The 144,179-nt window shown below is 43.0% G+C and overlaps 1 long non-coding RNA gene and 1 other non-coding gene across 2 annotated transcripts; one reads left to right on the plus strand and one right to left on the minus strand.

Annotated features, from left to right (window-relative positions):
• Nucleotides 1-46,009: 46,009 nt before the first annotated feature.
• LOC124615631 lies at nt 46,010-105,386 on the minus strand. Its single transcript, XR_006979804.1, has 5 exons — nt 105,318-105,386; nt 103,853-103,943; nt 99,858-100,243; nt 59,042-59,207; nt 46,010-46,024 (listed from the first exon to the last, which is right to left on the minus strand). It is a non-coding gene; the product is annotated as an uncharacterized LOC124615631 (long non-coding RNA).
• On the plus strand, nt 61,907-61,981 carry Trnas-uga. Its single transcript has one exon. It is a non-coding gene; the product is annotated as a tRNA-Ser (tRNA).
• Nucleotides 105,387-144,179: the final 38,793 nt, after the last annotated feature.

Consider the following 144,179-nt stretch of genomic DNA (forward strand, 5'->3'; position numbering starts at 1 on the left):
TGTTTTAATGAGATCTCTGGGAGCAATCACTGTTAGAGATTACCACACAAGAACAGGAGGATAGTAGAAGAGAGCAGTTTGAGGCTCATGCAAATGCATTAAAGGAACAGCACAGGGCTAGTACTGATAAATTAAAGGAACGATTAGTAATTGTCGGAAACAACTGCAGGAAAATGGAAGAGGAGAAGAGGGCTATTAGAAATGAGTTAAAGGCACAAATCCAGAATTTTGTAGAGCAGAACTGATGAAGAGTCTGGGAAACAAGGCAAGAAAAGAAATAGTCTACCTCTGTAACGAGATATGTGATAAAGGGGAATGGCCTGAGGACTTCCTTGCAACAGTTATGATACCAACAGAGAAAAAGAGAAACACTAAAAAACGTGAAGAGCACCGGACCATCACTCTAATTTCTCATGCACCTAAAGTCTCGCTGAGAGTGCTGAATAGAAGGCTATATGGCAAGCTGGATAGAGGGATTGCAGAGGAACAGTTTGGATTTAGAAGAGGAAAAGGAACAAGAGATGCTATTGGCCTGTTAAGAACTGTAAGGGAAAGATATATGGAAAACGGTAGAGAAATCGTTGCTGTTTTTATAGATTTAGAAAAGGCTTTTGACAGAGTTCAATGGAACAAGCTGATGGATATTTTGAAGAGGAAAGGAGTAGATTGGAAAGAGAGACGACTGATACAGAATCTATATTTACACCAGAAAGTAAGGATAAGGATTGGAAATGAAATGTCAGAAGGAAGCAGCATTGGACGAGGTGTTAGACAAGGTTGTTGCCTTTCCCCACTGTTGTTTAACTCATACCATGAAGATATTATTGCGAAAGGCTTAGATGGCAAAAGAGGAATATGTGTTGGTGGAAAGAGAATAGAATGTATAAGGTTTGCTGATGACATGGTACTAGTGGCAGAAAGTGAGCGGACAGTGAATAACATGCTGAAAGATCTGAATGAAGCTTGTGTGGAATATGAGATGCAAATAAACACAGCAAAAACAATGACTATGGTCATCAGTACAAGACGTAGACCGTCAAATGTTAAAATAGGACAATCTACCATTAGCCAAATAAGTACATTTAAATATCTTGGAACAACAATAACGGAAGACTTGAGATGTGACCGGGAGGTGAAAATTCGTATTGCCATAGCGAAGGAGGCATTCAACAGAAAGAGGAGACTCTTTTGTGGCAAATTAGATAAAGGTCTAAGGAAAAGGCTTGGCAAATGTTTTGTCTGGAGTGCGGCACTATATGGGGCAGAAACATGGACGCGGATACGAGAGGATGAAAAAAGGCTAGAAGCATTTGAGATGTGGATGTGGAGGAGAATGGAGATAATAAGCTGGATGGAAAGAGTGAGTAATGAAAGAGTATTGGAAAGGGTTGGTGAGAGAAGATGTCTGCTGAAGGTTGTAAGTGAAAGTAAAAAGAACTGGTTGGGACATTCATTGAGAAGGGAGTGCTTGCTAGCAGATGCTTTGGAAGGATTGGTTTGTGGGAGAAAACTGAGAGGAAGAAGGAGATGCAAGATGATAGACGACGAAAAGGGAAGAGGAAGTTATGCAGACCTGAAGAGGATGGCAGAAGACCGGACAGCCTGGGGAACTACCATGTGAAAACCTGTCTTTTGGCAGAACACTGATGATGATGATGAAGTTTTTATTTATTGGGAAGGATTTCAAATAGATTTAACGAACTCACTAGGCAAAAAAGTGGAAAGCTGCAATCTGAATATGATGGGGGAGTTACCACAGCTGAGAATAGGCTTACTGTAGTAGAAATGAGCGAAAGTCAATTGAGGCAAGTAGTACAGAATCAGAATAAATCGTCGCAGGAGACTTTAAGTACCTTACAAGAGAAACAGGCTAAGGACATGGTCGAAATTCCAAATAGAACTCAGAAAGTTGTTAATCATATTAAGGAACAAACAGCTAGCCATGCTACTGCTCTGAAGAATTTAGAGCAATGGATAGAAATATTACAGTTCAATACAGAAAAGGAAACTTTGGGGACTAAAGAAGAAGTTCACAAAAATGCTTCCAAGGTTGATGAATTTACTGCTGCTGTAGCACAGCTGTCTGAAAACGTTGATCAGAGCTCAAAGGAAACTGTATGAGTAGGAGTCAACGATTCTGAAGAAGTTGAGTTAATTTTGTGTTTTAAAGAAGGGTAGGCGGAGATAAGCCAGAGGAAAAGAGAATTAGGCCAAGAATTGCAGAAAATAGTATCTAAGATTGAGGAAAGTTAGGGTGACAGGCGTTTCAGCAACAACTGTCACATCAAAAGTCAGATTCCTAAAGAACAGTATGGCTCAGGTTATGAAGATGAACCAGAACCTGAACATAGCGAAGCTAGGAGACAGACTCATCACAGTAGAGAACAATATAACAGAGGAACCATATTTCGGGAAGGCACACTAGATTTTGATAACTACTATTTCCTGTCAGTGCGTACATTTCAAATCTTTTGAAGTAATGAACAGTTGTCCAAAAAAATGAGTTTGTTTGCGGGCACTTAAAGGCAGAACTGCGATGCTGAAGGATATCTTGGCTCAAAATATTTCCGTCTTGTCTGGATATTAGTCTGATGCAACATATGATCAGGTGAAACATGGCATACTTATGATGCAGATCTTTCGTAGGTCTAATTTTACGAATTGTGGACACTTTTTGAAGGCATGTTATTGAAGAATCAATACTTATACAGTCTATAAAGCCCAGCTGAATTAGATAAAAACTATTTATTGAAATTACCTTCAAGCCTGAGGCAATTGTTGAAGCCAGGCACTGCAACGGTGATTCTGGAGCATTATAGAGTATGTTTCAAGAAATTAGTTATAAAAATGGCGAAGAGCCCCACAGGAAGAGAGAAACGAATGAATTTAAGTATCTAAATTCCAGTTAACAGCAGAGTCATATTAATGACGGAGGACATCACGAGTCACACATACACCCATACAGAAATGGAAATTGGCAGCACTGAAACGGCAGTCATGACTGTTTCACAAGGGATAGAGGTAGTTGGGACCCAAGGGGGGTTGGATATAATTATGGTAATTGTGAGGATTATAATCGAAATTGGGAAGTCCAATCAGCTGATCCTAGAACAATCCATTTATTGACAGTCTGCCTCCACGATAATGATGAGTACTGTTGGCAGCCAATTCTGTAGCTGCATGAGGGAAAGAGCAAGGAATTGCGCACGTGAATTCGTCAAATTCTCAAGATATGAGGAAAGTATTGTTGAGGAAAATAAAGACGCTACCAAGTCAGTAATTAAAGTAAACGATATTGTTTTTTCGTGCATTCTTGACACCGGATGGCAGGTGCTTGTATTGAATAGGTCTGCATTTCAGCGATGTGTGGGGGGTAGGTTCTTGACCAGTTCTACTTTTAGAATGAACAAAACTGAAAGGGGAACTCTTTGGAAAATTGGCCCTCAAGTTAAGCAAAGCTGTTTACGGCGTCCTTTCTTTGTAGCAAATTCGTCGATCACATCTTCGTAGTCTAGGTGCTGTGTTATGCCAGAATTTAGGGAGAAAATGGCAATGCTGTTGTACAGATACCACAAAAAATTGTTGAGTCTTCTGAGGAATGAGGAAGAGCCCTCGGCCGAGCAGTTGGTTGCAGCGGTTAACAAAAATATTCATAGTGCAGTCTCCAAATTAGGAAACAGTTCTTGAATTTCGGTTTCCGCTCAACATTCTACTTAGCGTACTTAGGAAGGACGTTGCTATATGTTGCTCTTCACGTATGCTTTAAAATGAATAACACCGTCACTCAAAAATTCTTCCAACTCGTCTTTGTAACTCTGTTGCAGTTTTCAAACGTTTTTCAATTGTTTAGTGGTGTCTCATCCAGGAAAATTACTTCGAACTCAAAATTCCTATAAAAGTTTTACAACTTTTTTTTTCTTTTCTGTAATTCAAATCTCAATCTGTCTACAATAGCCAGAAATTTATTCATCCGATAATCTTCCTTTTGTTCAACGGTAGTATAAAGCTTGACTATTTCATATGCTTTCAGTTTTCTTGACTTATCTCGTTCGTGACTGTTTTGTGCATATTTGCCTTACACCTTTCGATGCCAGCGTTTTCATATGTGTCATACATAGAACGATTCTCAAGAGCGTATTCAAGTAAATAATCACTTAGCTTCATTACAGCCCCAATATCGGTATCAACACTTTGCAACGCTTTATTTTTAGCATTAAATCTCTTCACTATCGTTGACCAAGAAGTTGTCATTATTACAGTTTTCCGACTCTGCTCAGCATTCCAGTTGCCTCGCATCTTAGTGAAGCGTTATGAGTTTCATCATTCTGAATGATCTCCAAAGCTGGTATCATTTTTACTAAGTTAACACTGAGCCTGTGGCAGGCATTGTGACGCCTGAACAGTGTGTTTCTGAAGGTCGTTTTATGGAGACTGAACTATTTAATTCTGAATGCAAAATATTCCAGTTGCTCGTCGAAGCCGAGAAGAAAGTGAAATGTGTTGCAACATACTGAAGAAAACAAAGCCGTTTAAGGACAGCACTCTGTAAGATGTCGTGGTCTCCTGACCTTCACTGTTTACATATTCCACCCTCACAATCATATTCCGCACATCAAGATGCTTAATTCGAACCCAAGCACGATAAGATAACGTCAATGTTGTATGTATTCATGTAAACGATATGCAAATAACAAGTAAGCGCACCGTGCTTGAAACACTCGAGGCTGGGGTACACACATACATTCCAGACACAACGGTCACAGGAGCTTTTAGTTTGGGAGAGAAACCGCACAACAGGACGCCGGTCCCTTCAGAGGACGACCCAGTCTATGTCGGCTGGTGACCGCCCGTGGAGCAGACAGCATGGGCCCCAGTGAAAAGGGGGAACAACCCCATGTTCAGCTTAAAAGCAAATTCCGCTACATTGTGTGGGAGCGGCCAGCCTACGCATTCTTTACACATAGCACGCAGTTTCAGACATTTTCACAGGGAGACAGCAAACGCCAAACGCCAATGCTACAGGTTTCCGGATTGGTCGCCTTAAACGAAACGTCATTCTCCAGTTTTAGAAGAGCAATGCTGATTGGCAGACGATATTTCTGATACCTTGAGCTGAAAGAGTAATGGAAGAGACCGAAAGATATACCCCTTCATGTCTGGCATGGAGAGGCACCGTTCCGTTGTTGCCCTTGGAGCGAGGAACAAGTCTCTCCTCAGTACTTCACTGGGAGAGCACCTCTGTCGAGAGCGAATCGAGGTGCGACTCTCTATATTGAGTCCTTGCGATTAAGCATTGTTCACTGTGTTGGCCGACACACTTATTGTGCAGTGTGAACGGACAAAGTTATAGTTAAACGCCTGCGAGCGAAGTTTTGAGTGGCATCACGGTGGACTGGTTATCTGACCGGTGTACCACGCCAATAGTTAGACTAGGGGCGAATAGGAATCCTTGACTTCATCAAGGTGTAGGGAGAGTTTGATTGGCGAAGTTCAATCCAGATAGAGTGAGAGTTATCTTATTTGTCAGCAGCGAGCGGTGCAGACAGCAGTCATTGCAGCTTACGGTATTGTGTGCTACAGCTATTGCGAGCCCCATATTTCCTCCACAAAAGTATACTTCACTGAATTTCACATGCGACAGCCTCGACCGTACCTAGCAACATTCTAAAGGATAATTATTAAAGTTGAGTAGGCGCGCCTCTCAGCCATTCTGCCAAGCCAACAACCATCTTAAACTTTGTATAGAAATTTCATTAGTGAATCCTATCCTTGAGAGGTAACTTCACATTCCGAAAACAACCAGGATATAACTTGTTCAATTCACAACTAAAAGTGCCATTGTGATTTCTCAGAATTTTGTTAGTTTCATGTTTTTCTTACACTAACTAGCACTACTCCAGAACCCCAGTATCCCACTACTTACGTAAGAAATTTTGTGAATTTTTGTGTTATTTTCTTACAGTGGACGACTCCAGAAGATATTTATTGCTGAAAGTTTTTCAGGCATTTCTCTTTAGAACGTTAGGAGCGTCTGTCTGACTTCTGTAGTAGTGTGGGGGTGGAAATTGCACCTTGCAGGAGCCACAGGGTAAAGGGTACATCTCAGATTAATGCGTTGCACAGAATAACAGAATCTCAGATCAACCCCACGCTCACAGAAAATGGCGACCCTGCCGGGATAAGTAAAATAGGTAAGCTACCAGGATAGGAAAGTGTCAGGATAGTTAGGTACGGCAGGTCGCAGCAGTAGCACTTTGAAGAACTTTCTTTCATGTATTAAATAGCTATTTGCAAAGATTGGGATCAGAATAGATACAGGTAGTGAAGAAAGCAGAATTGAAGGGAAAAGGGCGTATGTTATTGTGTTGGAAAATTTTGCATTTTTTACTATTTTTGTGTAGCTGCTAGGGCATAGAATTTTCAGGTGATAGACACAGACGCAGACTGATGCAGAGACGCAGTGTGACGCAGCATCATATAAGTTAGAATTAAGAAATAACATTTTTCTCCCTTTGCAAGCGCACACGAAGAGATTGGAGACTGTAGCAGAGCAGACAGAACATTAGCCGAGAAGTCACGACGTTGTTGTTGTTGTTGGTTCAACCAACTGGTAAGTGGTCATACAGTTTTGTAGATAGGGTTGTGGTGTGTTGAAAGAATTTCCATGTTAACAAGAGCACAAGCCAAACGTTTACGTGAGAGACAGCAAGTAGACAAGATGGGGGAGAATCAACCAGATAGACAGCAAGTAAACGAGCTTATTGAGAATAGGACAGAAGGTGAACTTGAGAATAGGACAGACGGTGAATCAGAGAATAGGACAGTTGCGGAGCTGCAGAATCAGCAGGCTCAGTTAGACTGGGATAAAATTGAGACAGATCAGACAGATGGGAATCGAAGGGATGAGAACATCGAATTTCCAGAATATGAAATTCCAGGTAGGGCACATTCTGAGCCAGAAATAGACAGCCCACGTAGGAAATGGCGAAGATTAGAAGCGAAACGAGCACAGGAAACGCGTTTGTTTGCCGCATATTCAGGGACAGAATACGCGCCAATACAGTCAATGAACCGCCAGTTAGCTAACGTTCAAAGAGAAGTAGACAGTGAGGAAAAGGGGGAACATTTAGAATACGTCGAACCTATCGTACACATTCTAAATATGCCCCAACAGTAGACACAGAATTTTGCGGAGTTACGAGCGCCACGAAAAGGTTCCGTAACAGACGCAACTGTACCTGCAAACGCAAGACATACACAACAGAGAGGGCAGAATGCGGAGTTGTTTGCGCCACGTAATGGTTCAATGACAAACGCAACTACTCCGCAACACAGACAGCACTGGTTATTGCAGTTATCAAACTTAGAAAAGCCACAGCATAGCCCAGTAAACGACGTAACTGACCGAGTGGAAAACAATAGATCGAGAATACATAGTTCAGCAGAAGGTAGTTTTTACAGGACAGGACGTGGTTATGGAGATGTTACAAAAAATGAACGCTAGTATGACGAAACAGAATACACAGATAACAAAACAGTATCAGGAATTGAAACAGGATAATCAGGCCATTAAGACACAGATTCAACAGGATAATCAGGCTATTAAGACACAGATCCAACAGGTTAAAATCCAGATGGAAGAAGGGATCGCCAGAATTGAGAGTGAGATCACTCAGATAAACAAAGACGCGAAAGAATGTAGAGAAAGAATTCAGGTACTAACACAAGGTCAGCAGCAATTACGCGCTGACGTGGACAAGGTCCACTTGGACATTGTAAACGTTGACAAAAAGGTGGAACGTTTTACGAAAAAATCCAATCGAGCAGCAATACAAATTTCGGAAGAACAAGCAATTCAAAGCAAGGTCGCAAAGATTGCACTGAAAAAATATGACCAGCGGATCAATAAAATAGAACTTAAAATCAAAGATTAGTTTGAAAAGCTTCGAACAGAGTTGATACAAACTATCGAAGAAAAGATCGAGACCGATTACACCTGTAGCGAAACAACTGACGCGTCAAGCATTAATTCAGTACACGAACACGTGCCGTCTAAGAAAGTTCGAGTAGAACCAAGGCTAGACGTAACACTCAGGCAGAAATCGAAACAGAAAGGTAATACATGACATGCCACAGGACCAGGCACAGTACCTAGAAAAACGGAACACATACATTCAGCCGATACCAATCGAAAGACAGGCAACTGGACCAGTAAATCCAACGACACAACATAATAGCAGCACAGGTAATATACCACGAACGACGAGAGTAGAAACACACGAACAACACTTTTGTTCACCAATGATACGATATGAGTCAGGAAATTGAAAATAGGCAGACAGGCAGTAGATTACCAGAGAATAAACACGACGGCACAAGCAGTGGCAGATTATTTGAGTCCATGAATCAGCCACAAACCGGATTATTGAGTAGGTATGATTCAGTCCACTTCCTTACAGTTAGAAAATTTCAACATTTCAAGGAAGAAGGCGGTAGCTTGCATGCACGCACATTCATCGAGCAGTTTTAAGTAGGCTTACCAAACCACTGGAGCGTAGCTCACAAACTTGACTTGTCAGGGACATTAGCACAGGTGATGAAAAAGATCGCGCCTACCTGTACGTCTTACCTACAGTTCAGAACAGCATTTCTCGAAAGATATTGTTCCAAGGAGGCGCAAAACAAAATCAAATACGAGTTACTTCAGATGACACCATATGAAAACTCAGGAGAGAAAAGCGTGGTAAAATTCTTTGATCGAATGGACAAAAAGAATCAATGCCTAGACAAACCATACAGAAACGGGGAGCTGATACGTCTGTGTAGAATGAAATTACCGGTAAAGTATCAACAGACGACAGTAGGAAAAAATGAAAATACTGAAGAATTCAAAGAGGTTTTAAGGGAACTTGAATTTTGTTTAGAGAAGACGAGGTGAAAGAAAAAAAGAAAGGAAAGGGAACAGCAAAAGGAGAGGACTAGGAACGAATATTCCACTAATAATAATCGTAATCCTAATACCAATAATTTCAGGCAATTTAACAGACAAGGACAGTGGCACAATGGAGACAATTGGCACAGAAACGATAACCAGAATAATTGGTACCGAAATAGGAGCGGCAATGGACACTCATACAGTGGCAGATATGGATTTAGGAATCAAAATGCCAACGGTCAAAGGTACTTTGAAAGAGGTCACGATGTTAGAAACAGCAACTAGCGAGACCAGGGCGCGAATAATTACCGAGGAAATTATGGTCCACAAAGACAAGAACAACACAGGAAAGGGAAACCAATAGGCAGAAATTAGGCCACCAAATCCTGAAAAAAGTAAAGATTGACGAGAAAATCCGGAAGAGATTAGGCAAACTGACGTCCATTCATTAAGACAATCAAAAAAGGACATTCATGTATGGAAGTTGCTAGATCAAAATTAGAAAAAACTGAAAATAGCCAAAATTCAGACAAACGAGGGCTTATGAAAATTTCCGATAAAGAGTCAGCACCAGATACACTTGAATTACGCTACATAGCCTGGGAAACTCGCATAGAATGGGAAAATTCTGAAAGCGAGGGTGAACTGCCACCACTTCCGTGTATTAAAGAATTAAGCGATGAAGAATTGTTAGCCGGACTTTGCAATATATTTGACGAGAAGCAAGTAAATTAATCAGAGCAGAGTATCCTAGATAAAAACAAAACACAGACGCCACGAACACAAAAGACGTATATGTATACAACATGGGCGACTATTAGGAGATAGAGAGAGAGAGTGCATTCGGGAATGTTTGGAAATGAAGGAAAATGAGAGACAGGAGCTCGAAAACAGACGAATAGAGGTAGATAGGTAGCAAACGTTTTGCTCACGGAGTTAACACCAAAGCAAACACAAACACAAAGGGAAGGTACAATTATGCAAAGGTTAAGCTATGAATCTATAGCAGAGGATTTGATGCAAGAAAAGGAAGTCGTAACATCCACAATTATACAACCCATATTAAAGATAAACATTGGTGAAATCACGACACAAACAATCATAGATAGTGGGAGTCAAGTGACGGCTATATCAGAAAGCCTATTTGAAAGGTGCAATAGAGAGAAGAATTACCGATTTTAAGGACAAAAAGGATAAGAGTTTTTGGAGCCTTAGGAAACAATGCAACAGAGATGAAATACGAAACACGTCTTTCATTCAATTTCCAAGGTTACGAATTTGAAAACAATTTTATAATCGTACCAAAACTTACGGCTGACATGATAATCGGTGTAGATTTCATTAATGAGCGCAAGGTTCACATTTGCATACCACAAGGCTTCGTAACAGTAAATGATACAATGCTATATTTTATTCAAACTTTGAACGATGAAAAAGAACAGGGAAAAGTAAAGCAATTACATTTAAGTCAAGAAGGGAAAGAAATAGAGGAGGAGAGACACCCTAGATATAAGTCTGAGGAAAACCTTGACCCACTCCCACCCGAAATAACAGAAGAAATTCACCAAGAAATTAGTAAGAAGATAGAGGAAATCGATGATATTTCGCTCCACGACAAAAAAAAAATTTAGAAGACATATTGAGATCACATGCGGAGGTATTTGCACCAAAGACAGGTAGCGTTAAAGATTTTCAATACAAATTTCAGGTCAAAGATCATAAAACCCTTTTGTGTTCCACCTTATTCCATACCATATGGTTATCGAGAGCAAGTATTTCTTGAAATCAGAAAAATGTTGCATGATGACATAATTGAACCCGCCAAGTCACCATATAATTCACCCTTACATGTAAGTAAGAAGGATGGGAGCATACGTTTGGTACTCGATTCAAGACAAATAAATACAATTATAATTTCGGAAACAGATAGACCAGAGAAATTGGAAGAGTTGATTCAGAAGTTTCATGGAGTACAGATTTTTTCATCCATCGATTTGCGTTCAAGTTTTTGGCAAATAGAATTCGAGCCTTCATGCCGAAAATACACAGCCTTTACTGTCTTTGGTCGTTGCTACCAATTCAAACGTTTACCGTTTGGCCTCAAAATTTCGTCAGCTGCCTTTATCTGCGGTCTGAATTCTATACTAAATCTCGACAAACTTCAGAAAATTACTTGCTATGTGGACGATGTTCTTGTGGCGGAGGCAACTTGCGCAGAACATAATTATACACTGGATAATTTCCTACAAATTATGAAAAAACATGGGGTCACCGTCAACATTACTAAATCGCATTTCGTAAAATTAGAAATTAAGTTTTTAGGACATAACATATCTGCAAAAGGTATAACGCCAGACGAGAAGAAGATAGACGCTATTAGTAATATTCCTACTCCTTACAACAAAAAAAGTCTAAGGGGATTCTTGGGGTTGATAAATTTTTACAAAAAATTTATATGGGTAGACACACTTGCAGCACCTAGACTGCGTGCACTGACAGGAAAAAACACACCCTGGATATGGGATAAACAAGCAGATGAAGAATTTCATGAGTTGAATGAGGCATTGAATAATGCTCCAATTTTATCACACCCAGATTTCAGTCAGGAGTTCTGTCTAGTAAGGGATAGTGCAAATACCGGGCTAGGGGCGGTACTAGTTCAACAAATTGAGGAAAACGGTAAGAAAATACATAAAACAATAGCCTTTGCAAGTAGAGTACTATCGAAAGCAGAAAAGAATTATTCTATAACAAAATTAGAAGCTCTAGCCATAGTGTGGGCATTTCAAAAATTTCGACATTTTCTGTTTGACTGAAAAACACAAGTATACACAGACCATAAAGCATTAGAGACTTTAATCTCCTCCAAATTAACCCACAGAGTTTGGTAAGATGGATACAAATACTGCAGGAGTATGACTTTTCAATCACATACATACCAGGACCTGAAAATATTCTGGCCGATGAATTGTCTCGTTCACCACAGAGAATGGCAGAGGACCAGAAAATCAACATTGAAGTTGAAGAACGGACTATCCATTATATAAAAAATGTACCATTCGAAAATTTTATCACAAATGCTTTAAAAAATTTATCTGACGAACAAAACAAAGAGCAGACCCTCCTCAAGATCAAACACCAACTTACCGATAAAACCAACACGGAAATTAGAAAAAAATACATAGTAAAGGATAATATCCTACGTAAACGTAATAATGATACTTCACAATGGTTAGCATGGATCCCTGACGAACTTATTAATAAATACATTCGGTACACTCACTTTAGCAGTGGACATTTTGGACCCAAGAAATGCTATCTAAAAATGAAACAAACAGTACACTTCCAAAACATGGAGCGACGTATTCGACGCGTTCTTAACAGTTGTAAAAAATGCATACAGTCAAAAAATGTGACATATCAGACCTGACCCCCAATGTTTCCAATTATCCCTGATAAATTAAGACAGATAGCTGCAACCGATATTTATGGCCCAATTCCACGAACAAGGAAAGGCTTCACCCACATATTTGTTGTAATTGAACTAGCATCAAAATACACTACACTTACACCCTTAAAGAAAGCCACTGGATTTACAAATAGTAAAGCACTTCAAAAGGACTTTATACAACAAGTTGGGAGAGTGAAAAGAATCATCTCAGATAACGGGCCTCAATACAGATCAGTGAATTGGAAAAACACATTAGACAAATTAAAAATCAAACCCACATTTATTTTCAAATATAAACCAAGTGGAAATCTGGCCGAACGTACCATGAAAGATTTGGGAACACTTTGTAGACTGTTTTGTAGAAAGAACCATTGTACTTGGGACCTATATCTACGAGACTTCCAAGAGGTAATTAATGAGACACCACATAGTACCACGACTTATCCACCAATTACAGTATTAAAGAATATAGATCCACCAGAAAAAATAAAAGAAATCATTAAATTTCCAGTTATTCCCCGAAAGCAACATAGACAAATCGTCGCTTCTGCCCTACAAAACATTCGCTCAGCAGCAATGAGACGTAAAATCAGTCAAGACAAATCTGCCACAAAGAAACGCTTCACACTGGGCTAAAAGGTATTCGTAAAAACTCATTACCTTTCACGTAAGAGTCAAAATAAATGCAGAAAATTTTTTGCAATCTATAAAGGGCCAATGATAATTGCCAAGATAGCTCACGAAAATGCCGTAGAGCTAAGGAACCCAAAAACAGGTAAAAGTATTGGCATCTACCATCTGAGCCACCTAAAAGAAAGTGAATGAAAGAAATGGTAAAAGAGAAGAAAGGGAAACCGACAGAGGGGAAATCGCAAATCGTGTACTAACCACTAAATTAAAAAAATAAATTAAGAATCAACAAAAAACACATTAATTGAAATAAAAAGGGGCACAATACACACTAACAATCTCTTGTAGTATCAAGTACACTACAATATGCACATAAACAATGAATGGTACACAACAGTTAAAAGAATAAAGAAGTGGTAGGGCATAATTAGAATAAAGAAAAGAAATAATATATATACAATAATTTTTGTCACTATCAGAAAATTTTTGCATTATATAAAATCAGAGTTTTTTTGTAAATAACAAATATATGCAAAAAATTTAAATATTTCTATGCATGAGAGGGACATCGCCACCAACACCAATCACCAGCTCCCTTAACACCACATGCTTCGAGATAGCGACGGAGAGGGTACAGACATGTTGAGAAAGCACTTAGGGCAACAACAACAACAACATGAAGACCAACGCCACTCTGGAAATGCAGGTTGCAACCAGGTTGGACTTCAGGAGGACAACGTGCAGCACAGATATTTCGAATGTCACGACACTGCTACACAACAGAAGAGTGTGGGGAGTATCATAATATGACGAGACGACAATGAAGGTACAAAAAATTACTAAGATCTACAAACTCATCAAGTGACAGTTGGAAAGGCAGTCAGATCCTACAAATCCTATATCACTTCTACAATAAAATTCACATATCCCTAGCCCAAGAAGAACAGAAGAATGCAAGAAAGAAGAGAAGAACAGAAGATGCAAGAAGAAGAAGTGCAGACGACAGCAAGATACCTTTCTCTCCTATCCTACAAAGCAAATTGCTACAAACGTAATTCCATGAACTTTGAAGCATGGCAACTACTACAACCACCTCTCCAAAAATAAACCTTGAATTGTCAAACAAATACAAGTGAACGGCAAACGGAATATTAAGTAGTACCAACTAAAATTATCTAGAAATAGATTCAGCAAAATGAACAGTATTCTCCCTAGCACATCATCAAATTGGCATACTGAACCACGAGTGAAGTACCAAGACGTCACAGCACAATATTGGGTGACGATCATTGGTAGTCAACTACAGGCATCGAACTGCCATACCATCCTAGGTGTGACAGCAAAGGAGTACCAAGACATCACTGCTTATGCAGTAAACCACAGTCTCCATCATCAGTTAAAAGTACCACTCCATGATGACAATGTCAACAAGTAAGACCCGGCATCGCATGCTAGAGTGCTTCTCTCATGATTTGTGACACCCATACAAATGGAATGAGATTTTCACTCTGCAACGGAGTGTGCGCTGATACGAAACTTCCTGGCAGATTAAAGATGTGTGCCGGATCGAAACTCGAACTCGGGACCTTTGCCTTTCGCGGGCAAGTGCTCTACCAACTGAGCTACCCAAGAACGACTCACGCCCCGTCCTCACAACTTTGCTTCTGCCAGTGAGTCGTGCTTGGGTAGCTCAGTTGGTAGAGCACTTGTCCGCGAAAGGCAAAGGTCCCGAGTTCGAGTCTCGGTCCGGCACACAGTTTTAATCTGCTAGGAAGTTTCACCCATAGAAATGAGTCGACACCTTCCAGTATTTCAGAGGGGATCGTCGAGCACAGAAACTGACGCAGCAAAAAAGGAAAAGACTGATATAACACAAATGTAGAGTTAAGAAAATGATATATTTGCAAAAATATTTTTTTCTTTTTTTGTAAAAGTAATTATTTTATTGTGTATGTAAAGTCCGTAATTCATAGATACCTTAAAACCTTTTGTAAAGAAACTTAGTTAGTATAGTTATATAATCTCATAAACTCATGGAAAGTCTATTTCTTTTATATGTAAAATTAGAAAAGGATTTATGCAGGATTTTTCTTCTTTAAGTAACATTCAAAAACACCTTTTTGGGGTAATAATATTAATACCAAGGATAGAATTAAGAGGAAACACTTCTTCATTTTTACAACAAAAAAAAAAAAAAAAATAAAATAAAAAATAAAAAAAAGTGACACACAAAGAAAAAGATAATTTTAAATAAATAGTAACACAAAAGAGCTTTTCCGAACATTTACACAAAGCCTAACTGAAGAAAAGAGATAACCACACCAAGACATAATACACTGTAAACTTACGAGTTTAGAAAAATTAATATTGTAAAAACAATTTTTGTAAATGAAAAAGAAAAACAGAGACACGTACTGGCAATGACAAAGAATAACAACCTTTGTAAAGCCTATATTTGCCTAACAACAAAACATAAATTTAGAATTAAAAAATAGAAACAATAGCTATAAAGAAATCATTAGAAAAAATTGTTAAGAATGGGTGAGAAACGTTTATTGGAAAATCTAAAAGAACAAATTTTGCCTGATTTTGTCAATGTTTTCCTCGGCATTGACAAACCCCAAACAAAAATTTTGTCAGAAGGAGGGAGGTATGTAAGACGTTGTGGTCTCCTGACCTTCATTGCTTACATATTCCGCCCTCAAAATCATATTCCGCACATCAAGACACTTCATTCAAACCCAAACACGATAAGATAAAATCAATGTTGTATGAATTTGTGTAAACGATATGCAAATAACAAGTAAGCGCAACGTGGTTGAAATACTCAAGGCTGGCGTACACACATACATTCCAGACACAACGGTCACAGGAGCTTTTAGTTTGGGAGAGAAACTACACAACGGACGCTGGTCCCTTCAGAGGACGAACCTGGCTATGTCGGCCGGTGACCGCCCGTGGAGTGGACAGCGTGGGCCCGAGCGAAAAGGGGGAACGATCCCGTGTTCGGCTTAAAAGCAAATTCCGCTACATTGTGTGGGAATGGCCAGCCTACGCATTCTTTACACATAGCACACAGTAAAGGGTGCATCTCAGATTAATCTGTTGCGCAGAATAACACACCCCACACTCACAACTCAGCTGCAAACGATCCTACTAAGTTAATGCAGAGAGCTACACACGGAATACACACAGCAAGAGGATTGATTTGCTTAATTATGGCTTGGAGACCAGAGTAATTAAAAGCTGTATCGTTTGCACTGTCATATGACAGACCCCCGCGCAATTGAATGTCCAAATCACATTTACTTAATAAATTTATTGATAAATCAACTAATTCTTCTGATTTGTGCCCTGAATTTGGGACAAAACATCTAAATCTTCCAAAGGAAATCCATCGTTTCATAAATAGGTTATAACAACAGTCAGATAATCCACATGTGTAATATCGGAGGTGGAGTCTAACACGGTGGAAAAATATTTAGTTTCCTTCACTTCATCTACAATGCACTTCACCACTTTTTTAGCTAGAACAGATAAATACTCTTCACATGTTTGAAAAGAAAGATATGATGTGCTCCTTTTCTTTTGTTCCAATAAAGTTCTGTATGTTCAGCTACAAAAGTATAGAATTCTGCTATTAGCTGTATTATCATATCGAAATTTCTCCATTGAGTTGCCCCAAACCTACAGTTGTGATTCCTGAAACATAGGCCTAGGAAAAAATTATTGACTACAGAAAAAACTCTTTTTAACGCATCCCTTCAACATTTTACTTTTGTCTGAAGCTGAGATGTTGGTTTATTATCTATTCTCCCTGTGGCAGGTATTCTAGTTTTTAAATGCAACACACATTTCCCGTGAGAAGCTGAATTTTCATGGGTAGTTCATCGCGCCTGACCGTTTCCCCATTCTTTCAGTCCCTCATTAGTTTTTTGCCAACTATGATGTTTCATTAACCAATAAACATTGATACAAAATACTCTGCCCTTTCTTTGAGAGTATATTGTTTCTCACTACTCCCCATGGTTCCGAAAAACAAACAATAACTCACCAAAAAAAAAGTTTTGCATCACCCCGTTACCCAAAACTCCTGAAGATAGACGTTGACTGTGGATATTGTATCACAGACACAGTTACTTTGACTGTTCAGAGATGTCACTAAATCCGCCCAAAGATGTAAACAACCACGCACGAGCAGGGTCCGACAGCCGATCAGTTCCAGTCATTCCACCAGGAAGGAGGCACACGCCTCGCGTCGTCTGTAGTTCAGCCATGCCTAGACGGACAGTACCGCCGTTCGATCGCGTCCACACTGAGAGGCAGGAACTGTCGATGACATGCCTCGCTCAGGCCGCACAAGGGCTACTACTGCAATGGATGACATCTACCTACGGATTATGGCTTGGAGGAGGAACCTGACAGCACCGCCACTATGTTGAATAACGCTTTACGTGCAGCCACAGGACGTCGTGTTACGACTCAAACTGTGCGCAATAGGCTGCATGATGCGCAACTTCACTCTCGACGTCCATGGCGAGGTCCACCTTCGCAACCACGACACCACGCAGCGCGCTACATATGGGCCCAACAACATGCCGAATGGACCACTCAGGATTGGCATCACATTCTCTTCACCGATGGGTGTCGCATATGTCTTGAACCAGACAATCGTCGGAGACGCGTTTCGAGTCAATGTGGCCAGGCTGAACGCCTTAGACACACTGTCCAGGGAATGCAGCAAGGTGGAGGTTCCCTGATGTTTTGGGGTGGCATTATGTGGGGCCTACGTACGCCGCTGGTGGTCATGGAAGGCGCCGTACGGCTGTACGATACGTGAATGCCATCCTCCGACCGATAGTGCAACCACATCGGCAGCATATTGGCGAGGCATTCGTCTTCACGGACGACAATTCGCGCCCCCATCGTGCACATCTTCTGAATGACTCCCTTCAGGATAACGATATCGCCCGCCTGGAGTGGCCGGCATGTTCTCCAGACATGAACCCTACCGAACATGCCTGGGATAGATTGAAAGGGTCTGTTTATGGACGACGTGACCCACCAACCACTCTGAGAGATCTACGCCAAATCGCCGTGGAGGTGTGGGACAAACTGGACCAACAGTGCCTTGATGAACTTGTGAATAGTATGCCACGACGAATACAGGCATGCATCAATGCAAGAGGAAATGCTACTGGGTATTAGAGGTACAGGTGTGTACAGCAATCTGGACCACCACCTCTGAAGGTCTCGCTGTGTGGTGGTACAACATGCAATGTGTGGTTTCCATGACCAATAGAAAGGACGGAAATGATGTTTATGTTGATGTCTATTCCAGTTTTCTGTACAGGTTCCGGAACTCTCAGCACCGAGGTGATGTAATACTTTTTTTATGTGTGTATTGAAATACCTCGTAAAGTCAGTATATTGCTTACATGAATTGCTGAAATCACAATCCATATTCTGTGCCTCATGGCCTTGTTTTAGCGATACAAGCGAGAGGGAATTTATTGATTACCCATTTTGCACGATTGTCAAAAGCTGAATCACTATAATCATTTCTTTATATGTGTCCTCTGGGTCAGCTGAAATGATTGTTTCCGTGTCATTATTATTATTTCCAATTTCTGAAACGCCTGACTCATATAAACCACACGCTGTACTATTTTCGATACTCCTTCAATAAAATTCTTCAGGGTATCAGACCGCATCGTCATAATTTAAAATGCGCCAACGTTTCGGCCAGCGTTGCAGCTAGCCTCATCAGGGCCTTACGTTAACTGCTAAATGAACACACTTGGTTCCTTAAATAGCTGCACGAGAAAACCGTGTCGTTACTTGATTGGCTGTAAAAGGAGAAGGAGGAGGGGTGAAAGGTATGCTTTATTGGTGTTTCCTTTATTATCTGTCATTGGCTGAAATAGCTGTTTTCTATTGGTCTTTATATTAATCTACCCCATTGGAGGAGACGGACGAATAGCGAACAGGTGATGGCTGTGACGTCACACTGTTTCCATGCTGTCCAGAAGCCGGCTGCGGCGTGCCATTGCTTTGTGTGCTCGCGACCACTACTGCGGCTCTCCACGTGTCTGCATGGGCCGCCACGGCTCTGCCGCCGCTCCGTAGCCCTGCTATTGCTGGCAGCCAAGACCTCGGAAGCTTGTACCCGTCCTCTCTATTCATGTTGGCGGGTCTTTTAGCTATTTCTATCGCCTCTCTAATCTTTCTTTTGAAAGTGAGAGGCTGTTTCGCCAGGACGCGGGCTTCTTGAAAAAATATTGGTTTCCCGCACTCGTCTCGGTGTTCCGCCACTGCTGACTTAGTGTGTTGTAACGACACGGTTTTCTCGTGCAGCTATTTAAGGAACCAAGTGTGTTCATTTAGCAGTTAACGTAAGGCCCTGATGAAGGCTAGCTGCAACGCTGGCCGAAACGTTGGCGCATTTTAAATTATGACGATGCGGTCTGATACCCTGAAGAATTTTATTGAAGAAGACAACGGCCGCGGAAGCCTACGCTTATATTTTCGATACTGTTCACCACGTTATTAAACAGCAAATTATTACACTCTGATGCTTTTAGACTCGAGCGCGAACTGGAACTAGCTGGCTGTGTTTGATTCTTAACTAATACATAGATTTTGGCACTATTTCTCACAATTTCCTCTTTCTTCATTGCGTCATCTATGGTTAGTTTCTGGCACCGAAAAAAATCTTGTTCTTCTTCGACTGTCACTCATTTTAATCAGTACTAAAATATGAATCACAAACTGAACACTAAGCAGTGGTACTCTTAGCAGTTTGAAATGAAACTGCACTAGCAGCCCAGCGGCCGGCTGTTACGATAACTGATCACATTTTCTTTGAATCTGAAATCTGAATGCGGATTTTTGACTGTTGAGACCGGCTGCTCCTATGAGAGTGTTGGCGGTGTCTCCCATCTCAAAGCTTGACTGCGAGTAACGTGATTTGCCTCCGTGATGTATACCACATGAGAAGGCACGACACTGAATGAAGTGAATAACGGTCACATTTTCGTCACGTAACGTCACTGCTGAAACAAAATCTGGTCAGGCCGTTCATGAAATCTGAGCTGGTTACTGCCAACGTCACTCATATCCATTCCATTGTCAGTCTCTTTTCCAGAGTTGCGAGTAAAATGTTTAAAAAAACAGTAACAGCTCATAAGGCATCCTTGACACCAGCCGCCCCTTAAAATCCATCGTCCTAGGCAGTTGCCTAGTATGCTTAGGCCTAAATACGCCTCTGGATCCAAAGCGATTCAGATAAAATTTGTGCAATTAGAGGTTTTCCTATTCCTTCAACCAAAAAACAAGTTCGTTCATTCTTAGGCCTTTCGAATTTCTATAAACATTTTGTGAATCTCATCACGATTGCTGTGCCACATCTCTCTCTACGTGCTGATGAGCAAAAACGTTCAGTGGGAATGGGACGACCAAGCACAGACCTATTTTGAAGGTGTAAAACAGGATTTTCTTACTGCTCCGACCCTGTTACATCCTGCCATAAACAAGAAATTTGCATGGAATTTTCCGCTCAAAGATTAGACTTGAGGCTGAACTCTTTCAGGATTTTGAGGAAGATGGTATTCTGTTTCGTAAAACGATTACTTTTGCAGGCTAGGTGCTCCCGAAATGTAAACGTAACTATTCCGTTACTAAGTTGGAAGGTTTCGCTGCTGTGCTGGAACTGACAAAACATCATTGTTATCTGTCCATTCAGATGGCCTAAGTTTATGCAGATGATAGTGCTTCGCAATTCTTGATGACCACTAACACATGGACGCTTTGTCAGGTAGGTATTGTTTCCAGAATGAGATATTCACTCTGCAGCGGAGTGTGCGCTGATATGAAACTTCCTGGCAGATTAAAACTGTGTGACGAACCGATATTCGAACTCGAGACCTTTGCCTTTCGCGGACAAGTGCTCTACCATCTGAGCTACCCAAGCACGACTCACGGCCCGTCCTCACAGCTTCATTTCAACCAGTACCTCGTCTCCTACCTTCCATGAGCACTTGCCCGCGAAAGGCAAAGGTCCCGAGTTCGAGTCTCAGTCCGGCACACAGTTTTAATCTGCTAGGAAGTTTCAGGTAGGTATTGTGTTTGCAAGAATTAAATTTTACTACTATTCACATTCCTGGAAAGAAAATGTCATTGTGGATGCACTTTCGCCATCACCTCTGGGGTTGTGTAATGAGAATAATTTTAGTCTTCTGTTTGCGAATGGCTTAGCCGTAGCTTAGATATAGCTAAGGAGCAGGATAAAGATCCCTCGTTGAAGGAAGTCAAACTGAAATGGAGAATCCAATCTAACTCCGCAGCTACGTAATATTATGTGAAATAGTATCTTGCTGAAATGTAATAATCCAGATAGTTTACGAAGGATCATGTGCATACCAGGTGGTGTAGTCAACAAACTGATTTTGTACACTCATCTCAGCTATGGGTACTTTAGACCATAGAAGTACAATCACAAATTTTGTGATCCTGGGTACTTCATTGACATGGAAAAGAAGATTTGTAGGCTTTCAGCTACGTGGAAACCTTGTCAAAGGCCTATACTGCTGTTAGTAGCTCATCAGGTTCCATCTTTTCCTGTGATTTTTTTCTAAGATAAAGGAACATGCTGCTATTTGGACATCTGCCACGAACTTCCAAGGATTTCCCAAAAATTTTCATATTTGTGAAACTTACCTCGAAATCTGTTATTGGCACGTCTCAGGTATGTGTAACCGGCTTCTATGAAGGATTTTCTTAAGTTGGTCATGTCGAAAAGGCCGCTTCTGACAGTGACCCCCTTTTTTTCTCACAATTTTAAGAGATAACTCTACTTACTTTCTTATCCGTGGCCTGGGGCTTAGTGAGCATATGCCTACTCCACACTCCTCCTCCATCGTTCCCGGTTGCGAGCCTCCTGCCAGCATTCGCCCGGTCCTAGTCCCATGTCCTCAGTGTCCTTGTCAATATGTTCCTTCCACCTCGTTCGCGGTCGTCCCCGGTACCTCCTTCCAGCTACAGCTCCCAGAAACACATCATGGGGTATCCTTTCTTCATTCATCCTTGCTACGTGTCCAGCCCAGGTCAACCTTCTTCTTATTCTTTTTATAATGTCAGGCTGTGCGTAAAGCTCTTTTAATTCTTGTGTTTTTCGAATTCTGCAGTCACCTGTTTGTGAATCTATGACAGAACCATATATTTTTCGGAGGATTTTTTGTTCCAAAACAAGTAGTCTCTCTTCATCTGTACTCCTAAAGGTGAGGCTTTCACAACCTACATAACTACTGGCTTAATCATACTTTGCTACAGCCTGATCTTAAAACTTCTTGATAGGGATAATTTCTTCAGCAGATCCTGAAGGCTAAAGTATGCTCTGTTGCTTCCGACAATTCTTGCATTTATTTAAATTTCACAGTTGTTCTGATCACTGCAGAGACTACCAAGGTATTTGAAAGTATTTGACCTTTTGAATCGGAGACTGTCCACCTTGAGCGGGCCCCCATCTCTCGCTGACTTGCTCAGGACCATGTATTCTGTCTTATCTTCACTGAGTTGCAGGCCTGCCCTACTGGCAGTTTTGCAGTACGAGCCTGCCATTCTTCTGAGCTCTTCTCTACTACCGCTGATTAGGATTATATCATCCGCGTGTGCCAGTCGAGTCATTGACATGTTTAAATGCGAACATTTTAGGTTAGGCTTTACCGTGACTGTTATTGACATTAAATGAAACAACAAGTTTACTGTTACCAGTCACCGTTTTATTTATTTCCACGACGCGTTTCAAAGGTTTAAACCTCCATCATCGGTGGATTTACATTAGTTAGTATGACATTTGTGTGTGTGTTGTGTTACGATTTTTTGGAGGAACTTGTGGCACTGCCTAGTGGAGAAACAGAACACTGTTTCAAAACATGGGTTTGGATTTCTTCTGACAAAAAATTAAACTGATATCTAATGGTAAACATCAAATAAGTAAACCAGAGTACCTCCAGTGGTCACAGGTTCCTTTCGCTGTCGTAACACATCACATGTATACTGTCACATTTGTAAGCAAATATGGCGTCTGGAATCTACTGCGTACAAGGTTCGTATTGCAGAAGAGAAGACATAATCGCAAAGTGCAAAGAATATACATCGTAACAACATTATTACAGAATAATTGTTTAAAGGATTTGGAGGTATTTTGTTTTGACGTGTCGAATGTATGTGTGTGTACTTCAGGCGGCATACAAATCCAATTTCGACAAGTTAAAACAGCTTAACATTCGTACACGTTTATACAGTCAGGTAAAATGTTAAAATGTCTTAAACTTCATACTTGTTAATAACAATCAGGTGAAATGTTACAGACTTGAAGTACAATAATCATATTGGCTACAGCAATAAAATCATACATAGATGACACTATTTGATTGAGATTAATAGACAGATGTGAGAGGCTGGAGGCAGAAGGAGAGGAAGTGAGAGAGAGGGAGAGAGAGAGAGAGAGAGAGAGAGAGAGAGAGAGAGAGAGAGGGTGGAACGAGTGTTTATATGAGAGCAAACATTTTCTTGGCAAGGGGTCTTAAGATTACATGTTACATATATTAGCTGCCTAAACGTTGGGGTAATACATTGGTTACTGCTAAAAAATATGCAGATATATATACAATTTGTGCCAGGAATTGATGTACATAAAGTTTCAAGCTGACAAGGATTGTAACCTCCCCCCTCTCTTATCGACCTTAATGACAGTGAAAATTTAAACCGCGTGTACCTAATGGAAATTTGGGAAAAGCAATCGTCACCGAAGTTAATCTATCGGTAAAGAGGGAGGAAAGGGTTACATCTAAATGAAAGGAAAAATGCAAATGAAACTGGTGGAAATTAATTTTGAAAAGGGGTAAAGTTAATAAAGAAAGTAAATGTGCGGCCGTTACGTTAACAATTAACTAGCGGTAATTAGATATTTGAGATTTGGGGGAAATCACGGTCGCCAGTCCTAAGGACAATTACTATAGTAACTGAAAAAGAAAGGTTATTACACATATAATTAACACTAGAAGCGTGGCAACTGAAGGTTGACACGTGTAGTGCGAAAACTGAAAGTTTGTCAGAAGTAATAAATTTCGCTACACTCTGACTTAATTTAGCAAAAGAATTAATAAAACCGGAAAATCGAAAGTTAATTTAGTGACTGAAGTTAATAGTGAGCTTTCTTTCTGAAGCACATCGAAATCCAGTAAAATACGGTTAGTCTTGGACTACCTCAACAATCATTTCAAAAGCAACTTGACTCTACACAATTTAGAAACAAGAGATTTAACTTTGAACTCGAATTAAATGATTCTGAACTATTAACAATAGTAAAATTTAGTACGTACCAAGCTGAGCTGCAGTCACAGGTGAGCTAAAATATGCTAACAAAACTCGCACTCTAAATTTGTGCTCGCGTAACCTAAATATTGTAGCCAGCTACTGAACTTTGAAATTAAAGCAGTGAAATCTAATCATATTATTTTAATGCTGGCGTTTGAATTTCAACGACACTCGGGTTCATTTCGGAAAAGGAAGGGACCCTGCTTGGCAATGAAATTGGGACAATGAGCAACAAAGGTTCATGCTAAGTTGCTGTAATTTTGCGAGGCAAATGGAACAATTTGAAAAGCTGAGGTCTGCCATACAGTTCTGAAACTTTACGTGCTTTTAGTCTTCCTTGTTGGTTGATTGAAGGTTTGAAACCGTCGATCGAGGAGGTGGCGACAGTCACTCATTGTCGGCCGTCGCTGTTGCAGAAGTTGGATGTTGGCTCGCCTTCTTCTCGACACGGTCACCAGGCGAAACGGGCTGTTGATGTGCGCCAGCTAATGCTTCCCGTCCGCGACACCATGTCAGAAACTATCATCGCGAGTCGAGCGCAATTACATGCTGCCAAACCCCGAAAGCGCGGCAACTCGCGGGAGCGTCACACAACACCTGCTCCACTCGCTACTCCCGCCAGACTCTCACTGCCCGCGCCCCACGCGGCAGAGTTAACACTCCCAAAGATCCTACACACTTTGATTCTTCACACGACCCATCGATGTAATCGTTCGATAGCAGTTTTCCCTAGGCAAGACCCAGCGTAAAAATACAAATAATATTTACGAAACAAACCAATTATACATCGACATAAGTGCATAAATATATATATACAAACAGTAAAACAATTACAATATATAAAGAGACAGAAATGTCATATCTTGAGGTAACAAAACAAGGAAAAAAAATAATAGTACAACAGATGAAAATAGGAGGATATGCATTTCCGGCGTTACAGGGTTACAAGCTATTGGTGTGGTCAACCTCTTGTACTCTTGGCGGCTGTCACTATTTATGGTAAATATCAAGGTGTGTGCACGTGTGTGTGTGTGTGTGTGTGTGTGTGTGTGTGTGTGTGTGCATTTTTAAGAATGTAGGCAGTTGCTGAAAACAGAGATGATACTGTTGTAAATATTGTCATTTTTGTCATTTAAGATGGATTCCGGTTGTTTCGTTTGGTGTTTGTATATTTGGAGTGTTTCGAGGATGTCTAGTTTTCTGCCTTTTGGTTGGATGTGTAGGATGCTAATACTTGTGTTGTTAACGTGGTGTTTTGTTTCATGCAGGTGGGTAGCTATTGCTGATGTGTGGTATTTTTTGTTTTTTAGTTCTGCCATGTGTTCCTTGAATCTAATCTCAAATGATCTGCCTGTCTGGCGTATGTAGAAGCAGTCACAGTCCAAACATTCAATTTTGTACACACCTTTGTGATGAAATGGGTTTCATGTGCCGATGTTGTGGGGTAACTCCTGTCCAATCTTGTTGTCTGTTGTAAAGGATATGCTTATGCCTTTTCGTTTGAAGACATTGGCAATCTGGTATGAAATGTTACCTAGAAAGGGGATTGTGTGGAAGATGTTACTCTCTTTTTGTTTTTCTGTCGTGATTGCTTTGCCATTATTGAGTGTTTTAGGGTGTCTACTATGGAGCTGTTATAACCATTTTCAAAAGCTGTTTGTTTTATTATTTCAATTTCTTGATCACATTTGTCTTCAGAGAGTGGTAGTTGGATAGCTCTATTAATCATGTACCGGAATGCTGCCATTTTGTGTGCTGTGGGTGACAAGAGGAGTTGTGGATTGTGGTGTGTGTTGTGGTAGGCTTCCGATAAATTTCAAACTGATGTCTGTTATTCTTTATTCTAATGGTAAGATATGGGAAATTTATACTGCCATCTTTTTGGTGTTCAACTGTGAACTTTATGTTTTCATCGTAGTTGTTGAAAAACTGGATCAACTCAATGATGTCATCTTTAGTGCCTTTGATTAAAATGATGGTATCATCTACATATCTGTAGTAGTAGATGATATTTTTGAGGAGGTGGTGATTGGAATTCAGGATTTTGTCTTCTAGGTTACTAATAAGTATTTCTGCTAGCAATCCGGAAAGATTTGAGCCCATTGCCAGACCATCTGTTTGTTTGTAGATTTTATTGTTAAATTTAAAATAATTGTATGGAAGTGTGAATTCAAGCAGGTCCATTAGCTCAGTAATGTGAGTTGAAGGGATATTTTTGTGTTTATGTAAGTTGGCATTGATTATCTGTAGTGTGGAATCTATTGACACAGAGGAATAAAGGTTTTGTATGTCAAATGAGGCAAGTGTGACTCCATCAGGTACTTGTATGTTTTTGACATATTGTGTGAATTCTGTTGTGTTTTTACGTGTTCTCTCAGGGGTATTCCAACGGGGTCAGTTTTCAGAAATTCCAGCTCTATTTTCCCTAGCACAAGGTTGAATAATACAGGGGAGAGGGCGTCTCTCTGTCTGAGGCCGGTTCGAACCTCGAACTGTTCTTATAGACCGGTACTTGTCTGCACTTTACAGACTGTTTGTTCTAGACACATTCCACCAAGCGGATTATTTTAGATGGAATCTGAAATTCCTTTGGTAATCTGATTATAGTCCCCCTGTGTACGCTGTCACAGGCTTTTTTGAAGTCAATGAAGAGAATGTGCATATCTGTATTATATTCCCAGCGTTTTTCATTTGTTTGACGTAGGGTAAATAGATTGTCCACTGTTGATCGGTTGCGTCTAAACCCATATTGGTAGTCTCCTACAGCTTCTTCAGCAAGTGGTAGTATCCGGTTTAGGAGGCACAGAGATAGTACTTTATACCTGACATCTAGCAGAGATATTCCCCTGTAATTGTCAGATACCAGGGGTCATTCTTTTTCAGTAGTGGACAGATGATGGCCATTTTCAAATCTTCTGGGAGACTTTCTTGCTCCCAGCTCTTCCGTAAGAGGCTTATCAGTAAAAGAAAATAAAAACTGTTTTTATTTCAACCTAGAATCCTGCTTCAAACCCACCAGACAGTTGTGGGAGATCTACATCAGCAATTTTCAGCAGATTGTTAATGACTTAACAAACTATTCTACTCCTTTACCACCAGTAACTGTACTGAAGAATAAATATCCTTTGGATAAGATTCGGAAACATGCATCTTTACCGTCTTCTTCGAAGCTGCAGTATACTGACGTGGTAAGTTGGGTATTGGCGCATATTCAGCAGAATACAGAGTAGGAAGAAGAGTGACAAGGTTACGACAATAGCGACCATAGCACAGAACGTGCTGGTAAGCCCACACAGATTTTCGAATAAACAATACTCGCACACATGTATATTATTTTCTGTTTATGTTGGTCAGTTGCAGGTGAAACGTGCGCCACATCTGAATGCTCTGGAAGTGGAGATGCTCAGAAACAGGATGTCATGAGATCGAAACCACGTGTCCAATGTGAAGTCTTTTTGTGAACACGCTCACTGGCTACATATTGGGACAAAATTTTCAAATTTCAGTCTTAAAAATGGGATACGTATGGTCAGAGTTATATTGTATGGTATGAGTCTGCAACATTAATTTCAGATAAACTAATGCAACAGAATTCTTCTCATTTCTTGTGTCAGTAGACATAAGCAAGATTTTCTTGTGAAGATGAGTGGAACAAGAGTAGAGGATTTTCTAGTGTTGTTACAAAAGGAGTTATGTATGACACCATGATGAAAGCTGGGTTGAGTATAGAGAATCATGTCAGTTCTACAAAACAGTGAGCTTGAATATGCGAGACGGGAAGTAGATGGACCTCTTGTCGAAGAAGTAAATTTTTCAGTACATTCAAAAACGTTCGCTGTCTAAAATATCCGTTTTGTTTTTTTGTGTAATATAATAATTTACTTGATTTTGTGCATGCCTGTATCTATTGAGTAGTTGTTAGAATCCAACAAGAGTCAATAATATCACTAAACGCAATCGATGTCAATCCTTTGAAAGCAGACCTCTTTTCGATATGGGGAAATAACATAGGCCTGACAAGAGGCCCCTTTTCAGAATCTCTTAACTTTGTATGCAATGCCTCACAAAACAGCAACTCATAAGTTTTGGAGTCATTTTAAGGAGTTAAGAGTAATTTTGTACAAAAGACGAACATTTTTTGATTACAATACCGCCAAACACAACAAGTGGTCCACGTTTATATGAGTGTTATGAATGCCTACAGACGTTGCTAGTCTGCAGCTGGCCATAACATAGGACAAAAATACCAACGCTTTGCTGAATAGATGAGCAAAGGCTTCACTAATCTCTCTCAATTTGGGGCGGGTTTACTTTGTTTTTAATTTATGTACACTGCAGTGTGCTATCGGCCTGAAGGGGTTAACCACATAATATGTAGTGTCAACTTAAAGATCTCTTTAGCACTTGGCAAACTACATTTTAAGGGTAATATTTGCACAGAATTTCTTTCCTAAATATGTGCAACTGAACAATGGTAATAAAGTGAAACTTACACTTTATCGCAAAACACGGCTTTTCCATCACATATATTCAACCTGTCGTAACTTACTCTAATCTAGAGATGTAAATCTACTTTTTTTTCTACAAATTGTTCAGAATTTAATGCTGAACGTAAAAATTACAGTAACTCAGAATCCAAAATTTTTGACACTTATTGCTTTGCTACCACACTAGAAGGTAAGCTATTAGATGCTGCAAGCGCTGTCATCGCGACACTCATATTAACTTCTCTTTGTTAATATCTTTCTTTATTTCTTCTTGTGTCTTTCAAGTCATATTCTTCGTGTTACTCCAGGGAGTGTCTCATGTCGTTTTCGCCACAGGTGTCAGGGCACTGTAACGTTAGGGATACTCTGAGAGTGTGCTTTCGTGATGACTGGCGGTGCTGTGATCGTGAAGCTTGAGCATAATTTTGATCCTGCATATCATGTTCTTTATATTTTTTTGCATGTGTTTCCTGTGTAGGCACCGCTGGGACAAACACACTGGAAACGACGATGTGAATCTTGTAAGAGATCAACTCATGAATGATAATCTTATTTCCTTTTATAGGAGAGTGTCAATCAGTCAGTCTGAATAAAATTTTGAACTACAAAGTGTTATGATGGGACATGTTTTTTATGATCGATGAAGGGGTTTATTACAAGTCGCCACTTGGTGTAATGTGTCTGCGGGAGCACTATGGTCTTTGAATACTTTGTCACTAATATTTTTCCTCAACAGATCGACGCGTAATTGGTTAGGCACTAAATATTAGGAGTACTTCGTTTTCTGCGCATATTCTGTGATGGTAACATTTGAGCTTGTTGTTTAAATGAACATGTGCACATCTTCCATGCTCACGATAGTTGATCAAGCAATTCATCTTTAGTATCTCTCAGGCTCATAATAGTAGTTGGGTAGTTGGGATTGTTATCTTGAGTTTTACATTATGGTGTAATAACGAGTGAAGTAGCAAAAAATTAGTAGACTTGTTGATAGAGGTGAAGTAGCTTGAAGGCTGGTGATAAATTTTTAAAATAAACTTTTCTAACGCGACGTTAACGTGGTTCTTGAGTTGTAAGATTCGCGGATATTGTGCGCCACCTATGAATAATTATTAATTTTTGCGTGTGGGTACATTTAAATGTACTGTATTATCGTGTCATTTGTGTACAAAAGGCGACTATCTGATTTCTCAAAATCTTTCCGTAAGATTTTGCATTTGTGTGAAGAATATTAATCAGTGAATCGCCTTCATTGATCATGTCAGTGGATAAGAGTCTAAATAGACAGAGGAGAGAAGTTGGCGAACATATGGACCATTATCTGAAGATTACAAATTAAGAAAAAATATTCTTTTTTACCTATATTTTCTTCTTTCGTACATTTTAGGAAAGAGAAAGAGAGTGAGAGTGAACTAGTTCATGCGAAACATGAGAGAGGCAACAACTTGACTGCACTCATGACGAGCGAGGGTGTGACAATTGGTCACATGGGTTGAAAGGGATACCGTGTCTGCTGGATGCTGGAAGGACAACTAACTAATCTGGGCAACAAGTGGCCTACTACCGTATTAAGTCAGCTGACATGATGCACCTGGAGGATAAACATGCAGGTGGCCTGCAAAAGGATCAGCCGACACTTGTACGGTTCTACACTGGCTCGCAACAATGACCACGTTGTCCTACCAGGAGGTGCGATTTGAGAACTAAAGTCAAGGCAAATCTCAGTGCAGTCCCACGGCTGCTTAAGTTGAAATGTTGCCTACTGCATAATGAGCGATCATGAAGCTGCAAGCAGATGTCGCCACCCAGATTCTTCACCGCCGAAGAATCATCGCCCTACTGTCCTCCGGTACCCTGTAGTACTAACAAGTTCTAGAGCTTGGAGACAACGCTACATGGTAGAATCCTCTTCTGCCCCCCCCCCCCTCCCCCCTCCCCAAATGCAAGTACCAACGCTTTGCATGTGGACCATGAAAGTTAAAGATTATTCTTTTCTTCTTTCTCTGATGAACTTTTTACCTAATTTTTATCATTTAGGATTACATGGACTAATAACAACTTAGCTCATAAATTTCTTTCTCTCGTATTTCTTCTCTTCCTCTTTCTCTTTTCATGTCAAAAACTTAGGGACTAAAAGGAAATTTAACAAAATAATTTGACCTAAAAATTCTCTTTCCACTGTCCTTTCATGTTAGTGTTCAACACTTGTATATTTTAAAAATATTTTGCCAAATTATCTGAAACAAGTTCGCTAGGTCAACAGATTTTAACATTTGATTATCGATTTTGTTCTAATCAGTTTTGTATATTTCTCTTTGCTTGTCTATTTATATTACTACCCTGTGTGCTTTAAGCACAGGGACATTTTATTTTAGGTCTTTGAAATGTCTTCGTTGTTTTACTTTGTGTCTTGCTCAGTAGACAAAAACTCATTTTTTATGACTGTTTCACTTTGTGTGAAGAATCTAGCTCATGTTGCTTAGGGAGTAGGAATTTCAAACAATTACAGTAATATCTCCCACCATGTACTCAACGGAAAGCATTCTGTGCAGTTCTTACAAATGAGTGGGAGAATTCCACTGTTTCGTGAACGTCTTTCATAATCGTACACTCCTGTAAGGCGGGTACAGGTTGATAATTATTGTATAATATGAAATAAAATCGTCATAACTTCTGAACGGTTTGCGTTAGGGCGTTCAAATTGTACCGTTGGCCGTTGGGCATGATGGGAATTACTATACACATGCGCACGCGCCTTGTTGTTGTCGGCCATTTGCACGAGAAAATGTCACGATACAGTGTTCCTGAGCGTAAAGCACTTGCGAAGGCGTGCTATGCCAGCAGTAATAGCTCAACTGCGGCTTAAAGGAAGTTAAAGCTGAAGACAACCGGTCCAAGTGTGTTAACAATAAAGAATTTGATTCCCAAGTTTGAGAGAACGGGCAGTGTTAGTGATGAGGGTGATGGCAATGTCGTCGTCCAAGAACGGTGAAAACGCCTGAAAACATCGAGATGACAAGCGCTGTGTTCCAAACCAGTGACAGGAAACGGATCATACGAGCTGCACAACAGCTTGGAATCTACTGGGAGACTCTGCGACTTATTGTTGTATAAGGCCTGCATCTCTTCCCATGTAACTCGCCTTATTTGTTCATGAGACCCAGAAAATATTAGATACAGGCTCCCAGGTAGATGCTATTTTTCTTGACTTCCGGAAGGCGTTCGATACAGTTCCGCACTGTCGCCTGATAAGCAAAGTAAGAGCCTACGGAATATCAGACCAGCTGTGTGGCTGGATTGAGGAGTTTTTGGCAAACAGAACACAGCATGTTGTTATCAATGGAGAGACGTCTACAGACGTTAAAGTAACCTCTGGCGTGCCACAGGGGAGTGTTATGGGACCATTGCTTTTCACAATATATATAAATGACTTAGTAGATAGTGTCGGAAGTTCCATGCGGCTTTTCGCGGATGATGCTGTAGTATACAGAGAAGTTGCTGCATTAGAAAATTGTAGCGAAATACAGGAAGATCTGCAGCGGATAGGCACTTGGTGCAGGGAGTGGCAACTGACCCTTAACATAGACAAATGTAATGTATTGCGAATACATAGAAAGAAGGATCCTTTATTGTATGATTATATGATAGCGGAACAAACACTGGTAGCAGTTACTTCTGTAAAATATCTGGGAGTATGCGTACGGAACGATTTGAAGTGGAATGATCATATAAAACTAATTGTTGGTAAGGCGGGTACCAGGTTGAGATTCATTGGGAGAGTGCTTAGAAAATGTAGTCCATCAACAAAGGAGGTGGCTTACAAAACACTCGTTCGACCTATACTTGAGTATTGCTCATCAGTGTGGGATCCGTACCAGGTCGGGTTGACGGAGGAGATAGAGAAGATCCAAAGAAGAGCGGCGCGTTTCGTCACTGGGTTATTTGGTAACCGTGATAGCGTTACGGAGATGTTTAATAAACTCAAGTGGCAGACTCTGCAAGAGAGGCGCTCTGCATCGCGGTGTAGCTTGCTCGCCAGGTTTCGAGAGGATGCGTTTCTGGATGAGGTATCGAATATATTGCTTCCCCCTACTTATACTTCCCGAGGAGATCACGAATGTAAAATTAGAGAGATTAGAGCGCGCACGGAGGCTTTCAGACAGTCGTTCTTCCCGCGAACCATACGCGACTAGAACAGGAAAGGGAGGTAATGACAGTGGCACGTAAGGTGCCCTCCGCCACACACCGTTGGGTGGCTTGCGGAGTATCAATGTAGATGTAGATGTAGATGTTGTGGTCTTCAGTCCTGAGACTGGTTTGATGCAGCTCTCCGTGCTACTCTATCCTGTGCAAGCTTCTTCATCTCCCAGTACCTACTGCAGCCTACATCCTTCTGAATCTGCTTAGTGTATTCATCTGTTGGTCTCCCTCTACGATTTTTACCCTCCACGCTGCCCTCCAATACTGAGTTGGTGATCCCTTGATGTCTCAGAACATGTCCTACCAACCGATCCCTTCTTCTAGTCAAGTTGTGCCACAAACTCCTCTTCTCCCCAATTTTATTCAATACCTCCTGATTTGTTATATGATCTACCCATCTAATCTTCAGCATTATTCTCTAGCACCACATTTCGAAAGCTTCTATTCTCTTCTTGTCTAAACTATTTATCGTCCACGTTTCACTTCCATACATGGCTACACTCCATACAAATACTTTCAGAAACGACTTCCTGACATTTAAATCTATATTTGATGTTAACAAATTTCTCTTCTTCAGAAACTCTTTTCTTGCCATTACCAGTCTACATTTTATATCCTCTCTACTTCGACCATCATCAGTTATTTTGCTCCCCAAATAGCAAAACTCCTTTACTACTTTAAGTGTCTCATTTCCTAATCTAATTCCTTAAGCATCACCTGACTTAATTCGACTACATTCCATTATCCTCGTTTTGCTTTTGTTGATGTTCATCTTATACCCTCCTTTCAAGACACTGTCCATCCCGTTCAACTGCTCTTCCAAGTCCTTTGCTGTCTCTGACAGAATTACAATGTCATCAGCGAACCTCAAAGTTTTTATTTCTTCTCCATGGATTTTAATACCTACTCCGAATTTTTCTTTTGTTTCCTTTACTGCTTTCTCAATATACAGATTGAATAACATGGGGGTTAGGCTACAACCCTCTCTCACTCCCTTCCCAACCAGTGCTTCCCTTTCATGTCCCTTGATTCTTACAACTGCCATCTGCTTTCTGTACAAATTGTAAATAGCCTTTCGCTCCCTGTATTTTACCCCTGCCATCTTCAGAATTTGAAAGAGAGTATTCCAATCAACATTGTCAAAAGCTTTCTCTAAGTCTACAAATGCCAGAAACGTAGGTTTGCCTTTCCTTAATCTTTCTTCTAAGATAAGTCGTAGGGGCAGTATTGCCTCATGTGTTCCAACAATTCTACGGAATCCAAACTGATCTTCCCCGAGGTCGGCTTCTATCAGTTTTTCCGTTCGTCTGTAAGGAATTCGCGTTAGTATTTGGCAGCTGTGACTTATTAAACTGATAGTTCGGTAATTTTCACATCCGTCAACACCTGCTTTCTTTGGGATTGGAACTATTATATTCTTCTCGAACAGTATGTGAAGGTTTTGGAAGATGATTTAATCGCTACTATCCAAAGTACCCTGATTTCGACAAGATGTGGTTCATGCAAGACGGAGCTCGACCCCATCGAAACAGAAATGTGTTCTGGAGGAACAGTTTGGGAACGCATTCTGGTTCATGGGTACCCAGAGGCCACTGGCATAGGCCACGACTGGCCGCCATATTCTCCGGATCTGAACGCATGCGACTCATTTTTGCGGGGTTATATATACAGCAATAACATCGACACCATTACTGAGCTGAAAACAGCCATTCTGGTCATCGACAGCATCGATGTTCCGACGGTTCAGCGGGTCAGGCAGAATTTCACTATTCGTTTGCACCACATCATCGCCAAGGATGTCAGGCATATCCAACATGTCGTAACCTAAATCCGAATATCTGTAGTGACGTTTACCTGTTGACTAAAGTGTGTGCACGGCGTAGATTGTAACTAATTTACGTTTTTTTCTTATAGTTCAATAACTGTCACCCTCTAAGTCACTTGTCAACTCAAAGGCGTTCCGACTCTGCTGGAGTGATGCACCTTTGTAACAGGAACGGGAAGGTATTTATTAGGGAGACACAAAAGTCTTGACAAATGCTGGCCAATCAAAGCGCTGAGTGCGTATTTTTCAGTTGGATGCCCTGGGCAGTTTAAACACACAACAATCTCTTGGCTCTTCCCTGGCAGCACATCGAGCAGAAATGATTCAGACACTTGTATATTTGAGATGGGTGCATTCGATCACTTACTTCCAGCAACATGGTGAGATTACAGCAAGTGTCAGGCATTCGGGTTGGGAACTACACTGCAATTGAGTTATGTATAAATCGCGTACTTTCCACGTTGCAGTTTTCATTCCAACTTGTCAAAACTTTTATACCTTTCTTTTCGCTTTAGCTCTCATCAGAATACATGGTACGCCGTATCCGTTTCTTAATTAACCATCCTTAGATTCAGATGACTTACAAGCAGCTTCCCTGTATCGCAAGATGATATTTCAAAAGTGTTTAACTTTTTCTTGGAATATTTTTGCGGCATTATGTTCTGAGGAGATGTTAGACGTTTTAATCCAATACATACGTCTATCCATGATTAGTAATCTTGTGAGTAATGTTTATTCAAACATTATACTGCATTTATGATACACTGGTCTTCGCGAAATTATCACGTTGCACCTCTTCCTTTGTTCACGAATTCCACCACCTGTACCGTATATTCATGAGTGAATACATGAATTTGTGCCACGCGAAGTAGCCGCACGGTCATGGGCGCCTTGCCACGGTTCATGGGACTCTCCCCATTGCAGATCCGACTCCTCCCTCGGACATGGGTGTGTGTGCGTGTTGTTCTTAGCGTAAGTTAGTTAGATTAAGTAGTGTGTAAGCCTAGGGACCGATGATCTCAGCAGTTTGGTCCCGTAGGAACTTAACACACACACACACACACACACACACACACACACACACACACACATATGTGTGTGTGTGTGTGTGTGTGTGTGTGTGTGTGTGTGTGTGTGTGTGTGTCTATGTGGTCCATTGATCGTGACCAGGCCAAATATCTCGCGAAATAAGCATCAAACGAAAAAACTACAAAGAACGAAACTTGTCTAGCTTGAAGGGAGAAACTAGATGGCGCTATGGCTGGTCCGCTAGATGGCGCTGCCATAGATCAAACGGATATCAACTGCGTTTTTTTAAAATGGAAACCCCCATTCTTATTACATATTCGTGTAGTACGTAAAGAAATATGAATGTTTTAGTTGGACCACTTTTTTCGCTTTGTGATAGATGGTGCTGTAATAGTCACAAACATATGACTCACAATTTTAGACGAACAGTTGGTAACACGTAGGTTTTTTAAACTAAAATACAGAACGTAGCTACGTTTGAACATGTTATTTCGGTTGTCCCGATGTGATACATGTACCTTTGTGAACTTATCATTTCTGAGAACGCATGCTGTTACAACGTGATTTCCTGTAAATAGCACATTGATGCAATAAATGCTCAAAATGATGTCCGTCAACCTCAATGCATTTGGCAATACGTGTAACGACATTCCTCTCAACGGCGAGTAGTTCGCCTTCCGTAATGTTCGCACATCCATTGACAATGCGCTGACGCATGTTGTCAGGCGTTGTCGGTGGATCACGATAGCAAATACCCAACAGAAATAAATCGGGGGACGTCAGATCCGGTGAACTTGCGGGCCATAGTATGGTGCTTCGACGACCAATCCACCTGTTATGAAATATGCTATTCAATACCGCTTCAACCGCACGCGAGCTATGTGCCCAACATCCATCATGTTGGAAGTACATCACCATTCTGTCATGCAGTGAAACATCTTGTAGTAACATAGGTAGAACATTATGTAGGAAATCAGCATACATTGCACCATTCATATTACCATCGATAAAATTGGGGCCAATTAACCTTCCTCCCATAATGCCGCACCATACATTAACCCGCCAAGGTCGCTGATGTTCCATTTGTAGCAGCCATCGTGGATTTTCCGTTGCCCAATAGTGCATATTATGCCGGTTTACGTTACGGCTATTGGTGAATGACGCTTCGTCGCTAATTAGAACGCGTGCAAAAAATCTGTCATCGTTCCGTAATTTATCTTGTGTCGAGTGGCAGAACTGTACAGGACGTTCAAAGTCGTCGCCATGTAATTCATGGTGCATAGAAATATGGTACGGGTGCAATCGATGTTGATGTAGCATTCTCAACATCGACGTTTTTGATATTCCCGATTCTCGCGCAATTTGTGTACTACTGATGTGCGGATTAGCAGCTACAGCAGCTAAAACACCCACTTGGGCATCATAATTTGTTGCAGGTCGTGGTTGACGTGTCAAATGTGGCTGAACACTTCCTGTTTCCTTAAATAAAGTAACTACCCGGCGAACTGTCCTGACACTTGGATGATGTCGTCCAGGATGCCGAGCAGCATACGTAGCGCACGTCCGATGGGCATTTTGATCACAGCAACCATACATCAACACGGTATTGACCTTTTTCCGCAATCGGTAAACGGGTCCATTTTAGCCCGGGTAATGTATCACGAGGCAAATACCGTCCGCACTGGCGGAATGTTACGTGATACCACGTTACTTACACGTTTGTGACTATTACAGCGCCAACTATCAGAAAGCGAAAAAAGTGGTCCAACTAAACGATTCATATTACTGTACGTACTACACGAATATGTGATATAAAATGGGGGATCCTACTAAAAAAAACGCAGTTGATATCCGTTTGACCTATGGCAGCGCCATCTAGCGATCCAACCGTAGCGCCATCTGGTTTCCCCTTCAAGCTAGACGAGTTTCGTTCTTTGAAGATATTCCGATTGATGCTTATTTCGTGAGATATTTGGCCGGGTCACTATCAATGGACCACCCTGTAAATATATTTGCTTCATAAAAAGTGCTCCATTCACTTATACTAACATCTGTTCAGGAGTTTAGATATATAAATGAGCAATACCTGCAGTTATGTTTCATCAGAACTTTACAGCAATTCAGGTAAGGCGACATAAATGCAATACTTCGAGGCACACGGCGGCGTTCTCCGGCGGTAATCCGGAAGGATACCCGCCCTTCAATTGCCCTTTCGGTTTTAATGGAAGCGCTAGGTATATTGCAGGTGCCAGCCACCCTGAAGCGGTCCAGCCAGCAGCCAGCAGCGGTTCCTGACAGTGGCCATCAGCCAGCAGCCAGTGTCCAGCAGCGGTCCCAGCCAGTGGCGGTCCCAGCCTGCAGCCAGCAGTGGTACCTGCCAGTGGCCAGCAGCCATCAACCAGCGTCCAGCAGCGGTCCCAGCCAGTGGCGGTCCCGGCCTGCAGCCAGCAGCGGTTCCTGCCAGTGGCCAGCAGCCAGCGTCCAGCAGCGGTCCCAACCAGCGGCGGTCCCAGCCTGCAGCCAGCAGTGGTTCCTGCCAGCGGCCAGCAGCCAGCAGCCAGCGTCCAGCAGCGGTCCCAGCCAGCGTCGGTCCCTGCCAGCAGTGGTCCCAGCCAGCCTCCAGCAGCAGCAGCAGCATCAGCAACAGCAGCAGCAGCGTCCCTACTGCCGGCTAGCCAGGTTGCCTCCCCCGCCAGCAGCAGCAGAGTGGGGCTTCGGCCCCAGTCTCCTTCATCATTTCTCCATCCCTCGTACTCTGTGTCTCTCGTCACCTTGTCCGTCCCTCGTTTGCTTCTTTGTCCTGTCCTGTGTTCTTCCCCTTGTCACCATGTCAACCCCCACCACAATCAGTACAGCCACCACCACTGCCATAGTATACACATCTCCATTCGCCGCCGCCACCACCATCACGTGTTGTGCCCAATCCCCCCCCCCCTCAATCCATCCCCCCGCTCCTCACTCTCCCATCTCTCTCACTTTTGTTGCTCCATCCCCGGCTCCTCCCTGCCTCGCCTCCTATGATCCCTTCCCTCGACTCCCCCTCTCTGTTCCTTCGTGTTCGCGGCCCCCGCTAGGGTGGTGGCCCGAAGGGCCACAGCCCATGCTTAACTTTCCCCTTCGCCCCCTTCATCATCTTCATCGTCACCGTCACCATCGCCCTCACCATCTCGGGCGCCGACTCCAGCACCGGGACCTGCCCCTCCATGCCACCTTCCAGTTGCTTCCATCCCCCACACCTCCTCCGCCGCCACCAAACACTTCTGCGCCACCCCTGCCTCTTCTGCATCAAAAAAGGCTCCACCTCATCCCCCTTCCCCTGTCCAGGATGCCATGGTTGTCTCGCCGCCTGTCCATGCCCCCTCCTCCTGCTCCTCGTCCCCCTCCTCCTACCGCTACATCCTCTCCCATCCTGATCCTTCCTTACTTGAGGCCTGGAACCTCACCCTGTTCCTTCGCCAGCATTTTCCCGGTGCCCCCATCTCCCTCCTCACTCCTCGCTGTGATTCGGTCCTCATCTCCTCCACCAGCCCTACCTTTCACACAGATCTCCTTTCCCGCATGCCTGTCACCCGCTTTGGCTCTCATGCCTCCCTCACCCCTGCCCCCTCCCCGCCTCCCTCCCGCCAACCCCAACCTGTGCGTCGCCCGCCGACCCTCACCACCGTGATCACTCGGCTTTGTCCGACAATCACAGAGGAGGAGGTGTTGGCGGAGCTCAAGGCGCAGCCCCATCTGGAGGTGTGTGCGGTTTGCCACATCCACAACTCAGCCGGCCCTACCCGCCTTATGCGGGTCTTTTTTGAACATGCCCCCTCCATAGAAGGTCTCCTGAACGAGGATGCCCTTCTTTTTCACCAACGCTACCAAGTTGACCCTTCCCGTTCCCCTCCTCAATTCCTCCGCTGTCAGAGGTGCTTGCGGTATAATGCACACACAACATCTGAGTGCTGTAAGGCCCCCACCTGCCTGCACTGTAGACAAGCTCACTTCTTACAGCAGTGCCCCAATCTCCAGTCTCCCCCCCCCCCCTCCTGTAATACCTGTAAACTCCCTCATCCTACTTACTCCCAGAAATGTAAGGCCTGACCCCCTCCTACCACTCCTGAACTCATCGTTCCTGTCTGCCCTCTGGACGCCCCCACCCCTCCCGGCAATTCCCTTCGCCCACCCTCTACCGCTGAGGACATCATCAGATTCCTCACCATCGTCCTTCAGAATGTTCATCCTTTTCAGCGCCCCCACACCCTCCAACAGATATCCCTCGCCGCCCGTTCCATTTTCCACCTAAAAATGTACGCCACCTACTCCAACAACCAGGCCCATTTCACCTTCTCCCGTCTTCACACCCTTGTCTAAATCCCTGTCATGGCATGACAGCACCATATCCTTTTCAGCAACATCCGCTCCCTTCCCGCCAACAAGAACCTCTTCCTGCACACCCTTTCCACCCACCTCATGGATGCCTTCCTCCTCAATGAAACTTTCTCCAACCAAACCACACTGTACACACTTTGCCCTACCTCCTTCACCGCTCCGATAATCCCCTCCCGATTGCGCGTGGCGGAGTTGCCAGTGGTCACCACCGCCAGATCCCAGTTTGGCTCCAACCTCTCCTTCCTGACCCCACCGAACACCTGATCTTTAGTCTCTTCTTCCCCGGCCTTACCGTCACCTGCGCCCCCATCTATGTCCGCCCTAACGCCCCTATTCCCTTCGACTTCCTCTCTCACATTGACCGTACCTTCTCCTCCTACGTGATCGCCGCCGACCTCAGCATCCATAGTCGTTCCGCCGCTCAGTTACGGCGGTGGCATCGGTTCCTCTCCTCCCTTCAAGGTGAACTCATCCCCATCCCCCAGCACACCTGTCCTGAATCCAACTCCACTCCCGATTTTATCCTTTCCTCACCTAACCTCCTTGGCTGCATAACGGTGGATGTTCTGGAGCCTATTGGTAGCGACCATCTCCCTGTCCTCACCGTTTCAAACGGTCGTCGCCCCCGCTCCGACCCTCGTAATGACCCTCCTCCAAAGTACGTCCATGCCTATTCCCGTGCCAACTGGAATGCCTACTGGGATACCCTCTCCACCCAGGTCGTCACCACCCTGACGATGTAACCCATGCCGCCTCCTTTCTCCAGCAGACCCTGTCTGAGGCCGTCGAGGCCCACGTCCCTACTGTCGCCATCCAGCCCCACCATCCTACCTTACCCCCACAGGCTGTCCTCCTCCTCTGAGAATCCCATCGCCTCTACAGTGCCTTTCTCCACATGCGTGACCCGGACACACTATGACACCACCGGCAACTCCAGCGACACATTCGTAATTTGCTCATGGCTAAGAAACGCCGGGACTGGCAACAGACATGCATCCATTTAAATGCTACCCTACCTGTAAACTCGTCCAAGTTCTGGTCAGCCTTCAGTCTTCAGTCGCCTTATCGGAATTAAACCATCCCCCTACTATCCTCTTCTCCATGATGATCACCCCTTCCCTGACACCCTTAGTAAGGCCTATCACTTTGCCTCCTACCTCTCCGATGTCTTTTCCATCCCCGATGATCCCCAGTTCGATTACTCCCTCTTCCCAGATGTCCGCGATCGAACTGACACCTCTGTCCCTCCCCTCGCACCTGGTTTCCAGTACTTGGACACACGGAACTCAATGCCCCTATCACTACACAGGATCTCATTACTACACTCCACACAAAACACAACACCGCTCCTGGTCACGATCGTGTCACCTACCGTCACCTTTGTGAAGCTCCTGTCTCTTTCCTCTCCATCCTGGCCAGGCTCTACAATGTAGTCCTGTCCACCGGTTACTATCCTGACCTGTGGAAAACCTCCCATATCCTGATGTTCCTTAAACCTGGCAAACCGCTGTTCGCTGTCTCCTCCTACCATCCCATCAACCTTACCTCGGTCTTCAGCAAGGTCCTGGAATCTATCCTTACCTGACGCATCCACCAGCATCTCCGCCAGTACCGCCTCCTTCCCATTACCCAGTGTGGCTTTTGGCCGTCCTTCTCTTCCGACGACCTTCTCCTTCACCTCACTCATCTCCTTTCCGACCAGCTTAATTCCCGTCCCTCCGCAATCTTCTTTTCCCTGGACCTCGAACGTGCTTATGACTGCGTATGGCATTCCAGTCTCCTCTTCAAGCTCCAAACCTTCGCCCTTCCCATTAACTACGTCCATCGGCTCCTTTCTCTCCCACCGTCCTTCCTAAGTCACCATCCATAACACGGATTCCTACACCTTTTTTTCCTCCGCCGGTGTGCCCCAAGGCTCCATCCTCTCCTCCCTTCTGTACCTTTTGTATACGGCGGACACGCTGCCGCCGTCACCACCCGTCCACCTTCTCCAGTTAGCCGATGACACCGCCTTCCTTGCCCTTGCCCCCACCCTGCAGCGCTCCCAAAACCTTCTCCAATCCCATCTTGACTGGTTCACCGCCTGGTGCAACCAGTGGCTGCTCAAGGTCAATCCCTCCAAAACCCAGGCGATCATTGTAGGCAAAACCACCCCTTCCTTCCGCCTCTTTGATTTCTATCTCACCGTCTATGGCCGTTCTATCACCATCACCCCCACCCTTAAGTACCTTGGTGTCACCCTCTACCGTCGCCTCTCCTGGCCCCCCCATCTCCGTCTCCTCAAGCTCCTTTCCGGCCGTACGTGGGGTCTGGACCCCTCCACCATCCTCCACACCTATAAATCACTCATCCGCCCTATCCTTTGTTACGCCCATCCGGCCTGGATCTCCACCCCTCCTACCTTTTATAAATCCCTTCAAATCCTTGAACGCCATGCTCTCCGCTTCGCCTATTGCATCTGTCTCCCCTGTCCCCCATGTGTATCCTGTACGATCTCATTCCGTTCCCCCACCTCCTCTTTTTCCTTGAATGGATATGGATCCTGTACACCTCCCGCAAACTCGATCCTCCTCACCTGCTTGTATCGCCCATCCTCTTCCATCCCCCGCCCGCTGCTGCGCCTATATTCCCACGTCTCACTCGGTCTCCATCTCTCCACCCTCCTTACCCTCTCCCAAGGTGGCTTCCGCCAGCTCCGCCTCCCTGATGATGTCCTCCTCCCCTCCATCTACCCCTCCTATCAACATTGATCCTCACCCCCCACTTCCTGTGTCCTTTCCTTTTGGCACCCTTCCTCCCTTCTCTCTCCTTTTCCCCCCATCCCCCTTCCTCCACCCCTCTTCCCCCAGGCTTCCCCTCCCCCTTCCTCCCTTCCCCCTATCTCCCCTGCCCGTGGCATCTCTGCTCTCCCCTCTCCCTCTCCCCCCCCTCCTCCTCTCTTGGCAGGTCACCGGACTCGTACACGCTCAGTGGACTTTCGCGGGCCGGAGATCATCGCCCTCAGTGTCTCGTGTGTGTTTAGTGTTCTTTCGCCGTCACGCCACCACTGTTCACGTGTGTCGTCGCAGTCATCCGTGTTATGTGCGCCGTGTCAACAAGTGTTAAGTGTTTTTTCTCGTCCACCGTGAACGGCTTCATGTTTATTGTTTTTCGTATCTACATTTTTTGCCCGCCGTTTTTATTGTATTATCTGTGCCACCTATATGTCATATTATTGTACCACTCAAGGCTGAAGAGCAGCGTAATATGCTGCTGACAGCCCGCCTTGTATGAGGTGATTAAAATTACAATAAAGAAAAAAAAAGCACACGGGGGCAGAGAAGGCGTCATCGAAAATTATTGCTTCCACCACACAGGCTCTTAGTTTGTCAGATTGTTAGGCAGCGTTGTTCTCAAATGGAAAACACATTTGTGTTCCACAAACAGAGCCTATAAGATGCAATTTGTTACACTTTGAAGCAGAGTAGTATGAAGTTGGCTGTCAGTGGTCTCACGAAAACGTTACTTTCAAGTAACTCCCCTTTCATTGTGCTTTGCTTAAGTTCTGTCATTTCCGAAGTTTGATAACACAGATTGCGTTATTAATGGCACGTGTTCAGTATCTTGGGTATATTTCAGGGCACAAACTGGATGTATGATTGTGCAGCAACATTCAGGTTCATTTTCGTCAGGCGTGGCTCAATTACAAAGCACAGTTGATACCGGAATAATCTGTAATTAATGTGGCCACGAAAGATGCTGCACGTCATTTAGTGGGCAGTTTTTCACAATTCATTTTGGTGAAAACAGAAGTAAGATGCCTAAAGCTTTCCAGGACATTTGTGATGTGTACTGCTTAGCTGAATCAACCTGGTTATAAGTTCTGTAAGTCACAGCAGGAAGTTCCTAAGTACACGAAAAACTGTGAGTTCACTATTAAAAGGCAAAACTTGGTTTCACCAGCGATTATTAATTCGTGACCTGATTAGTAAAACCAAACTCGAAACTTAATTTGTGCTGATGATAATTTGCTATAAGACGAGTAACACATTGAAACAACAAAAAAAAGTTGGCGTATCACGGTGATAGATTGTTTCATTTCCTATTTTCCAAATTTCATAGAAGCTATCCTTCATGCTTTGGAACTTCCAGTCGGTATATTCACCTAGAAGTAAGACATAGTAGTCTGCAGCTTGTGGTCTTGCGGTAGCGTTCTCGCTTCTCGAGCGGGACCCAGGGTTCGATTCCAGTCGGGGGCAGGGATTTTTCTGCCTCGAAATGACTGGGTGTTGTTGTGTCGTCTTCTTCATCATCATCATTCAGCCCCATTACGGAAGGCAATGGCAAACCACCTTGCCTAATACGGTGGTGCGGGTCTCCCGCATCGTCCCCTGCGCTCCCCAGAGTATGGGACCCCATCATCAAGAAATATTATGAAGCTACTGAGATGCCATCCGACTTGTCACCAAAGAGCTGCAGAAATATTTACAGCGTCGGGCGGGGCGTAAACAGGATAAACGTTTTTCTTCATGACTTTGTCGTCAAACCGCTTGCTTGTTTTGCTCCAGACTAGGTGAGAAACCAGCCTCACATTTCATCAGACGGATGCAGGAAGTGATCTTAAAACTGCTCTCGGTTTGGCCAGTGTATCAGATCAAAGGTAATACTGCACGCGGAATAGAATAGCATAGCAGAGTATTATTATCGACGGTTGCAAATGAGAATAATTTTTTTGCAGCAGGGGTAAGTAAAAAGTCAAGTTAGTGGATATTAGCTGCACCCTAAATTTTCGAGAGTGAAATCTGAATAAAAAGTGCTGCTTATTTTCTGGTCGATACGGTAACTGTGGTGTCACAGCCAGACACCACACTTGCTAGGTGGTAGCCTTTAAATCGGCCGCGGTCCGTTAGTATACGTCGGACCCGCGTGTCGCCACTGTCTGTGATTGCAGACCGAGCGCCGCCACACGGCAGGTCTAGAGAGACTTCCTAGCACTCGCCCCAGTTGTACAGCCGACTTTGCTAGCGATGGTTCACTGACAAATTACGCTCTCATTTGCCGAGACGATAGTTAGCATAGCCTTCAGCTACGTCATTTGCTACGACCTAGCAAGGCGCCATTATCATTTGCTATTTATCTTGTGATGCATGTACCATCAGACTGATGTTCACCAATTATTGATTCAAGTTAAGTATTCCAGAAGCTGCGTACTTTATTTGCTAGTATCCATTACTTGTCCTGTTCCAGACCTCACGCCATCTTGCGTGAGCTTAAACGCCTGCCTTTCGGTCCCCCGTCCATTGTGGATTGGCTGTCTTGCCAGTCCACAACAGTAACTGCATTACCAGTCCAGATTGTTGTGACATGAAAGACAAAAGAAATATTCAAATACATTTAGGACATTTCATTGAAATTAGTTGCGTTACTATCTGAGACAATCCCCCAATAATGCCAGTAACATGGGTGCACATATTGTTGTCTTGTATTGATGACAAATTTCTGTTAATGGAAGTGAGGAAAGAATAGAAAAAAATAAAGCGGTTGTAGACCGTTGCGTTTTAATGAATAATTTATCAGTGCATTCATTACACAAAGATAAGCTATCACGTATAACCACAAGACGCTGGCTTGCATTTAGCTATGGGGCAGCATGGTGGCGCAAAACATTGCACCGGGTCTGAAGGAGAGCACGTCTGATCGTGCCTGCAAGGATTGCTTGCACATGGGTCCTTGCACTGAAACAGATAAAAAGCATATATAAAAGTTTACTGACAGAACTATGTCAACATATCACTGTGGTTTTTGTGGATATAATTCCTTTAAATTAGCATAAATACATTTTTTTTTTACATCTTCAGTTGCTCGAATGGCTCTGTCGCTGCGCTCAGTTTCGCCATGCTACCGTTTTCATCTCTATATACGTGATATACACAACCTATTTTCAGTATTCTAGACTTCAGTATGAATGAAAAAAGAAGAAAACGCGACACTGCTGTAATATCGTACAGTATTTATTGTTTTACAAACCATTTTTCCGCTGTTGCACCATCGTCAAGCAGAACGTCTTACCAAAATTTTTGTGGAAACAAAGATTTTAAGCTAGTGCGTCTGCAGTGCATCTCATCTTGTTTCCACGGAAGGTAATTCTTAATGTGCGATTTAGGACTAAAAGGAGATGGAGATTTCAGTAAAATGTAATGTAACGCTATTTAGTTTAGATAAAATATGTGGCACATTAAATAATGAACTACATGTTACATTACAACAATTGTTCTGAGAAGAAAAATGTGGTGTCACCGCCAGACACCACACTTGCTAGGTGGTAGTTTTAAATTGGCCGCGGTCCATTAGTACATGTCGGACCCGCGTGTCGCCGCTGTGTGATCGCAGACCGAGCGCCACCACAAGGCAGGTCTCGAGATACGGACTAGCACTCGCCCCAGTTGTACGGACGACTTTGCTAGGAAAGGTTCACTGAGAATTACGCTCTCATTTGCCGAGACGATAGTTAGCATAGCCTTCAGCTAAGTCAATTGCTACGACCTAGCAAGGCGCCATTTATCCTTTGCTATGTATCTAATGAAGCATGTACAGTAACAAGACCAATGTTCACCAATTGTGGATTAAAGTTAAGTATTCCAGCCGCTACGTACTTTTCTTTATAGCATTCATTACGTATCCTGTTTCAGATCTCAAGCCATCCTGCTTTAGTAGCGCGTGCCTTTCGGCTTCCTCTCATTGTGTCTAGGCTGTCTTGTCTAGACACAACAAAAAATAAGTTAATTAATATAAAGTAGGAGAGGGGAGGGGAGGGGAAATTCACGACCTAAGGAAAAATCGATGTGAGCTATTCATTATGTTATTAAACACCTAATAGAACGAGTGCATACCATACTATTGACATTTCTCGAAATATTCCAGTTGATTGAAAGTAGGTATAAACGTGACCTTAATTTTTAATACTAAAATAAGGAAAAATGCGAATGCATGGTATTCCTCACCTCTCAGGGTAATGACACGCAGGGTATGGGGTTATAACACGCTAAACAAACAGTGCATGCAAATGAACAATATATTATTTTTATTTTCATTAGTTTAGTTTATTAATTACATGAACTAAACTGTACTTAAAAAACATAGTTCAAATGGCTCTGAGCACTATGGGACTTAACATCTGAGGTCATCAGTCCCTAGAACTTAGAACTACTTAAACCTAACTAACCTAAGGACATCACCCACATCCATGCCCGAGGCAGGATTCGAACCTGCGACCGTAGCGGTCGCGCGGCTCCAGACTGAAGCGCCTAGAACCGCTCGGTCACAACGGCCGGCAAAACTGTACATCAGTGAACAAAATAATGAAGTTCTGTAAACATTTCTTATATATATATATATTTTTTAATAGGTGCTAAATGAGTTCATCTTCTTGGATAGCAAACACCATAGGTGTAATCTTTTGGAGCTGTTACGTTCTGTGAGACTACACCTACTACACGAGACACATCGGTACAATAATTCTCCATCTTTCCCAGACTTTTCACAAACTAAACAGACATTTTCTGAGAAAGCCAAAGGATCAATTTCATCCATTTGATCGTCATCACAAATGTCCTTTAAGTCGAGATTTAGGACATCGCTGCTGCTTTAACTTTCTAGTTCGCGTTTCTTGTTATATGAGCCTTTTATAAGTTATAGAAGTGTGCACTTACGAAGTGTGTGAGAGAATTAATGAGGCTGATTTTTTATCTACGAAAGTTTGTTTTCTCGAGCAACAACACTGTCCCATTCATATTAGTTCCCTACGGCAGCTGTGGGCCGGAGGAGTCGTTGTTTCCAGTCTTGGTGGCAGCGCTGAAAGGCTTCAGCTGGTAGAGCCTCTAACATGCCCGTCACTTTCTTCTGTATGTTCTCCAGAGTCCCAAAAAGACGTCCTTTTAAGATATTTTTCAAGTGTGGAACGATGGGATTGCCTTTTCAGGAGAGCTTCTGTAAAGTGTGGAAAGTAGGAGACATACTGGCAGAAGTAAGGCTGTGAAGAGGGGGCGGGAGTCGTGCTTGGGTAGCTGAGTTGGTAGAGCACTTGCCCGCGAAAGTCAAAGGTCCCGAGTTCGAGTCTCGGTCCGGCACACAGTTTTAATCTGCCAGGAAGTTTCATATCAGCGCACACTCCGCTCCAGAGTGAAAATCTCATTCTGGCACAATCCAGGTGTCTACAACGTGTGGTCTCAGTCGATTCACTTCTTCCCTGAGCCTTTCAAGGACATCTTTGTAAAACACTTGGTTGACAGTTCGTCCTGGAAGAACGAATTCTTTATGCACGATATCTCTAATGTGAAAAAAAAAAACAGATCAGCATTGTTTTGATCTTCTTTTTCTCGGTCGAGGAGATGTATCAGTGTGTCACTCCTCACATTGCCGTTTTGTTTTAGGATCGTACTAAAAATCCAGGACTCATCATCTGTGTTAGTCCTCTCAATAAGACCAATGCACAGGTATCCTACTCAGTTTCAAGGTTATTCGGCACCACTTTAGCACAAACTTTTCGCATGTGCAAACCTTCAGTCAAAATTTGATGTATGGTGAAAGTCTTTAAGTTTAATGGGTCACCCAGCATCCTTACTGTTAAACGTCCGTCTGGTCTCACAAGAGCACTCACAGATTCGACACTTTCGTCGGTTTTTGAAGTTGTAGGTCTCCCTGAGCGAGGTTCATTTTCAATATGTTCTCGGCCTTCCAGAAATCATTTATGCCAGCGAAAAACTTGTGCTCTAGATAAAGTATGTTCCCCATAGGTCCGTTTCAACTTTTTAAAGGCCGCACTCTCAGATTCCCCAAGTTTAACACAAAACGTGGTTCCACAACGTTGCTCTAGATTGCTCTGTTCCATTTTCGTAACACATAACAAAAAGAAAACTTCACTGATGGTTCTCTCAAAAATCACGTGGTGGCTGTACGGAGCTACAAGTCAGACTGAACATCAGGAAGGGATGAACACACCGCTCTACACAGGCAGAACAACACACCACTGCCAGACAGCTCGCACTGTTTTCAGTGTCATTACTTTTCTCAGACGCCTAGTATCATCTTTATCCTTAAGTTTTCTTTGTATGTTTTCTTCAGATGTCTTTTTCATAGCTTCTTTTTCTTTCTTTATTGATAACTCCGTTTGTAGTAGTTCCTATTCTGGGGTTGTTGTAAGGATGACTGACTTTTCCTTAGGCTTCCATTAAGCTTGTTTTGTCTTAGGAAGAACTTTTTTTGTTTTGGAATAGAAGATATCTCACATACACTAAAATGGTTGACAGCTGAACTTTTAATTGAATCTTTGAGACCTCTTCTACCAAAAGTGTAACATCTTCTCGCGATGTTCTAGGAAAGTATTATTGAATTTTTCGGGGGTATCTGGTTCCTTTGTGGAAACAACCACCTCATTCCCATTTTTTGCATTCGGGAGCTCTTCATCTTCAAGAACAGCGTTTCTGAAGGTGTCACATTGTTGTAAGCCAATATGCTGAAATTCGTCTGGATTGAAAGGACAAACGCCTCGTACCTTAAACCCCGACTGTCCTTTGTCCATAGTAGCAACCTTAATATATGTATTATAAAAAGTACAGCTAACTCATAAGATGTAATTTTTTCACGCACCCTTGACTTCATGTACAGATCATACTCTCGACTGAAGGCTGATTTTAAAGAGGGGAAGAATATGAAGTCAAGCAGCTGAAGCTTGTGAGAACTGTGTGGAAGTACACTACTGGCCATTAAAATTGCTACACTACGAAGATGACGTGCTACAGACGGGAAATTTAAACGACAGGCAGAAGATGCTGTGATATGCAAATGATTAGCTTTTCAGAGCATTCACACAAGGGTGGCGCCGGTGGTGACACCTACAACGTGCTGACATGAGGAAAGTTTCCAACCGATTTCTCACACACATACAGCAGCTGACCGGCGTTGCCTTGGGAAACGTTGTTGTGATGCCTCGTGTAAGGAGGAGAAATGCCTACCATCACGTTTCTGACTTTGATATAGGTCGGATTGTAGCCTATCGCGATTGCGGTTTATCGTATCGCGACATTGCTCCTCGCGTTGGTCGAGATCCAGTGCCTGTTAGCAGAATATAGAATCGGTGGGTTCAGGAGGGTAATACGGAACGCCGTGCTGGATCCCAACGGCCTCGTATCACTAGCAGTCGAGGTGACAGGCATCTTATCCGCATGGCTGTAACGGATCGTGCAACCACGTCTCGATCCCTGAGTCAACAGATGGGGACGTTTGCAAGACAACAATCATCTGCACGAACAGTTCGACGACGTTTGCAGCAGAATGGACTATCAGCTCGGAGACCATGGCTGTGGTTACACTTGACGCTGCATCACAGACAGTGTACTCAACGACGGACCTGGGTGCACGAATGGCAAAACGTCATTTTTTCGGATGAAATCAGGTTCTGTTTACAGCATCATGATGGTCGCATCCGTGTTTGGAGACATCGCGGTGAACGCACATTGAAAGCGTGTATTCGTCATCGCCATAGTGGCGTATTACCCGGCGTGATGGTATGGGGTGCCATTGGTTACACGTCTCGGTCGCCTCTTGTTCGCATTGACGGCACTTTGAACAGTGGACGTTACATTTCAGATGTGTTACGACCCGTGGCTCTACCCTTCATTCGATCCCTGCGAAACCCTACATTTCAGCTGGATAATGCACGACCGCATGTTGCAAGTCCTGTACGGGCCTTTCTGGATACAGAAAATGTTCGACTGCTGCCCTGGCCAGCACATTCTCCACATCTCTCACCAACTGAAAACGTCTGGTCAATGGTGACCGCGCAAATGGCTCGTCACAATACGCCAGTCACTACTCTTGATGAACTGTGGTATCGTGTTGAAGCTGCATGGGCAACTGTACCTGTACACGCCTTCCAAGCTCTGTTTGACTCAATGCCCAGGCGTATAAAGGCCGTTATTACGGCCAGAGGTGGTTGTTCTGGGTACTGATTTCTCAGGATCTATGCACCCAAATTGCGTGAAAATGTAATCACATGACAGTTCTAGTATAAGGTATGTGTCCAATGAATACCCGTTTGTTATTTGCATTTGTTCTTGGTGTAGCAATTTTAATGGCCAGTAGTGTATGGTTATTATGATAAGAGAGTATTTTTACAAAATTCAAAAATAGTATGTGAAATGTGACTGCTGTAATTATCTAAAATCGGCAACACCGGATCATCAACAATGAATTTTACATTCTTTGGAAATACTGGACCATTTCGAAAAATAATGCCTCATTGTACCAGCCACTCATGGAACAACCATATATCTCTCCAAATGTTCCATCTTTACTTACGTGATTTGACATTCTTTTCCAGGGGAAGATGAATAAAACAGCGCTTTAAGAACATATCACTGTATCGTTTTATCCCCTTTCCCAGGAGGTAGACTCACCTCCCTCTACTTGTTTAACATCTTTAGCAGCCAAAATCTCTCAGGCTTTTGTACGGTAATTATGTCTTTCACATCGATAATGAACGCTTGTCCCTCTCTAAATTTATATTTTTCAAAGACAAACTCAACATTTTGAAAATATACTTTAACCTGCTCTTCATTAAGTGCCTCTGCTCTATTAATCTTAGTTGCTTCAGGTTTTCTCAGGCTATTACTCGGGCAACTTTCTAAAAATGGAACTAGATAGTCCTTTCTAGCTAACCTAGATGACTTATCAAAATTGTTAGTGTTCTTGTTAGCCTCTCTTAATCAAACGCAATCTTTCGCAGCTGGATGCACCTAATGCCACAGAACAGCTTGGTCATCGTAATGATCCCTAATCTTATTTTCCTGTTCAATCTAAATGTGGGTTTTCTTCGAAGTTTTGGACTCTCGATACTTTTCTCTCTCATTCTGGTATACAGAGTAGCTTCATGAACTCAAAAAGTTCTGGATGCTTCTCACATTTTTCTTCTTGATTTTACGGCATTAAAAGCTTTATTCCTTCCTCTTGGATCCATTTTGCTTCCTGGATTTTTCTTTTATAATCTTTAGTCATCTGAAGTAAAAGAACTCGTTGGAATTGGAAACATAACCTACATCTTTTATTATCAAGAGGAAATACCATGTACTTGAACAGCCACATGCCAGTACCCAAAAGTGAGTTCGGTGACTAAACTAAGCAGAACTCTGCTACAATTAAGTGAAAGGCTAAATCTGGGGCTAGAACTTGATATGCAAAACGTTACACTAAAGCGACTTACAGCGGCACTTACCTTGCAAAATACAGCTGACAAAAATTACGTAAAACGCATTGAAAATAATTCTTTAAGCAAGCAAACTAACTTGCATGTTTTTAATCTCATGTGCTTTTCTACTTAGCAGAGCACCTATGATGCCTCGTGTGAGATGTAGTGTGCTTTTTTCACGTGGAGGGAATCAAAAGTTCCTAAATAAATAGATAATGCAATACGCAGTCTTTGTTACTTGGTGTCCGCTGTAACATCATAGGCGAGGACTTATATGACGCTGACACTGACATCTTGGTAACACTTTGACCTTCCACCATTTTGGGCCTACACTGATGTATATTTTAAGAAAAATCATGCCTTTATTATTGCCATATAGTTTCCAGGCAACATACAGCGACACAGCTGTAATTTACAAAGGTTATAGTATTCTGCGACAAAACCCATTAGGCATTCTAACAAAGATTTTACTGTCGAAACGTTGGGGACTTATAAAATTATCAGACAAGTGGCATGTGTTAGTGGGACTATTTCAGCACAATAACACTGCTTATCAGCTTGTAATACATGTAGAGAATTTCCCATGGGGTGGAAACGTGCTCACCGTAACTCGCAACTATAGTCATAGACCTCCGATCACGAGCAAAGAGCTTCTGTCCTACATGCAAAAATAAGGGAGGAAGAACTGAAATGAAACTTCACGAATTGTGAGGGTATGTTATTGTAGTGATTACAAAACCTAATCAAATTGACAAAGAAACTAGCTTATGAGTCCACTTACTATGTGACGTTCTACCACCTCTGGCCTGGGTTCCCGCAATGATTTGGTCGGGGAGGGTGTCATAAAGCTCTTTTATCCTCTCCTGAGGTAAGCTGGCGCACAACAGTTGTATCTAGCCTTTGATATAACGGATACTGCCATTGGGATGGTGTCACAAGCTAGTCCCACGTATGTTCTATGGTGGACAAGTCTGATGGTACTGCTGGCCACGGGAGAACCTCAACATACCCAGACAGTTCATAGAGATGCATACCATGTGTAGATGGTCACTGTCCTGATGAAAAATGGTACCGCAATACTGCCACATGAGAGGTAACACATGATGGTGCAGGATGTCCATGACATAGTATTGAGCCATCATGGTTCCCTAAAGCACTACCAGCCATAAAGTCATACCTAATGACTACCCACACCATGACGCCAGCAATGACGGCTCTAAGCCTCTCTGAAACACTGGAAGAATGGGACCGGTCCCCACGTCTCCGCCATACTCGCTGATGACAATCATCTAGGGTAAAGAAGAACTGTGATTCATCACTCAATGCAATGACACACCATTCATTAGCAGCTCATTATTCCCACTCGTGGCACAAACCCTAAAACAGCCATTTGTGATGGGATGTTAATGACAGCCTATGTACACAAGGGATAGTAATTCCCTAATACAACTACTGGTAAACTCTGACCAGTGGTGCCTTATGATACAGAATACGAGGTGCGGCTAGAAAAAAACCAGACTGATGCTGGAAAAAACATTTATTTACAATTATTTACAATTTCATGTTATCTCCTTCAATGTACTCTCCTCCTCGGTCTCTACACCGCTCCATACGAATTTTCCATTGTTTATAGCAATGCTGCAGATCATTTTCGGTAAGTCCATACATTACTTCCGTCGCTTTTTCTTTTACTGCTTCAACAGTCTCAAATCTAGTTCCTTTCAAAGCTGACTTGACTTTAGGGAAAAGAAAAAAGTCACAGGGGGCCAAATCAGGTGAGTAGGGTGGATGATCTAAGATGGGAATGTTGTGTTTTGCCAAAAACGTCTTCACTGACAACGCACTGTGAGCTGGGGCATTGTCTTGGTGAAGGATCCATGACTTTTTTCTCCACAAATCGTTCCGTTTTTCCGTACTCGCTCACGTAGGGTAGCCAGGACGCTAATGTAGTAATGCTGATTCACTGTTTGTCCCTCTGGTACCCAATCAATGTGCACAATCCCTTTGATGTCAAAAAAAACAATCATCATTGCCTTGAATTTCGATTTTGACATTCGTGCTTTTTTTTGTCGTGGAGAACCAGAAGTTTCCCAATGCATCGATTGGCGTTTAGTTTCGGGATCGTAAGTAAAAAACCACGATTCATCGCAAGTAATAACATTTTGTAAGAAGGTGGGATCACTTTCAGTGTTTTCCAGGATGTCAGAACAAATCATTCTTCGGCGTTCCTTCTGTTCAATTGTGAGACACTTTGGAACCATTTTTGAACACACTTTGTTCATGTTGAAACTTTCATGAAGAATCTGCCTAACATTTTCCTTGTCAACTCCTGTTAACTCAGACACTGCTCTGATTGTTAAACGGCGATCTTGTCGAACAAGTTTACCGATTTTTACAATGTTTGCATCAGTTTTTGCTGACAATGGTCTGCCAGTGCGAGTGTCATCACTGGTGTCTTCGCGGCCATCTTTAAATCGTTGAAACCACTCAAACACTTGTGTTCGCGATAAACAATCATCGCCGTACACTTGTTGTAACATTACAAACGTTTCACTTGCAGATTTTCCTAGTTTGAAACAAAATTTGATGTTAACACGCTGTTCTTTCTGTACACTCAACATTTTCCGACGCACAGACAAAACGTCAACTACTTAAAACAGACGCCACGGGCAGACTGAGTGCAGGAGGCAGATGAAACTCGAGCAGTAGGCGGAGCGAGAGTCACGTGACAGGCCACGCGACTTTCAGCCTTATTGCATTCGTTTTATTGTTTCACCAGTACTAGTCCGGTTTTTTTCTAGCCACACCTCGTATTGCATGGTATCCTTTACTTGTTCTCCGATGGTAGACACTGGTGTGAAGGTATATAATGTGTTTGGTGCACAATATGGTGATACTCCTATTTGGAGATCAGCTGTGCTTTACTGCAACCTTGATGACAAGTGGGCCTACCCTCATATTCCCACGCAGTCCATCGTTGGTTCACTGTCACATCTGAATTCCCCACACATTTAGATGTTGCATGATTCCAATAGCCAGCCAAATGGAGACCCGGAATCCAACCCCCTCCTAGCTCTATCAATATCACATCAATATGTGGCATTCTTGTATCCTTCACAGTGATTTAATCTGTCACTATTTACACTTCTTGTATGACCTACTGGGCCTGATAATAACACTAAAAACGAACAACACTAATTAACTGTGGTGACCATTCAGTGTGTAGTTGGGTCAGCCATATTTTGGACTGGTATCACGTAGAGGTGAGGATCGGCTTTCATTGCTGTTTGAAGGCCATGTAGTATCTGAACAAGATGTACCAACAGACTGTCCAGTCACATAGCCTACATGTTGGTCACGAGTTAATCGTTCAAAATGATTTTGCAGCACCACACCAGACCTATCTCTTGAAAACCTTCCATCAGAAGGCGGGAATAACGCAAGCTGAACGAACTATATTATTTGCTGACACGAGCTCAACTAAGGTATGCGTGGAACTAGCCATCATAGGAACCAATGGAAGTGCCCAGGAGGGCCACTGTAAAGACTGGAATGGGCTTCAGCAGCAGCATCTGTCGTGGGCAGCTTGCCAAACAAGAGTAATGGACATTGCAATGGTTCACCTACATCAGCCACAAATACGCTTTTTATTTCCCACTTTCAAGTCTGAAAACGTTTGCTGAGTGATGGAAGAGGGCTGGTAAGTGGGAAAAAAACCTTTCATCATTATTTATAAAAATTTATTTGTGTCATCATCGTAAAGCGTGCAAGACGCCGCAGAGCACGACGTGCTGGGGACTCTAGTACCTGACTGACCAACATGGAGGTAGTGTGGGAGAGAAAGAATCATCAAGGAACAGTAAACGCTAGACAACCCGCCCGCCGATGTTTTCTTGAGAATGAACAAAGTATGAATGTGTAAGAGCTAGTTTCGGCATCGTGTTGATGCCTAATTGACATAATACTTTTTGGTGCACCAGACCACAATAATGGAAACTAAACATTGTTTCATCTACGTGAAGGGTAGTTAGGTATCTCGACGTGCGGTCAATGTAAATGTATTTTTCAGAATGTACTCAACAGTTATTTGTTCAACAATTCTCTGTTTCAATTTTACATGATGAGAGTATTCGAGTAACTGTGTCTTGACCTATTATCCATTTGTTACAATACAGTCCAGTTTACCTTTCATTTAATGAATATTTGTGTGTAAGGAGAGATAATTGTTACTTACTTGTGGTGGTTTACGCCTTGGAATTGTTAATCGCTCGGAGCAGAAGAATTTTGTATATTGTGAGAATTACAGGTGTTTAGGCAATGAGATGCAAAATTAGGACCCCAGTAAGGCTTTAAGTACTGGATCTGTTGCAGCATAATTTAGGATTTTTTCGTTAGGCCCCTTTCTTTGGACGGTCCACCCGATTCATAAAACAGGACTGATAGTGTATAGGAAGTGAGCGCTCGGTAAGTGGAGACTGGACTCCCATAAGTTAAATCTAATCGTTCAGGCCATTAAATAGGAGAACCGACACCATGTACATGATGAATTCTGTGCGGCAGCATGGTATCGATTGTTAACCAGTGGCAGATTTAGATTTTATAGGTTTGCATTTCATAACAGACTGCCTGTATTTCGGTTATCGTTTTATTTTTATTTCACGTTTCAGTTATTTAAAGTAATAGGGATTACTCGTTATTAACTACTGCCCTAGCCCCTAAACCCACACGGGTTCTTAGATACGAGGGGGGACCCAAAAGAAACCGGAATCGTAATGCTGCACATCGTGTACTTGTAGTAGCAGGATGAGCCGCAAGAGGGTTGTAGTGGGAGCTGTGCTGAGTCATTCTGCCACCACGCAGCGTCACCCAACAGTGAGGAGTGTGGTTTCATAGGCACTTCTTTGAGTGTGCGTACAGTGCAGACGTGACACGAGGAAACGGTTAGTTATTACGAACAACGTGCGGCAGTGAAGTTTTGTTTCTTGCTCGGCAAGAACGCAGCAGAAACTGTTGCGATGATTCAGACAGCCTACAAAGACCATGCTGTTAGTAAAACGCAAGTGTACGAATGGTTTTCTCGGTTTAAAAAGGGAGAAATGGTGATTGAAGACCACCCCATTCCGGTCGACCTTCAACTGCTCGAAGCGAAGACAACATGGACAAAATCCGTGATCTCATCAGCGAAGATCGACACAGGACAATCGACCAACTCGAGAACTTGTCCGGGTTGTCCTGGAGCTCAATTCAGCGCATCTTGACCGTCGATTTGAGAATGCGAAGAGTGGCAGCAAAATTTGTGCCGAAGCTCCTTACCGGAGATCAAAGGGATCGTCGCGTTCAAGCCTGTCTCGAAATGAAGGACACGTTCAAAGATGATCCACATTTTTTCAACAAAATCATTACAGGTGATGAGTCATGGTGCTCTGGGTACGATCCAGAAAGTAAACAACGGTCATCACAATGGGAGTCACCTGGCTCACCTCGACCAAAAAAAAGCTCGACAAGTGAAATCGAATGTGGAAACGACGTTGATCTGTTTTTTGACATCAGAGGGATCGTACACTTTGAATTTGTCCCTGAAAACCAGACAGTAAACCAACAGTTCTATTTGGAGATTATGAAACGGCTTCGCAGAAGTTTGTCGCGAAAACGTCCGGCTTTGTGGGATTCTGGCGTGTGGTTGCTGCATCACGATAACGCTCCCGCGGACACGGCTCTCAGCGTTCGCCAGCGTTTGGCCCCAACGAAGACGACTACCTTGACCCACGCGCCCTCCGACTTCTTCCTATTCCCGAGGATGAAAAGAGACTTGAGAGGGAAGCGTTTTGCGCACGTGGAAGACGTAAAACGCAATGTCATGAAAGTGCTACCGGGTATCAAAGAGGACGAATTTAAAAGGTGCTTCTAACACTGGAATGAACGTTTGGACAAGTGTATTAATGCTAATGGAGAGTACTTCGAAGGAGATTAAGGTTGTATTTGAAAACAATAAAGTATATGCTTTCTAGAAAGAAATTCCGGTTATTTTTGGGTCCCCCTCGTATACAGGCATTGAGAAACATTCTTTGAACAGTTCACATGGAGTCTCAACTCCTACAGGTCGAGGGACATCTGGCCAGCAATCACCACATCAGAGTGGCTTTACTGCTCAAACTTCTGCCTTTCCTCCAGGCTTCTCCTGGTGCCAAATGTGAACAGGGCAATGCACAGTTTCTTGTGACGAGGAATACGCAAGCTTTCTTTGAAGAATCGTTGGCAGCATAAGTACAAGTTATGTTTGAAGCTATGCCATTGCGTTCAAACACTCTCAATTCAGACAGCATGGAGTTAAGTGTGATATTATGTACTGTTCTTTAATCCTAGGGACCTTTTTATAGACATGCATCTCGTCTGAATTATAAAATTACTTTTAGTCACACGAATCTTTTTTGGTCATGCAGTTTTCACAAACATTATCAAACGTTATAACTAGAGTACATATTAAATAATATTCTGTCTCAGTTTCTATTACCTTTTGCTGTGTTACATCCCGCACTGTTCCCTTCTGCTGTGCTACTATCTTCTCCTTTGATGATGATGATGATGATTCATACGAATCATCTGACGTGACAATGCAAACCACCAGCAAAAAGAGAATAAATTTCCCGAAGATGTTCATGTTGGAAGGAAGGCCGGAACTGCAAAAGATGATATAGTTTTCTTTGTTTATCTCGAATAGTTAGCATTTAATATGAAGAATATTAACACTATATAAACATAAGATATCGTCATAGCAGGACACCCTAAGGTAAAGATATTCCAGATGATATTAATTTTATGTATGTGAAGATATTCGTGAAAATCGTATCGCATAGCAAGAAGTACATACTTGTCACATGTCCTTCATGTAAAAAATATGGCTATAATTGAAACTTGTGGTAGGTATCTTCCGCCTCTCCTCCTCCAAATACAGAAAGCATAAACTCATCTATCCTAACCACACACACACACACACACACACACACACACACACACACACGCGCGCGCGATTTTTTCAATGTGAAAGTATTGCATCAGTCTCGGGAACCCGTCCCGTCGGCTTGTCATGCATTGACGACTTACTGAGCAATTCCTTTTTATCTTGAGGCTGTTGGAAACCAGCGAGAGCACTCCAAAGATAGGTTACCAGAGATATAAGGCAACTGGCAGGCGCAGTTGGTGGAATTTGGGTTGCAGAAGGAAAACAATAGCGGAAGAAGCTTGTAAACTGGAGATGCTCCCCGCAGCTATCTCAGAGCTGATGTTTCAGTTAAGAGAATTTGCTGGTACCTCCATAGGCCGTCTGGAAACTGCTGTAAGGTGCCACAGTAGATAGTGGCAGCATGGAAGCATATCTCAACATATGCAGCGACACCGGTTTTATTAATGACAACCCCAACATCAGTGGGTTGACAAGGGCTAGAGTGAGGTGGGAAATGGGCAAAACTGCTAAGGCAGCGGTCCTATCCCCGAGAAGGAAGTTTCCATCCTCAGGGAGAAGCAGAATCATGTTAAGCAATATTTTTGCTAGCCTTACAAAGAAGGGCAGTGATGATAAGCTTACATCTGAACTGTTGCTGATGAAGAAGGAGTTTGTTAGTGTGTAGGATCGAAACACCCCACCGACAGAGTAGGAGAAAGGGAAATACCCAAATGTAGTTGGCCGGAGACACAGTGTGGTGGCGCCAAGACTCACATCAGACTGGCCGTTGACTAAAGTACTTGTAGGGCTGGAGGGCCTCAGGTAACCTCCGACTTAAGTCTGTTTTCTCACGTGGAGTGCTCCTCTCAAATATTTGCATTTTAAGATGCTGCTATTGATTGCTACTTACGATGGCTCTCTGGATTCGGATACTGACTATTGCTGTATCGATAGTCTAACCTTTGCTTTTTCTAAAGTCTAGAAATAGCCTTTAGTGTAGTAATTCCCTGAGCCCCTACAAGTATGCTTAACGATTCCTAAAGTCTGCAACTCTCGTGGGTGCTCTGTCACAGTGTTTGGCGCCGCTCCGAGGAGACACCTGCCGTCACAGGAAGTTTGTCTTTCTGCATTTCTTTTTGACCGGAAATTGCACACTGATTTGAACCCATTAAGTCGTCATACGATTTCTCTAGCCTATGTCAGGACACGACAGATTTTACGAAAATAACGAGCGCATCATCAACACGGCTGCAATACACGGTAGGAAAAGTTCTTCTTCGTTAAGCAAGAGTATCTTTAGTTGTCGTCTGACTTATTCACTTCTCTTTTTCTCCAGAAAGGTATAGGCCGGAGCTCTTCTGGTCAATTTTTTCTTTAGGTTCAAACATTTACTTCTATAAAGCGTTTTGTTACTCTCATTACTTTGTAGATTTTTCGAAGTGTCTGCCGTTTGCTGTTTCAAAAGTTCATCTTGATCGTGCCCCACAGACACAGAAATTGTTGCTGCTTTATAACGACATTACAATGCGATTCATAGATAATGTCATAACCTAGATATAAGAACTTGTTCTCTTGTTTTGTTGTTAAGAACCATCTTGGCCCAGATAGAATCAGTTCCTTCGAATACCATCAGGCTGGAATTTGTTACAGATATATTTAAATAACATTCACACTGATAATCCGAAACATTATGATCATTCCAGAATGAGATTTTCACTCTGCAGCGGAGTGTGCGCTGATATGAAACTTCCTGGCAGATTAAAACTGTGTGCCCGCCCGAGACTCGAACTCGGGACCTTTGCCTTTCACGGGCAAGTGCCCTAACAACTGAGCTACCGAAGCACGACTCACGCCCGGTACTCACAGCTTTACTTCTGCCAGTACCTCGTCTCCTACCTTCCAAACTTTACAGAAGCTCTCCTGCCAGGAAGTTTCATATCAGCGCACACTCCGCTGCAGAGTGAAAATCTCATTCTGGAAACATCCCCCAGGCTGTGGCTAAGCTGTGTCTCCGCAGTATCCTTTCTTTCAGGAGTGCTAGTTCTGCAAGGTTCGCAGGAGAGCTTCTGTAAAGTTTGGAAGGTAGGAGACGAGGTACTGGCAGAAGTAAAGCTGTGAGTACCGTGCGTGAGTCGTGGCTCGGTAGCTGAGTTGGTAGAGCACTTGCCCGCGAAAGGCAAAGGTCCCGAGTTCGAGTCTCGGTCGGGCACACAGTTTTAATCTGCCAGGAAGTTTCATATTAAAGCACACTCTGCTGCAGAATGAAAATCTCATTCTGGAAACATCCCCCAGGCTGTGGCTAAGCCGTTTCTCCGCAGTATCCTTTCTTTCAGGAGTGCTAGTTCTGCAAGGTTCGCAGGAGAGCTTCTGTAAAGTTTGGAAGGTAGGAGACGAGGTACTGGCAGAAGTAAAGCTGTGAGTACCGGGCGTGAGTCGTGCTTCGGTAGCTCAGTTGGTAGAGCACTTGCCCGTGAAAGGCAAAGGTCCCGAGTTCGAGTCTCGGTCGGGCACACAGTTTTAATCTGCCAGGAAGTTTCATATCAGCGCACACTCCGCTGCAGAGTGAAAATCTCATTCTGGAAACATCCCCCAGGCTGTGGCTAAGCTGTGTCTCCGCAGTATCCTTTCTTTCAGGAGTGCTAGTTCTGCAAGGTTCGGAGGAGAGCTTCTGTAAAGTGTGGAAGGTAGGAGACGAGGTACTGGCAGAAGTAAAGCTGTGAGTACCGGGCGTGAGTCGTTCTTCGGTAGCTCAGTTGGTAGAGCACTTGCCCGCGAAAGGCAAAGGTCCCGAGTTCGAGTCTCGGTCGGGCACACAGTTTTAATCTGCCAGGAAGTTTCATTATGATCATTGCCCACCGCGAGGCTGGATGTCGCATGGCAGCGCTGCGGGAACGTGACACGGAAAGGAAAGTATGTATGTGTGAATCAAAGGCGGATGGAGAATCATTGTAGACGATATGGGCCGCAAATGGGGAAATCCACTGACATCAGTGACTTTGACAAAGATGATTTTACGATTACTCAGAGCCTGTGAACCAGAATCTCTAAAACGGTGTAGCAGGTCGAACGTTGACGTGCTACTGTAGTGACCAATTATGGAGAGTAGTAGAGCGACAGTGAAACTACCAATGGGCGACAAGTGGTCGGATTTCCACGACTCTTCACAGAACCTGCCTGCTCTGTGGTGTCTCTGCTGAAAGACCACAACGCTGGTGCACCCGCAAGTGTTTCGGAGCACACTGTTTCTCGTACATTGCTGAACATGGATCTCCGCAGCAGACGTGTTCACATGTCGGCCCGACAGCGGCAACTGGGACTACAGTGGCCACGAGATCGTCGCGATTGGACCGTGGATCAATGGAAAAGCATTGCCTCGTGGAATAAACCACGTTTTCGCTACACCAGGTCGATGGTCGTCTCGACAAACGCCGTCATCCACGCGAACAGCGCTTGGAAATGTGCACCGTGTCAAGGACGCAGGCTGGTGGCAGCAGTATTATGCTGCGGGAGACATTCTGCTGCCCTCGCACGGGACCTGTGGTAGTAAACGAGGACTCTCCGACTGCACGGGTCACCTGCAACCCTTCATGCTTGATGTCTTTCCCGGGGATGTCATCTTCCAGCAGGATAATTGTCCGTGTCTCAAAGCCAGAACCGAGCTGCATTGGTTTCAGGAACGTGACAGTGTACTCGAGTTAATGTCTTGGCCATGAGACTCGCTAGATGTCTTTATGTGAATCGCTACCAGGCGCCATCACGGCGTACACAGATCAGTGCCCCCCTCCCCCCCCCCTATCTAAGGAAATTATTGTTATATTTTTATTCCTTGACAGAAGTGGAATAAATGAAAGTAAGTTGATCTCTACTCCTAATACTTGTGTGTGGAGCCGGCCGCGGTGACCGAGCGGTTCTACGCGCTTCAGTCTGGAAGCACGCGACTGCTACAGTCGCAGGTTCGAATCCTGCCTCGGGCATGGATGTGTGTGATGTCCTTAGGTTAGCTAGGTTTAACTAGTTCTAAGTTCTAGGGGACTGATGACCTCAGATGTTAAGTCCCATAGTGCTCAGAGCCACCTCGTCTGTGGAGATGTGGTGCGACATACCTCCACACACCTACCAATAAACTGTCGAATCCATGATACGCAGAATCGGTGACGTATTGTGTTCAAAAGATGGACCAATAAGTTATTAAGCAGATGATCATAATGTTTTGGCTCGTCATTGTATTTTAATCACCTTCACACGCTAAATGTTAGAAACAAGAGGAAGAGAGCTTCGCGTTTTAGTGTCTCGCTAACAACGACGTTAATAGAAACGGAATACTAGCTCAGATTGGGGAAACTCGACGATGTCTTTGCAAGCTAACTACCCTGGTGTTTTCCTTATACCACCACGACCTGGATGACAGGACAGGGATTTGAATCGTCATCCATACGAACGCGAGTGCGTTGCCGTACCACTGCGCAACTTTTTTCGGTACTAAATTACTTATTCAGTAAGACTTGGAATAGTTTTACCCTGATTATTGTGTCGAGAACTTCTTCGTAATCAGTAAAAACAATGTGAGTTAGTAATTATTAGTCTCTGAATTCTTCTTTTGGCTGTCCATTCACCATCTATGTGTGGGAAGTCATTCTGAGTGAAATTTAGGGATGCTTATCGTGTCACGCCTAATATTACTGTGTTTATCTTGGCACATGTTTAAAAAAAACTTTTGAATTTTCAGAAGCATACTGAAACCGCTCAGAATATGTAATTACAACCTGAGGATCATTTGTTTCTTAGCTCTTATTCGATGCACAAAACTATACATGTCTGCTGTTGTACCTATTTTTATTAGATCTTCACTCGTGTGCGGTTTTTGAAATGCTGTAGCCCCTCCTTTTCGGGCATCGGAATAAGAATTTTCGCCTCATTCATGTCTCTCAATACATGACCTTTTTTTCCTGTTTGAAATGAAAATCATGGTCTAGGTAATTTCTATCAATTATACTAGCGTTTTCTCTTTATTTTCTTAACTTTTCTTCTTGATATCGATCTTTGTTATTTATAGACAAGTACATATTTCGAATTTTCTAATAGTTTTTTACAGACTTATTTTCTTTGATAATATCTGTAATATCGTTATTGCATGTTTCACGTATTCTTTTTGTGCGTCGATGGCCGTGGCGGTCTAGTTGTTTACCAACGGCGGTGGCGTCCTCGTGGTAATAATTGGTACACAACCTGTTATCCATCAGTGAGCGCCTGTTTCGTACTGAAAATGTTACGAATCAGTGCCTTCGCTGGCCCGTTCTACATCCGTTGCAACATAGACTTACCTGTCATGATCACGATGCGAACTGCAACTCGATTAAAAGACAACTAGCGTTCCTTACTCGATCAGCTCAGACTGCCTTTTTCGCTGATATCCTGTTACGTCCAGACTCCTACTTTCCGAGGCCAAAATCAAATACAATTGCGTGACTTCTGGCCCACTATGTTCGTTGCATTGTAGATGGAGGGGGCGATACGGGCCAACTCTCCTTAAGCCAATGTATGGCCACTGTGTACTGTGAGTGCGCCTGCCACGGTATCGCGACTTTCTCGCCAAGGTATCGGTCTGTTTGTCAAGGTATCGCTTGAGTTAAGCAGTCCTTTGGTATTCTCGTCATAGTCCCTTATCAGGTGAACATTTAGACAGTTTATTTCATAGCTGTGGCCCTTTTGGTCTTGTTTGAATATATAAATTTTTTAAAATGCGATTAAGCGCCTGGTTTCGTGGGCGCAGGTTACCTGGATCGAGTCTCGCTGACAGCGCTTTTTTACCTTTATCGTTCGTCCTCCTCGTAAATCGAGGGGCAAAAGAATTTTCTTTCTCTCGCGTATGGGTTCAACATTTGATTAGACTCTGTACTTGCATAATGCTGTAGTATAAAAAAGATTGGGAGGGGGTTGGGTGGCGGGGGGGTGGGGGTGGGGGTGGAGGGGGTCTGCGTGTCTGATTGCCATCCGGAGGACCCGGGTAAAGTAGAAAAAAAAGTAAGGTGATAAGTGTCGCGCAATGTAGATACAAAGCCTCGAGTTGGAGTCCCCTCTATTACGTATATCATTAAACCGCATTTCGGGCAACTGCTAACGTTATCAAGAAAAAATAGCGGATAGAACACTGAACTTCTGGTTTGACGGTCACGGGTTCATTCTTAGATTGGGGTTGGGTTTTTCTCTCTTTCAGTCCCTCTAGATGGGCCCAAGGTCCACTCAGTCTGCTGTCAAAATGACTACCAGGGTTATTTCTATTGGGTAAAGGGCGGCCGAAGTGAGGGGTCCATCATCCCACTCCCTCCTAGTGCTGTGGTGAATAGAAATGCTGCACTTTAACTGCAGTAAGCTCTTAGTCCAGTCACAGTCCCGAGCCACCTACTTTTTGTTGATTACTATCTTCATTTTTTCTATAGTTACACTTGTTATACTGTTTTTAATATTTTGCCAAGCCTCATTAATTTTGTCATCTGTTGAGAAAGTTTCTAATTCACTGTGAGTGCAGTGCTGATCTGGTTTACCGTAATATACTCCTTCAACAAACTTACTTTTAATGTGTGTTCTATTCATCTCCTGTGCCAACCTTTTCGTTTCGGAGTAGCACTTGTAACCTATGACTTCAATTATTTTCTGGACGTATTTCAGTCTCTGTCTTCCTCTGAAGTTTTCGCCTTCTACAACTCCCTCCAGTACTATGGAAGTCGTTCCCTGATGTCTTAGCAGATATCCTATCATCCTATCCCTTCTTCTTGTCAGTATTTTCCACATATTGCTTTCCTCGTCGATTGTGCGAAGAACTTTCTCATTCCTTACCTTATCAGTCAACCTAATTTTAACATTCTTCTGCAGCACATCTTGAATGCTTCAATTCTCTTCTGTTCTGCTTCTCCCACAGACCATGTCGCACTACCGTGTAATGCTGTGCTCCAAATGAACATTTACAGAAATTTCTTCCTAAAATTAAGGCCCTTGTTTGATACTGGTAGACTTATCTTGGCCAGGAACGCCCCTTTTGCAGTGCTACTCTGCTTTTTATGTCTTGCTTGCTCCGTCTGTTATAGATTATTTTGGTGCCCAGATAGCAGTATTCCTTAACTTCATCTACTTCGTGAACACGAATTTTGATGTTAACTTTCTCGCTGTTCTCATTTCTACTGCCTCTCATTACTTTCGTCTTTCTTCGATTTTTATGTCAATCCAGTTTCGGTACTTATTAGACTTGTCATTCCATTCAGCAGATCCTGCAATTTCTCTTCACTTCCACTGAGGATAGCAATCTCGTCAGCGAATCTTAACATTGATGTCCTTTGACTTCGAATTTTAATCTCACTCCTGAAACTTCCTTTTATTTTCGTCATTACATCTTCGATATATAGAATCAACAGCAGGGGCGAAAGACTACATTTCTACCTTACACCCTCTGTAATCCGAGCACTTCGTTACTGGTGTTCTACTCTTATTATTGTTCTATCTTGGTTCTTGTACATATCCTACGCCATCAGTTTCCCCTATAGCTTACTCGTATAGCTTACCGTGTAGAATTTCGAACATCTTGCACCATTTTACGTCGTCGAATGCTTTTTTCATGTCCACAGATCCTATGAACGTGTTTTTAATTTTTTTTCAGTCTTATCATTATCAGTCGCAACGTCACAATGCCTCTCTGGTGTCTTTACCTTTTCTAAAACCAATGCGATCGACATCGAACACATCCTTAATTTTCCTTTACATTCTTTTGTATATTATTCTTGTCTGCAACTTAGGCACATGTGCTGTTAAGCTGATAGTGAAATAATTCTCGAATAGTCGGCTCTTGCAATCTTCGGAATTGTGTGGATGACGTTTTCCCGAAAGTCTCATGGTATATCGCCAGTCTCGAACACTCTGCACACCAACGCGAACAGTCATTTTGTTCCCACTTTGTCCAGTGATCTGAGAAATTCCGAAGGAATGTTATCTATCCCTTCTGCCTTATTTGATCTTGCCTCTTGCAAAGTTCTTTTAAATTCTTATGCTAATACTGGGTTCTCTATCTCTTCCAAATCGACTCCTGTTTCTTCTTCTATCACGTCATGAGACAAGACCTCTTCCTCATAGAGATCTTCAGTGTACTTCTTCCACGTATCTGTTTTCTCCTCTGCAATAACAGTGGAATTCCCATTGCACTTTTAATGCTACCTTGCCTGATTTGAATTTCACTGAAGGTTGTTTTGACTGTTCTACATGCTGAGCGCCAGTCACTCCAACAATCATTTCTTTTTCACTTTCTTCACATTTTTCATGCAGCTATTTCACCTCAGCTTCCCTCCACCTCCTATTTATTACATTCCTGGGTGACTTGTTTTTCTGTATTCCTGAATTTCTCGAAACATTTTTGTTATTCCTTCTTTCGACGATCGACTGAAGTATTTCTTCTGTTACCCATGGCTTCCTTGCAGTTGCCTACCTTCTACCTACGTTTTTCTTTTGTGATTGCCCTTTTTATATGCGTCTATTCCTCTTCAGCTGAACTGGCTACTGAGCTCTTCGTTATCACAGTATCTATAGCCTAAGAGAACTTCAAGCGTATCTCTTCATTCCTTAGTATTTTCGTATTCCAGTTTTCTGGACGCTGATTCTCCCTCAGTGGTCTCTTTAACCTATTCTTCACCATTACTAGATTTCTTAGTTTCCCATGCATTACTATTTTCATAATTAGTGGAAAGTAGTCTGTGTAAATATGTAACCTCCCCACAAAATTGTATTAAATAATAATAGTGTAACCTCCCCACAAAATTTAATAAATATTAATAATAATGTGATTCTATTTTTAGTGTAACCTCAGAACAAAATTGGTTCCCATTTATAACCTCCCTACAGAAATTCATTCACATTTAACTTCCACACAAAATTTGTTTCCCATTTAATGTACCCACAAAATTCTTTTCTCATTTAATGTAAGCTCGAAACAGAAAAATTCCTAAACCTCGTAATAAAAAATAAATTTAGTAACCTGGTACATTTTGGACGACAGCAGTGCTGCGTCATGGCCCTGTAAGATCATTCTGAATAAAAAAGCAAAAATTCTTACCTCAATAAAGTCGCCAACTATCTGCTCTTACAATAACTTTTTCCGGCAGAGCTCTGTGCAATGCTGGCCGATAGATTTGTCATTTATGAAAGGAAGCAACTGATTTTTCTTTTGCAACAATCGGAATGATCATGGATTGGAGAAATTAGTAAATTCTTTAAATTGAAATGAATGCTTGTTGGAAACTACTTTATACGACAAAAATTATTATTAGGACATTTTTAAAAGATTGACATGGGAGTTCACATAACATTACTAGATATGCGCGAGGCTGCTTTTTACCTTATACAATAATGCTCAGGCTTCGGCATCGCTGCACCGCGACCGGACCAGCCAACACTATACCAGACCAGAGCAGACTCCAGACCAGACTAGCGCAGACAAGCGCAGACAAGCGCAGACTAGCCACAAGTTACTGCTACAGCTACACAGTTCCTACAGTCAACACTGCTCTCTGGTCAACGATTCTCTTATACCTTGCATATCGCAGGCAGCGCATGAGCAATACATCGAAATTACATCTGCTCGGACCCCTTACACAAAATTACATCTGCATTACATCTGCTCGGACCTCTTACATAAAATTACATCTGCTCGGACCTCTTACAAATATTTCCAATGCACACTCTTGTAACATGTGCTAGTTTGACTAATTTTGTTTTTGTTACTGTTCAGTCAGTGAGAGGTCTACAACTATGGTGACTCTATACAAGCATTTATACATCTCTGCGAGTAAAGTAAGTATTGGTAATCGTCAAGTCACTGATACTAAAAAGTCCATCAGCTATTTTCCGTTTAAATTTAAAACATGCATACCATTTTTGGTCCCATTACATTCTGCAGAGGTGTGTTCCCTACTAGGGGGATGAGATTATCTGCAATGAGATAATAATCATTTTGTTAACATATTTCAGGGTTTCTTTATGACATATGGATATTTGATTTTGGAATATTCCCGGTAGATTTTCTGGGCAATCTCTCCAACGCTGTACCGCGACTACACCGCCTTCACAGCAGCCGTCATCCATCACGTTTTTGCAACTGCCATGTCACCCATAAATAGAGTTCTCTTGTTAGCATTCTGTTATTTCTGACGACTCCCCCTGTTAATAAACGCTTTTTTCAAATTCTTTAAGGCTACCGAGGTATTTCTGTAGCTATATCGCAGCAGTGGGATCTATAACAGCAGATGTGTAACACACATGCGTGATTAGGTTGTGAACGTACCTTAGCTAGAGTAAGACATTTACTTCACTACAGCTACGTGTACTTCTAAATTTTACATATAATGTCAGTAACTTTTTGTATGCCTCTGTAACTTATAAAATAATGTTGAGATAGGTCCACATAAGAAGAGTTACACTTTCCGCAGGTTTATGAACATTGTTTATTGTGTTACGTTCCAGAGAGTTACAGCAAGAGGTGCAATTTTTTAAATAGAACATTAGTTTTTTCTATCATGCAGCTGACGTATTTAAACCAGGTATGTGCGTGATTTAAATACCGTTTTTGTCACATTTAGTTTGGGAGTTGGAAACCTTCAGGGCGTTGGGGGTGGATGTAACATGTTGCACATAATACTTGGCAATGTGGAGATGGATGTTCTGATATTGAAATGTTGATGTACACTATGTGACCAAAAGTATCGGGACACCCCCAAAAACATACGTTTTTCATATTAGGTTCTCTGTGCTGCCACCTACTGCCAGGTACTCCATATCAACGACCTCAGTAGTCGTTAGACATCGTGAGAGAGCAGGATGGAACGCTCCACGGAACTCACGGACTCCGCACGTGGTCAGGTGATGGGGTGTCACTTCTGCCATACGTCTGTACGTGAGATTTCCACACTCCTAAACATCCCTAGGTCTACTGTTTCCGATGTGATAATGAAGTGGAAATGTGAAGGGACAGGTACAGCACAAAAGCGTACTGTCAGAGGGTCGTAATGTGTAATAGGGAGACATCTATCCAGATCATCACATAGGAATTCCAAACTGCATCATGATCCACTGCAAGTACTATGACAGTTAGGCGGGAGGTGAGAAAACTTGGATTTCATGGTCGAGCGGCTGCTCATAAGCCACGCACCAAGCCTGTAAATGCCAAACGACGCCTCGCTTGGTGTAAGGAGCGTAAACATTGGACGATTGAACAGTGGAAAAACGTTGCGTGGAGTGACGAATCACGGTACACAATGTGGCTATCCGATGGTAGGGTGTCGGTATGGCGAATGCCCGTGAACGTCATCTGGCAGCGCGTGTAGTGCCAACAGTAAAATTCGGAGGTGGTGGTATTATGGTGTGATCGTGTTTTTCATGGAGGGGACTTGCACCCTTTGTTATTTTGCGTGTCACTATCACAGCACAGGCCTGCACTGATGTTTTAAGCACCTTCTTGCTCCCCAGTGTTGAAGAGCAATTCGGGGATGGCGATTGCATCTTTGAACGCGATCGAGCGCCTGTTCATAATGCACGGCCTGTGGTGGAGTGGTTACACGATAATAATATGTCTGTAACTGACTGGCCTGCACACAGTCCTGACTTGAATCCTATATAACACCTTGGGTTGTTCTGGAACGCTAACTTCGTACCAGGCGTCACCGACCGACGTTGATACCTCTCCTCAGTGCAGCAGTCCGTGAAGAATGGGCTGCCATTACCGAAGAAACCTTCCAGCACCTGACTGAACGTATGCCTGCGAGAGTGGAAGCTGTCATCAAGGCTAAGGGTGCGCCAACACCATACTGAACTCCAGCATTATCGATCGAGGGCGCCACGAACTTGTAAGTCATTTTCAGCCAGGTGTCCAGATACTTTTGTTCACATAGTGTATGTGAGGCGTTGAAATGTTTGCCCATGCACAATGCTGTGCGCTTTCTAAACGACCGGCGGACGACATGTAACGTCGCCGATGTCACGGAGCGACAAGCTTCCTCATGTTGACGTCATGTGGGTTCAGTGACATAAACACGATTCTTTAGATAGCCTGAGAAAAGAAATATACTGGTGTTAAATGGGGCGACCGTGAGGGCCATTCTTGAAGACCACGGCCCCCCACCGATCTTCCAGAGAATCTGTTGCTCAGATCTTGCACAACATCACGATCAGAATGGTCTGGGTGACCGCCGTGCTGCATCCACATGTGGCCTCTAATGTCCACATGGTCACTTTCAAGGAGACCACCCAAGTTATCTATGATAAAAGTTCAATATAATCACCTGTCGGAGTAGCTGCGAAGTAATGAGGAGTAGGATTTTACCGCCAAGCATTTCACACCACACATTAATGGAACACCTCCATAGGTGATCGACAGGACGAACCCAGCTAGGATCTCCTGTGGTCCAGTAATGAATATTGTGGCGGTTCACTGCACTATCGTTTGTGAACATGGATTCGTCGGAGAATCATCCAGAGTGAAACTACGCTCTACACATTCACAGAGAGTAACTCGATGATTGTAATCGTTCCAATGCGGCCCCTGTGTCAACGACAGGGGGTGCGGGTGAAACCTGTGATCCGTACCATACGCCGCACAGATGTAAGGCTGATACCAGTGGCTGCACCAACCTCTCGTAAGCTGACATGACGATAGTGGTGTACTGCAACTGAAACAGACACCTCCATCTCTCCACTTTTTGCTAGTCTTCGCCTGTTATTATTTTCAAACTAATTGTTTCCCGCAGTCGTTATTCACCACTGTCCAAGACTATCAAGGAGCGTGTAATGGCGAAATTCGATGAAGGGCGAGAATGCGGTTCCGCCGTTCATTATTGGCATTTACAACATTGGGCATTGGACGTAGCCAGAAATCTCGGGTGTACAAACTTTACAGCTTCACTACGATTTATTACTAATTTAAAAAAGGAGTTAAGGATAACATCACGCCATATCACTATGCCCCAAGCACGAAAAGATAAGGATGACGAAGAAGAGCTGAGTGAAAGAGCTCAAACGTTTGTTGCTGACGTCAATGAGCATATCACGAGAGAAAACATCGATATTAGTTCAGTATGGCACTGTGATCAGAGTCAGTTCAACTATGAACTTTCTTGTGACAGAACACTATCCATGAAAGATTCTTTATCATGAATATGCATTCTGTCATTTCAATGAGTTATCTGCGGGAGTATACAGACCAATGCTTCGTTACGCGTGGCAGAACGATATTGGTGAACCAGTGAACAACTTCAAAAGTGTCATTGACGTGGCGTTCAACACTGATATTATAGAATGTGCAAATACGCCATGCGATCAACTTGCATTTGTTCACTGTGCGTTTTGCAGTCATTCGTATTGCTCGTAGCATTTTATTGACATTGCGCATTTACATTTATAGTTAAGATTGCTGCATTGTGTATGGCGTCTACAATTACATCTACAGTGATATCTAGTGCATGACTGCAGAGTTTTGCAGAAAAACGACACCCACCAGCACATTCAGAGGTACATAATGGTCCTGTAACCAAACGTTCATACAGATCTGTTTGTTCGAGCCCAAGTACTTTCCTGGTAAGATGGTGACAGACTGTCCATGTGAAACACCACTATCTCAGAAGGCAACAACTTTTTTGCATGAAAACGACAGTCATTCTTGTTCGCAGTAACAGAATGGATACATTCTCTGGTGCTACACTCCTGTGTAAAGCGGGGAGGGACTTCTATAAGTCTCGTAAAATACAATGAAAAAAGCGCTCCGCCCAGGACTTCACAGACATTCGCGCAGTGTATGTGCAGATCAATACAATATTACCACCAATGCCCCTTCCTCCTCCCTGAGCCCTTCCTCACACCATCTCATTGACGTCTTGCAAACTGCTGGCATAGTTTGGAAGGATTCCGTATTTCGTTAATGTAGTGCATTGCAGAACTTACAAATGAGTTACAGTTCTTCGATTCTTGCTATGTACACTCAGCATAGGCTAAGATATGATAAAATACAGCAAGGACGCGTAATGGCTGCCGGAGCTCTTCGTCCAGGATACTTCATGGCATATCCCGTGGTTTCTTTATTGAAATCGTGTCAGCAATCTCCGAGCGTCAGCAATGAATTCCGCTTCTTCGGCGGTCCTCCCTGCCGTGTGTACGGTGGTATAAGGCGACAGTTGGAGATCCAACGGAACAAGGCATCTAACATCTCATCGAGGAAGCGTTTCGGTCCGAGGCACCGCTATTACATCCCGTCCGCAAGTTATTTAGGAGGCGCATTGCGTTGTGCATTCAGGAACATGGGCAGACATCTGAGCACCTCTCATCAACAATCCGCCAACAGAACATCCAACTGCATACAGCCAAGCGTTATTTACAGCACGTTGCATCCACTCCTAACGCTCTATAGGTTTCTAGCTCCCAAACTAAATGTGGTAGGAGTGTGATTTAAATAACGCACACAGTTGGTTAAAATCAATCAGCTACATGACAGAAAAAACTAAAGTTCTATTTAAAACACTGGATCTTGTTGCTGTAACTCTCTGGAAAATAACTAAATAAACTACTTTCATATTCCTGCAGAAAGTGTAACTTTTCTTATGTAGACCTATCTCCATAAAGATACCTGACCCCTGTTGTTTTTGTAAGTTGCTGAGGTACACACTTTACCTGAAACACCCTGTATACCTGTAGGTTGCCAACTGGCCATTGATTTTGTAATTTTGTTTGAAAGTTGGCTGTTTTGTTTTCTCCAAGGCTGTTGTAGTATCAAAATTCTGCTTATTTCCTCAACACGATTGGATCGTCTAGCCTAGCAGGCAATTGTCAAGTTGTTCATTGATGTTGTTGTGTTCGCCAGTTCCAAGACCGTTTTGATGCAGCTCTCCATGCTACTCTATCCTGTCCGAGCCTCTTCATCTCAAGATAAAAACCGCAACCTACATCTTTCTGCATCTGCTTAGTTTATTCATCTCATGGCCTCCCTCTACGATTTTTACCCTCCAACAGTTCCCTTCAATACTAGATTTGTGATCCCGCCCCAGTAGCTGAGTGGACGCCGGCACGGTAGCTCAGCGTGTTCGGTCAGAGGTTTAGCTGCCCCTGTAATAAAAAAAAGTGAGTGACTGGATCAATAACGAACTTCAACGGGCGTCGGGTGACGTCCGCCACGAACAATTGAAACGAACAAAATGAGATTGCAAAAAAAAAAAAAAAAAAAAAAAAAAAAAAAAAAAAAAAAAAAAAAAAAAAAAAAAAACAGTGGTCAGCGAGACAGACTACCAATCTTAAGGGTCCGGGTTCGATTCCCGGCTGGGTCGGAGATTTTCTCCGCTCAGGGACTGGGTGTTGTGTTGTCCTAATCATCATCATTTCATCCCCATCGACGCGCAAGTCGCCGAAGTGGCGTCAAATCGAAAGACTTGCACCATGCGAGCGGTCTACCCGACGGGAGGCCCTCGTCACACGCCATTACTATTATTATTATTGTGATCCCTTGTTGTCTCGGAATGGGGCCTAGCAACCGATTCCTTCTTTTGGTCAAGTTGTACCACATATTTCTTGCCTCCAGAATTCTATTCAGTACTTCCTCGTTAGCTACGTGATCGACCTATCTAGTCTTCAGCATTTTTCTGTACAACCACATTTCGAAAGCTGCTATCCTCTTTTTCTCTAAACTGTTTATTGTCCATGTTTCACTTTCATACATCACTACGCTCCAGAAAAATACCTTCAGAAAAGACTTCCTAACACTTAAATCTATATTCGATTTTAACAAATTTCTCTTCTTCAGAAATGCTTTCCTTGCCATAGCTGGTCTACATTTTATACCCTCTCTACTTCATCCATCATCAGTTATTTTGCTGCTCAAATAGCAAAAATAATCTACTACTGTAAGTGTCTTGCTTCCTAATCTGATTTCCTTAGCATCAGCTAATTTAATTCAACTGCATTCATTTATTCTTGTTTTACATTTTTTGAAATTCATCTTATATCCTACTTTCAAGACACTTCCCATTTCTTTCAACTGCTCTTCCAAGTCTCTGACAGAATTACAATGTCATCGGCAAACCTCAATGTTTTTACTTCTACTCCCTGAATAATTTCTTCTCCAGATGTTTCTTTGGCTCCCTTTACTGGTTGTTCAATCTACATATTGAACAACATCTCCTCCCTTTTAAACCAGTGCTTCCCTTTCATGCCCCTCGACTCATATAATTGCCATCTGGTTCCTGTGCAAGTAAATAGCCCTTTGTTCCTTGTAATTTACCGCTGCTACCTTCAGAATTTCAAAGACAGTATTCCAGACAGCAATTTCAAAAGCTTTCTCTGAGTCTACAAATACTATAAATTTAGGAGTGCCTTTCCTTAACCTACCTTCTGAGATAATTCGTAGGGTTATTATTGCCTCGTGTGACCCTACATTTCTCCGGAATCCAAATTGATCTTCCCCGAGGTCTGCTTCAACCAGTTTTTCCATTCTTCTGCAAAGAATTCGTGTTAGTATTTTGCAACCATGACTTATTAAACTGATAGTTCTGTAATTTTCATAGCTGTCAGTAACTGCTTTCTTTTGAATTGGAATTATTACATTCTTCTTGAAGTCTGAGGATAATTCGCCTGCCTCACACATCCTGCACACCAGACGGAACAGATTAGTCATGGCTGGCTCACCCAAGGCTATTAGTAGTTCAGATGGAATGTCATCCACTCCCGGGGCCTTTTTTAGACTTAGATCTTTCAGAGACTTTTCAAATTCCTCTCGCAATGCCGTATCCCCATCTCACCTACATCTACGTCCACTTCCCATTATATAATATTGCTTTCAAGTTCATATCCCTTGTATGGACCCTCTATATACTCCTTTTGCTTTTCAGCTTTCCATTCTTTGCTTAAGACTGGTTTATCAGCTGAGTTCTTGATATTCATACACCTACTGCTTTTTACCCCAAAGGCCTCTTTAATATTCCCGCAGGCAGCATCTCTCTTTCCCCTAGAGAAATATTCTTCTAAATCTTTACATTTCTCCTCTAGCCATTCCAGCTTAGCAACTTTGTGCTTCCTGTCAATCTCATTTTTTAAACGTTTGTATTCTCTTTCACCTGCTTCATATGCTGCATTTTAATATTTTCGCCTTTCGTCAGTTAAATTCAATGTCTCTTGTCTTATCGAAGTTTTTGTACTAGGCGTATCTATTTGATCCTCTGATGCCTTCACTATTTCATCTCTTAAAGCTACCCATTCGTCTTCTACTGTGTTCCTTTCTCCTGTTATAGTTAATCGTTAACTAATGCTTCCTCTGAAGCTATCAAAAACCACTGGTTCTTTCAAGTTATGCAGGTCCCATCTCCTTAATTTCCTACTTTTTACCTGTTCCGTTTTAATGTACAATTCATTACAAATAAATTGTAGTCGGAGTCCACGTCTGCCCCTGGAAACGTCTTACAATTTTAAATCTGTTTCCTAAATTCCTGTCTCACCATCATATAATGAATCTGAAACCTTCCGGTTTCTCCAAGTCTCTTCCACGTATACAACCTTCCTTTATGATTCTTAAACTGTGCGTTAGCCATGATTATATTACGTTCCTTGCAAAATTCTACCAGGCGGCCTCCTCTTTCATACCTTCCCCCACCTTCACCTATTATTTTTCCTTCTCTATGTTTTCATACTATCGAATTCCAGTTTCCCACCACAATTAAATTTTTGCCTCCTTTAAGTATATGAATAATTTCTTCTACCTCATCATACATTTCTTCAATCTGTTCATCAGCGGCGGAGCTAGTTGGTGTACAAACTTGTACTACTACCGAGCGAGGTGGCGCAGTGGTTAGCACACTGGACTCGCATTCGGGAGGACGACGGTTCAATCCCGTCTCCAGCCATCCTGATTTAGGTTTTCCGTGATTTCCCTAAATCGTTTCAGGCAAATGCCGGGATGGTTCCTTTGAAAGGGCACGGCCGATTTCCTTCCCAATCCTTCCCTAGCCCGAACTTGCGCTCCGTCTCTAACGACCTCGTTGTCGACGGGACGTTAAACACTAACCACCACCACCACTTGTACTACTGTGGTAGACGTGGGCTTCGTGTGTATCTTGGCTACGATAATGCGTTCACTATGCTATTCTTAGTGGGTTACCCGCATTTCTATTTTCTTATTAATTATTAAACCCACTCCTGCATTATGCCTACTTGACTTTGAATTTATAACACTGTTTTCACCTGACCAGAAATCCTGTTCCTCCTACTACCAAACTTCACTAATTTTCACTGTATCTAGCTACAACTTATTCATTTCCCTTTTTAAATTTTCTAACCTACGTATCTGGTAATGGGATCTAATAATCCATGCTCCGCTCCGTAGAATGTCATTTTTTTTCTCCTGATGACGACATCCTGCGGAGTAGTCGCCGCCCGGAGATCCGAATGGGAGACTACTATACCTCCGGAATATTTTACCCGAGAGGATGGTATCATCATTTAACCCTACAGTAGAGCTACACGTCCTCGGCAAAAATTACGGCTGTAGTTTTCTCTTGCTTTTAGCCCTTCGCCGTTCCTGCACAGCAAGGCCGTTTTGGTTGATGTTACAAGGCCAGTTCAGTCAATCACTCAGACCGTTGCCCTGCCCTGTAACTACAGAAAAGGCTCCTGCTCCTATTCAGAACCACACGTTCGTCTGGACTCTCAATAGATACCCCTCCGCTGTGGATATACGTACTGCACGGCTATCTGTATCGCTGAGGCACGCAAGCCACCTCACCGACGGCATGATCCGTGGTTCATGGTTCATGGTTCATCGTTCATGGTTCAAGTGCTAACAGTAATATTTCTGAATATGATGGTCAAAATACTTACCAAATTTTTGCTCTCGTAAGTCAAAGCGGTGAGTGGATATACTGAGGCTGACATAGCACGCATGCGTAGTAACTGTCGGCAGACGTGGTAGTAACAGGTTAATAAGCGCGCTGGATTTTCACGATCGTGCGAGTCTACAAACTCAAAGCTTTGAAATGGTTCAAATTGTTCAAATGGTTCTGAGCACTGTGGGACTTAACATCTGAGGTCATCAGTCCCATAGAAGTTAGAATTACTTAAACCTAACTAACTTAAGGACATCACACGCAGCCATGCCCGAGGCAGGATTCGAACCTGCAACCGTAGCAGTCACGCGGTGCCGGATTGAAACGCTAGAATCGCTCGGCCACCACGGCCGGCTTTTGAAATAGCTTCTAAAACTGACCAGTTGGTTTGATCCAATAAAGCGAATTTTTCAGTTAAAGCAGACCCTCGGTCTGGTCCCGGCGGAGTTTCGAGTCCTCCCTCGGGCATGGGTGTGTGTGTTTGTCCTTAGGATAAATTAGGTTAAGTAGTGTGTAAGCTTAGGGACTGATGACCTTAGCATTTAAGTCCCATACGATTTCACACACATTTGAACAACATTTTTTTTTACCCTTGGTGTAGGCACGCCAGGGTTGTTGTTGTGGTCTTCCGTCTTAAAACTGACCTCAGGCAGCTGTGCACGCTATTCTATCCTGTACAATCCTCTTCATCTCTGCAGCAGTACTGCAACCTACAGCCTGTTTGTTTTAACTTGAGACAACTAAATATCTCAAAAACCGCGCATTGCACGAAAAATATGTTCTGGGTGAAAAGTTAATATTAGTAAAGGCGACTGGCAACCACCTAACCACCCCTGCTGCATAGGCGCGGCCAACATTGCATTTTCAAATGGGAACCCCCTGTATTATTGGACATCGGGTTTTCCCCCAAACATCCGTACACTTTACTCGAACCACCATTTTACATTTGTGGTAGATGACTGTGTAGTCGACAAATATCAGGTGTACCTGTTTTTGCAACTAAGAACCGTCGCATCTGATTCTACATATCGTTTACGGTGTAAATATAAACCTTTGTGTGCTAACTGTTGATGTTTATGTTCGAAATTTACTTTAGTGTAGCAAATTTGATTGTACCGTACTATATGGTCAGCCGTTTCCAAATCTGGTTAGAAACGAAGTTTCGCGTGATCCAGGAAGAACGAGGCGAGTGTAATAGATTTCTGTTCCCATCAATGCGTTTGATATCGGTGAATCCCCATGTCTGTCACCATTGGGGTGCTCATTTCGGTGAGTATCCACGGTAGCTCCGCCTATCACTATCCCTTAATGGACATTTTACGTTATTACTATGACTGTTGTTTGGATACCGCCGGTAGCCGCGTAGCGGCCACAGCGAGAGTTCCGGCGGTTGGATGGAGACAGACACCGAAATCAGTCACCCTGATGGCAGGGTTCGAGGGCGGCCAACGAAATCAAGCATTCCGAAGGTTTGGGGACTAACCGCAATCTAACGGTATGGAACAGAAAACTAAGTTACCATAAATGTAGCTTATTTGCCACTGATGTCGATGTCCAGCCACATTATTTGTATTGTACAAGTACATTTGCAACACTAAAGTAAATTTCTAACACAAATATCAACCGTTCGAACAGAAAGATTTAAAATTTTTGGACTAGAATACGATTATGCAATAAAAACGGGGGATTACCATTTCAGAATACTAATCTGACTTACTAACATTAACTATTTAATCTCGGACATTTTTTCGTGCGATGCGTGGCTTTCGAGATATTTGGTTGTCTCAATTTAAAATAAACACCTCGCCAAATTACCCTACAATAAATTTATCATGGTGGTACTGTATTTGAGGAAATGTTAGTAATTTTGTAATTTTTATACTGTGTCATTTAATTTATTCTTTTCAAAGCATGAAAAAGACTTTACCTATATAAAGCTGGCGATATGACACTTTTGTTATTTCTTTAAATCCTTGTGTTCTCCATATTCTCTCAGTCAATTTACGCACACTGAAAAGTCAAAGTGGTCCCGTACTCAGGGAATGAGCGCAGATGAGCAGATGCAGGAATTCTGCACTGCCGCTCATGCCAAGGTCATAGTGGAAGTGGTTTCGTTGCCTTCCTTCGACCCGCCAGGAAGTGTCAATTGGATGACGACGCTGAGTGCTTGTTCAGCTTAGTGTTGCGTTTGTGTAGTTATGGATAAACAGAAGGCAGAGGTGAAACACGATGAGGGAACATGGCCTCTTCCTCTGGAGCAGCACCAAGGGGGCCCCCAACCTGACGTCCCCATCCGACGGATGGTTCACCATCAGCAGCGACACACGTAAACACTTCATGAGACACTGCAGAGAGGTTTGGAATTTAATCCAGGGCTTTGAAGCTGAGATTCATGGTAAGGAACTCTACGCCCTCACCTCTCCTCCCCTTGCCGCCCAAATACTGGCAGTAAAAGTTTTCTACGACCGGGGTTCGAACCGACTTACCTCTGAATCGAGCGGCACGGCACACGCGTGCATTAGCGACCCCGGGTAAGTAGGCGGGTTTACACAAACGTTACAAGTGACTAAATAACTAACACCTGCTAAAGTCGAAAGAACGAAAAAAATTACTAATCACACTCATATCGAACTCAGCATACACCAGCCGGCCGATGTGACCGAGCGGTTCTAGGCGCTTCAGTCCGGAACCGGGCTGCTGCTACGGTCGCAGGTTCGAATCCTGCCTCGGTCACGCATCATGGGTGTATGTGATGTCCTTAGGTTAGTTAGGTTCAAATACTTCTAAGTCTAGGGGACTGATGACCTCAGATGTTAAGTCTCATATTGCTTAGAGCCTTTTGAACCATCAGCATACACCATAATGGGCTTGGTCTTCCTACTCCTGTATTAAGAGAAGTTCTAGCGATGGTTAGCAGACGTTGTGTTTCCATGAACTCAGTGTGCAGCTGTTAGATACAGAAGGTACGGCCATCCCTAACGCATTTGCTACTACTGTTAGGACATAACAACTAAGCAGGAACCTGCCATTTGCCTTAGCTGAAAGTCCCTAAGGTTTGACATTATCGTAGATCTGCACAATACCACAAAGATCACGGACATTATGGTGGATCAACATATTTTCTGATACAATGTAGTACAAAAGGGAAAGCAAAGGACAACTTCAGTAGTTTACAGATAAGTCAAAGCAGGAATCTAGAAATGACATATACATACTACAGCATTAGTGTTATTTCCTCGAACTCCTGTCCAGATTACTTCAGTATCAATTCGAGAGGGCGTGCTGAAACGTAACGCCTCCCAATCTTTTATGTGAAAACTCCTTAAGTTTTTTTTAAATAAAATAAACTTTATTAACATTCTATATCTTTATTGTTAATGTCTATGTATTTATGTCTCAACATAGGCACCCTAGGAACGAACACATTTCTCCCAGTGAGAGATCAGTTTGTTGATACCGTCGCTGTAGAGTGTTTGACTCCGTTGGCCGAGCCACAAACTCCAGTCTGCTTGCACCGCATTATTACTCTCAAAGTGGAGTCCTCGAATGTGTTCTTTAAGTTTTCGAAACAAATGAAAGTCGAATAGGGCCAAGTTGGGACTGTATGGAGGATGACGGATGACAGTGAACCCAAGGCGTCGGTTTGTCGCAGATGTCGCAGCACTCGTGTGTGGTCTGGTATTGTCATACTGAAGGACACGGTGCTCCATGTGTGGACGAACCCTTCGACTTCGAAACTCGATTACAAATGGCTCTTAGCACTATGAGACTCAACTTCTGAGGTCATCAGTCCCCTAGAACTTAGAACTACTTAAACCTAACTAACCTAAGGACATCACACACATCCATGCCCGAGGCAGGATTCGAACCTGCGACCGTAGCGGTCGCGCGAAACTCGATTACAGCACCCCGTTTCTCACGCAGCGACGCAGTTACGTCACACACCGCCGTCTTGCTCGCTACAACTCGCAGCCGTCTAGCGCCAGAGAGCAACAAATATGTGTACGTCAAGAATAAAGTTGTAGAATGTTAACAACGTTCGCTTTGTTTAGAAACTTTAACACTTTTCAGGTAAAAAGTCCGGAGACATTTCTTTTCGGCACGACCTCAATAAAAGATTTGCCCGTTTGAGCACTGGAGTACATAGGAGGTTTGCTACTCACCCAAAGCGTTTGACGAGGCTATCACCTGTAGTTGGAGCAGGAAAACACACATTGTGTAGGATGCGCTTGAGATCTTAAAGCCAGGCGCTCGGCTGATAGCGCCTATTCGGCGAGACGACGTCCACGTTCCACTTGTCTGTTTGCGGAACAGCTTGATACAGAGGTGCTTGCTACAGCTGACAACACGTACTCAGACTGCTGGTTGCTCAACAATGTTTATGTTGTCGCTGTAGTCTGTTCTGAACCCACCTCCTTAGATCCTTCGATAAAGCACAGCAGTGAACAAAGATGTAAAGAGGATCGCTGTATGTGGGAACCCGTTTCACTATACGCTGTGAATGATGTGCTCTTCAAGTTATTGTGGTACGTACGTAGCTGCTTTTACTGTCCAGTATGGTGCGTTGATGTCTTGGTTTCACCCATTGCTCTCGGCTGTTAAAGCGGCGGACTGGTTTTTCTGGCGTGTTGCCACATCTTAGATTTCTTTCGCAAATTAAGTGCGTCCATAATGCATCTAAAAGCTGTAATATAATTCCCAACAGGTAGCATTTTTTGTAGACACCAATCCATTGGTTGAAATCCCTGACATATATGCTGCCGCTCATATTGATATGTCGATTTTTTTTGTCCCCACTGCTAAAATGCTAGTTACACTTCTCTAATCAGATGATTATTCATTACACGCCCGGTTGCTTGAATTTTGATAATAAACTTTGCAAAGAGAAACAGAGATGATACTGCGCAATTAGCGTACCTTCCAGCAAACAACGTCACAGCTGTTCTGATAGTTAGTAACATTCATCATATGCGATAACCACGTTTTCGACTGTTAACGTTGTGTGAGTCTGAGTAGTTCTACGAGCAAGTTGTGTGATCGCTACAACGGCAGAAACAGACTGAACGACTTCAAGCGTGCTGCTAATCACACGAAGCCTGTCTGAGTTACGTGTTTGTTTACGTCTGGTACAGTAGGGCAGATTTCTGTAAGTCCTTTTCTCCTGACGAGGGGACTGCACTTTGTAGCGCCGTTATCTACACCGTGATTATAATTAAACTTTCGATAATTGAGATGTGTGATCGTAGAATAATGAAATTTTGTGCAAAAATTCGTATGGACATGCGGAAGAGAAATAACGAATAAACCATCGAAAGAAAGACATTTTAATTTCCGCATGAGAGGGTAACATTTGTCAGGTGCGTACCACATTGATGTTCCAAGTCATGAATTTTGCTCACCGTGACGACCACCTGCATCCACGACAACCAGGAAGTTTGTAAGGCTACCATTGCACAATTGTTCGCAGCACTTATCGAGCGGTGGACCGTGGAATGTTCAGCTGTCGTGACACAACTGGTGCACTGTTTGAAGATCGTACATTGCGTCCAGCATTCTCAGCCCTGGAGAAAGTAAGTTTTTCAACAATTTGTGGCACAACTGGCGGTCGACCTCTCCCAGGAGTAGTTCCCAAATCGCCTTCCCCAATCACGTACTTCAACACTGGGGAGGAGAGAGAACCTCTCCGTATTCCTTTAATTCGTCGATATTGGGGAAGAGTAGCTACTCTGTTGCTGTTGTTAAGACAAAACAGCTTTACGAGCAAAGCCCTGTTCGAGTTGTCCAGGCCCGTGTTGACTTTCTAGAACTGTAATGCTAACTGATGCTTGCGTTTCAAGACTGCGCCACCCTTTCAGTATCGACATCTAACTGAAACCGATGACAATAAAACTTCTAACAACGCAAATCCTGCAGCGCATAGTCTGAACCTCATTCCTATAAAGTCGGGTGCCCACTCGGTAACGAAAATTTAATTATAACCATCCTGTAGTGGGTATCCCAGAACCCCAATACCTGTTGCACGTAGCCTATCTAGTGGCATCCCGGAGGGGGGGGGGGGGGGGGGGGGAAAGAAAAACAGGTGATGACGAGCAAGCAGACATGCACGCACGTATGGCCACACCCTGCTTTTTGTGATTTTGGCTTCGAGCATGCGGTACCCATACACCCGAATTTTGTGAACTTTCCCCACTGATTGCAAATGTCACACGGTGGTGAAATGATTACAGTTCATTACGTTTCCGAGTTCTCGAGCAAACTGATGTGGATTGTGGATTAATGCTTTCAACCAATCTTCATCGACCCCCGAAGGCCTTCCTGGACGTGAAGAGTCACTAATGTCAAAACGATCCTACTTAATACAAGAAAACAATATTCTTGCCGTGCTCTGTCCAGTGGCATTATCAACACTTTTTTTTTTTTTTGTCGTCAGACTTCTGACTGGTTTGATGCGGCCCGCCACGAACTCCTCTCCTGCGCTAACCGCTTCATCTCAGAGTAGCACTTGCAACCTACGTCCTCAATTATTTGCTGGATGTATTCCAATCTCTGTCTTCCTATACAGTTTTCGCCCTCAACCGTGCCCTCTAGTACCATGGAAGTCATTCCCTCATGTCTTAGCAGATGTCCTACCATCCTGTCCCCTCTCCTTATTAGTGTTTTACATATATTCCTTTCCTCTCCGATTTTGCGTAGAACCTCCTTATTCCTTACCTTATCAGTCCACCTAATTTTCAACATTCGTCTCAAATGCTCCGATTCTCTTCTGTTCCGGTTCACCACCATACAATGCTGTACTCCAGACGTACATTCTCAAAAATTTCTTCCTCAAATTAAGGCCGATATTTGATATTAGTAGACTACTCTTGGCCAGGAATGCCCTTTTTGCCATAGCGAGTCTGCTTTTGATGTCCTCCTTGCTCCGTCCGTCATTGGTAATTTTATTGCCTAGGTAGCAGAATTCCTTAACTTCATTGACTTCGTGACCATCAATCCTGATGTCAAGTTTCTCACTGTTCTCATTTCTACTACTTCTCATTACCTTCGTCTTTCTCCGATTTACTCTCAAACCATACTGTGTACTCATTAGACTGTTCATTCCGTTCAGCAGATCATTTAATTCTTCTTCACTTTCACTGAGGATAGCAATGTCATCAGCGAATTGTATCATTGATATCCTTTCACCTTGTATTTTAATTCCACTCCTGAAGCTTTCTTTTATTTCCATCATTGCTTCCTCGATGTACAGATTGAAGAGTAGGGGCGAAAGGCTACAGCCTTGTCTTACACCCTTCTTAATACGAGCACTTCGTTTTTGATCGTCCACTCTTAGTATTCCCTCTTGGTTGTTGTACATATTGTATATGACCCGTCTCTCCCTGTAGCTTACCCCTACTTTTTTCAGAATCTCGAACAGCTTGCACCATTTTATATTTTCGAACGCTTTTTCCAGGTCGACAAATCCAATGAAAGTGTCTTGATTTTTCTTTAGCCTTGCTTCCATTACTAGCCGTATCGTCAGAATTGCCTCTTTCGTCCCTTTACTTTTCCTAAAGCCAAACTGATCGTCACCTAGCGCATTCTCAATTTTCTTTTCCATTCTTTTGTATATTATTCTTGTAAGCAGCTTCGATGCATGAGCTGTTAAGCTGATTGTGCTATAATTCTCGCAATTGTCAGCTCTTGCCGTCTTCGGAATTGTGTGGATGATGCTTTTCCGAAAGTCAGATGGTATATCGCCAGACTCATATATTCTACACACCAACGTGAATAGTCGTTTTGTTGTCACTTCCCCCAATGATTTTAGAAATTCTGATGGAATGTTATCTATCTCTTCTGCCTTATTTGACCGTAAGTCCTCCAAAGCTGTTTTAAATTCTGATTCCAATACTGGATCCCCCGTATTTTCTAAATCGACTCCTGTTTCTCCTTCTATCACATCAGACAAATCTTCCCCCTCATAGAGGCTTTCAATGTATTCTTCCCGCCTATCCGCTCTCTCCTTTGCATTTAACAGTGGAATTCCCGTTGCACTCTTTATGTTACCACCCTTGCTTTTAATGTCACAGAAGGTTGTTCTGATTTTCCTGTATGCCGAGCCTGTCCTTCCGACGATCATTTCTTTTTCGATGTCTTCACATTTTTCCTGCAACCATTTCGTCTTAGCTTCCCTGGACTTCCTATTTATTTCATTCATCAGCGACTTGTATTTCTGTATTCTTGAGTTTCCCGGAACATTTTTGTACTTCCTCCTTTCACCAATCAACTGAAGTATTTCTTCTGTACCGTCTAATAAGGTGGCAGCAGGGTGGCATTTTTTTTTTTTTTTTTTTTTTTTTTTTTTTTTTTCGCTCTGCTCACAGCGCAGCTGACGCTACCTACTGTGAGAACTGCATGGCGTAACATTCACTCGATACAAAGACTCATACCTTCTACCTATCTTGAAACACGTATGTAACGCAGCAGCGATGGCGAGGCATTGTAGCATCTGTGACCAGAGAGTATGCGCTTGACCGCGCGAGTGTTGCGAGCGGTTCTCAGTCAGTAGTGGTCTTTGCGAGTTAGTTGTCGCTATGCAGAGTAGCAGTCAGTCAGTCGTTGCGAGTCTGTAGCTCTGTCTAGTTGAGAGCAGTACTCAGTCTGTAGTCGTCATGCAGAGCGGTCGGTCAGTAGTAGCAGCCCAGTGCGGTTGTGTGATGTAGGCGGTCGGCAACAATGGTCAAGATGAGGAATAAGGTATACTGTTAATTAATATAATCATTAGATAATGAAAAATTTTATTTATTGTAATTATTCTCCAACAAGTCTCCCAATAATAATTTTTTATTTTCAAAAGCATTTTCTCAAAAGTTTAATTTTTTTTGAATTAAAGATCTCGTTGCACTTCCCATTTCATTCCACTTCTTTTTGAAGAAAAATTTCACTAGAATTACAAAAAAAAGGAGAATATTATTATTTGCAATGTAGTTCCTCCAAGTGGTGCGCAACAACAAGAGCAGATATGTGACATCCATTTATTCTGAGGTAAGACTTTAATTCTGATTGTTTTTACACAGGGCCAAAAACCGATATTTCGGTTTAATTGAATTTTCTTGTCACTGAATGGACTTTAATTTTTTGAAGGATTTATAATTGAGTCAGATTGCGAATTTCACATTTGTTGCCATTGTCAGTACATTTGATTGTGGGCAGGTTACGCATAGAGCCATGTCCATCAGCATTTCTAATTAGTATCGTTATTTTCTTTTAAAATTTTTGTGGGGAGGTTACACTTGGCTCCCATTTCTATTAAGTATTGATATATTTTCTTAAAAAAAAAAAATTGCGGTGGGGAGGTTACAATCTAAATAATCCATATTAGTTATTATCCGATTTCGTTCAAATTTGGTACACAGCTTTTTGTTATTAATGGAATGATGCAGTCATAATTTCAGATTTTTAGTTATTGTAGTTCCAGAGGTAAAGAGAATTACGTAAAAAATCTTAAAACCTACGCTTGTTTTTTAAAACCAAGTTAGGAACAATAACAGATTGACTTTCATTATCATTTGAAGCCATTGAAAAGTTGTCAGTGCATAAAAATCAATTAATTACAATTTTCTTTTTAAAACTTTAGTCACTTTGCACCACGTAATACAAAAATCGGTCAAAATTATTATTTGATTATATTTTGTTGTGTGAGTGCGTGAGAATGATTGAGAGAGGGTATGTGGGACATACGTTAAAATTTAATATGTCATTTTATTTAAAACCTCGTACAAACGAACCGTGGGAAATTTATGTTGCAACCACGATTCAGGTGGCGTATGTCTGTGTGAACATGTTTTTGTATAAAAGCAGCCAAAATGGAAATTAGAGGCGGAATAAGTTTATTTATTAATTTGAAGAATATTTCGCTCTTTGCTTATTTTGATTAAACATAATACAAGGAACTGAAGTTTTGCTGACATTAATTACTATCAAATTAGTGACTGGATAAGGCAAGATTTGCCGCGGGAATGATCAGGAAGGAACGTTCTGATTGGTCGTTTAAATCAACAGCCAACCAGAATTAAGCCGTTCCCGCACGAATAGAGGAGCGTGCAGAGGAGGGAGTCGCTTGCTAGCCAGCCTACGGATAACACTATGGAGGATCGCTCCTTAAAAACACTCTGTAAGATGAGGAGGTAGTGAGCTAATTTCGGTTCGAACATATCGTGACTGAAGCGACTGGAGTTACGAAGATTTTAATCAAAGTTTGGTGTTTCTAAGTTAAATAGTTTGAGAGATATGAGCGTGTGAAATTTCTGGTCGTAGTAACAACTCCGCGTGGCGTGTTTTGTTCTCTGTACGGAATATTTTGGCGAGCACTTCTTACCAATGAGACCACTGAAACGACCGAATGTTTAACTCGCGAATAGTGACTGGTAGAACATGAAAATGAGTCGGGTCAGGCTTGCTAAAATTATGGCTGCTTTTCGAGAGAATATTTGTTATACAGACAGTGAACTTTCAGTGATAACGTTTCATCATATTAAATACGGACTTGATAGCCATTTCATGTGTTTCAATATAAATAAAATCAGAGTTAATCTAATTTTAAATGCTTTTCTGCAAGTAGATTGAATATCCGAAACGCCCGATTTTTTAATCATTAACTTTCAGGAACTGACTTTCAACTAGAGTTACGCGGCCTGTGTGTGGTAGGTATTAGGCAGTGGTTTCATCAACGCTGCTTCACACTACCTAGGACGTATCTGGTACCACAAAGTGAATGGGCATCGGCAAGGGTCCTATCGAGGTAGGTGGATTGAACGATAGAGTTAACAAAACACAGACGGCCGACCCCGCCCCACTGCAAACCTTTTCTTCTACTCCTTCCGCTACAACTGCATTCCCTATCCCCATGACTATTAGATTTTCATCTCCCTTGACATACTGAATTACCCTTTCAATATCCTCATACACTTTCTCTATCTCTTCATCTAGTATCCCCACATACGGCGGAAATAATTCTGCCTCCACTGCTGTCACTCCTTTATTGATTTGAAAGAGAAGAAGATGTTGGATATGTTCAGATTACCTCACTTGGGCCTATATTTTGTAGCGGCGTCTATAGCTCCACTCACCATTCCCAAACGACAATATGTAAACTCAAATATCAACAGTGAACTACAAATAAAAACTGACAATCGATGAATACACCCATAGCACTAGGAATACCAACTTGCGAAACAAAAACGCTACGAAATTACGCACCACCCTAAAAGATATGAAGATGAAAGTCACTGCAAGAAATCAAGCGAAATGTAAGTACTCATTAACAAGCTCTCGGAAACCACGGGTCCCTTGTACAAAAATTCTCAGAAAAAATCACTAAACAACCTACAAAACATTGTTCGTTGTAGTTCGGGTTTCCTTTGTATAACATATATAACATAGTGTTCCGGATTCTCAGAATGAGTGTAGGGGAGCAGATGCGGAAATAGCGCACCTTTGTCGTGGGCAAGGTCCTAGTGGAGGTGGTTTGCCGTTGCTTTTCTTCGGGCTGTTATGAAATGGCAAGTGTGTATCTGTGCCATGTGGATCACTGTAAAGAGTGCTTGTGCAGTGCGCTGTGGATTTTGTGCGCTGTTATGGATGCAGGGAGGGGAGACAGTGAAATCCGCTGCCAGCACAAAGCCCACTCCTTTCGAATAGCACCAAGGCGGCTGCCAAGCTTACATCCCCATCCAGTGGAGAGATTACAATCGACAGTGTCACATGCTCTCACCTCCGCCTGTTTAGTTGGGTGGTAAAGCGCTCGCCTCTCAGGCAAGCGGGCCCAGGTTCGATTCCCGTCTGGGTTGAAGATTTTCTCCAATTGGGGACTAGGTGTCATTTCATCGTCATCACCGGCGTGCAAAGTCACCCAATGTGGTGTCGACTGAAATAAGATTTGCTCTTGGTGGCCGAACTTCCCCAGATGGGACCTCTCAGCCAAGGGCGTATGAAAAGTCCGTGCGAAGTCCGAGAGATAGCAACACCGGCGCGTATCGAGGTCATGTTTAGTTACGAGCATCTTTGGCAAGAACGCACACCAAGTTTCAGCCATATTGGTCTATTCCTTTGTGTTTGGCATTTGTGTGAATCAAGGAAGTCGAGTGATTGTCAAAAAATGGACGAAAAAGAATTTCGTGTGGGGATTAAACATTACTTTATGAAGGGCAAAACGCCTCAGGAGACTAAAGAGAAGCTTGATAAACATTACGGTGACTCTGTACCTTCGATTAGAACAGTTTATAAGCTGTTTCAAAATTTTGGGAGTGGCCATATGGGCACAAGTGATGCTGAACGTTGTGGACTCCCTGTGGAGGTTACGACTCCAGGAATCATTGATAAAATCCATGATATGGTGATGGATGACAGAAGAGTTAAAATGCGTGAGATTGCTAGTGCTGTGGGCATCTCGAATGAATGGGTACATAATATTTTGCATAAACAGTTGGACATGAGAAAGCTATGCGCAAGATGGGTTCCACGATTGCTTACTCTTGATCAAAAACGGAATCGTGTGAAGTGTTGCAAGGATGGTTTGCAGCTATTCAGGACTTTAAGCGTCGTTTCGTCACTGTGGATGAAACATGGATACATTACTATACTCCTGAGACCAAACAACAATCTAAAGAATGGGTTACCAAGGGAGAATCTCCACCAAAAGAGGCAAAGACCATTCCTTCATCCGGAAAGGTTATGGCGACTATCTTTTGGGATTCGCAAGGGATAATCCGCATCGACTATCTGGAAAAGGGTAAAACTATTGGACCGTTTGAAAACCGAGCTGCAAGCATGCTTGTTCGTACTGGACCCAAATTCCACCTACAGCAGCAACCGGCGTAGGTCGTGATCCATAGCGCCATACTGGTTTGTGTGTAGAGGTGGACCGTCAGTTGGATGACGTGTGTACCACGAGGGTTTAGCAGCTCACTGTCCTTCGGTATCAGGCAGCTTGGTGCTTTAGTACTCCTGCAACTACCACTGAGGAAAGCCAGTGACCTCTGCCGTCAGACCTTCATTAATCCAGTCTTTGTTAATTAGGTAGTGGGCCGGAAATGGCGTATTGAACAGCTACTAATGTCAAAATTATGTTCCTTTCATATTCTCACTGCCACCGTCGACTGTGCATGACCTCATTCAACAGTGAGTGAACGAGCTGGCGCAATGGTTAACAAAGGACAGGCCACACTCAACTGATCTGCAGCGAAATATTTCCTTCTACTTATGAATGGAAAGCACAGTATTGTAGATATTTCACAGTATTAATTTATTTCGTTAAACGGTGTTTGGCTAACAGCGTCACCATCAGACCTTAAATGCCCATTGTCGCCAGAGATGATATAGTATTAGTGAACAACACTGAAAAAGTATTACACTTCAAGAGTGACGTACAAAGACGAAGCAAATGTCATTTTTGACAGTGCAATGAGAACGTGATTGAAAATGTTCAGGTTGAATCGCAAATAAATATAAAGGGGAGAAACCAAAAAAAAACATTGAAACTGAACGTCTAAAACTGTGTTCAAAAATGGCTCTGAGCACTATGGGACTTAACTTCTAAGGTCATCAGTCCCCTAGAACTTAGAACTACTTAAACCTAACTAACCTAAGGACATCACACACATCCATGCCCGAGGCAGGATTCGAACCTGCGACCGTAGCGGTCGTGCGGTTCCAGACTGTAGCGCCTTTAACCGCTTGGCCACTCCGGCCGGCCTAAAACTGTGTGTTTGTGTGAGGAGGTGTGTGTGTGTGTGTGTGTGTGTGTGTGTGTGTGTGTGTGTGTGTCTGCGTGTGTATGTGTGTGTGTGTTTGTGCGTGTCTGTATGTGTCCATGCGCGCGATGTGTGCGCAAAGATGAGGTGGAAGGGAAAATTACATTGTTAGCGAACAATTACACTCGAGTCAAGATAAAATGAAATTAATACTAGACAAATAGCTTGAAGAGGTACAGTGCGTTCGGAAAATCGCTGTGCACTGGTTTACGGGCGTAGATTATGTTGGAAGTTAGAAACGAAGTTTGCGGAACTGTTTTTCCATAAATACGCGATTGTTTTTTACTTCGTTCTGCTGTTGCGTAACCGTTAACAGTTTGGTTCAGTATATGCAAGATATTGAATGCGATGTGTAGTGTTTACATGTTGAAGGCCGGCCGGAGTGGCCGTGCGGTTCTAGGCGCTACAGTCTGGAACCGAGCGACCGCTACGGTCGCAGGTTCGAATCCTGCCTCGGGCATGGATGTGTGTGATGTCCTTAGGTTAGTTAGGTTTAAGTAGTTCTAAGTTCTAGGGGACTGATAACCTCAGAAGTTAAGTCGCATAGTGCTCAGAGCCATTTGAACCATTTTTACATGTTGCTTTTTGATTATGGTTCTTTCAACTCAAAAACGTGCTTTTCTTGTTGAACATGTGCTTCGACAAGGCGATAAATATACGGAATAAGTATAGGAGGCATTTGCTCAAAATTTAGCGGAAAGAGCTCCACCTCAGCCTAATGTGGTTTGTCGACTTATTGAGAAATTTCGAGAGACAGGATCAGTGTTTGATGCCGAGCGAACTGGAAGACCGCTTAAACTAAACCAACAGGAGATTTTGGATATTTGAGACCATGCAGCAGAGCCCAGAAAAATCATTGCACAAGTTGGGAAAAGAAAAAGATATCGGGCTTGCAAGCGGTTAAGCAAACATTGTACGAGGTGCATTCAAGTTCTAAGGCCTCCGATTTTTTTTCTAATTAACTGCTCACCCGAAATCGATGAAACTGGCGTTACTTCTCGACGTAATCTCCCTGCAGGCGTACACATTTTTCACAACGCTGACGCCATGATTCCATGGCAACGGCGAAGGCTTCTTTAGGAGTCTGTTTTGACCACTGGAAAATCGCTGAGGCAATAGCAGCATGGCTGGTGAATGTGCGGCCACGGAAAATGTCTTTCATTGTTGGAAAAAGCCAAAAGTCACTAGGAGCCAGGTCAGGTGAGTAGGGAGCATGAGGAATCACTTCAAAGTTGTTATCACGAAGAAACTGTTGCGTAACGTTAGCTCGATGTGCGGGTGCGTTGTCTTGGTGAAACAGCACACGCGCAGCCCTTCCCCGACGTTTTTGTTGCAGTGCAGGAATGAATTTCTGCTTCAAAACATTTTCGTAGGATGCACCTGTTACCGTAGTGCCCTTTGGAACGCAATGGGTAAGGATTACGCCCTCGCTGTCCCAGAACATGGACACCATCATTTTTTCAGCACTGGCGGTTACCCGAAATTTTTTTGGTGGCGGTGAATCTGTGTGCTTCCATTGAGCTGACTGGCGCTTTATTTCTGGATTGAAAAATGGCATCCACGTCCCATCCATTGTCACAACCGACGAAAACAAAGCCTCATTCATGCTGTCGTTATGCGTCAACATTGCTTGGCAACATGCCACACGGGCAGCCATGTGGTCGTCTGTCAACATTCGTGGCACCCACCTGGATGACACTTTTCGCATTTTCAGGTCGTCATGCAGGATTGTGTGCACGGAACCCACAGAAATGCCAACTCTGGAGGCGATCTGTTCAACAGTCATTCGGCGATCCCCCAAAACAATTCTCTCCACTTTCTCGATCATGTCGTCAGACCAGCTTGTGCGAGCCCGTGGTTGTTTCGGTTTGTTGTCACACAATGTTCTGCCTTCATTAAACTGTCGCACCCACGAACGCACTTTCGACACATCCATAACTCCATCACCACATGTCTCCTTCACCTGTCGATGAATTTCAATTGGTTTCACACCACGAAAATTCAGAAAACGAATGATTGCACGCTGTTCAAGTAAGGAAAACGTCGCCATTATGAGTATTTAAAACAGTTCTCATTCTCGCTGCTGGCGGTAAAATTCCATCTGCCGTACGGTGCTGCCATCTCTGGGACGTATTGACAATGAACGCGGCCTCATTTTAAAACAATGCGCATGTTTCTATCTCTTTCCAGTCCGGAGAAAAAAAAATCGGAGGCCTTAGAACTTGAATGCACCTCGTATATAGCAAAGGACTCGGATTTAAGTTGCATGTCGCCCATCGCTTGCGACTCCATTGTAAATTCCAAGTTGAGTATTGTCAGTCTTCTTATTTGTACTAAAAACTACTAATGTTATTTGCTTGAACTGTTGTATAGCATTCCGAGAACGCACCATCTCTTAGGCACCCTATGCAAGGCGAGTGAGCAGAACCGCATGGAATATGTTATAGTTAATGGTGAACAGAGAAACTTAGATACTTTCCCGCAAGAAAACTGTGCATAACATAATGAATACATAAGACATTTGTCACTTCTTCCTTCAAATAAGAAAAAAATTCCATGACAATGACATACCACTGATGCTGCTCCATCAGGGTACTCAACAATATTATTCAAAGAAATATTATTCTTTGTAAACTATGATTTCACAATATTAAACGTAGGTATTTCTGTTGCATCTGTAAGGAATTGCGTTTCTTCTTGTAATGTACCGTTTTCACCAAAATGATGTACACACGCCATCAATATAGCATTATTATCTGCAGACCCATGGTAAATGAAGAGTTTTGAAGAATACTCAAGTTGTTTTCAACATGAACTGCTATGCTTCACTTCATCGCTTTACTGTGCTGTTGGTTAGGAGCAACGTTTTTAAAATTCCAGGTGTATCCTCATGCGTTATTGATGAGATGAATTATTTTATCGAGGGTATTATTACAGTTTCCCCATTTTATTTTAGTTTTTACCACTTTCTACAATTAATTGTAGAATGCAGCAATCTGTAATTAATACATCTTCGTTTTCTGCAAGTTATTTCATAAATAATGCAATGATTCTTGAATGATTATGAAATTTTCTACACATTTCCTGAAAATGTTCCATAGACTTGTCATTATCATTTGGATGCTTTGTAGAAAGATGTTACCGCCATCGACTTGGCTTCATTGCCTCATTGGATAATGTTGTACGACAAAATAAACACACTGGATGTTGTTTATTTACAACAGATCCTATGAAATCCTTCTTCAGGTACGCTGCCAAACAGCCATCAACACATTTCTTTTCTGGAGACATGGGCTATTTCACATTTTTTTGTTTTTTTTTTTTGTTTCACTCTGTAGTCATGTACTCACTCTCAGAGATCTAATTTTGTACTGACCAGTGCAACTCCAAATAAAAGAACCTGTCTGTATATCGTCGTCTGCACGTGCCTCTTGTTCATTGCGGATTGGATTTTGTGGGGAGGGTGTGTGCCAGCTACTAGCTTTGCTTATGTCATACAGCTGGGTGGTGTGGGGAAATTGTACAAGCTATTGTTTGTAGCTACACTAAATCGAAATTTAGTTTCGCTTAGGTAGCGTGAGGTAAACTTATACGCGGATTATGCAAACAGTACCTTTTTACTGAAATTTAAATTGTCATGGGGAATTTCAAGAAAACCTGATGAAAATGTTTTCAAAACCCCTACCACCCATCACCCACTGTTAAAGCTGGATGTTCCACTAATGGACGATAGGGACTAGTTTGACTACCACTTCTCTAGGGCAAGTGCCAAAGGCCATAACTATATAGCGGCTAGCGTAACTGCTCAAACATAATAATAGGCAGTCTTCAGGGATTAATTATCCTTAAACTTCGAGACAGAATCGACACAAAAGCAGCGGTTGTACGTTTGCAGTCCAGGTGCCCACATAGTAAAATCGATGATTTGTTGTATGCCCTTTATATCTACGAGTATTTCTTTGGGACACATACTTGAAACCTACTCTGCTCAGGATCATGGTTCTCTGGCACACCATCAGCTTCTCCGACATCAACATTTCCTTTGCCTCTTCGGTCACATTTTCCAGCAATCCGCTGCTGTTGCCAACGAGGCCATATTCTTCAGTTGCTTTCTGTGCTTGCACAGCGAGGTAACAACGCACACTTCTTCGATCTGGAATGAGCGTGTACCTAGCCACATTAAGTTAGCACCCACAAAGGCCGAGTCTACAGTTCACCTTGTTGAGTGATCCCAAGCCCCTGCCGACAGCAGACGATGCGACTGAGAATAGTTCCGACCCATATGCTGGACGGGGTGATGGTTTCCTATAAGGAGGTGACTACCATTCCATCCACTAGGTAGGGTTTTTGTTTCCAGTAGAGAGGTGACTGCCACCCCACCTACTGGGCAGGGCATTTGCTTTCTGAACTAACTACCATCGCGCCCACTGGACAGGTTTTCTATTGTTTCCAGTGGGAACTAACTGCCATCACCACGTGGCATGTCTCCCATGACCTCTACGCTTTAAGTGGCGACTTTCTGATCCTGTCTTCAGACTGCTGCATTTTAGGATCGTGAAAACTTGGTTTTGAGTAGTATGGTTCAAAACTGTTCTAATATCTAAGGAGATTTCCGAAGGGAAGAAGGAAGTTTGGCTTTAACGCCCCGTCGACATAGTTGTCATTAGAGACAGAGCACAAGCTCGGATTGTGTCAAGGATGGGGAAGAAAATCGGCCGTGGCTTTTCAAAGGAACCATCTCGGCATTTGCCTCTAGCGATTTAGGGAAATCACGGAAGACATAAATCTGGTTGGCTGGACGCGGGTTTGAACCGCCGTCCTCCCGAATGCGAGTCCAGAGTGCTAACCACTGCATCACTCCGCCCGGTGAAATACCCGAACCGCCGTTTCCCTACGAGCATATCAACGAGGGAATTGAGGGGAAAAAAGACGGATTTTATCCATTGTCGCATGGATAGATGTCCATTAAAGCAGCGAAATATGCTCCTACTTATGCAATAGTTATCTGCCCGACATAAGGCTTTGATCTGTAAGACGCTACACAGGGTGGTCAGAAACGATCTGAAATGCTTGTAAGGGCATTGCTGGGGAGGTTATGCTGAGAAGTAACTGTCAAGAAAAAAATTCGATACGTTACGCCGTTTCCGTGTTATTTAGCTTTGAAGTTAGCCAATCAGGTCGCATCGTGCGAAAATTCAAGCCGCCTGCCACATGCAGTTAGTGCTTCTCACAGCGTAGACGACGGTGCACGAGACTGCTCGGCCTTTGGGTCGAGGTCAGTCCTTAATATGGCCAATTTTTACATCGCTCCCTTGTTCGGTTTTAGGTAACCAAACGAAGAACACTTTCGGCTACACCGTCTCTGGTGGGCTGGTTGAATTTGTGCGCGCCATGGCCTGATTGACTAACTTCAATTCCAAATAACTTAGAAACGGTGCAAGGTAGCAGGTTTTTTCTTAACCATTATTTCTCAGCGCAACCTACCCTGCAAAACCATTACAAGCTTTTCAGACTGCTTCTGACCACCCTTGAAATAGGCTAGTACATAAAAGGCGTTTCACGCAATTTTTCAGGATACTATGTTGAAAAGACTGTACGTCGTAGTGGATGGCGAGTGTTCATCGGATACAAGGGTATCATCAGCAGTGCCGTAGGGAAGTGTGATAGGACCAATCTTGTTCTCTATATACATTAATGAACTGAAGGACACCACGAGCAGCAATATGTGGCTCTTTGTTGATTACGCTGTCGTGTTCAGGGAAGTCTGACATTTAGGAGGATACAGGATGGCTTGGGCAGAATTTCTATTTTGTGTGATGAACAGCAGGTTTTTCTAAATGTGGATAAATAAAAATTAATGCAGATGAGAAGGAAAAATAATCCTATAATGTTCGAATAGAGTGGTAGTGGTTTGAAGCTTGACACTGTCTCATCAGTTAAATATCCAGGCATAGCGTTTATAGTGCTACGAAATGTAGTGAGCACGTAACGTCGGTTCGAGGGATGGCACGTGGTCGACCGCAGTTAGCTCATCCAATGAGGAAGACAGCATTCAGAACACTTGTTCGACCCATTCCTGAGTACTGTTCGAGTGTTTCAGATCCCCACCAGGTCGGTTTAAATATAAATGTCGTGTGACTAGGGCCTCAAGTCGAGTAGACCGTTCGCCAGGTGCAAATCTTTCGATTTGACGCCACTTCGGCGACTTGCGCATCGATGGGGATGAAATGATGATGATGATTAGGACAACACAACACCCAGTCCCTGAGCGGAGAAAATCTCCGACCCAGCTGGGAATCGAACACGGGCCCTAAGGAATGACATTCCGTCGCGCTGACCACTCAGCTACCGGGGTCGGACGTGGGTTTAAATGAAGACAGTGAAGCAATTCAGACACGCGCCGCTAGATTTGCTATCGGTAGGTTCGATCAACATGCGAGTGTTATGCTCATACTATGGGAACTTACATGATAATCCTTGAATATTCTTTTCGCGAAATGCTATTCAGAACTGATATAATTAAATTTTCCTCAAGACATTTTAGTTTCATCTTTATCTACGATCATGATCGAAGGTGAAGAAATGAATCAAAACGTGTGGTGGGGCTGGGACTTGAACCAATGTCTCCATGTTTAGTGGGCGGGCATGGTAACCACTACACCAACAACACAGGAGCATAGCTAACAGGCCTGCACAGACTATCCTAGTCCAATGCCCTCCCTAACACGACTGAAGTTTCTGTTAGGGAGGGCGTTGGACAAGAGTAGACTGTGCCGAGTTGCGACTTGTAATGCTGTGCTGGTGTAGTGGCTAGCACATCTCCCTTGGAAGCCAGGATACCCAGATTCATGTCCCAGCCACAGCTTAAATTTAAATACATTGCTGTAGTTTCAATAGTTAAGGGTTTGCTTTTAACTTGTACTTGTATTACTGTCCATGTTTAACTCCCCTTGTAGTTGTCTCATCAAATACTGTTCATATTTTACTTTGCTCATTTATTTAATGTAAACTGGTATACAGCCACTGCTTTGATTATAAAGTTAATGTTAAAATGCAGTACCACCACACTCTCAAACTGTACGTTCCCTCAAACACCTCAATTTTCCTGCATTTATTAATTTCTGTTTATCGTATTAATATAGCTTAAGTTCTTCATGTATTCTGTATTTACATTGACAACTGTCTCTTCTTTTTTAATTGGTTGTGTATCACTCTCCATACAGACTTGCCTAGTACTAACTTTATCTTATTTCAATAGTTTTGTTTATCAATAGATACCGTTATGTAGGCATGTTATTCTTATATTGTGCTAAAGGTTTTCCTGTCAACTCCATTGTTATTTATGTACTGTTCAGTTTTTACTATTTCATTGCAAGGATGTTACTCACTGTATGTTTCTACTTCACTCTAGATGTGTTACTTCTCTTCCAGTGTTGTCTGCTAACATTTAACTTCTTTGGTGATAATACTCAGTAAATGCCTGAAGATGGCCTTGTAAGCCGAAAACCGGTTAGCAATAAAAATAATATTGTAGAACAAAAGCAAACTGGTGCTTTTCATTTATTATTATAATGTTGTTCTACCAAGAACCGACGGAAGATTCTGTTAATATTAAATACATTTCTTCAGCTTGCATCACTGTTGGGAATGTTTAGAAAACCAGCATTTGCGACAGGTTGCAGACTGATGGAACGATGCTACTGTGATGAACATACTTACCACGTAGGGACCCCAAAGACAGGATAGGAGGAACTATGCCTCATGCGGAAGCTCCATCTGCGAGTGGAACATGAAAAGGGAATGATTAGCAGTGGAACCAGGTACCATCGACCACGCTCAGTGTGGTAGCCTGCAGAGTATGTATGTAGGTGTACATTTAGCTAGGCAGAGGGTTGTAGAGAAAAGTAAACGTCTTCACACTTTGTAAAATGACTGTTTATTGCGTGCAGGCGTGCGTAGGCGATACGCGGCCAGCGTCAGCCTTCACTGCTGTCTGCGTCGGCGCAATGCGGCAGGCTGCAGCAAGGCGCCCTCACGCACTGCACCTGCCGCGGCACGCACCGCTGTCCAGGCCCGCACTGGTGGCTGACGCACGGGTCCCCACACTGCAACACCACACACACACACTCACACACAGAGCCGTGAGCCTCAGCAGCGCTGACAGCCACCTGCTGCGTACCTGAGGACGAGTGCGGGCTGACACTGAAAGGGGGGCGCGAGTCTAGGTTCAAATGGCTCTGGCCACTATGCGACTTGACATTTGAGGTCATCAGTCCCCAAGACTTAAACCCAGCTAACTTAATGACATCACACACATCCGTGCCCGAGGCAAGATTCGAACCTGCGACCGTAGCGGTCGCTCGGTCCCGGACTGAACCGCTCCACCACAACGGCCGGCACGAATCAAAGGATGACCCTTGTGAGAGTAGAAAGAAAATAAGTGAATTTCGTCCATAACGGACGCAGTCAAACACTATGACTGTTGCTTCATGGAATGCGAAAATATTTTGTTGAGCCCAAGCTACATAGGTAGGAATGATTATCAAAATAAAATAAGAGAAATCAGAGCTCGAATAGGAAGGTTTAGGTGTTCGTTTTTCCCGCGCACTGTTCGGGAGTGGAATGGTACGGAGATACTGTGAATGTGGTTCGATGAACCCTCTGCCAAGAACTTAAATAAGGTGGTTTTATTTAATGCACAGCTGATTATGGGCTTGCTTCGATGTTCAGACAGCCTGCAGATACTTACACACTGTCAGCAAGAGAAAGGAAATGAATCATCTTGAAGATAGGATTTTCTTCATAGATGTAGTTCAGCAGCTGTAGAATATTTCAACGAAGTTAAAAAGTTAGTCGTCAGCTATACAAGAGAACCTTTATTTGGTTCACTTTACTAGTTTCGACAGTTTAAACTGTCATCTTCAGAAGCGAAATAAGCTCAAATCATTGGTGAGCCAACGTCAAAGTAAGAATCGGAAGATAGTGGCCCGCAAATGATTGACAAAAACGCAAATTGAAACATTTTACCAAAAACGAACAAGATGTTGGTGTTGTATATAAAGGTTATATTTGAATTTGGAAGTGCAAGCTTTCAGAGCAGCTTTTGTCCGTTGCTAAGTGTAAATACTGTAACAGTGAAAAATCCCTTATGTTTAGTGAGGACATAAAAGAGGCCTATCCATCAAAATTTTATTGTAATATCAAGTATGTAAAGTAAAGAAATGTACAATGACAGCCGGCCGGGGTGGCCGAGCGGTTCTAGGCGCTACAGTCTGGAACCGCTCGACCACTACGGTCGCAGGTTAGAATCCTGCCTCGGGCATGGATGTGTGTGATTCCTTAGGTTAGTTAGGTTTAAGTAGTTCTAAGTTCTAGGGGACTGATGACCTCAGAAGTTAAGTCCCATACTGCTCAGAGCCATTTGAACCATTTGTACAATGACATGTCCCTGTAACATACACAAAATGTGCTTATGCCATGAGGTGTACTGGGAAGGGAAGGAAAGCAGCCCAGATATACTCTGCTATGACGGATCTCCCACTGTCACCTGTCAAGTTTGAGAGATATTATAAACGAATGCGTAATGCCTTAACAGAAGTGAAAGAAGTATCTGTGCAGTGATCAGCGAAAGAAACTGCAGATGTTTATCAATACACTGCGTTGGACACTTCCTGGCAGAAGAGAGGCCATACATCGCTCAATTTAATTGTCACAGTTACCTCTATAGACACAGGCAAGCTACCAGACTGTCAATTTCTGACAAAACACTGCCAGTGCTGAGTCAGTGTGAGGCAAATGAAAAAAGCTTTGAAGGTTTCAGTATTGGTGTGTAAAGCAAGAGGGCAGTCTCTATTTTTAGTACATCAATTGCTGGACCTGATGTGCGATTTACTCACTACCTTTATGATGATGACTCTAAACGCTTCAATAGTGCTGTGGCTTCTAAACCATATGGTGAAACTTAAATTTTAAAAAAATGGAATGTGCGTAACGTGTGCAGAAGAGAATGAGGGCAAGACGTAAGAAACTCTGCAAGGACATGACAGTAAAAAAACTCTCTGACGACAAAGCCATTGCGTGACAAAGCAAACTCACCAAATCAGAAGTACAAAACTTCACATAATATTACGGTCTAGCTATCACGAGAGACGGTGAAAAAGTCTGTGAGATGAGGAAAGCAATCTGGGCAAATCGGTTTCATATAATATCCACTGATGAGCATCCATAGCATGGCCTCTGCCCAGAAGGAAACACTTCATGGTGCAAGTATAACAGGTGTGAAGCAAATGGACAAAAAGATACAAATGCACACTCCATGTCACAAACTGTTATCGTAGAAGTAAAGACAATTTATAGAGATCTTTCAGATACTCAACTCCTGGAAATATGTGTACATGGAAAAATACACAATCCGAATGAAAGTTTCAGTAGTTACATTTGGGAGCATTTGCCTAAAACTGTTTTTGTTGGCATGTCAACTTTTTAGACTGGTGTGATGGACGCCATAACATGTTTTAATGATGGGGTAACGAGCAGATTAAAAACCATGCGCAGTCTAGGCATCAAAACTGAGGACAACATGAAAAGTGGGCTGCAACGCGTGGACTGACAATATGTTGCTGAAGCTGAAAAAAGATGCTGAAAGCATAAAAATGAGGCCAGAATACCAAAGAAAAGAAAGAAAGGTAAATAAGATGAAAAGGACACTCAGAATCAACAAGATTATGGAGCTGTAATGTTATCATTGAGAAGAAAATGACATACAAAGCTTTAACTAAACAAACACTGTTCTTTGTCTTGTTCCACAAATATTATTATAACCTACTGCACAACCAGGGTTTCGGGTTATAACCACTAAGCTGTGCAGTTACCGTAACAAAATTTATGAAACAAGACAAAAAACAGCGTTTGTTTAGTTAATTTACATTGTTTCACCAAGGACCCGAGGTTTATTCCATTAAATTGATACAAATCCTTAGTTTCAGTTTCTTGTAATCAACGTTATTGCATGGTTAAGTATAATTATCTCATCCATTATCAAAGTTACGAAAACAAAACTTTGCATGAATAGTAATTTAGTGCACATACAGTGAACCACTCTAAACAATAATGTATTAAATATTTTAAGGTGGAGCATGTCACATGTTCTTAAATTATTACGAGAAAAAATACACAAAACAACAAATTGGTAAAAATTCCTGGTTTACTGTTTCAACAACTTAATAATTAGAAGAATAAAATTAGTTTTGACCATTCATTCTGAAGTTCAAATGTGGAAGTTCAGTGTACTAAAATAAAAATTACACATAATTCAGTACGTAAGAAAAAACTCGATATTCACGGCACGTATTCGACTGTTTCTATATTTTGTCACAAAGAGGTCACATTATACTAATTTTTGGTTAAAGTTTCATTCCAATATCTATTATAGTTTTTGAGTGATTAAATTTAAAAATGCTAGTAAAAACTAAAGGCCATGACGTCCAGGTCCTTTTAAACTAGCAACAATTACGACATCATTAAGTTACAGTTGACCTTCGGGGCAGTTATCAACAGTAGACATGTTTTCGTTTAACTAACAAGGTTAGTAATACGAAATCTCATAAAAATCGGATCGATTGATGATTAGCGGTGTCGGTCCCACAGGGAGTTTCTCTCAGATCGGTACATACGTTCCGTACAGCAAATACATCTTACTACAAGTATTTTATTACCTTTTCTAGCTCAGCTGTAGCAACAATTGATAGCACCAGAGAAATGAAGAAGATTTTCATAAGGACTGCCATGATGTGCAGTAAATGTCCGCTGTAAAAGAAAATACATATTTGTTACTTTAATGCTACCTGCCTTAGAGCGTCTGAGTGAAGGTAAAGTTAGTGCTTTATATGAGAAAATGAGCAACTGCGAGGGTAAGCCAAACACGATATGCACATTATTTTTTTACAACAGTACAAAATTTGCAGTGAAATCAATCTTCATCAGAGTCACCCTGCTTTTCAGTGCATTTGGTTAATTGTTGCACAAGTTTTCCAATACTCGCAAACAAACAAAAAATAGTTTTTCAATTGAGCAGCACCGCTTCGTTCAGCTCTTCATAGAAGGTGAATAGAAGGTCTCTTAAACTATCTTTAAGTGGACGCAATTTATGGAAATCCGACAGGACGCGATCATAACTGTTTACAGATGCTTCATGCCTCTAAATGGATATTCTGAGCAGTGTAAACGGTGTGGGTGACTATATGTGGACGCACATGACGCGGTAACAGAAGTATGTAAGCGGAGCAGGCGGTGGCGGTGGCGGACCACCCTACCAAAGACATGGGCTGCAAATGGGGAAACCCATCGAGATAAGTGACTCTGACGAAGGGCAGGTTACTACTACTCAGAGCCCTTGAACGAGTATCTCGACAACGGCGAAACTGGTCGAAATGTTCAGGTGCGATAACGGAAATACAGTTTCTTTGAATGTTCAAATGCTTACTGTCAAGGACGGGAAAGGGCACTACCATGTGCAAGTTACAAATAGTAACAAAATTTGAGTAGCATCTCAGAAATGCACAGAAGAAGGAAAGGGAGATTACATTTCGTCTGACTGAAGACGAGGTCATTAGAGATGGAACACAAACTCTGATTGCGGAAAAAGTGGAATAAAAGATATGTAGGTCTTTTTGGAAGAGGCAATCCCGGAATTTGCCTTACGCGATTTAGGGAAACCAGGGATAAACTAAATCTGCAGGGCCAGATGAGAATTTAAATCGTTGTCGATCTCACTCACTCAACACCACAGAGGAAAACGAACAAACACAACAGAAATTAAAAAATAAACAGTTACGCATGCTGAAAAAATCAGCAAGAAACAGCAAGTGAAAACGAAATACGTGGAAAAATGGGCAAGCTCAATGTGTTCAACAATCCTTCAGTTTTTTAACTACAGAAAAAAATTAGATACGGGGAAAACTGAAGTAAAATGATAGAAAAAGTCTCCTGTGCATACGCAGGAAGATACTAGACTCAAGAGAGCAAACAGTTCGCATTCCAGACGCTGATAGAAAAGCAGATAACGCACGTATAGCTCAGTGTCACTATGACAAGCGAAACAGCAGTGCTGAGAGTCCCGTGTTAGGCTTAAAGATATTTAGCACAACGGCTATAAAATTAATAGCGTGTAGCTCAACTTACTCAGGCAGAGATGTGAGCAGCTGCGCTAGTTCCAGTCTCCGTTTCGGAGGAACCTGCCGACTTCTTATAGGCACACAGCTGACCTCCTGGCTCGCTTCCAGCTGCAGGGGAACTACCGTATTCACGGCCGCACGATAACCTCTATGCTTCGAGGAACAGCTTGTTGTCCAAATGGTTGGAGGTCGTTAAGATATAGGGCTGCACTCCAGAAGAACCAACTGAAACACGAGCTCCTAGAAGGTGTTTACGTTACTGCTTCCTTATCTCTTTCGTCTTGTGAGTGACGACGGGCCGTGGGCCAACGGTGAAAAACCTTTCGCTGAGGTTACTCAACGACGCTGCTTCTCTGTCCGCAGCAGCAACGTCAGCAGACAATCTCAGGGAGGAGTTTTTGACGAGATATTTGCACACTGAGATATTAACCGGCAACCTGCAATGCTCTGAAGGACAATGTGGCAGCACGATCTTATTTACACTTGAGAAGCAGGAAGGGGAGAGGAGAGAAGTGAAAGTATTGTTACGAGCGCTGAGATAGACAGCTGATGTTTACGCGCCACTGAATAAACTACTCATTTAACTTAGAACATTAACATAAACAGCACTTACACTATATCTTACCTTACCTACTCACGACGCTTCGCTAGTAGTGTGCGTAAAATTATCTTCTTCTATGATCTCGTTATCTTTTTCCACAGAGCAGAAGTATCTCTGGAGCGAACATTATGTTCTGTGCATGTTGTCAACATTAAACTGAAACTGTCACGTGATCTAGAGACGACGCTGTTTGCTTAAGGCCAGTTCTCATTCGCCAACACAGCACGTCACACCAAAACATACCACAGCGCATTTGAAATGGCGCATTCGCACAGGTTGTCAACGGACCGTGAAGTCATGTCACGGCACGTCAAGGTTTTTCAACAGAATGTTTTAATGTTATCGCCGTCTTCTAACATTATAACTTATCCTATTTTGGCTGCACTTACTCGTTTTATAGTAGCGTTTTCGTACTTCTGTTTCTTCGAAATGTTTATTTTATTATTATGCTTTATTTTGGTGGTAAATTGCAAATGTTCCGTATCGACATGGATGTTTTTTTCTGCTGAGTATTCTTACATAAGCGAGGGTAATGTCTGAAAGCGAAAAATTATTTAGGTTTTACAATAACATAACAGATCTGACGAAGCAATTTCCCTTACATAGCCATATAGATAGCCGTACCATAGGTGCAGCCACCAAGGGAGACCGAGCGAGGTGGCCCAGTCGTTAGCACACTGGACTCGCATTCGAGAGGACGACGGTTCAATCCCGCGTCCGGCCATCCTGATTTAGGTTTTCCGTGATTTCCCTCAATCGCTCCAGGCAAATGCCGGGATGGTTCCTTTAAAAGGGCACGGCCGACTTCCTTCCCCGTCCTTCCCTAATCCGATGAGACCGATGACCTCGCTGTTTGGTCTCTTCCCCCAACCAATCCAATCCAATCCACCAAGGGAATACAAACGCGTAAAAAATGAGACTGACAGGAAGTGCAAAAAGGCTAAGCAGAAATCGCTAGAGGAAAAATATAAGGATTTACAAGCAGTAGGGAAAACATAGGTACCGGCTACAGGAAAGTTAAAGAGGCCTTTGGGCAAAAGGGAAACAGCTGTACGAAAATGAAGAGCTCAGATGGTAAACCAGTACTGACAAAAGAAGGGAAAGTGGAAAAGTGGAAGTGGTAAATAGGTCTGTACAAGGGAGATAAACTTGAAGTCAATATTATAGAAAGGGAACGGACGTAGATGAAGATGAGGTGGGAGATATGATCGAGAAAAATTTGACAGAGCTCTGAAGGATCTAAGTCGAAACAACGCCCCGGAAGCAGTCTATATTCCGCCAGAACTACTGTTACCCTTGGGAGAGCCAGCCATAACAAAACTATTCCATCTGGTCTACAACATGTATGAGACAAGCGAAATACCTTCAGACTTTAGGAACACTGTAATAATTCCACTTCCAAAGAAAGCAATTGCTGACAGGTATATAAGTTACGGAACTATCAATTTAACAAGTCAGGGTTGCAGAATGTTAACGTCCATTCTGTACAGAAGAATGGAAAAACTGCTACCAGCAGACCTCGGGAAGGATCACTTTGGATTCCGGAGAAATGTAGGAACACATGAGGCAATACTGACCCTACGACTTCTCATAAAAGATGGATTAAGGAAAGGCAAACCTACGCTTATAGCATTTGCAGACTTAGAGAAAGTTTTGACAAGGTTGACTGGAATACTCGCTTTGAAATTCTGAAAGTAGCAGGGGTAAAATACAGGGAGCGAAAGGCTATTTACAACTTGGCAGAAACGAGACAGCAGTTATGAGTCGGGGGATGTGAAAGGAAGAGAGTGGTTGGGAAGGGAGTGAGACAGGGTTGTATGTAGTCTACCCCCGATGTTATTCAACAAGCAGTAAAGGAAACCAAGGAAAAATTTGGGGTAGGAATTAAAGTTCAGGGTAGAGAAATAAAAACTTTGAAGTTTGCCGATGGTATTGTAATTCTGTTAGACAGCAAAGGACTTGGAAGAGCAGTTGAACGGAATGGACATTGTCTTGAAAGACGGACGTAAGATGAATATCAGCAAAAGCAAAACAAGGATAATAGAACATAGTCAAATCAAATGAGGCAATGCTGAGAGAGAATTAGATTAGGAAACGATACACTTAAAGGAGAAGAGAGTTTTGCTATTTGGGCAGTAAAATAACTGATGATGGCCGAGATAGTGAGTATGTAAAGTGTAGACTGGCAATCGCAAGAGAAGCATTTCTGAAGAAGAGAAATTCGTTAACACCGCATATAGTTTTACATGCTACGAAGTCTTTTCTGGAAGTTTATATCTGTATTGCAGCCACATACGGAAGTGAAACATGAGCGGTAAACAGTTTAGACAAAAAGAGAATAGAAGCTTTCGAAATGTGGTTCTACAGAAGAATGTTGAACATTGAATGGGTAGATCATGTAACTAATGAAGAGGTACTGAACAGGTGCGGGGAGACAAGAAATTTATGCCAAAATGAAATTTTCAATCTGGAAACATCTCCCAAGCTGTGGCAAAGCCATGTTTCCGCGATATCCTTTATTGCAGGAGTGCTAGTTCTGCAAGGTTCCAGGAGAGCTTCTGTGAAGTCTGGAAGGTAGGAGACGAAGTACTGGCGGAAGTAAAGCTGTGAGGACGCGGCCTGAGTCGTTCTTGGGTAGCTCAGATGGTAGAGCACTTGCCGGCGAAAGGCAAAGTTCCCGACTTCGAGTGTCGGTCCGGAAGTTTCAAGAAATTTGTGGCACAACTTGACCAAAAAAAGGATAGTTTGACAGGACACATTCTGAGACATGAAGAGATAGATTTCGTACTGGAGGGAAGTGTGTGTGTGTGTGGGTGGGGGGGTACAAATCGTAGAGGGAGACCAAGAGATGAATGCAGTAAGCAGATTCAGAAGGATGTAGGCTGCAGTAGGTACTGCGAGATGAAGAGGCTCGAACAGGATAGAGTAGCATGGAGAGCTGCATGAAACGTCTTCGGACTGAAGGCCACAACAACAAGAACAAAATTTTAAATGAAAAGGTCAATTTTAGTGAAGACGAAAATTAGAGTTGTTTGTGACGTTAATAGTTACGCAAGGAGAAAAAAACCGACGTAACTGATAAGGTAAACAGGCTGCATTTATCTATTTATAACTATTCTTTGATGTGTTTGTGTGTATATGTTTTCTCTAGCATATAAACGTCGATGTTTTGAAATGTTGTTCCACTCCTCGGCACATTACCAAACAAAACTGATCAAGAACGTACGTTCCTAAGTTCGCTTTGGCTATTAATAAACTTTGTTGTTGTTAGTTCCTCAATTCAGATACTATGACTTTTCCATCAGCGGTGGTGACTCATAAACTAACTTTCTTCATTCGATACTGGGCTAAGCGAATTGACGTGACGTGACGCACAGTGTAAATACCCGTTGACGTGACGGTGCCGTGACGCGATGCCTGCTCATATTGCTCTTCAAAGCTAAGAGGCCAGTTTAGTTCAGGCTTCAAATGAAAATTGTTATGGTGTCTACAAAACGACTATATCAAATCCACAGCACGTGCGAAGGGAATCTGTCTGTACTAGTGATATAATGAAATTCAAAATTTCTGGGGCGCATGGACTAAACTATTCCGTCCAGAGATCAACTGACCACGGTGGCAGCGTATATTTGTAACACGACATCAATTTCGGGCATCTGAATGTTCACTTCAGATATATTTCTACTCTGTGTGTTCTTCATCTGATTCTGTCTGTACGTTGTCTCTGCTGTTGCAGTCGTAGGCGATGCTGCCGACACTTCTTTGTTCGAATCCATGCTGACAGATTCCATTCATATCTGCTCAGTTTCCTCGTGTACGAAAGTATCACTCCTCTTTTTTGAGTTGACGGACAGCTTTTCTAGTGTTACGGCAGCAAAAGCTAATGACACAACGATGAACTCTGTGAAAATGATCTGCAAATCGCCGGAGTGTCGTCACATGAAAAGACTAGCACGAAGTTGGGCTCAGACATGAAATTTATATATTAGCAGCAAAAGCTTCAGCCGGCATTTTTTCCAGCTTCGAGAGAGCGATGCTTGACGCGTTACAACTAAAGATATTACTCTTTTCAATATCTCAGAGCAGTTCTATAGGTTTTAGGAGAAGCTAACATGACGGAGAAGATGGATCGTACTTCCTAGTTAAATGATAAAATACTGGATTTCCTCGTCTCTACGTAGTTAAAAGAGTTCTGTCCATTTTTGTATGATAGTCCTAAGTTTTGCTGTTGTGCTCAGTCATAGCAGAAATAAAGGCGAAATGAAAGTCATGTCACAGCCAGCATCCACAATAATGAGACGTTGACCTGCACCTGTGTTTGACAATATTACTCACATAATATCGCTTTGCCGACAAGTGTGCACAGCGTAATGTGTACGAATCCCCAGTTCGTCTCAATAAACATCTGATCGGTTTAATTTTGATGTTTCATTTTTTCTTAAAAACCTGATTTACTAAGCCCTTTTTCCTAATATGTGACCGAGCGAGGTGGCGCAGTGGTTAGCACACTGGACTCGCATTCGGGAGGACGACGGTTCATCCCGTCTCCGGCCATCCTGATTTAGGTTTTCCGTGATTTCTCTTAATCGTTTCAGGCAAATACCGGGATGGTTCCTTTGAAAGGGCACGGCCGATTTCCTTCCCAATCCTTCCCTAACCCGAGCTTGTGCTCTGTCTCTAATGACCTCGTTGTCGACGGGACGTTAAACACTAACCACCACCACCACCTAATATGTGCTTTCACTAGCAAATGGTGACTCGTTTCCTCTTATGAAAGTGGAGTTCTCAGAGTTTCTTTGCTAATCTGGAAGTCCAGTTCTGTGGAGAGATGGTATCGCCCTATTCAGTGTGAACATTAATAAAACCGACGAACTGCACTGATGTATTTCAGGCAGGAAATGGAGGAAAAAAGTTCCTATGAACATGTGTCCGGAAATGAATCATTGCCACGTAGATGGCACTAACGAATGAAAGTTCCTTTGAGCATTTGAGCACGTTCCGTGGCGCAGCCGAGATGGTGTTTGCGTAAGGCCAAGCAGATGGAAACAGTCGAGAGGCAGACGGCTATACCAAAACAAGTACCCACATAAATATCAAGCACATTACTCAGTATTTCAAGCCCTTTTTGGGCATTTGTGTAATCACGGGTCCTTTCAGACGGATGAACATGCAAGGAGGTGACGGATTGTGCGTACACAAGATCTGGAGGACTGGGTTCTGCAGGGCATTGAGTCGAACCCTAGTACAAGCTCCAGGCAAGTACCCCGCCAACATGGCGTAAGCCAGAATACGATTAAGTGTATCATGCATGATAACCGCCACTACCCCTATCACCTGCAATGAGTACAAGGAAGATCAGCAGTGGATTCCCCTCTACGGGAAGGATTTTGTCAATGGTTTTTACATGAGAATTATGGGAATTCTGTCATCAGTCCTCTTTACTGACAAAGCAACCTTTATGAGAACTGGCATCATCAATCTGCATAATCGTCATGTGTGGGCTACAGACAGTCCTCGGGCAGTGGTTGAAGCCTCCCATCAGCATCGGTTCAGCATCAATGCGTAGGCAGGGATTCCTGCCGACCACATTTTTAGACCGGTTATTATTCCACAACGTCTCAACAGGGGAACGTAACTAGATTTCCTGCAGAACATTTTTGGACCGGTTATTATTCCACAACGTCTCAACAGGGGAACGTAACTAGATTTCCTGCAGAATAGTCTGACTGGACTGCTGGAGAATGTGCCTTTGACAATACGACAAGTTATGTCGTGACGGAGAACCAAACCAATTCCGTATTTTAGTTAGCTGAGATCTCAACAACATCTTTCCCGGACTTTGGATGGGACGCGGAGACCCTGTAACATGGCCTGCTAAGTCACCGAACCTAAAACCTCTCAATTTTTACCTCTGGAGGCACCGGAAAAGTAAAGTGTTGTTTATGCTGAACCGATTCCTGAAGTGCAGGCCCTTCAACAGCGTGATCACGACACCTATGACGCTATTCGGAGAGAGGTCGGAACGTGCGAAAGAGTGCGGCAATCCATGATACGAAGAGTGAACGCGCGCATTGAATTCCATGGAGGTCACTTTGACCGTCTGTTGTGACGTGGGTGCGATGCAGCTCTGTACTGTTACTGTGTTACGCGACGATTTGTTGTCATTGCACACCATTTCCGGACACATGTCATGGGATCTTTTTTCCTGTGTTTCCAGTCAGGAATCCGTCTCTGCAGTTTGTCGGTTTTATTAATGTTCCCCGTGTATTTTTCGTAATATTGCGCAAACTGCTGCCTAGAACATATTAATTCATATCATCAGCGAAAAATTTATTGCGAGCATGTAGCTTCTTCTTCTTTGTGGCAGCTACCTCAGTCCCATTCTGCCCAGTGTCGTGTCCCTCTTTCAGTAATTTGCACACCATCACCTTACTACTTCACATCTCTTAACGTAGTCCACGATAAACTTTTGGAGCATTTATTTTCATGTTGATCAATAGCCAAAAATACTGTGAAAAGAGTGACCCATATATTTTTCGCAGCGTCATTAAAGAAAGGGAAAGGGTTTTCGTCTTCCTCTTATAAGTTAAAACTATTTTTTTCGGACTGCAGTCCTCGACGATAAAAATTCGGCGACATGACTATACTAACGGAAGAAACGACAGCATCAAAAAATAATCAGCATAGAGTAATGAAATTTCGCGAATACATTTGTCTAGGTAACATACTTAAGTGATAACACTGCAAGATCACAGGTTAATGTAAGCGCGAGGTAGCCATTGGAAATGTGAAACGCTGGTTCATTAACAACGGGTGTAGCCGTCATAATGCTGAAAGCAAGCGTGCATACGTGCATGCATTATGTTGTACCTGATGTCGGTTTATGGGATAGAGTTCCGTGCCTGTAGCACTTGGTCGCTCAATACAAAGACGTCTAATGCTTGTAGTGGATGTCGCTGAAGTAGCGTCCGATGATGTCCGATGTATGCCCGACTGGAGACAGGTCTTGTGATCGAGCGGGCCAAATCGGCATGTCGAAACACTGTAGACAATGTCGGGCTACAACAGCCGTAGGTGGGCGACCGTTATCCTGTTGGAAAAGTCCCCCTGGAATGCTATTAATGAATGGCGGCACAACAGGTAGAGCAAATTTGTAGTCAGGATGCGTGGGATACCCACGAGAGTGCTCCTGCTGTCATATGAAGTCACATCCCAGACCTTAACTCCAAGCGTAGGTGTAGTGTACCTAGCATGCAGACAGGTTGACTGTGGGTCCTCAACTGGCCATTACTGGCAGCGAGGCAAAACCATCTTTCATGAAAAACAACACACCTCCATCCTGCCCCCGCAATGAACTCTCGCTTGACACCACTCAAGTCGCAGATGGCGGTGGTTTGGGTTCAGTGGAATGCGTGCTACAGCGCGTCTAGTTCGGAGCTGTCCTAGAAGTAACCGAATTTTAACAGTTCGTTGTATTACTGTGGTCCAAAATGTTGCTCATATTGCTGTTGCAGATCCAGTTCGATACGCCACAGTCACACGCCGAACACGATGGTCTTCCCTCTCGGTAATGCCACGTGGCTATCCGGAGCACGACCTCCTTCTGACAGTACATTCTTATGTTCACCGCTGCCGGCAGTCACGTACAAAGGCTACATTTTTGCCAATTTTTTTCTGCAGTGTCGCAGATGGAACATCCAGCTTCTCGTAACCCTATCAAACGACCGCGTCAAACTCAGTGACGTGCTGATTACGTCTTCTTTGTCACCTTAAAGTCATTCTTCACTAACCTCAACTCACCACGTACAATCTCAAAGGCAACTAATGCTCACGACCATTACAGCGTGTATTTAAAGTAAAACCTGACTTCCATGCTCATAGTGGTGCTACTAGCGCCACGTTTTTGTGACTGGCCTGAAATATGAACAAACATCATCTTCCAGAGGTAGAAAGCACGCCTACCAACTTTGCTTTATGTCGCATAACTCCTTCTTCGTGATGCGATTTTTTCCGTCAGTGTATTTTCGCAACATTAGTAAACAAAGAGAAGAAAGGTTTACAATGTCGTCAGCAAACAAAAAATGGCTTTGAGCACTTTGAGACTGAGGTCAACAGTCCCCTAGAACTTAAAACTACTTAAACCTAACTATCCTAAGGACAGCCGGCCGGAGTGGCTGAGCGGTTCTAGGCGCTACAGTCTGGAACCGCGCGACCGCTACGGTCGCAGGTTCGAATCATGCCTCGGGCATGGATGTGTGTGATGTCCTTAGGTTAGTTAGGTTTAAGTAATTCTAAATTCTAGGGGACTGATGATCTCAGAAGTTAAGTCCCATAGTGCTCAGAGCCATATCGTAAGGACATCACACACATCCATGCCCGAGGATGTATTCGAACCTGCGACCGTAGCAGTCGCGCGGTTCCGGACTGAAGCGTCTAGAACCTTTCGGCCACTGCGGCCGGCGTGAGCAAACATCAAAGTCTTTATTTCTTCTCCGTGAACTTTAATTCCCGCTCCCTGCCCGCATCTCGTGGTCGTGCGGTAGCGTTCTCGTTTCCCACGCCCGGGTTCCCGGGTTCGATTCCCGGCGGGGTCAGGGATTTTCTCTGCCTCGTGATGGCTGGGTGTTGTGTGCTGTCCTTAGGTTAGTTAGGTTTAAGTAGTTCTAAGTTCTAGGGGACTGATGATCATAGATGTTAAGTCCCATAGTGCTCAGAGCCATTTGAACCATTTGAATTCCCGCTCCACATTTCTTTGGTTTCCTTTACTGCTTGCTCAATATATACGTAGATTAAGTAACGTCGGGGACTGGCTATAACCCTGTCTTACTCCCATCTCAACCACTGATTCCATTTCCCACCTTCGATTCTGATAACTGCCACCTAGTGTTTGTACAAGTTGAAAATAACCTTTCACTCCCTGTATTTTACGTCTGTTACCTACATAATCTCGAATAGTGTATGCCCATCAATTTTGTCAAAATCTTTCTATAGATTAAGAGATGCTATAAACGAAAGGCTACCTTTCTTTAACCTATCCTCTGAGATAAGTCGTAGAGTGAGACTTACGCTGCATTTTTCTTTTCTCCAGAACCCAAACTGATGTTCCCCGAGGCCAGACCATGACTTACCAAACTGATGGTTCGGTAATATTCACACCAGTCAGGACTTGATTTCATTAGAATTCTGATTATTACGTTCTCTTTCAAGTCTGAGGGTATTTCTCCAGTCTCATACAAGTTTCACGTAGAATAGTTTGGTGACGTTATTTTAACAAACACAACATCAACAACAACAACTTTTTATGTGTATTTATATTTTTGTAATGCGTGTTTTGGGCTTTCACTCGTCTTCATTTGGTATAGTACATACTCTAATCTTCAACAAGTACCTCGTTAAAACACCGACAGCAGTTTGGATGCTGCAGCTGGCCTGTGCATAGCTGAGAATTTTGTTTAGCTATTTTTTATACTAAGGATAAATTTGTCCTTTGTTTTGCTATTTGTGAAAAAACTGATTCTGACATTTGTTTCTCGGAAAAGTTTTGTTACTCTATATGACAGTTTTTCTAAAGCTGGGAAACTCAGATTTTTTCTGTTAGCTGTGATGTGTTATTTAGGGATGGTTTGTCTTAATGGTTGGTTGTGTGGAAATTTGTCTTACTAACTAGCTCATATATTAATTTTGAAATGTATCCATCATTGTTCGAAATAGCTTTAATAGTGTTCAGTTGATCAATATCGTCTGTAATAGGATTTTGTGGATTCTGTTGAGCATTGCTGTGTATGAACCCACTTCGTGCTTATGTGGGTGACGTGCAGTTGTATTGATTGCGGCATCTATATATGTTGATTTCCTGTATACTTGAAATTTATGTCTGTTGTTAGACCTTCATATGGAGAGAGCCAAGAAATTTAAACTTTATTTGGCCATCGTTGGCTCTCTCAATGATATCAGTAGTTCTGATGGAATGTCGTGTACTCCTGTGGCCTTGTTTCGATTTAGGTCTTTCAGTTCTCTGTCATATACTTCTCGCAGTATCGTATCTCCCATCTCATCTTCATGTAATTTCTCTTTCTTTTCTGTAATATTGCCTTCAAGTTCATCTATATTGCATAGCTCCTCTATAGGCTCCTTCCGCCTTTCAACTTTCCCTTCTTTGCTTCGTTCGGGTTTCCCATCTGAGCACTTCAGAATCACACAGCAGCTTCTCTTCTCTCTTTAATTTTGCTATAGGCGGTATCGGTCTTCTCCCTGGTCAAATATGCTTCTATAGTCTTACAATTGCCCTCTAGCCACTCCTGCTTACATTTAGCCATTCTGAACATTAGTCACTCACATGGTTTAGCCGTCTCTGTACCATTTTGCTGGCTTCATTTTCGCCATTTTTATGTTTACTTCTTTCAACCAATTAAATTCAGAGTCTTTTGTGATGTCTGAGTAATTCTCCTAGGTCTTTTCTTTTTACCAATTCGATCCTCTGCTGCCTTCAGTATTTTATCTCTTCATCTCCTACTGTATTCCTTTCCACGATACAGTCAGCCCTAGCGTAATGATCCCTTTGAAACTCTCAAGAACCTCTGATTTCTTCAAATTTCATCATCTACACTTCTTATCCAATGAATTATGGTCAGAATCCACATCTGCCCCTAGAAGCGTCTTACAGTTTATAATCTGGTTCCGAAATCTCTGTCTTACCATTATATAAACAATCTGGAACCTTCTGATGTCTCCAAGTCTTTTCATGTATATATCATTTTAAACCAAGTGTTCGCGTTGATTAAATTACACTCTGTGTAAAATTCTGCCAAGCAGCTTCCTCTTTCATTTTATGTTACTATTTTTCCTTCTCTTTCTCTTCCTTCTACCGAATTCTAGTCACCCAACCCAATTAAATTTTCCTGTCCGTTAACTATCTGAATAATTTCTTTTGTTTCATCATACATTCTTTCAATTTCTTCATCATGTGCTTAGCTAGGTGGCATATAAACTTTGTAACTTGTACGAGTGTGGTGGATGTTGCTTTGTGTCAATCTTGGCTACGATGATGCTTTCACTACGCTGTTCCTAGTAACTTGCCCAAATTCCTATTTTCTCATTTATTATTAGATCTACAGCTGCATTATCTCTGATTTATTTTCTGTTTATAATCCCTTTCTCACCTGACCAGAAGTACTGCTAATCCTGTCACCGAACTTCACTAACCCCAAAATATGTAATTTCAGACAGTCCATTTCTCTTTTTTAATTTCCTAACTTAGTTACCAAATTAAGGGATCTATCATTCTGCACTCCAATCCGTGGATTGCCAGTTTGTTTTCCCTGATGATGACACCCCCCTGAACAGTGCCCCCCCCCCTCCCCCCTCTCGGTGATCTGAATGGGGGACTGTTTTACCTACGAAATATCTTAGCCAGGAGGATGCTATCATCACCGAACCATACAGTAGAGGTGCATGCTCTTTGTAAACAAAGCAGCTGTAGTTTCCATGACTTTCAGTCGATAGCAGTACTAACGTAGATAGCCCACGTTCGCTAAACTTACAAGGCCAAATCAGTCAATCATTCAGTTGCCCCTGCAACTACTTGAAAGGCTGCTGTCCCTCTTCAAAAACCAAAGGTTCGTCCTGCCTCTCCAGAGATACTCCTCCATGTGGTTGCACCTAAAGTGTGTGAAGACATCGCTAGTTGCGACCTATATAAGAGTTTTTTTTTCTGTTTTCTTTCTTGCTTTCTTTCTTTTTTCGTAGTTGTACATGAATTTCTGGTAATGTAGTGTAGTGTTCATTTTGTTCGATAATGTAATGAGCAACTGAGAGCTGAAAATAATAATATGCAACTGAGATTATTTCCCTTTTCGACATTAGCAATTACGTTTTCTCGTTTGTTAAATATGCCCTGTCGACTGTGGGCAGAGTTGTGTGATATTGGCGAAAGACGACATGGTAGGTGAACGCGCACGTGACACCGATACACCAGTGGGTGGAGGTCGACCGTGACCAAGCAGAGGGCGCTGTCGCAGTGCCTGCGCAAAGCGGAGGCCAGCCGCTCAGTCTTTTCCCGGAGCTATGAAGAGAAGGTGCGTTTTGGAGTCGTGGTCAAAGGCGGAAGTGAGAGCTGTTATCCGCTATGAATGGGCACGTGGAGTATCAGGCACAGAAATTCATTGTTGAGATGTGTGGGTCAGGTGTGATGTCGAGGCAAATGGTGCGGAGATGGTGCCAGCAATTCAGTGATGGACGTCAGCAAGTGTGGGACATACCGAGACCTGGAGGGACGCGCACGGCCACTACAGATGCAAATGCGAGGAAGGTGGATGACATGATTAAAGCGAACCGGCGTATCACCATCAATGGAGTAGCGGCATAACTTGGACATGAGCGAGCTCACAAGATCAGCCACGACGTTCTTCGATACAGGAAGGTGTCAGCACGGTGGGTGCCCCGCCAACTGACCCCGACACACACGGAACAACGCATGGCGTTCAGCCTGGAACAGCTCGCGCGTTACCACGAATCTGGCAGTGACCTTCTGTTTCGAATTGTGAGGAGGGATGAAACGTGGCTCCACCATTACACGCCCGAATCGAAGGCCGCATCCATGGAGTGGAAACATCCGTCACCACCTGTCCGGAAAAAGTTCAAAAGCACGCCCTCTGCAGATAAAGTGCTACTCACCGTTTTCTGGGACGCCAAAGGAATTTTGCTGCTGGACTTTCTGGAGGATGCAACCATCAATGCTGCACGGTACTGTGCCACTCTGTCGAAACTGAAAGAGGTGATTCGGAAAAAGGGGCCTGGCCTTCTCAGATCTGGCGTTCTACTGTTGGATGAAAATGCGAGACCATACACGGAGACGGCAACGCATAACCATATTGCAACTCTTGGCGGAAGGCGCTTTGGCAGCAATGCTTACGTCACACAAGCCGTTCAACACTTCTTCCGTATGCAACGGCCGGCCGTTGTGGCCGAGCGGTTCCAGGCACTTCAGTCTGGAACCGCGCGACCGCTATGGTCGCAGGTTCGAATCCTGCCTCGGGCATGGATGTGTGTGATGTCCTTAGGTTAGTTAGGTTTAAGTAGTTCTAAGTTCTAGGGGACTGATGACCTCAGATGCTAAGTCCCTTAGTGCTCAGAGCCATTTGAACCGTTTTCGTATGCAACGCTCTGATTTTCTCCTGGAATGCTTTTGGAAGCTTATAAAGCGGTGTGACAAATGTCTCAATGTACTTGGAAATTATGTAGAAAAATAAAGATATGTCTTATCTTTAATGTCTCATTCTCTCTTTTTTCCTTTCACACACAACTCTGACCACAGTCGACAGGGGAAACTTATTTTCCAACTCCCCTACGTAAAATATTTTGATTCTTCGTTTATCATTTATTGCATTAATTTTGATTGGAATGACTTTGTAAAGTTAAATATGTACTGAGATATTGTACAAGCAGAGCGAGAGCGATCTGAATATTATTATATCCTAGCCAGTAATGCCACCCGAGCCCGCTGCCAAAAGGTTGGCAGCACAAAGTCCGGACGCCGTCCGCATAAGCAGCGCCAGCGAGACAGGAAATCGCCGCAAGTCTGCGCGCGCCACCGCTGGCTTCTGGGTTCTTAAGCGCTGGAGTCGCGAGCGCTAGGACAGTTCTGTATTCGCCGCTCAGTTGTATACTCGCCACCGAATTGTGTACTTGCTAGTCAGTCGTGTGTTCATCGCAGCAGAGTAGTTGTTTGTCGTCAGCCGACGCTGACCTAGCCGCTCCGACTCGAACTAGACAGATTTCTGTAGACACCGAGTTCACTACTGTGTTGCTGTATCTTCGTTAATAAAGATAAGTACCGACTTTTATTTAATCAGAGTGTTTGGGTTTTCATCTTTCTGTTCACTGTTCCAGCGGACCGGTCGGCCCGCTATTAAAAGTGTGGCGGTGACTTCGTAAGCCGTTTCTACAGCGAATTGTTTGTCGCTACGAACACCGCCACAAAAAATATCGACTGTGAGGGTTGAACAGTGTGAGCAGACCGTGTGTTGCACTCATGTTTGTACCGAGAAGGCGGAAGGAGGTTAAAAGTGTGCTGGCTATGTCGTGGGAACGAAACTGATTAACGATGAGATACATTTCTGCTCCTGCCTGAAATTGAATGTAAAAACGTTTAAACTGGACAGAGAAGTTCGACTGTGTAAAACCGCCAAACGAACTGTGTCGCGTAACTATGGCAATGTAGCTATGGACAGACGACTTTGTATGAGCGTTTGCCCAGAAAGTAATGCACCGCATTTTTTTCTTCAACAATTCTCATTACTGAACATAATGAGAATTACACATACGAAAGAATGGTGTTTTATCTACACATCCTATCCCTCCACGTAATCTCCATCCTGTTCTATGGCCTTCCTCCACCGCGAAACAAGGGCGTTTATGCCCCGTCTGTACCATCCTTGTGCTGGTGGCGGAGCCAGTTCTCCACTGTGCGAATCACCTCCTCATCGTACTTAAAATGTCTTCCACGAATCGCAGTCTGTAATGGCCCAAAGAAGTGGAAGTCCGAGGAGGATAGGTCAGGTGTGTCAGGTGTGACAGCCGTGGGTGGTCTCCCCGACGGCTGCAAATCGTGGAGCTCCGCCGAACCGCCTTCTGATGACCTCACCCTCCGAGCCCAGCGACTAACTGCGCTTCTGTCAACAGCAGATGCTCCATAGACTTTGCACAAGCGTTTGTGAGTATTCCCCAGAGTTCCTTTCTCTGCTGTGAGAAATTCAATGACGTCACGTTGTCTGTAACGTGCACCACCTACAGACACGATTTTGAAACTGTCCTGCAGCTACGCTATTTGTCTGAAGTGACATAAACTTGGCGGCTCACTCGGGAGACTTCAGATAATACATACGTAACGTTTCGCACTCGTAGCATTGCTTTTGGCTGAGAAAAATAAATGCGGTGCATTACTTTCTGGACAAACCTCGTAGTTCGAGTGTTCTGGAAAGAACTGTATTCGCTGTGACTACGCCATGTGCATTCTAAATACTTTATAATTTCAATGCATATTGGCGCCGTCGCTGACTACCGTGTAGCCGGCTGGTGTGGCCGAGCGGTTCTAGGCGCTTCAGTCTGGAATCGCGCGACCGCTACGGTCGCAGGTTCGAATCCTGCCTCGTGCGTGGATGTGTGTGATGTCATTAGGTTAGTTAGCTTTAAGTAGTTCTAAGTTCTAGGGGACTGGTGACCTCAGCTGTTAAGTCCCAGAGTGCTCAGAGCCGTTTTGAACTACCGTTTACATGAACCGTTAATTGTGCGTATAGAAACGGTTTATTACGAGTGTGTATCTTAGCGCCAACAGTGGCGAGTTCGCGGTCGTGTTATTCGCATGGTACTGGAACAGACTGGAATCCCATGATCGAAATCACTTTATAACCTCCTACTGAACAGTGTTATTTTAGCGTTGTGCGTGAGAGACATAATACATCGCTCGTACAAAGCTGAATGTTGGCAACAACTGTAACAACGTCCAACTGTCCACTGGCCTATAGTACGCCAGTGATGGAGTGTAAATAAAAGGCCACATGAGGTAATTCATCTCCATCAGGTGATTTCAACACGCCGTCTACAAGTATAAGCCGCCGACGACATTGCACCTCCTCACCGCCTGCATCATAACAAAAGAGGTTAGCTGCTTTAGCTCTCGTCAAAGACTAAAGCAACTATTAAAATTGTAAACTTTCTATTTGGAACTTGTTCAAAGAAACTAATCTTTGATTTGCTTCTTCTTAAAAATAAATCTCACGATAGTGAAATGTTGTTATTAATATAGACATTGTTAACCTCCATAGTGTAGTTGTTTCCAAGCTGATGCCTATTTCTTTCACTCATAATTCTAGCGCCGCTGCCCCTGCCTCCTGTTTTAAGTATCTTTTGGTGAGTGTGACACATTTGTGCCCGTCATTTCTGTGAGTGAATTTAATGTGCAGTTATTTAGGCATTATATTTGTTCGAATTGTGGCGTCCGCCATTACTCTGAATGCAACAGCCAATGATAGCAGAGCTGCTTACACCCGATTGGTGCAATATATATAGATGCGAGTAAAGATAGTAACAATTATCAAGACTGACGCCTGTGCGTTCACTTAGAAGTAAATCTCCTATTGCCACATCATCATAACCATATATGCGTGCAGTTGTACCGTACTTAACTGTGTATGAAGACATAAATGTTGGGCAAAAAGGTCAACGGTTTGTCAGTAAAAATGAGAGAGTGTTTTTTCCCACACCACATGAGATTTACAATGCACAGGATTGACTCGGTGTTTTGTGGTAGTTTGGTGAAAATTTAGTGGCTGGGCTGAGTAGGGATCATATCCCTACATGTGGCTTGATTCATAACTGAGTGAGATAACGTAGGTTAGGTCTTAATTTTGTTAGCAGTGTGTAGCTGGATCACTACACGTGCAGCTGTCTGTCTCGTTGAGAGATGCAAACCACTCTGCCTTATCGATGTCTATAAGCTATACAAATAAAAATGTAAATGCTCGTTTACTCAAAAATGGTGTATCTCGGGAAGTTGTTGAGCGATTGCTTTAAAATTTTGACACAGCGTTGCATTCTAATACAGGTCTGTTTTTTGGTCCCTTTTTCTTTAATTTTTGATATATGTAACTTTCTGAGATTTTTTAAAACTATGTTTCCCTATAATTAAATTTAAAAATTCACACAAACACAGCTTATACAACACATGACCAATGTCTCTGGATGCCAGTGCCAGAATGTCGGGGGAAGCAGGGGGGGGGGGGGAAGGGGGGGGGCAGTCTGTCCATGGCAGCCAGAGACATTGGTCATATGTATGCATTTGCTTGAGTGTGTGTGTGTGTGTTTGTATGTTGTCTATTCCAGAAGGAGGCCTTCTGGCTGAAAGCGTACGTGGTTAGTAGTCTTTTTGTTGTGCCTGTCTGTGGCTCAACATTTCCACTGTATGGTTAGTAGCAATCTATCCTTCTCATATTATTGTGATTATTCGATTGTGGATTTCTGATTTATTGAAAGAATATGTATATAAAACCACATGTGTATTCCAATGCAACATTGTGTCAAAATATCAAAGCATTTGGCAAAAAAACATTTAGATATTTGTGATTATGAATCTTTACAGTTTCTGTATAGGTACAAAGATAGACTTTCGTTTCTTCAAAATCTCAAATCTTTGGAAGTTCTTGATGGATTGCATTGAAATTTAGACAAAACGTTGCATTCGAATACTCATATGTTTTATGTACCTACTGAAATACCGAATGATATTTATGTATACATATGTAATAGAAAGGGGAATGTTGTAAAAATGTAAATGCTAGTTTGTTCAGAATCGTTAATTTCCAAAAGTTCTTGGCCGATTGCTTTGACATTTTGATACAATTTTGAATTATAATATGAGCGAGTTTTAAGTACATAATTCTTTAATGTATGTATATTTTAATACATGTAACTTGTAAAGGGGAAACATAATTTACCAAAATTCTGAAAATTTATCTTTCTGATTTATTTCAAATTTTTACACGTTTGTATAATGTGCGCTTACACAAACATAGGCTCTAAGCTACACATTTTAATATATTAGTATATACAGTATAATAAAATATACAATATTGAAATATTATTGACAAACAGGAGTTGTTTTTATGGCATACTGGTTTTTGATTATTATTACAGACGTTGCAATAACGATAAACAAGGCTCAAGGTCATGGAGAGGGGAGAAGACGAGATGGACAGAGGGATGGAAGGAAATGGACATAAAAAACGGGGAGGTGGAGAGAGGGGAGAGGAGAAGATGCACAGAGAAAGGGAGGAGGAGGTGATAGACTGAGGGAGCTGGAGAGAGAGGGGGCAGGAGGAGATAGAGAGGGGGAGGGGAAGATGGACATCAAGAGGGGGAGGGGAAGATGGACATCGAGAGGGGGAGGAGGTGATGGACAGAGAGAGGCGGAGGGAGGAAGAGATGCTCGAAGAAAGGGGGAGCGGTAGATGGACAGAGACATGGGAGAGAAGGAGATTGGAATGCATATCCAGTTAACATACATATTACGAACATTTGCTTTCTCTTTTGTTTCTTAACCATTTAAGCAGACTGAGCCACAACAAAGTGTGACCAGGTACAGCTAGGTACGTACTAAAATTATATTTACGATTGACATTTACGGTCGAAGAAGGCTTCGAGAGTAAATAAGCTGTATCTTTTTCAAAGGAGTCTTTGCAGCATTCACTTTAAGTGATCTAAATCTTCTTAAGTGGGTGGGGATTTGAATACTGCTTCGCGAGAAATAAGATTCCAGCAGCGCCTTTGGACCACCAGGTTCAAATCTGGCGCTGTGATTGCAAGAAGACTAATGAAATGTTTCCATATATAATGGATTATGAAGGTCAAATAAGTGAGAAATGCATAATTTTCATTCTATTATTACCCACTGCTTGCATACTTTGTTAATGTGGTGCTACAGAAGAATGCTGAAGATTAGATGGGTAGATCACATAACTAATGAGAAGGTATTGAATAGAATTGGGGAGGAGTTTGTGGCACATCTTGACAAGAAGAAGGGACCGGTTGGTAGGACTTGTTCTGAGGCATCAAGGGATCACCAATTTAGTATTGAAGGGCAGCGTGGAGGGTAAAAATCGTAGAGGGAGATGAATACACTAAGCAGATTCAGAAGGATGTAGGTTGCTGTAGGAGATTTCTGTTTGTTACTGATAAGGGAAACTAGACACTTAAGAAGCTCTTAACGTTAGTGAACGTTTTTGGATTCGGCTGTTAGATGCTGGACGCCTGTTACAATAAAATGCGGCTGAGAGCCACGGGCTGCACGAATGCTTGATTCGGGCCGCATGGAGCTCAGGGCCGCAGTTTGGCGACAGCTGGTCTAGATTATAATGTTTGCAAGTGAACTGATTCTACTTGTAGAGAAACGGGAGGAAAACGTGAGGGAAACAGGAAGGATGAGATAAAACAAAGCTTCATCGTTCCGCTTTTAATGAATTCGGTACACAGTTGTTTTGCAATAACTCAGTCTGCCGCCGGCTTCAGGTTCGGCTCTGTGATGTTCCTGCAGGAGGCGACGGGGCAGCAGGGCGTGGTGAAGCACCAGATCGTGGTGGGGAAGCACTCCTCCCCAGGGTAGCAGGGGTTGTCGGCGCACACGGGGAAGCCCACAAAGTGTGGCTCAACTACTGGCTGGATAGCAGAGTCAACTACGGCCAGTTGCCGTGTCAAGAACACAAAAGCTGGAAAAGTATTCTATTGAGAATTTCACATGTTACAACCATCCCGATAATAAGACGGGACATATGAACAGTTTGGGCCACATGGAACTGACCCTCCTTCTATGCTGATGATCAACTCCTGAACCTCCCCGTTCTCCTAACCCAACAGCTCGACAACCAAAAATCCTTTGTCCCCCTTGACCTAGAGAAAGCATGCAACAGCATATGGCATTCTGGTCTAATTTTCAAACTCCAGACTTAATGCACTTCCAGTCAACTGTGTCCGCCTTATTGCATTCTTCCTCTCTAGTCGCCCATCCTATGTCATTCTTAACAACACCAATTCCTGTACCTCCTACTATTGTGTAGTATTGCCCCAAGGTTCCATTCTCTCCCCTCTCCGTTACGTCATATACGCTGATGATAAGCCCAAACCACCTCCTCCTGTCCTCCTTCAGTATGCTGATTACATCACTTCCTGCACCATCTCTCCTGCGCTCAAGAAATCCCAACGATCTCTCCAAATCTACCTCAATCAGCTTACCTCCTGGTGTAACCAAAGGCTCCTTAAAATTAATCCCCCCTAAACCCAGGCAAGAATTATGGGACACACCACCCACACCTTCCGCCCCATGACTTCTACCTCGCCATTTACGACTGTCCCATCCAGCTAATTAACACACTAAAATACTTTGGACTAACCTTCGACCAGCAGCTAACATGGAAACGTCATCTATTAACTATCCAACAGAAAACCAATAATAGAATAAAACTGCTAGAACTACCAACTGACTGAACATGGGAACTAGGTTGCTCCACTGTTGTTCACACATACAAATCCCTGATCCGCCACATCCTTTGCTATGCAAATGTTGGATGGATATCCAACCCCCCCCCCCCCCCCCCAAAGTTCCAAATGTCCTTCCAGATCCTCGAACACCATGCCTCCCCACTCGCTTTCCGCATCTGCTTACCTTCCCTATCAAATTCCCACCTCTCCTCATTCACACTGAACACTTCCAAACAACCTACACCACCTGCAAACTCGATTCCAACAGTCCTATCGCGTCCCCTCTCATTGCCAATCCTAGTGTGATGCCGCATCTCTACCTACGCATCCCATCAACCCTTCATCTGCGCACACTCTACGCCATTTTCCAAAGAAATTTCTACTGTTTCCCTCTCACGACGATCACCGCCCTGAGACATACCCATCCTACCAGCTCTGAATCCGCTGCACCCTATCCACCCTGCCAAGGGTTCCCTCTGCCCATTCCACACCTCCTCCTTTATTTCTTCTCTGTAGTCCCCTACACCCTTTTCCTTTGGGATTTGTAGATCCAAATACCAGCTACTCTTCTCCAGTTGTCCCCCACAGCCACTGTCCCATCACCAGCTATCATCATCCTTAGTCTTCATCATCACCACTGTCCTATCACCATCCATACCAACATTTCTTTTCATTAACGATCTACCTTCCCAAGTGAGGTCTTTTTTGCAGATTTAGTGAAAGTATAGTGCTCTGTTTTTAATGGTCAGTGCCTCTTCTGTCGTGTACAGTGTTTTTCCGAGTATTTAGTGTTCTCAAGTGTTTTTCTAGTGTTTATAACTGCGCTATCTGTTCAAATTTTTATAACTGTTTTTAAACTACTAATGAAGACAGCATTATTTCTTACATTCTCCCACTAACATCACCATTTGAAATAATTTTAAATTTGTGATAAGTATGTCTCTAAGTCAGAGAATAATGTCTACTGGCTGTTTAAGTTAGAGAATAATGTCTACTGGCTCAAGAGCGGGTTGACTGTACCGCTGCCAGCCCACCACCAGCCCACATGGGACTACAGGGGATTAAATAGCAATAACGGAACAGAAAGATTTAAGGCAAGCTCACTGTCACCACTGATGTTAATGTTTTCATTGAAAGGAGAGTGAGGGAATTAAAAGACTGGTGTTGTTCGTCAAGGACAGAAAATTAGCTCAATGAGATTCATTAATGATGCAGCAGAGATAGCCGAAAGTGAACAGGAACTGAGTTTTGTGCTAAAGATGATCAAACAGGTGCTAACTGTAGGCTAAGAGAAGCACATGAGTGAGAAGAAAAGCTTTGCATGTGAGCGTGCTGGAGGAATAATGTTAAAGCCTGGGAAGAGAATCTGGAAGTGGAATGTACATTTTGATACCTAAGAAGCATAACAGATAAACATGTTAGGTAAACGCATGACGTAGAACTAAGGACAAAGCCAAAATGTCTTTTATAAGAATAAATATTGACTGATGTCAAAGAACGTAAAAATTCATTCTTAGATTTGAATGTATTAAAGTAAGTCTGAAATCCGTAACGAAACTTGCGAAAGGAACTGCAATCGGCGCATAGCATCAGAAAGTACTTGGCAAGCTCGCGGATGTAATTACAGTCACTTCCTTTAGAATTTAAACACACCAGGACATGAATCATTTGACGTGTTAAAGGGTTTTCGATGATACAATTACGGCTCGGCTGTTGTAAACCGTATATATTACATTGCACTCAGTTTTGATTGTAAAACGTTAACATTAGCAGAAAGTGAAATGGAAACTATAAATTCGGCCTCTTTTCTGGAGTTGTATGCAAAAAGGGAAAAACCAAAATTTAATTTTTTTGTTATTTGCTTTCTTATGTGAATTCTGGTTTTAACAACAGTTATAGTTTGTTTAAATGTACGGAACTGACATGCAAGGTCACACATCTCGTGTTTGAGGACGGTCGAGCTTCAGAGATATGTTAATTTTGTACTAAGCATAGATACCTCGATTCTGATAACGTATAATGAGGATCAATAACTGTTGTAAGGTCGTACATACTTAGTGACCCCTCTTTCACAACACTTTTTCATCTTCGTAGTAAATTATATCCCATAGATATTTTAGCTATGAACCTACAATGTTTCTCTGGAAGTTATTCTACACTGTACATCCTTTTCTCAAATCTTTAACAAATTCATACTTTTGTCAGAACCATTATTTATAGATGCCAAGAAAAGTTAATTTACAAGCAATTCAATACTAGCAATGAAGTTTCAAAGAAGCACTTTCTTTGTGGGACAGAAATTAACAAGACTTGTAACTGCGGTACTACGGATAAGTAAGTCGTCTTCTGCGACGTCATTCAAACAACGTTACGACTGGACTGCACAGTGCAAACGTGTTTACAGCGTCAGAAATAATTCCGAAATGTGAATGTGGACTTGAGCCTTAGATAACCCAGAGTTGCAGATTTTGTATGAAAGAGCTTTTTCCACTTTATTGCAGGGAGAAGCCCTTTTAAAACTCTACCTCGTAAGCAAACGATATCGACTCTGCAACATTCACAAGTGTACTATGCTCTCAAAAATTTACTGTCAGAGCACGTCGTAAATGAACTATTCATACGTGGCTATAATGATATGTGATACTACTATTGTACTGAGTGCAAGGAAATTCATTTATTTTTGTTAAAACAATAGCAGCTCAGAAATACCGTGAGTAGCTCGTTTACAGTGAGCGTTCGAAGAAACCAGGTTGTAAAAGAAGTGAATGCATCACATAAAAGTTTTCGTTGGACAATGTTTTTACGATTTTCGTAAAGGCACGTCAGCAACGTGAAGCCACAGCTAAGCCATGTCTCCGCAATATCCTTTCTTTCAGGAGGGCTAAGCCATGTCTCCGCAATATCCTTTCTTTCAGGAGTGCTAGTTCTGCAAGGTTCGCAGGAGAGCTTCTGTAAAGTTTGGAAGGTAGGAGACGAGGTACTGGCAGAAGTAAAGCTGTGAGTACCGGGCGTGAGTCGTGCTTCGGTAGCTCAGTTGGTAGAGCACTTGCCCGCGAAGGCAAAGGTCCCGAGTTCGAGTCTCGGTCGGGCACACGGTTTTAATCTGCCAGGAAGTTTCAATACTGATACTAACTTGATAAAATCTGGCTATATAGTTTTGGAACTGCAAAAGAAGGGAAACATCACACAGCTGGTGAATCTTCCTGCACCCTGCTACTGATAGAGGCTAAGCAGTTTTGGCGGGTAAAACGGCGAAAGAAATACAGAAAGTTTCGTTATCCAACAATACGATAAAAAGGGGAACTGAAGACATGTCTTCAAATATAGAAGACTGCACTTACTTTTCTCTTCAGATAAGTTCATGCGAACATGAACGACTATGTAAAAAAGGCTTCCATGAAACATGATTACTTTGTTGTGTCACATAGCAGTTGATCGACGCAGCACAAAAACTGAATGTGTCTTGTCAACAGTGAGCACGATAGCGAAAGTTATCAAAAATGGTTCAAATGACTCTAAGCACTAGGGGACCTAACATCTGAGGTCGTCAGTCCCCTAGACTTAGAACTACGAAACCTAACTAACCTAAGGACATCACACACATCCATACCCGAACCTGCGACCGTAGCAGCAGTGCGGTTCCGGGCTGAAGCGCCTAGAACCGCTCGGCCACAGCGGTCCGCGAGAAAGTTATCCCCCCTACAGCATTCTTCAACCCTGCGGCAGGTATCGTTCAACTTTAAACACTTCCCCCCCCCCCCCTCTCGATGCCCTTCCCCCCCCCCCCCCCCTCCATCGAATTCATTAAAAAGTGAACAATTTATACTCCCAAATTTCAAAAAAATGTCACGTGGTATGTAGTGACAAAAAGTTTGGGAACCCCTCTGTAGACTTTCGAAGAACAGTTTCGCTGAATGGTTTACAGCAATTTCTTTGCGAGAAATCGTCAAGGAATTCAGGAAGGGCAACGGAACATGTCGCATAATTCTTCATCATGACAATGCTAGCTGTCACACAGAATTTCAAAGAACTGATGATTTGACGCTGAAAAACATCGCTCATATTCATCTGGTTTATTGCCTAACGACTTCCATTTTGTTCCCATGCGCCAAACGACAAATGCATGTGTAATGTTTCTGATTACCTCGGCGACATCATTCCAAAAGACCCAACTGCACAATGAAAAAAAAAAAAAAATTTCAAGCGTGGCGAGTATAAATTTTAATGGTGAATGTGTTGGGAAGCTGTAAATCGCTTTGCACGATTTTCTGGGTTAGTTTTTTATTGTGTTTTGCAATATATCGCTTGATTTTCACTTTGTGTTTGATGCATGGCTCATTTATGTACTTTTATACTACAGATCTGAAGACAACATTTTTTAAGCTTGCTATGAATGTGTAAGGAAATCAATAGCAGTCAAGACGTTCTTAGGCATGACTCATTGTAACTAGGCTTTTGCAAACGTATATTTCATTATTACCTTCTCTTCTTCTTCCTCTTCATAAGCGCTCGCAATGGACAATACCAGCAACAGCAAGATCAGTTTCCTTATGAGATCCATCCTATCTGGAAGACAGATGCTGAAATAAAAGATATCCACATGCAATCTTCATATTTACTGTACTTTTAGTATAACAAGTTAAATGGGAGACTGAGTCATAATAATTGTACTGAACAAAAAGAAAAATAATTATGACGCAAGCGTAACGAAGTCTGAAGATTTCCTGCTGCAGAACAATTTTCCACGTTATGTCGTAGTTTCGTGGCGCGTTAATGAAATTGCGAAGTAAAATCGCCATTTCGTGATGTAATTTCCATAATGTAAAATACCTTAGAACAACAATGTTGCGACACGTAGTTCTAACCTCTTCCTAATGTTACTCGTGTTTGTATTGCAGATGTAGCAAGTACCACATTGAAATTATACTCCCTCATATAATGTCGTATTGCTCCGCAACTCAGAGGTCAGCGGGTTTTGCTGCCATGCACAAGACCCAGGCTCTATTTCCGGTACAGCCAGGGAATTTACCTTGGTGTGAGCATTGGTACCAGATGCACTAAGCCGCGTGACGTAAGTTGAAGAGCTAGAGGTACTTGAATGAGAAGAAGGGGCTGCTAGATCAAGAAACCGACAACGGCTGGGAGAGCGGTGTACTGAAGCCACGATCCTCCATACCGCATCCAATGACGTCACTGAAACGAAATGATCGTATGGCAGTGTTGGCCGGCCGGGAGGCCCCATGCGGGGAAGTTCGGCCGCCGTATTGCAAGTTCTTTGTAGTTGACGCCACTTTGGCGACTTTGCGCATCAATGATGATGAAATGATGATGAAGAACACACAACACCCAGTCATTGGCAGAGGATGACAGGGCGGTCGGTCGGCACCGATTGGTTTCCCAGGGCCAAAACGCTGAGCGTATAATGTTATCGTTGAGTAACAGAATGCGGGAGAGAAGAAAGTGGAAGCGTTTGTAACGCGGTATTGCAAAATTCTTCTAGATATTATTTTGTCAGTGTGGAGATAGAGAAAACAAAGGTAGAGGAATAGGGTTGAGACGATATTTTGCGTTGTCATAGATTATTAAATTTGATTATGATTTACTATAACGTTAAATACTCGTATCAGATCACAAAATTAATATAAAACGATAATCATTTGGACAGGTGGCCGAGCGGTTCTAGGCGCTTCAGTCTGGAACCGCGCGACCGCTGCGGTCGCAGGTTCGAATCCTGCCTCGGTCATGGATGTGTCTGATGTCCTTAGGTTAGTTAGGTTTAAGCAGTCCTAAGTTCTAGGGGACTGATGACCTCAGAAGTTACGTCCCATAGTGCTCAGAGCCATTTGAGCTTCGAGCCATTTGGACAGGACACCACTTTCGTTTTCTATGTACCCATGGAATCATTTGATTGGAAGCTTTGTTATATGCTGGGCGCAGTTAGTTTTTAAGGTCAGTGTTAAGCATTTGTAACAAATGAAGACATGCATAATTCATCAAAATGCCTGTCTTAAGTATTATATATATATATATATATATATATATATATATATATATATATATATGAAATTCCAAGTATAATCCCCTGCAGACGTACAAATGGATGGATTTTGTTTTCAGTGCCATTGGACTAGCCACCTTGGGAGGAACTATGCCGAGTAGGCGGCCTGAGTTTCAATTATTTCACAATGGAATGCTCGATGTAGGTCCTAAACTACCTCCAGTTACGTTTGGTTTCGTAAATACGAAGTTTCTTAAATTATTTTCTACGGCAAGGGCTAGAGCGGGCTGTTGGACATCTGGTCCTTTACAGGGTCCTGGTACGCTCCAGGCAAGCACCAGACGAGATTGTAATGATACAGTGAGGATTCCATCCTAGAATAAATGGGAAGGAAGTTGTGTGTAGTTTTTTTCTTTTTTTCACTTTTAATTCTTCACTCCAACGAGTAGAGAGGTCTGTTTTATCAGGAGCTATATGCAAGGTAGAGCAGCTCTGAGGCGGGAATATAAGCACCGAAATGTAGGCAACAATTAGCGTGGGATTCGTGTCTTTCCAAAGGGCTTTCTGCGACAAGTTGAAATCGAGAAACAGCATGTTCCGCAACTGACCGAAGTGTTTCTGGGGTCATGTTCAGAATGTGTTGCGCAATGCGCGCCTTCAGCGCAGCTAAGTTTGCAATCGGAACACTCAACACAACGTCTTTCAGAAAGTACCACAGCCAGAAGTCACACGGATTAAGATCAGATGATCGGGACGGCCAGGCTGTAGGGAAACGGCGGCTGATAATTCTAGCATTTCCGAAATGGCGCTTCAGCAGCTGCTTAACTAATGTGCAGAGGTGCGCCATCTTGCATAAATATGATCCCATCCACACACCCATGCTGTTGGAGAGCTGGAATGACGTGGTTGCGCAAAAGACACTCTTAGCGCTTACCAGTGACGGTACAGGTAACAGGACAGGAAGCACCTATCTCTTCGAAAAAATATGGCCCTTTGATAAATGATGCCGTAAATCCGCACAATACAGTGACCTTTTCAGAATGAAGTGGTACTGGTTGATTTCCTTGTTGATTTTCCATTGCCCGTATTCGACAATTTTGTGTACTGACGTATCCTGTTAGATGGAAGTGGGCTTCGTCTGTCCTCAAAATCTTCCAAGGCCAATCATTGTCCACTTCCATGCGAGCAAGAAATTCTAAAGCAAAGGTCTCTCTTGCTGACAGGTCAACAGGAAGCAACTCGTGGACATGGGTAATTTTGAATGGGTGAGCAAAGAAGGATGTTTCGTAGGATTTTACGCACCGCGCTCACGGGTATGTCCAATGTTCGGACAATTTTCGGTGCACTACACGTTTGCATGAAAGCCTTTTTTCAAACCCTTCAGTGTCCGGAACTTCTGCAGAGCGACGTGTGCACAGTCATCATTCTTGTAATACGGCTTTACAAGCAGAGCGCGATCCTGCATTGAGACAGTCATGGCGAACGTCGCAGACGCGAAAGGAGGAAAAGCCGTGTACCCGGCGTGTTTATACCAACTTCAATGGATCGTTCGCATGACAGGTGTTATCATTTACGTAATCTGACACACAAAGCGCCATCTATTGATCAACTTTCGCACTATTTTTTTTCTTCTGCCATACGTTTTCTCCCTTTTCCGAAAATATCCCGTAACAATTTGACATCATTCTGACCAGCGGTGTTATTTCTACAGCGTTTTGAAAGTTTAACTGTAATCACCCTGTATATAAACGATTCATTACGCAGGAATAAAAGCCAAATAAATGTTTCTGCGACTGAGATACAAGGGCAACGACTTAGACGGATAAATGGAAGACAAGTCCTACACTAAAAAGCACGATGTCGTAGTACCTGTTTATATAATGGGTGGTTAATGTCCGCGGCCACCCAAACCGATTACATCTTTAAGGATAGTGTCAACGAAGCGATGTCAGCCTCGGTAGGTGACTGGGAATGAGACACTGTACCTCGGTGCATTCGGTCAGAGGGCTGGCTCCTCACTCTATAAAAAAAAAAAAAAAAAAAAAAAAAAAGAGTGAGTAAAGTGTTCAACGAAGAACTTGAAGGGGTGTCCTGTGACGTCCACCCAGACCAAATGACAAGAAAAATGACGATCAAAACAGAAAACAGTGATCAGCGCGGCAGACTCGGGTTCCGATCCGATTTTTTCTGGGCAGCAGAAGTGGAACGGGGTGCACTCAGCCTCGTGAGGCCAGCTGAGAAGATACCTGACCGAGTTGTAGCGACTCAAGATCACGAAAGCTGAAAACGGCCTCACGCACCTCTGTACCACATCCAATGACGTCATTGGGAATGGATAACATGGCAGTCCGTCGGTACCTCTGTGCCCGCGAAGGTCTGAGGATGATATGATGAAGTGAGACGAGTACATGAAAACAATAGAGAACTTGAATGGAAAACGCAGGTTTGTAGGGAGAATTCTGGTAATCCGCGTTTGTAAAGAAATCCGCATACAAGATGTTAATACGGCTAGCTCTGACCCTTATCAACTAGGTATGACTCATTGCACCGAATGAATTCAGAGACGTGCTGCCAGGACTGTAATAGGTCAATACATCCTGTACGACAGTGTATTGCGCTCAGGAATGGAAAACGGGAATTTTCAGAAGATTGGCGACGGTTTTCTTGCAAAAACCTGTCAGAGAACAGGTTGGTTGGTTGGTTGGTTTGGGGAAGGAGGCCAGACAGCGTGGTCATCGGTCTTATCGGATTAGGGAAGGATGGGGAAGGAAGTCGGCCGTGCCCTTTCAGAGGAACCATCCCGGCATTTGCCTGGAGTGATTTACGGAAATCACGGAAAACCTAAATCAGGATGGCCGGACCCGGGATTGAACCGTCGTCCTTCCGAATGCGAGTCAGAGAACAGGTAGTTCGGAAAGGCTGTGCAGTAATTCTGATGCGTGCGTCGTAAGAATCAAGAAAATGAGCTATCTAAGGGAGCGAACCGATACGGATGTCAATTTTTTCCGCCGTTCCTTAAGAAAATGAAATAAAATAACAATTTACCGATGCGACACAGAGGTAGTTAGAAAACATGGTGCCACTCGGTAAATTTGTTTTATTGTCTAAGACACTTGAATATTAATGGACATCACTATTAGCGCATGTGATAAAAGAAAAAAGAAAAACGTGAACGGTATTCATTCTAGAAGGAGGTTGAAAAACAATCTTTCACGTTGTCATTTCACAACTCACTTGTAAGTCCAAGTATCACGTCTTTGGACAACAAACAGGTAGAAGTCTGCTGATAAATTTACAAATTCGGAACCACTGACGGTGCATTTTTAAAAATAAAGTATACAAAATCCAACTTGTAGCTCGTTGCTGCTGTATGTTACAAATATTCTCTTAAAAATAAGTGTGCCTTAACAAAAACGTGTAACTCTCTACGTGATCTGCCATTCTTTAAGTCTGGTGAAGAAATGCTTACAAATCGTCTTTATTACTTCACGACCCGGGTATGATGACAAGAGAGGAAGATAAAGCTGTAGCTATCGGACTTTTTCTTGATCTAATTGCGGTGAAAACTGCACCTAAGCAAAACACAGTTCGTATTTTATGCACACACAACACAAATATGAAGACACACATCGCAATACAGTCGCGCATATCAGTGTAACATTACTCAACACACAGTACAAGCACAGAACTACCCAGCACATTGTTGCACTGCCCGAGACTTACGCGTTCAGCTGAAAATTGGAACGGCTTCGGCAGCAACTGAATCGCTACCGTGTGAAATGGCGTAGTTTTTATACGTTTATAACCCTCCGTGTCTGCTGCGTTTCCTGGAAGCGGGAACACGCTTCGTGCGATTGGTTCAGAAGTCAGCCTATTCTAAGAACTCCTGCTTACATAAGCAGGGCCAGGTCGTCGAGATATCCTGCTGCATATAAAAAAGAGGTCATCCGATAGCAAAACATTGCATGCACTGCACAATTTTGCTGTTCTCGTTTCCCCCTCAGCTTGACCCCGGCACTGCGGAATTACCCACAGCTAATAACGGATATTCCCCTCCATGTGACAGTGACACCAAACTTGTCGATGTGATAAGACTCGAAGTGCAGATGCCAGGCTCCAATACTGCTAATGAAAGATACTTCAACTACCAAAACTTGACTGGTAATAGGGTGGGAAATGAAGGCTCACATTCCAGACCGTCGATTTGTGCTCCAATATCCTGGAACAACATCTGCATATTTCCATAATGCTGGGTTAGCATGCGCAATGCAGTGCTTGGCTTCTTAGAGAGGATTATTACAGCGAGTGATTAAAAGTTAATGGGAAGGCAGATGTGTTCTCCACTTGCCTTAATTTCTTTTTTAGTCTCGATAAACTGATATAGTTTAATAGGAACTTTGACGCTGAAGTGCGTATTCTCCAGCACACTGACATAGGTTGTACACATCGCTATTTCTAGAGGACAGATAGTACAAATTTTCGTGAAACTTACTAAAAAGTTTTCTTGTAAACTACGAATTCTAGAAAAAGTGGTAATTCGAGCACATCATGCCGTTCTGCAATTTTATTCAACACTTGCAAGCGGCCAAATTCATTTGTCTCTCGCCAGCTTTAAGGATGTCCTACTTTCTATATACATCTGTACACATCATATGGCAGTACTTCTGGAGTGTCATTATTTTTGTTATTCTCTACCTGTATTTGTTATTCATCTTTTGAACTAAACAAATCATCAGTGAAATCTACGATTGTTTTTACAGTTGTGTCACTGCTGTCCATTAATGTCTTATCTAGCATTATGTACTAGAAACTCTCAGCTTCTCTGTGACTGCCTTTTTTCCTTTTTTCACTTCGTGCTTTCGTTGTATACATAACTCCCTTATTTCAATAACTCCTCCTTAATGTACGTTGTGGTTTAGTAAAAGAGGTTTTAGTTCAGAAGAAAACGAGTATACGACCTCCTGCCATTCACATTCCTTCTCTCAACTTAATTACAATAACTAATTTGTTAATACCGTAGCCAGTCCATACGAATAAACAATACTGTTTCAATCAGTTGTTTGTTCTAACCATAAATCGTGGAATCCGGAACGATCGGAAGGTTGGAAATTTGTGGTAACGTCTTATGGGACCAAACTGATGAAGTCATTGGTCCCTCGGCTTGCACAGTACTTAATCTAACTCAAACTGACTTACGCTATGGGCGACACACACACACCCATGCCCGAGGAAAGACTCGAACTTCCAGAACGCTCGAATGTTGCGACTGCGTGATAGTAACACGCCATTAGCGGCACAACATTTGCTTGACCGTAGCGAAACTGAAGTTCATACTAAAGAAAACGCTTTGTCTATCAATTTGGAAAAATAAGCACACCGAAAAAACTGTAGGGCTCTTACCGAAATAAGCGCTCTCATAGCGTCACAACAGGGGAACACTTGATTTTACAGACTGCACCACCTAAATTTGACCAAAACTGATTTATGTATGCCTTTTATACTAATATTCACATACAAAGATGCATCACAGATGATACAACGGCCGAATTCAGCACGCCAAACAAACCCAGACGGACACACTACGACCAAAGAACATAAAAACTGTAAAATACGTTCTCAAAAGTACCAAAATTCATTAATTAATCTTTTGATTTTACTGAAACAGTATTTCATTATTCACTGAGTGTTATAGTGAACGTCTGGTGTTCTTAATGAGCAGTGAATTTGAATGATAGTCCTACACGGTTTAATAAAATTGTAAGTTGTAATAAAGTCGCTGCTTTCAGACACTCATTAATGTCGATGGAATCTTGCAGTGATTCTCAGAACATAATCAGGAATTACGAATAGGATTTTTCCCCAGCCAACAACTCACAAGAAAAATCACAAGGCCCAATAAACTACATTCATAAATCAGCTGTATTACAACTAAAAAATCGATCATTGGGACTGCCATATAATTCTTAAGCCTACCTAAGTCTTTGTTCTTGTGCACACACTTCTGATGTCGATACAATTTTTTTCCAGGAAAAAAGACAAAACCGTTATGTCACCGGGTAAAGCGATGCGAGTAGTGTAGCACACACAGTGTATCTTCGTGGCTCTGAGTACTATGGGACTTAACTTCTGAGGTCATCAGTCCCCTAGAACTTAGAACTACTTAAACCTAACTAACCTAAGGACATCACACACATCCATGCCCGAGGCAGGATTCGAACCTGCGACCGTAGCGGTCGCGCAGCTCCAGACTGTAGCGCCTAGAACCGCTCGGCCACTCCGGCCGGCTGTATCTTCGTGAAGGACGGTTTGATAAGGGGTGTGTCTGTTAAGAAACAACGTTACTGGGTTGTCTGTCTGATGGAGGAAGCAAAAACAGCACGTAATAGCTGCTACGACCAGTATACGGCGCATTTCTGCTTGGTACGCGTTATAAGAGCATACTGAAAGGATGACAAAATTATAGTTCCTTCACACGAATTGCGACATCCTGCGCTTTTCTACAGCTTCAGTCCTTGATGGACAAGAAGGGATAGGAATCTCATCTAATAATGATGCAGTGGAAAATTATCGATAAACCTTTCATAGCTTTTGTCCTATGGGGCCCACAGTGCAAAATATGTCCTCTAATGACATGATTATAATGAACACCAGCGAGCTACACTGCTTTATAAATGGTTCTTATTTTAGAAATCATTTACGATGAGCCCATTTCGGCATATTGCCATCATCAGGTGCTTTGTAAATCCAATAGTAAGTGATGGTTTTAATATAACAGTCTGTAACTATTATCAGAAAAGTTATAATACATTCCTTTGGAGTTGCTACCTTACATGTAATATCGTTGCTGCCATGTCCTGTCTTTTTGTAGAATTATTAGTTTCTCCTTCTGTGTACGTGGGGACATATATCTGACTTGAGTCGGTTTTTATATATTGTTTCTGTTGTGTCGGATTCGTTTTCTTGGGGACAAAACTTCCCGTCTAGCGAAGTCTTGGCGGCCGCAGTGGCCGAGCGGTTCTAGGGGCTTCAGTCTGGAAGCACGCGATCGCTACGGTCGCAGGTTCAATCCTGACTCGGCCATGGATGTGTGTGATGTCCTTAGGTTAGTTAAGTTTAAGTAGTTCTACGTTCTAGGGGGCTCATGACCTAAGATGTTAAGTCCCATAGTGCTCAGAGCCAGTTGAACAATTTTAGGGAAGTCGTTTGAGTTTATTACCGAATGTGAGAGTAGTTGGACATAGTTTACCGAAATAACCGTTCTGAATATAGTTCCGCTGTTCTTGACGCTTTCGGGCAAACATCATCCGTGAGTGTGTGATACGTCTTTATAGTGTTAATGTTGCGGAACGTCTTTAGCTTAGCTTTAATATTATTGAGTTTAGTATAATACCTTCTCACATAATCCATATTTGTATTTATATGGCCCACATTTACCGGGATTTTTTTTCTGGTACGGGACAGGTGAATAATTTGCCAGTCATCAAATCTGGGCAACTTTCAATTATCTTTAACGTGCTGTTAATGAGCAGTGCAGTGCATTGTGTTTGTATGTTCCATAGTCCAAACTCTCATTTTTGACGGGGAAGATGTACCGTGTGGAGCGGGGTGCTGAATATGTCGCCTCTCCAGATATACCGTATGGTGTTTCTGACGATTCTATGTACAATGTCCTTGGTTGTATGTAGCGTTGTGCCATGTAGTAAACCATGCTGTATATGTTGGCGTTTGAAAGTGCTATCTTTTGCGGTTTGTCTAATTCTATGGGCTTGAGTTCCTTCACTGATGTTCGGCTTTCGTTTAGTTTGTTTTGCCAATTTGCCTTTGCCATTTCATTTGGGTTAGCCGTTATAACAATTTTTAGTTGCTATATTCTCTCTATTGTTTGTAACCAAGAATCCTGCAAGTAGTTCGTACGTAGTCCTAGTAGGACAACTTGTGATATTTGGTGGTTTACAACAGCACCGGTCGCACTGGTATAGTCTTGTAGGATTCTTTTCGTTGTATGCAGATCACCGTGCTTAATTATTGTTATGTTGTCGCTGATGATAGTAGCGATCTCATACGCATATACGTGACGTACTGATTTCTTTGTATACATCGTTCTTGACGGTACGGTATAAATAATAGCAACTGTTAACGGCGCCTTGCTAGGTCGTAGCCATTGACTTAGCTGAAGGCTATTCTAACTATCTTCTCTGCAAATAAGCGAGGCTTCGTCAGTGTTGCATCGCTAGCTAAGTCGTCCGTACAACTGGGGCGAGTGCTAGTAGGTCTCTCGAGACCTGCCGTGTGGTGGCGCTCGGTCTGCGATCAGTGATAGTGGCGACACGCGGGTCCGACATTTACTAATGGCCCGCGTTCGATTTAAAAGCTACCACCTAGCAAGTGTGGTGTCTGGCAGTGACACCACATTCCTCCCCCGCAAATCGCCGAACGGTCGTGTTATAAGGCTTCCGCACGCCGTGGGGAGAACCCCATGTTGACGTATGCGACGAGGTGGGGAGCCTAACAACAGGCGAGGCTGTGCCACCCGCACCCTGCCATTCGGTCCGAGGGGAGCTAGGAAACGCCTGAAAACCTAGTCCAGGGTGCACGCCAACATGCCGTGTATGCGCCTGTAGAGAGACAGGAGGGGCCGAAGGGTCGACCTCCATCGCGTCGGGGTACCCGACGCGCGAAGACGCCATGTGGTCCGGAGCGGGCAAGAGGTCCATGGCGGAGGACAGCTGGTCACGGGAAGCGATCGGCGGCGCGTGACCCAGGGAGGCGCCAGGCGGTTGCAGCGACGCGTCCACTGCGGGCGGCGCCGGCGGGAGAACAGGCGGCGGCGGCGGCGCGTCGCCATGGGACAAAATGGAAGGCATCGTCGGTAACACCTGGGGATGAGGCGAGCCAGTAGATGGGTCCCCAGGGCGCTGACCCGACGGCACCGTCGCTGAAAGCAGACGGGGAGTGGCAGAACCCGTGCGACGACAGAGGCGCAGCTGATTGAGATGCCGACGCACCTCACCAGAGGCCCCCAAAACCAGATACATCGCGCGGCCGAGGCAGCGAAGAATGCGCCCTGCGAGCCAACGCTGTGAACCTTGATAGTTGCGATAGAATACAACGTCGCCTGGTGCAAAAGCAGGAGTCTGCCGCTGCACAGGAACCTGATGCGGCGGATGCAGCAAAGACATCAAGGTTCGATGAGGACGACCGTGGAGCAACTCAGCCGGCGAGCGACCATCTCGGGGCTGAGAGCGATACGAAGACAAAAAGAGCAACAACGCGTCCTCCCGAGAATACGACTCTTTCAACTTCAACATCTGTGACTTGAAAGTCCGGACCAATCGTTCAGCGGCACCGTTTGACTGAGGCGAAAACGGCGCGGATGTCAGATGTTGAATACCATTGGCCTTGCAGAATGACTGAAATTCTGCGGACATGAATTGTGGGACATTGTCGGAAACAATAGTCTGTGGAAGACCTTCAATGCAAAAGATAGCAGACAACGCTTGGATGGTGGCAGATGACGTCGTGGAAGACATCCGGACAACAAAAGGAAAATTACTGAAAGAATCGACCACAACCAACCATCGAGCATTCCAGAACGGACCAGCAAAATCGATGTGCAAGCGTTGCCAAGGGGAAGTGGCTTTCGGCCATGCAATGAATTTCCGCGGCGGTGCGGATTGTTGTTCGGCACACGCCATGCAAGAAGAGCACATATTCGTAATCGCAGCATCGATTCCGAACCAGGTACAGTGCTGACGAGCAAGTTGTTTCTTTCTCACTATACCCCAATGTCCTTGGTGGAGAAGCCGTAAGACAGAGGACTGTAACGAACGTGGGACCACGACTCTGGACTGATCATTATCAAAACGGAAAAACTAAACACCACGACATACAAAAAGTCTCTCCTTGTGAGCAAAAAATCGGCGAACCAGCGGATCCTCGATCCGTGACTTTGACAAAGACCATTGCGTAGCAACAAAACGCAAAAGGGTAGCAAGGACAGGGTCAGCAGCTGTGGCTGTAGCTACACGACGAAAACCAATCGGAAACGATTCGACCACGTCATCGGTTTCCGCATCAATGAACATGCAAGCCAGTTCGGAAAAATCGAATGCTCTATCCGCAGCAACAGGCAAATGGGACAACGCATCGGCGTTTCCGTGCTTAGCAGTGGACCGATACAAGATATCGTAGCGGTACTGCGAGAGGAAAATAGACCAGCGAATGAATTTCTGCGCTGTACGTGGAGGTACAGGCTTGTTCGGATGAAAAAGCGATGTCAAAGGTTTGTAGTCGGTGATGATGGTAAAGTGACGACCATACAAGAAATCATGGAACTTAGTAACACCAAATACGAGAGCCAAAGCTTCTTTCTCTATCTGAATAATTTCGTTGCACAGATGAGAGCAATTTCGACGTAAAAAGCCATAGGGCGATCATGCGATCCATCTTTGTGCGCAAGCACAGCACCGATCCCGAAATCCGATGCATCTACCATCAACAAAAGGGGTTTCTGGGGAGCGAATGGCGTAAGGCAAGTATTTGAAAGCAACGCCGATTTCAACTGGCGAAAGGCGCGTTCGCATTCCGTCGTCCAGACGAACGGAACACCTTTACGGCGTAAGCGATGAAGCGGTGCTGAAATGGAAGAGGCATGCGGGATATACCGGGTGTAATAATTAATTTTTCCCAACACACTCTGTAGCTGCTTCAAATTCTGAGGCGAAGGCAAGTCTTGTATGGCACGGAGGTGCTCTGGACTTGGATGTATGCCTTGTGCATTGATTACATGTCTCAGATATGGTAAGTCACGAGCAAAAAACACACATTTGTCCTTCCGCAAGCGAAGACCATTATGTCGCAATACCTGAAATAATGTTCTAAGATTGGCTAAATGTTCTTCTTCTGTCTTTCCGGAGATCACAATATCGTCCAGATAGTTCGCTGCAGTAGGAACCGACGCACAAACAGTTTGTAAATATTGCTGAAACAATGCAGGGGTGGATGCACACCCGAATGGTAGTCTTTTGAATCGATACAAACCAAGATGCGTTTTAACCACCAAGACGCGCTGGGATTCATTGTCCACTGGTATTTGCAAATACGCATCTGCTAGGTCCAACTTCGAAAAATATTTACCCGGGCACAGTTTATCAAAAAGATCTTCCGGGCGGGGTAAAGGAAAAGTTGCAATCACTAGTTGTGGATTCACAGTTGCCTTGAAGTCCACACAAAGTCTCAGCTTTCCGGAAGGTTGTGGCAAAATTACTAAGTGTGATGCCCAGAGAGAAGCCTGCACACATTCTATCACACCTTGTGATTCCAAATCGTTTAATGTTCTTGCAACCTCATCACGCAATGCGTGGGGAACATTGCGCGCCCTGAAAAATTTCGGTTGGCCGTTTACTTTCAGTTCCAAATGTGCTTCATAGTTCTTAGTGCAACCAAGGCCCGGTGCAAAAATGTCTGCAAATTCTTCACATAGACGAGAAACACTGGCGGAAGACACAGTCTGGTTCACTGAGGACCTGATTGACTATAGACAAGTTAAACAACTGAAATAAATCTAAACCAAACAAGTTCACTGTAGAAGAAGGACGAAGAACGTAAAATGACACAAGTTTTGTTTGTCCCTTGTATGTTGCAAGAAGGCTGCACTGTCCTAACACAGGGATATTCTGACCTGAATAACTATGTAACGCAACATTTGCGGCACGCAACGGAGGTTTGCCCAGTTGTGTGTACGTGTCGTGATTGAGCAATGAAACTGCAGCTCCGGTATCGAGCTGGAATGGTATCACGTGGCCATGAAAGTCCAAGTCTACAACAAGTTTATTGTCCTGCTGACGACAAGAGCGACTTTCTCGTGCAATTTGAACTGATACTGGTACAGCAGCACTTGCGACTTGACGCGATTTCCGGCGACGTCGACGCACACTATTTGTGGGACGAACACAGTCACTGTTAGAGAAAGTGGCACTGGGCGGAGTGGAATTAACGACAAGAATGTCCATGGGCGAAGGTTCACGAGCCTGAGTATTCTTGGTTCGATTCCGGCGCGAAGCAAAGGGCGTGGAACGGTTGTGAGTGTCCGATCTGATCTTTTTCTGGCAAACACTCTGAACATGTCCTTTTTTATTACAGAAAAAGCAAATAGCTTGGCGTGACGAGCAATTCTCACGCGAATGTCTGGTTGCACACCGCGGGCATGATTTTAGCACTGCATTTGCTTGCTGCCACGGGACACG

This window comes from Schistocerca americana, chromosome 5, assembly GCF_021461395.2.
Source record: "Schistocerca americana isolate TAMUIC-IGC-003095 chromosome 5, iqSchAmer2.1, whole genome shotgun sequence".
In the NCBI taxonomy this organism is placed as follows: domain Eukaryota; kingdom Metazoa; phylum Arthropoda; class Insecta; order Orthoptera; family Acrididae; genus Schistocerca; species Schistocerca americana.